General features: G+C 40.0%; 2 protein-coding genes across 2 annotated transcripts; one reads left to right on the top strand and one right to left on the bottom strand.

Moving 5' to 3' along the window:
* Positions 1 to 22,222: 22,222 nt before the first annotated feature.
* NUP58 (nucleoporin 58) lies at positions 22,223 to 53,428 on the bottom strand. Its single transcript, XM_070749791.1, has 16 exons — positions 53,050 to 53,428; positions 49,868 to 50,004; positions 48,209 to 48,244; positions 47,092 to 47,238; positions 46,645 to 46,779; positions 46,084 to 46,194; positions 43,473 to 43,497; positions 42,906 to 42,971; positions 42,481 to 42,655; positions 40,465 to 40,544; positions 39,502 to 39,620; positions 38,314 to 38,396; positions 36,516 to 36,717; positions 31,411 to 31,509; positions 25,977 to 26,072; positions 22,223 to 24,389 (listed from the first exon to the last, which is right to left on the bottom strand). The coding sequence occupies exons 1-16, from the start codon at positions 53,160 to 53,162 to the stop codon at positions 24,220 to 24,222; spliced, it is 1,794 nt and encodes a 597-aa protein (XP_070605892.1). The 5' UTR covers positions 53,163 to 53,428; the 3' UTR covers positions 22,223 to 24,219.
* Positions 53,429 to 58,760: 5,332 nt separating this feature from the next.
* Positions 58,761 to 96,299, top strand: MTMR6 (myotubularin related protein 6). Its single transcript, XM_070749790.1, has 14 exons — positions 58,761 to 58,913; positions 64,664 to 64,780; positions 66,005 to 66,167; positions 67,447 to 67,604; positions 69,447 to 69,575; positions 73,523 to 73,657; positions 75,363 to 75,495; positions 76,268 to 76,377; positions 79,540 to 79,665; positions 83,113 to 83,162; positions 89,267 to 89,467; positions 93,324 to 93,458; positions 93,538 to 93,664; positions 94,543 to 96,299. Exons 1-14 carry the CDS (start codon positions 58,890 to 58,892, stop codon positions 94,795 to 94,797), a joined length of 1,863 nt encoding a protein of 620 aa, XP_070605891.1. The 5' UTR covers positions 58,761 to 58,889; the 3' UTR covers positions 94,798 to 96,299.
* The last annotated feature ends 26,638 nt before the right edge of the window (positions 96,300 to 122,937 follow it).

The raw sequence follows: 122,937 nt of genomic DNA, 5'->3' as shown, positions 1-122,937 counted from the left end.
CACATTGCATCACCCAATCCTTTTTTTCCCTATCATACTGAAATTTACATTTGAAAAAAGACTACCATTATGCATACTTTTCAGGTCTAATTGCTACATAGTTGGGAAGAAAATAAAAATAAAAGGAATGGAGGTTTCAACTTCACTCCCTGAATTCTCCGACAAGCCATATTGAAGTCTTTACATTTTAGATTTATTAAAGTTGAGAAATAGACCATTAGAGACTGCACAAATTACTTCTTGTCAGTAGGTGATACCATTCTTCTCCCTGATTCCTACTATTCAGCAATCATTTTCTGCCTAGTAGGCTGATTTGAATTCATGCATGATCTTATTGATTGATTGATTGATTGATTGATTGACTTGATTTGATTTGTATGCCGCCCCTCTCCGGAGACTCGGGGCGGCTAACAGCAATAATAAAACAGCATATAATAATAATCCAATACTAAAAACAGTTAAAAACCCATTACAAAAACCAAACATACCTACAGACATACCATGCATAAAATTGTAAAGGCCTAGGGGGAAAGAGTATCTCAATTCTCCCATGCCTGGCAGCAGAGGTGGGTTTTAAGCAGCTTACGAAAGGCAGGGAGGGCAATTCTAATTTCTGTGGGGAGTTGATTCCAGAGGGCCAGGGCCGCCACAGAGAAGGCTCTTCCCCTGGGTCCCGCCAAGCAACATTGTTTAGTTGACGGGACCCGGAGAAGACCCACTCTGTGGGACCTAACTGGTCGCTGGGATTCGTGCAGCAGAAGGCAGTCTCTGAGATAATCTGGTCCGGTGCCATGAAGGGCTTTATAGGTCATAACCAACACTTTGAATTGTGACCGGAAACTGATCGGCAACCAATGGAGACTGCGGAGTGTTGGTGTAACATGGGCATATTTGGGAAAGCCCATGATTGCTCTCGCAGCTGCATTCTTGTCCAACCTGTAATCTTCTAACAAACATAAAGTCATCATGAACTTCAATGATGACTAGACTGGATACTAGCAAATGTTATGACTGCAAAGTCTAATCAGATTAATGAATGAATGAATACGTTTGGCTGCTCAAGTCATACATGATGACTCCTAGTAGGGTACAACATTAAAAATCAACAATATAAAAACCTCAGGAACCCCCATCCACCAGAAACAGAATAATATAATACCCTTGATCAGCTCTAAATCAACACAGGGTTCCCAAGCCCACTAGAAGAACCAGGATTCAGGGCCTTCTGGAAAAGTAAGCAGGGGAGAGACTTATTTCTAAGGAAATGATGTTTCAAAGGAACCACTACAGGGGAGGCCCTTTTTCTAGGTCCCATTAGTTGTCCATTCTTAATAGATGGGATCCACAACATATCCTGCTTTCTCAACTGATCAGCTGGGTAGATATAATGGGGGAAGCGGTAGTTTTTTAAATACCCTGGCCCCAACCCAGGCAGGATTTTAAAGGTGATAACTATAGGTTTACTATCAATATCTGCCAAGAATGTGGAATGCCTGTCTGGCTGATAGGCCTAAGCAAACCTACTTGTTTAATCTGTTTAAGGAAATGATTATTTACTCAGCTTCTGTTTATCTAAGTTAATTAAAACTCTTCTGTTTGTCTAAAGTAAAAAAAAGTTAATCAGACACTCCTCTGTTTAGTTAGGAATCAAACCTTGATATGAGTTGTCTGTATACTATGTGTCATGTATTAACTATTTAGCATTGTAACTAAATTAGTAAAAGTTAATCTTGTATACACAAGAAATTTGCTAATTAAAAAAGAACCGCAAGTCCAGGAAGAGAGAGCTTCTGAATATGGGGGCAGCTGTGCTCAGGGAGAGATATTTTTTCTAACTAGGACAAGCTTTGCTCAAGAAATCATGTCTCTGTGTCTATGATTCCTACAGGTAAACAGCACTTTGAATTGCACCTGGAAGCAAATTGGTAACCTGTGCTGCTCCAGCAGAAGAGGAGACACATATTTATTTATTTATTTAATATTTATTTTTTGGATTTGTATGCCGCCCCTCTCCGTAGACTCCGGGCGGCTAACAACAATGATAAAAAACAACATGTAACAATCCAATCAATAAAACAACTCAAACCCCTTATTATAAACCAGACATACACACAAACATACCATGCATAACTTGTAATGACCTAGGGGGAAGGAATATCTTAACTCCCCCATGCCTGGCGGCATAAGTGAGTCTTGAGTAGTTTATGAAAGACAGGTAGGGTGGGGGCAGTTTTAATCTCCAGGGGGAGTTGGTTCCAGAGGGCCGGGGCCACCACAGAGAAGGATCTTCCCATGGGGCCCACCAAACGACATTGTTTAGTCGACAGGACCCGGAGAAGGCCAACTCTGTGGGACCTTATCGGTCACTGGGATTCGTGTGGTAGCAGGCGGTTCCGGAGGTAAACTGGTCCAATGCCATGTAGGGTTTTAAAGGTCATGACCAATATATGCATCTGAGTTTGCACAGAACTGTGCGGGATGCTGCATTTTGGACCAACTGAAGCTTTTGAATACTCTTCAAGGGCAGCCTCAAGTAGAACACAGTAGAGTAATCCAATTGGAGGTGGTAGGAGTATAGCTGCTGCCTGTTGGTCCTGGAATGAGCACATAACACACAGAATGTTGGTTCTCAAGGCCTATTAGCTAAAGATAAACACAGTTCATATCCTAAAAAAGAGATGAGCAGACTATTTTGACCCATTTCGTTATTTTAATAGGTCCCTTGGAACTCTCAACCAGAGCTATAATGCCAAAACAAACACAAATGTAACTGAGAGTTAAAATAGGTCCGAGACCATCTCTTTGCTCTACATTAAACATCAAAACTGAACCACAGGATATCCCTGCTTACTTACCTTAAATAAGCAGGAATATCCTGTGGAAGAGAGAGTGGTTATTTTGCTGCTATTGCTAAACAATTGAGAAGAAAAAGTTGTAGCTAACACTCAGGCAACTTATTCACAGCAATACCTGATGTATTGGTTTTCCCTTTTTAAATGTTTTATATGAAATTGATTTTTTCTCTCTCTCTCCCCCTGCGTAGAAGATACTGAGGTATAGGAGGAGGGATTGCTTGACTTTGAAATGGAAAATGCATTAAACTTTAATTACAAATAACCCACCAAAACCGACTTCAGTTTTGCTGTGATTATAAAAATATTGCGCTGGATTTGGATTTGTGGTTCTCTTTTGCCTATGGAAGGCATGTTCTTTCTGTGTGAGGAATATATATTCATGCTCAAGGCAACGTTAAGAGTTTGAGAGAAGACTGGGCAAAATGTTAATTTGAACCTGGCCTCCTGTATATTTCTCTCGCAGCATTTTCTGTCAATGTAATTTTTCTTTCTTTCTTTTCTTGTACATTGAAGTAAGCGATCCAGGGAACGAGAAATGAATACTACTGAAATCACTCTGGGGATTAATTTTAATTTATGGGTTATATTGATTGAATGAAAAGCATCTAGCTAATAGTTTCAAATACTGAATCATAGCTTGGAAAGGATCCCATATGTTCCATTTTGAAAATAAATGTAATTATTGTGAAAACTCTTACACAAAGGGACTGCTGTAGTAATTGTCTCGTACCTACTATCTGGATCAATGTATCTCAACTTTTGCAACTTTAAGGTGTGTGAACTCAAACCCCCAGATTTCCCCAGACACCACGGCTGTTTGGGGAATTCTCAGAGTTGAAATCTACACATCGTAAAGTTTTAAATGATGTGGATGAAAACAAGATAGTTTTCTGATGAAATTAGTCTGTCTTGCTTCTATTTTGTGGCGAATTATGGGAATTCTCCTACTTAATCTGGTGATTATTTTGATTTTACCTGGAGGAAATATGAAGGAATTGTTATCATGCGTTTTGTAAAACTGACACAGTGACCTATGGCTAAGCTAATCCTCTTAATATGGATTTCCCCCGGGCCGTTCCATTTTATGTATGGTTTGTTTGGGATGTATGACTGTTTTTTATATTAATAGGTTTTAAACTGTTTTTAATCATTAGATTTGTACTGTATTTTGTTGTTGTGAGCCACTCCGAGTCTCCAGAGAGGGGCGGCATACAAATCTAATAAATAATAATAATAATAATAATAATAATAATAATAATAATAATAATAACAACAACGAGTCTGGCATAAGCCCGTGAAAGTGGTCCCAGTGGTACTTGGCACTCTGGGCGCAGTACCAAAGGATCTCAGCGGACATTTGAAAACCATTGGAATTGACAAAATCTCCATCTGTCAATTGCAAAAGGCCGTTTTACTGGGATCGGCAAACATAATTCGCTGCTACATCACGCAGTCCTAGGTGCTTGGGGAGCGCCCGACTGGTGATGAAATATGAAATCCAGCATAGTGATCTTGTTTGCTGTGTTGTACTGACATAATAATAATAATAATAATAATAATAATAATAATAATAATAATAATAATAATAATAATAATAAATATAGTGCTATAAAATAATGCTTGTCCCAGCCCTGGCACAAGTCACAGAATAAAATGGAGTAGTACAAGATGAAATACTATGCCAAATTTATGATAAGGGTTTTTATACAAACACACAAACATACACACACAAATAAAAGAGAGAGAGAGAGAGAGAGAGAGAGAGAGAGAGAGAGAGAGAGAGAATGAGAATGAATTATGGAGAAATACTACATACAAAAATTAAAAATATCCCAGTTGCCCCAAATCATTTCAAATACTCAATATAAGGACTATTAATATACAATAGTAATCAATGGTACTTGAAAAGTACAAGAGTAACATTTCAATAATAAAATGTGTTTCACAGTTATTCCAATGATGGACATCCCTTGGGTGAAATGCTCCAGACATACAATTTACACTTAAGGAAAAAACACATGAAAATTGTGTAAATGGCATAATATTGAACTAAGCTCCATACCAATCCAGGGACATTTCCATATGTATTAATAAATAAAGCAGTGTAAAACTATAAGCTCTTTTACATGGCAGCCAGCCCTTGCTGGGAAAAGCTTGAGATGTGGTTGTGCACATTCTCATGGAGGTAGTGCATTTGTACACCTGATCAATAAGCAATGCAGATATGTGCCTCACTCTAGAATCTTGATTCATTGATGAAAAGGACTCCAAGGTGTGGGGAAGACGTATAACTTTAAAGCCAAGATCAGAATATGTGCCAGTATGTATGAAGTGATTTCAAGAGAAACTACACCTGGTTTTTCATAACCAGCAAGTGGATTTTGCTATATAATTCATGGCGAATGCTTACTTTTGAAAAATTAATTTTATATGAAAGATGTAAGCCTAGAAATCAGTGTAATCAGAGACCTTCGTTTTTTGGGTAACATGTTATATACACTGCTAAAAAAAAATAGTAACAGAAAATAATTGACAAACACTGTCATAATGTAACAAAAAAAGAATCTATAGAACTTCACAAGCTGACTTTGGGGTAAAGTGTTTTTCAGCCTAACCTACACTACAGCTACAGCGATCCCTCGATCTTCGCAATCTCGATCTTTGCGAAACGCTACATCGCGATTTTTCAAAAAATAATAAATTTAAAATACCAAGAGTCACTTCTCTGTCTCTTTCTCTTTCTTTCCTGTCATTCTCTGCTTCAGTCATTTCCTCATTTCTCTTTTTTTCTCCCCTTTTTTCTATCATTTCTCTCTCTCTTCCTTCCACTCTTCTCTCTCTCTCTTTCTTCCTCTCTCTCACTGTCTTCCTTCCTTTCTCATCTTTCCTTCTCTCTCTCTTTCTCTATCTTGCTTCTTCCTCTCTCACACTCTCTTCCTCCCTCTCTCATCTCTTTCTTTCCTTCTCTCTCTTTCTCTATCTCTCCCCCTCTTGCTCTCGAGCGGCAAACGGCGGGCGGGCGGGCGGGTGAACAGGCGAGCGGCAAACGGCGGACAGGCGAGCGGCAAACGGCGGCTGGGTGGGCGGGTGAACGGACAAACAACGAACGAGCGGCGGGCGGGCGAAAGGACGAGCGGCGAACGGACGAACGAGTGGCGGGCGGGCGAAAGGACGAGCTATCTAATACTGTATTAGTCGCTCCCCGGCTCCACCATCTGCGCATGCGCAGCCATTGAAAAAAGGGCGCGCATGCGCAGATGGTGTTTTTACTTCCGCACCACTATATCGCGAAAAATCGAGTATCGCGAGGGGTCTTGGAACGTAACCCTCGCGATACTCGAGGGATCACTGTACTGTTATTTCTGGGATGGAAAAAAATCTACGTAAGCTATTTTGAACTTCTTGAGCTGAAGAGAACAGAAATCCATCACTTCAATAAATAAGCAACTAGGCCGTTCTGGGGAAGAAACAGGAAACTAAAGACAGCAAAGTGGTGATTTTGTTATTATTGTTCTTTTATATATATATATATAAAACATAAAGCTTATTGTGAGGCTTTTCTGGATTTCATCTCTTTCTATTTTGAAATGGCAAGGAAGTGTTTATTATACAGTACTTTGTAAGTATAAAGCATAATGTACTTTATACTTACAAACGTTATAAAAGTTATAAACACTTTATAAAATAAAAGTGATTATTTTCACAAGTTGTGCTCGTGGGACTTCAGAAATGACCCAGAGATTTGGGGATCAAATCTACTGCAATTTATGAAAGCAATAGCTTTCAGCCCATGGCTTTTGTATATAAAAGATCCAATACAGACGGAGCAAAATATTTAATACATTTTTAAAAGGGTAGGCTTGGCAGCTTTAGGAATAAAAATGAATAAATATAAAATATTTATGTTCTAATTATTCTATTCCCCCACTCATCATCTAGTCAGCAGTGATTACAAATAGACGCAATTAAACAGCAAAGACTTTTTTTTTCTTTTTAAGTAGTTGACATGCATCTCAGTAAAAGCATATTCTTTCCTCAGCTTTAATCTTTTGCTGTTCTGCTTAGAGAACTAAGCAAACAAGATGGGGATCCTAAAACATTTATCTGCAAAAAAAAAAGCCACTTGAGCACAATGGAATAAATTATAAATTAATCTGGTCAGGGCTGCATTATGAAATTGCGATGATCTACCCTTTATTCCAATTGTGATAATTATCGCACTGTCTTCCTTTTGAATGATGTGCTTACAACTTCTGCCATATTTAATCGAGTTATAATTCTAATGAGTAGCATTTTCAGATTTTTGTAGACCGATCGGGGGCTATGATGCTTGCAACTGAAAAAGGGCCAGATGGAAGAATAGCAAACCCCAAACAACATTACCATGTTATTAGTAGTATAATTAAATATAAGATGTTGATTTGGTTATGATACAGTTTCTCCTTGGTTCTTCTTTACATGTTCCGTTTTCATTCTTTAATTCTATTATTCATGCTGGTTTATTATTTATTTATTTTTATTTATTTATTTATTAGATTTGTATGCCGCCCCTCTCCGTAGAGGGGCGGCATACAAATCTAATAAATAGATTTAGTAGTTATCTAATAAATAGATTTACCATGTTATTTATTTTTATTTATTTATTTATTAGATTTGTATGCTGCCCTCTCCGTATGTCGGGGCGGCTCACAACATACAATAGAACAATTCACAACAAATCTAATAAATTTTAAAAAAAACATTAAAAAACCCCATTATTAAACCAGACATACACACAGACATGCCATACATAAATTGTATAGGCCCGGGGAGGGCGGGAATGCCTCAATTCCCCCATGCCTGATGACAGAGGTGAGTTTTAAGGAGTTTACAGAAGGCAAGGAGGGTGGGGGCAGTTCTAATCTCTGGGGGGAGCTGGTTCCAGAGAGTCGGGGCCGCCACAAAGAAGGTTCTTCCCCTGGGACCCGCCAGACAACATTGTTTAGTCAACAGGACCCAGAGAAGGTCAACTCTGTGGGACCTAATCGGTCGCTGGGATTCATGCAGCAGAAGGCGGTCCCGGAGATATTCTGGTCCGATGCCCTGAAGGGCTTTATTTATTACACAAAATGTTTTAATACTAAAAAAACCCCTCTTTTAGTAATAGTCAATTCATTCAGAGGTAGGGGATCTGGGATCTTCCACATTTTATTAACCAATGGGTAAAATGATGCTGGGATTTGTCATTGAGCAATATCTCCAATTATAAGTGAGTTAATTAAAAGTATTATATGAAGGTATACTCAGTGAAATTATCAGGACTGACAAGATAATTCTGCAGGTCAGAAATGCTACAAAATATTTATGTCATAGGTTAGAAACTCTAACTGCACATGACTACTAAATAACTTTTAAAAGATATCCTCTGACTTAACCCTACACAATTTTTGACAAATGGCAGTCCAATCTTTTCTTGAAATAACGAAGCTCCCACAACGTCCAAAGGCAAAGCTCCCACAACGTCCAAAGGCAAAGCTGTTCCATTGGTTGATTGTTCTCACTGTCAGAAATTCTTTCCTTATTTCCAGGTTGAATCTCTCCTAGGTCAATTTCCATCCATTATTCTTTGCCAACGTCCTTCAGGGGTCTTGGAAAATAGCTTGACCCCCTCCTCTCTGTGGTAGCCCCTCAAATATTGGAACACTGCTATCATGTCTCCCCTAGTCTTTCTCTTCACTAGATTAGCCAAGCCCAGTTTCTATAACTGGTTTTTCATATGTTTTAGTCTCCAGTGTCCTAATCATCCTGGTTGCTCTTCTCTGCATTTTTTCCAGAGTCTCAACCATTTTTTATAGTGTGATGGCCATTAAACATGATTACTGTACAGTGGTACCTCGTGATACGAACCCCTCGTCATACGAACTTTCTGAGATACGAACCCAGGGTTCGGAAATTTTTTGCCTCTTCTTCCGAACTTTTTCCATCTTACGAACCCGCCGCCCCAATGCCAAACCTGGAAGTTCGTCAAAAGTTCGGGTTCGGTTGGCCGCTGAGAAGCCCCGCCGCAGGGCTGTCGCCTTTTGAAACAGCCGGGGGGCTTCTCGGCATTCTCCTGAACGCCGAACCTGTAAGTTCGACAAAAGTTCAGGATCGGCATTCGGGTTTAGGAGGACGCTGAGAAGCCCCGCCGCCCGGCTGTCAGCTTTGCAAAAGAGCCATGGAGCTGTCGGCTGGTTGGGAGGCTCAAACGGAGGTGGGGAATCCCAATAGGGAATTCCATGGGCGGAGCTTTGATGTCACAAAGACATCCTTCCTGGAGTCCACGTTTCAGCCGGCCAGGAAGGACATCTTCGTGACGTTAAAGCTCCGCCGAGAAGCCCCCCGGCTGTTTCAAAAGGCAACAGCCGGGCGCCGCCGCCCAGCAGAGTGCCATTTTTGCGGGGGGGTGGGTGGGTGTTTCTTGCACACATTAATTGATTTTACATTGTTTCCTATGGGAAACATTGTTTCATCTTACAAACTTTTCGCCTTATGAACCTCCTCCGGGAACCAATTAAGTTCGTAAGACGAGGTATTACTGTATATTGAAAAACTTCACTATTTGGTGATATTTGGATTCTAGCAAAGAAGACATTTTCCTGTTGGGGATTTATTTATTGAATGATTGATTTTGTCCATCACACAATGAGGGTTATATTGGGTATACATATAGTAAATACATAATGAAGGTCATAGAAGATATACTCATAGAGAAATATATCTAAGAAAAAACAGAAGAGAAGAAATAGGGATAAAATATATCAATGAAAGAATAGAAAAAATATGAGAAAGGAAGAATGGTATAGGAGATATAGGAGAGCAATAGGACAGGTGACGGAAGGCACTCTAGTGGCATTATCTGAACAGTATACTAGTGACAAAGTATCCTACTCTACTCTTTTCCAATTGAAAACAAACTTGTATGTGCATGCTGGAGAATGGGAATATTTAATTTTGTCTTTATTAAATAGCCTCAGAGCTTATGAAAAGTGTAAAACAGAAGGAGCTTGGAAAGATCTGTTTCCCCATAAAAAAAGGATGCAGGATGGGCCATTAGTTAAACTAACATGAATCCAGCTGCAATTTAAAATGAATATCAACAATATCTTAACATTTGTAATTCATACCAAAGGAATATACTCCAGCATGATTAATTTTAATCCTTTCTGTCTATTGCTGTTATTAAAAGAGAGCATTTCTTAAAACACACTAATCTTTAGAAGAAGAAAAAATCAGATGTCACAACCTGATTCATTCCAGACAAGGGGAAGACTCAAAATGACTAAAAAATACAGACTTTTTAAGAATCCGTCTTTGGCTCTTCAGCAACAAAGCATATTTTATTTTGGTTTCTTCCTATTTCTGTAAACATTCTTCACAATGCAACTAATTTAACTTATTTCCTGGCCTTGCAGATAAGTTCAAGACCCTTGGAAAAATGTAACCATTCAATCATACGTTTGTCCTTTGTTTATCCTTGCCCCCCCCCCAAATATTATTGATAAGATCGCATATTTAGATCTGCAAAGGAAAAGACATGAAACAAAGCAATAAAGCAGTGGTGAAACTCCTTTTGAGATGGGCAAGAACCAGCGGGAGCCTTGGTAACAATGTCACTAGCAAAAGGAAATTAACTCAGTAATAGAGTCTGTAAAACCTTGACTCCTTTCTTCAAATTTGGCTCTGGGAAGGAAAATGCTTTGGGTTTTTTTGGGATAGGAGTTTGGAAGCCTATGGCTTTCCAGATGTATACGGAGTCTACAGAGAGGGGCGGCATACAAATCCAATAAGTAAGTAAGCAAGCAAGCAAGCAAGCAAGCAAGCAAGCAAGCAAGCAAGCAAGCAAGCAAGCAAGCAAGCAAGCAAGCAAGCAAGCAAGCAAGCAAGCAAGCAAGCAAGCAAGCAAGCAAGCAAGCAAGCAAGCAAGCAAGCAAGCAAGCAAGCAAGCAAGTAAATAATACCGTGTTTTCCTGAAAATAAGATAGCGTCTTATATTAATTTTTGCTCCCAAAGATGTGCTACGTCTTATCTTCAGGAGATGTCTTATTTTTTTTCAGTGAATTGTATCCTGTATCTTGCTGCAGCAAAAACGCATCCAAACACACATGTTGGATGCGTGTTGGATGTGTTTTAAATCTGATTGATGCAGCCTTTTGGGATGCAATTTATGGACAGCAGTGTTATATACGTTCCATTCGGGAATGCTGCGAAACAAAATGTCCCCTACGTCTTACTTACGGGGGATGCCTTATATTAGGCAATTCTACGAAACCTATGTCTTACTTTTGGGGAGTGACTTATTTTCGGGGAAACAGGGTAGTAGCCTGTGTTAAAGACAGGCAAATATGCCTTGGTATTCTTTTCCCATGGTCTTTAAAGAATGGAAGGAGTCTGAAGCCCACCTTCAAAGAAGGCAGACCAATTATGGGAAACAGAACCTACATAGCTGATAGAGTTATAGAGCTGGAAAGGGCAATTAGATCATTAAACCTAATCCCCTGGTCAGTGGCTGTCCAGTTAACAGGCTTAGTCTTTAGGCTTCCTGGAATAATTAAGTTTTGGCTCCAAGGCTATTTCCTAGAACCCAGCAAAGGACTGCCGTCTTCAGCATTACTACTATCGGGGGCAGGTGCACATCTGGTGGGCATGTGAGCGCCCATTGCTGCGAGATTTGGCTTCTGTGCATGCACAGCAAGCAAAATCTCGCAGGAGGACGCATGCGAATAAGCAAACAATCACCGTAAATTGCCAAAATCTCACTTGCGCGTCTTCAGATGAGATTTCACTTGCTGGGTATGCGCAGATGCAAAATCTCATGTGGGGGCATGGTGGTGCGCAGTGGGGATGTGCAGCTGCGTGCACATCCCAAAAATCGCTACCGAAGCGTAGCACCTGACCATCCTTGATGCGTGTATGTGTGCCCCGTGTGAGATTTGGCTTCTGCACGTGCACAGCAAGTGAAATCTTGCGCGAGGGCGCAGGCGCAAAAGCAAAAAAAATCACCGAAAACCGGCAAAATCTCGCGCATCTTCAGATGAGATTTCACTTGCTGCACATGCACAGAAGCAAAATCTCGTGTGGGGGCACGGCGGCACGCAGTGGTGATGTTTATCTGTGTGCGCAACCCAAAAATCACTACCAAAGTATAGCACCTGACCATACCGGTAGCAGGTCATCTCTGCTGGAACCCTTGGATTCTGCCACTAGCAATAGCCTTATTTAGAGCATGCTGCCCATAGTTTTCTATGAGTGTGGTTGAGCTCTCTACCAGAATTTTTTCTGGAGACATACTTAATTTGCACTCAATGAACATTTGAGGCTTACACTCTAACAACTGAAAGATGAATAAGCAGCCCTTCCTTTTTACAATATATATACATGCATATTTATGTATGTATGTATGTATGTATGTATGTATGTATGTATGTATGTTGTGGTTAGCTCTGGCCCAGCTCCTGCCCCAAGGACTGTGGATGTGGGGGAGACATCCAGATGCTGCAGGCCTGTTTTGCCCCAGGTGGAATCTGCTGATGAAGGCTCCTCTGACCAAGAAGACATGAGTGACAGGGAGGAGGAGAGTGTGGCAGACAGCTCAGAAGGAGATCAATTATCTAGCTCCTCCTTGGATTCAGAACAAGAGTTAATGATACAGCCACGCATGAGGAGAGTGATGCACAGGCAACAACAACTGAGAGATTATTATCGAAGAAAATGAGGCCACCTGTGATTGGGTGGGGCTGCTATAAATAGCAGCCTGTGGGTTTGGCCATTGTGGAGGATTATCTGATCGTTGTGTTTCGTGACTGCTTTACTGACTTTGACCTTTTGTGTGCCGATTTCCCCCGCTTTGAAACTAAACCAGAGCAAAGTGTGTTTCACTTTGTGAAAGAAGAATGACTATGCATTGCCTCACAGCTGCAAGCTAAGTATCACAGAACTGATAAGGGACTTGTACAAATTACCAGTTTGTTTGGAGACGAGTGCTCTTTGCTATACCAAAAGAGGGCTTCGGTTAAGTGAATTTTCCTTATAAAGAACATTGTTTTGAATTTTCAAACGTGTGTGTGTGTCTGAAATTTGTACCTGTGAATTTTTGGGAGGAGTCTACCAGAGAGCCCGACATAACAATTTATTTATTTATTTATTTATTTATTTATTTATTCATTCATTCATTCATTCATTCAATTTTTATGCCTCCCTTCTCCTTAGACTCAAGGCGGTTTACAACATGTTAGCAATAGCACTTTTTAACAGAGCCAGCATATTGCCCCCACAATCCGGGGCCTCATTTTACCCACCTCGGAAGGAGGGAAGGCTGAGTCAACTTTGAGTCAGTGATGAGATTTGAACCGCTGACCTACAGATCTACAGTCAACTTCAGTGGCCTGCAGTGCAGCACTCTACTTGCTGCACATCTTCCTGCTGCTATTATGGAGTAGTGGGATTCAAATAATTTAACAACCGGTTTGCCCAGAGTCAGGTTGGGCGTCATGTGAGGCATGGCCCATTCCCGTCCTCCAGCTCTACTACACCTGTGGGACATGCCTCCCACAACAGCCAACCTCACCCTGGGTGAATCGGTTGTTAAATTACCCCTTCCCCGCTATCAGCATGGATCCTGGGCGCTGCATTGCAATGGAGAATTGGGCAATGGAGCGGCCAGTGCGAAGGAAGGAGAAGGCCACTTTCATAATTTCTTATGTGCAGTTAGTGATGAGCAGGGTGAGCGATTCCACCAAGATTTGAAGGTCATGGAGGCACGGTACCAAGGTAGATGGGATGTACCTATGATGGCTGACTATTGTTGGAGCATCAAGTGAGAATGTCCAGAGATTAAACACTCCAGAAAAAGGTATAAGTGAAAAAATTTACCTTTATAATTACCATTCAATTAAAAAAACAACTATTTGTACAAACACAATTTAACTTGCAGTAAGCATGATAACCTTTGTAGGAATAAAATTGTTAGTACAGGAGTACATGTGTTAGGGTTTGCCACTATAAACTTGTACTGTCACTTTAAATGTTACAATTGCTACTGTAAAAACTTGTACTTAAAGAGTTAATGTGCACTTAAAGGGTTAACTTGTACTTGAAGAGTTAATATTCAAGGCTGTTTCATCACTTCCTCATTGAAGCTATAAAAGCTCATTATTTTGCTCGGTCACTTCCTTTACTTTTGCCTGAGAGATGGGGGAGTCATGTTTAAGCTTCCTGCTTGTATAAGCTTTGTGCTTTTATCTATATTGTATTTTAGCTTCGTTCTTATCTATATTGTATTTTAGCTTCATTCTTATCTATATTGTATTTTAGCTTTGTGCTTGTTATCTATATTGTGTTTTGCTTTGTGCTAATCTTGTAATTGCTCAGTGCGTATTATTCTGCATTTGCTTCGTGCTTATTCTGGATTGTTTAAATTTTGTTTATATGTAAATAATACTTATTTAACTAAGTCTGTGTCTTGGCTTTATCACACATCCACGCTCTGTTAAAATTCTCTGCTCGGTGTTGTTGAAGGTTTAATAGCCTAGCTATACCGAGACAAGCCAACAAAAATTATTCTTTGTAAACAGTATATTTGGTACGTTTTTACTTTCCTTTCCTTTATATGCACAATTTGTATGACTTTTGAGGGTATCCTTTAGCTTAAAAAGTTGACATGATAGACAAAAACTGTTATTTTGGGATCCAGAGGCCAAAGGTTAGTTTAAAACAAGTCACAGATTTAAGACAACAAAATTGCTGTTCCCCAGTGATCTCTAACTAACTCTTGAAAATAAAGCTATTATTAAAAGCACAGAAGGGGTAAATGTGGTGCTTTCCCCCTTTTTCAGAACCATTTGTAACCGTGCTAATTTTATTTAATGTTAAGTGCAATAATCCCAAGTCAACTATGAAGAGACTAAAAATGAAGAAACGCAAAAGCTGATTTTGGTGGAAACACGCAGAGGGATTGTTTTACCAAGTCTAGGAAGAGGAGCTTTTGCTGAAGCGGAGCCGAAGCATTGGAACCGTGCAGTAATTTGTCAAAGGTTGAATTTGGATGGTATTTCATTGTTTTCTAGGATAGTGCTCAGCCTTACCTGTGTAGGTGACTGTCTCCTATTAGCGCCTGCCAAACAGAAAATGAAAACAGCTTAGGCAAAGTACAGTACATATTACTCTATGGAGGAATCATTGAGTCTGTCATCTGCACCTCTATTACTGTCTGGTTTGGTTCTGCAACCCAACAAGACCGACACAGACTTCAGAGGAGAATCAGAACTGCAGAAAAAACAATTGCTGCCAACCTGCCTTCCATTGAGGACCTGTAAAGTACACGAGTCAAAAAGAGGGTAGCGAAATAATTTACTGACCCCTCGCATCCTGGACATAAACTGTGTCAACTCCTACCCTCAAAACATTGCTAGAGCACTGCACACCAAGACAACTAGACACAAAAACAGTTCTTCTCTAATGCCATCGCTCTGCAAAAAAAATAATTCCCTCAACACTGTCAAACTATTTACTAAGTCTGCACTACTATTACTACTAGTTTTTTCTCATCATTCCTATCACCCATTTCCTCCAACTTATGACTGTACAACAGTAACTTGTTGCTTGTATCTTTAAGATTTTTATTAATATTGTTTCCTCATTGCTTATTTGACCCCTGTGTCAATCATTAAGTGTTGTACCCCATGATTCTTGACAAATGTATCTTTTTTCTTTTATGTACACTAAGAGTATATTTTATTTATGTATTTATTTTATTAGATTTGTATTCCGCCCTTCTCCAAAGACTTGGGGCGGCTCACAGAATATACAGTATTCCCTCGATTTCCGCGGGGGATGCGTTCTGAGACCGCCCGCGAAAGTCGAATTTCTGCGAAGTAGAGATGCGGAAGTAAATACACCATTTTTTGCTATGGACAGTATCACAAACCATCCCTTAACACTTTAAACCCCTTAACAACCATTTACTCACCATTATTACTGGTACTCACCCATTGAATAAGGCACTTAGTGATCCTAATATTTATAAACATAATTATTTATTAACAATAATTATCTTTTTTGTTATTTATTTGCAAAAATTATTAGTTTGGCGATGAAGTATGACATAATCGGATGGGAAAAACCGTGGTATAGGGGAAAAAACGCGAAGTATTTTTTAATTAATATTTTTTGAAAAACCGTGGTATAGGCTATTTGCAAAGTTCAAACCTGCGAAAATCGAGGGAACAGTGTAATATGCACCAAAGACAAATTCCTTGTGTGTCCAATCACACTTGGTCAATAAAGAATTATATTCCATTCCACTATTCATGAATCTGTTTTGTCTTTAATGACTTCAAGATACTCCAATATACATTATATGCATATATTATACAGGTACTCAAGATAAATAAGAGTTTTGGTATAGCTTACAGAAATATATAGGAGTCTCTTATAAGTAGCCTCTTATAAATGTAGAGTTTTGTATGGAACTGGAAAGCAAAAAATCTCAAGGAGCCATTCAGAATTTTGATCAATAATGAAATAACCAGGTAACCACTGCCATCTAGTGGAAATGTTGGTAAATGGCAATACCCTGCTGTAAATCTTGTGCTTCAATGGAAACTAATTTCTTCAGTGTTTTATTTAATATACCAACATTTTAGTAAAATTTAGGTTGATTAATTTTATTCTCCTTGTTGATTAGAATTAATATATACCTATTATTTTACACTGCTATGAAAGCTGGAACTTTATTTGAGGCCATCCAAACTTCAGATATTTTTTCCAAATACTGTATACATTTGACATAGAAACATAGAAACATAGAAAATTGACGGCAGAAAAAGACCTCCTGGTCCATCTAGTCTGCCCTTATACTATTTCCTGTATTTTATTGTATTGTATTTATTAGATTTGTATGCCGCCCCTCTCTGAAGACTCGGGGCGGCTAACAACAATATAAAAAGACAATGTAAACAAATCTAATATTAAAACAGTCAAAAAACCCCAATTTAAAGAACCACTCATACATACAAGCATACCATGTATAACTTGACAACTTGAACTTTTAATGATACTGGCTAGATTAGAACTGTTAGATTTAATGGATGAGAATTCCTGCCTCTACTAAAGAAGTAAGGCTCAGAATGCTTTTCTCATGTCTATATGTGTTTATTTATTTTATTTATTTATTAGATTTGTATGCTGCCCCTCTCCGCAGACTCGGGATGGCTAACAACAATAGTAAAACAGCATATAACAAATCTAATGTTTAATAATTAAAAAACCCTTATTAAAACCAAACATACACACAAACATACCATGCATAAATTGTATAGGCCTAGGGGGAAAGGAATATTTCAATTCCCCCATGCCTGCCGACAGAGGTGGGTTTTAAGGAGCTTGCGAAAGGCAAGGAGGGTGGGGCAGTCCTGATCTCTGGAGGGAGCTGGTTCCAGAGGGTCGGGGCCGCCACAGAGAAGGCTCTTCCCCTGGGTCCCGCCAGACGACATTGTTTAGTCGAAGGGACCCGGAGCAGGCCGACTCTGTGGGACCTAACCTGTCGCTGGGATTCGTGCGGCAGAAGGTGGTCCCGGAGATATTCTGGTCCGATGCCATGAAGAGCTTTATAGGTCATAACCGACACTTTGAATTGTGACCGGAAACTGATCGGCATCCAATGCAGACTGCGGAGTGTTGGTGTAACATGGGCATGCCTAGGGAAGCCCGATTGCCCCCGCAGCTACATTCTGCACGATCTGAAGTTTCCGAACACTTTTCAAAGGTAGCCCCATGTAGAGAGCGCTACAGTAGTCGAGCCTCAAGGTGATGAGGGCATGAGTGACCATGAGCAGTTACTCTCGGTCCAAATAGGGCCGCAACTGGTGCACCAGATGAACCTGGGCAAACGCCCCCCTCGCCACAGCTGAAAGCTGTTTCTCTAATGTGAGCTGTGGATCAAGAACTCCCAAGTTACAGACCCTCTCTGAGGGGGTCAATGGTTCCCCCCCCAGGGTGATGGACGGACAGATGGAATTGTCCCTGGGAGGCAAAACCCACAGCCACTCCGTCTTATCAGGGTTGAGTTTGAGTCTGTTGACACCAACAGCCTCCGGACACCGGCACATCACATCCACTGCTTCGTTGACTGGACATGGTCAGTGTTGGGACAAGAGTGCTCGGACAAGAGTATTGAGGATATACTTATAATCAGCAATAATTGATTATAAAAGCACTGGAAAAATTAAGGTAAATTTCAAGATGGATCTTGAACAAAGCAGTATGTTCAGATCCATTCGCTGACCCAGTTTGTTCTTAGTTTGAACTCACAGGAAAGACAAACTGAGTTTAAGAAATATCCAATATTTACCAAAAAATCGATTATCAGGTTTTATAGGACATAACCAGCACTATGAATTGTAATTGCAAATACAGTGGTACCTCTACCTAAGAACGCCTCTATTTACGAACTTTTTCTACATAAGAACCAGGTGCTCAAGGTTTTTTGCCTCTTCTCAAGAACCATTTTTCACTTACAAACCCGAGTCTCCAAAACTGTAGCTGGAAAACGCAGGGAGAAGCCACTGGGGGGCCTCTCTAGGAATCTCCTGGGAGGAAACAGGGCTGGAAAAGGCAGGGGGGAAGTCTCTGTGGGGCCTTTCTAGGAATCTCCTGGGAGGAAACAGGGCCTCCACCCTCCCTGTGGTTTCCCCAATCGCACACATTATTTGCTTTTACATTGATTCCTATGGGAAAAATCTGCAGTCGACAGAAGTACGGTTAGTCGCTGGACAGAGGGTGAGGCCATTAGAGGTGATTTGCACAGTGCAGAAATGGCTTCGTGACCAGAACAAGGAGTGGTACCGACAGGGCATACACGCCCTTGTGTCTCACTGGAGGAAGGCCATAGAACGGGACGGAGATTATGTGGAAAAATAGGGAGTGTAGAAGAAAGATCATTCTTTCTTGTGTGGAAGTTTCATTGTGTTCAATAAATAAATGTTGAAGAAAAAAATGTGGTGCATTACTTTCTGGCCGACCCTCATATATTACTGGGTATCATCTAAATATTGATGACTGGTCTTTCCAAGCAGATTCAGAGATGGCTTGAGCAACATGAGGAAACTAAGTAAAAGCCTGTAACATTACAGTGTTCCCTCGATTTTCGCGGGTTCGAACTTCGCGAATAGCCTATACCACGGTTTTTCAAAAAATATTAATTAAAAAATACTTCGTGGTTTTTTCCTATACCACGGTTTTTCCCACCCAATGACGTCATACGTCATCGGCAAACTAATAATTTTTGCAAATAAATAACAAAACATATAATTATTGTTAATAAATAATTATGTTTATAAATATCAGGATCACTAAGTGTCTTATTCAATGGTGAGTAGCAGCAATAATGGTGAGTAAATGGTTGTTAAGAGAATGGGAAATGGTGATTTAGGGGTTTAAAGTGTTAAGGGAAGGCTTGTGATACTGTCCATAGCCAAAAATGGTGTATTTACTTCCGTATCTCTACTTCGCGGAAATTCGACTTTCGCGGGCGGTCTCGGAATGCATCCCCCGCAGAAATCGAGGGAACACTGCACAGAAGAAAATGGCCAAAGGTTTGAATGTAATAGTTAGTCCCTAGCTTAACAACAGTACACTTAGTGATGGATCGAAGTTACAATGGCACTGAAAAAAGTGCCTTATGGCTGTTTTTCATACTTATGACCATTGTGGCATCCCCATGGTCACAAGATCAAAATTCAGATATTTGGCCACTTATTTATGATGGTTGCAGTGTCCTGGGTCAATGGGGAAACCAGAGTCACTTAATAACCGTATTACTAACTTGATAACTGCAGTGATTCACTTAACAGCCGGGGCCAAGAAAAGTAATAAAATGCAGCAAAGTTCACTTAACAAATGTTTCGCTTAGCAACAGAAATGTTGGGTTCGTGTTCGAGGATTTCCTGTAGTAGAATAACAGAGACCTACGTTAATGGCCAGATATGGATGCAGAAACTCATGGAGGATTTTGGGACAGTCACAGTCTCTTAGTCCCAATTTATGTCATAGCATTGTTGTTGAAATAACAGGCCTAGTACTACACTAAAATATAAACATAGATGAAACCTTTCACTTAGAAATAAGTGAAACCATTATTAAACGATGAAGTTTAGACCCGGGTGGAAGCTGTCCAATATGCCTGGATCAATAGATGGCTTATTCAACAAAGGTCCATCATCATCTCTTAGCAGAGCAACAAAGACTACAGTGCTACCTCTACCCAAGAATGCCTCTACAGTACTTACAAACTTTTCTCATCTAAGAAGTGGGTGCTCAAGATTTTTTTGCCTCTTCTCAAGAACCATTTCCCACTTACAAACCTGAGCCTCCAAAACTGTAACTGGACAAGGTGGGGAGAAGCCTCTGTGGGGCCTTTCTAGGAATCTCCTGGGAGGAAACAAGGCAGGGAAAAGCCTCTGTGTGGCCTCTCTAGGAATCTCCTGGGAGGAAACAGGGCCAGAAAAGGCAGGGAAAAGCCTCTGTGTGGCCTCTCTAGGAATCTCCTGGGAGGAAACAGGGGTGGAAAAGGCAGGGAGAAGCCTCCGTGGGGCCTCTCTAGGAATCTCCTGGGAGGAAACAGGGCCTCCACCCACCCTGTGGTTTCCCCATTCGCAAGCATTATTTGCTTTTACATTGATTCCTATGGGAAAAATTGCTTCTTCTTACAAACTTTTCTACTTAAGAACCTGGTCATGGAACAAATTAAATTCGTAAGTATAGGTAGCACGCTATGTGCTTTCTCAAAGTAGCATTAATTACTTCGATCCAATAAACCAAGCTTCCTTTGACTATCCAAAGGAACAAGAGCCACTGAACCAGCATGTAGGTGATAGTGCTCACAATGCCAAGACTGCTGTTCATTTCATTTTGCTAGGCATTTGAAGTAGACCAGGTCAAGAAACAAGCGAGGCAGATATTCCAGAAATACTCTTTATTGTACAGTAGTAAGGCAAAGGCAGAATCCTGAAAACTTGTCCAAAATCAAGATGCAGTTGTTTTTTTCTCCTCACATTTCCTTCTTTTTTAAGACTGTATAACGCAGAAGTCTTCAAACTTGGATAATTTTAAGACTTGTGGACTTCAACTCCAGCCAGCTACTTCTGGAAGTTGAAGTCCCCAAGTCTTAAAGTTGCTAAGTTCAGAGACCCCTATTCTAGGAGATGTATGTAAAAGCTACACAGTCTATTATCGATGTTGTAGTTTACAAGATTGCTATATTGAGTTGGCCCAAGCAACCTCTAAGAATCTTCCAGTACTAAAATTCTAATTTTGTAACCTTTTTTTCCCTTTATTTACAGTGATTTTTCAAGTTCTGGTTTAGGTGATTTCCTGACACTCCAGTTTTAGCTGGAGTTGCCAACATTAAATTTGGATTTCAGACCCACAAGCATTCAGATATATAGTACCTTCCTTAAAAATATGAATTGCATGGCTATATGAACTATCTACTAGCAAAAAAAAATTCTTTTATCTCACTCAATAATCCTGGGAAAGCTACATGGGATTTCAAAATAATTTACACAATGAAGAAATCTTCAGAATCTTTGAAACACTTCATGCAAAGCATGGGAAATCCAGAGCATCTTTTTCACAGAAAACGATTAACCTGGAGCATTCAGTAATGAGAAATTGTTCTGTACAAATTCCACTGTAGTAGGGGCCGAAGTAGTGACACATTTTCTGGATGAATTCCATTGAAAAAGAACACAAATACTTCACTTTTACAATCCATCTACAAATTAACAGTGATATCACTTCAACCTATCGAATCTGACCATATAGCAAAGGAGAAAATCCATTATTTTTTAATTATGTCTTATTTGTCTTTGTTAGGGGTAGGCAAAGTTGTCTCTTCTATGACATGTGGACTTCAACTCCCAGAATTCCTGAGCTAGCATGATTGGCTCAGGAATTCTGGGAGCTGAAGCCCACAAGTCATAGAAATTAACAAAATTAATCTCAATAAAGCAAAATTTCTGAAAGATATATTGATTTAATTGATACATTCCATTCATAGAACAAAACGCCACTTTTTAAATAGATTGGATTGGCATATTATTAAAACTAATAGTATGCAAATTATTTTAAAATATTTATCAACTAACCCATGCATTCCCTCTCTCTCTCTCTCTGTGCATGTATGTATGTATGTATGTATGTATGTATGTATGTATGTGTATATACATACGTACAGTACATACATACATACAGTACATACATACACGAGGCCAAAGAAGCCATGGAATTTGATTTTCTGCCTTAGAGAAAACAAGAAAGTCAAGTTATTAAGGCAAATGTCAATAACATACTTCCTTCAAACAAGTTTATTATTTGAAAACAGAAAGTTGCACACATAAGGACAACAGCACTGTTAAAAAATAGCTTCACAAATTATATACAGTAAAGAACTCAGTGGTTTAACATTTAAATTGTGTAAAAAGCTGTAACATACATGTATCAGTTCTACTAACTTTAACTGAAGCCCAACACAATACAAATTTAAAACAAAATTCATTTAACCCTCTTTAATTCAACAAAAATTAAAAGCCATCTCCTTCCACAAAGAAAAAAAAAGAAAACAAAAACCTTCAAACTTTGGTGCTATTCACAACCAACAGGAAAAGCCTTGTGCTAAAGAGGCTCTGAATCTATCACATTCGAAACTCACATTTGCCAGACAACTCGCTCTTGTAGGACACAAAACATTCGCAGCTTACAAAAATAGTACTGAACTGAAAGCAGCCAACTTCATAACCAGGCTATAGTACATACACCTGTTTGTTTTTGAAAGGTGCCTCAGTCAAATTGTGAACATTTATTTGAGTTATATACAAAATATTCTCTGTGTAAAAAGGTTAGTCTTCACCAAAATTCTGTACACACGTGCTGTGGAGATTTACAATCTGACCCTTAAAAAAACCCTGTGGAACTAAATGGGGTCAGCGCTAGCAACACAGTTCAAGGACTGGGGTTCTAACCCATCGGTTTAAGGCAATAAATATTCCTGTTGCTTCTCTTTAAACATTCACGTAGTTGGGAATACAGCTCAACATGCAACAATACTATAAACTCAACTCAAGAGTAAGAATCGTTCTGCTGAAATTGTCTGGAAGCAAATTATTAATAAGCAAACATCTTTCATCCTATGATTTGTAAGCTAGCAAGAAACCTGCTATCCACTTAAGGATAGGCAAGCGTCAATTCCAGATTAGAGATGTTATGCATCTGTTTGGAAGGGTGCGATTAAGGTCAGTTGGTCTTCCTTAGGATGGTAGAAAAATCCCTCAGCATAAATTGAGTAAATCTGGTTTACAAAGGCCATGGCCTAAGCAATCTGTACTTGGATGAACTGTATAACATGAGAACACAAAGTCCATGGCGAATAATGCTACAAATTAGATTTGCAGGGAGTTTTACGCAGCTTTGCCCTTCTGATAAATTGTCACAGTGTCATGTACGACAATTATCTGTCATTGTTAAACTGTAGGCACCCACCAATCACTCGCATGAACTTTTTATCCAAACTGAGGCCATTCCAAAATTCTCAAAAAGCCTCCTGAAGCCTTTCTCTCTAAAGATAGATCACAATTCAGAAACAAATCCATAGAATGCTTACAGTGAACACCAAATTCAGTTAATGCTTTGAATGGAAGGAAAAATGAAATAAAAAGAGAACTCAAACAGGCCACAATATCTTACATGCAGTAGATATTACAACTGCTCTTGCATATGCTAACAGTATTTAAGGACATGATAGAATACCCCAAACTTGCACTTAAAAATAACCCACATGGTTTGAAATGCAGTGTATATAATTCATATACGTGACGTGAGTATTCATTTATACTGTATATATTTACATACATATACACAAAACCACCCTGATGTTTTTAAAAGCCCATATCACAAAACAGAAGATATGGATTTAAGATTCTGAATATTAGAATATACTTTCACTAAAGAAACCAAATATGCATACCTATGTATGGTGTAAATCATATTGACAAAAAATAGTTTGTTACTAACATTACATTAAATAGATGGTTTTATAAGGTTCCTTAATAGTTACATATATAGAAGACAAAGAAGCTTTGATTCACAAAAAATAGATAGCATTTGTAACAATTACAGTTTTTAGCCCAGAATGGGAAGAAGTAGCAAAATGTTATAAATCTCCAAGGACACAAAGCACCTACTATATCAGTTTAAAAAAATATATATTTTCAGGATGAACTAAATGAAAGCATTGTCCCTTTTTTCCTCCCACCTGACCCTATCGAACCCATTCTTTTTTTTTTTTTCATATTTATCTTTTCCCCCTTTTGTTTCCAGCTGGGGGTTTCTTCAGCTGGAGAAGTTGTCCTCCTGTACCAAAGCTTGCAGAGGCTGGATTGGACACCCCAAATGTCAGGCCAGCAGATGCTGTGATGCCAGGATTGCTGAAGTTAAACCCAGATGTGCTCGAATTGCCAAAGCCTTGTAAAGGAGGGGAAAACATTTCAAAGTGAACAGATGTGATCACATAAAGGACAAAGGCTGTTGAGTTTTTAAAGTGTGAAGTGCAATTTAAAAATGCTGGGGATCCCTTGCTGCCTGATAAGCTACATAGAGTGGGAAGCTCTAAAACTAAAAATAATGCTAAATTGGTTATGACCTATAAAGCCCTTCATGGCACCGGACCAGAATATCTTCGGGACCGCCTCCTGTCGCACGAATCCCAGCGACCGGTTAGGTCCCACAGAGTCGGCCTTCTTCGGGTCCCGTCGACTAAACAATGTCGTCTGGCGGGACCCAGGGGAAGAGCCTTCTCTGTGGGGGCCCCGACCCTCTGGAACCAGCTCCCCCCTGAGATTAGGATTGCCCCCACCCTCCCTGCCTTTCCTAAACTCCTTAAGACCCACCTCTGCCGTCAGGCATGGGGGAACTAAAACACCTCCCCCTTGCCCATGTTGTGTTGTTGATTGATTGACTGTGTGCCTGTTTTTTATATATATTGGGATTGTTTTAGGAAATTACTAATTTTAAATTGTAATTAGATTGGTGGGCATTGGATTCTTATTATGTACTGTTTTTTATTATTGTTGTGAGCCGCCCCGAGTTTGCAGAGAGGGGCGGCATATAAATCCAATAAATCTAATCTAATCTAATCTAAATGAAGTGTAATCTACATAATATGGACAGTATTATTGGGAGGCTGAAAGAAGCTAGTATTATGTCTATTCTATTGAGCGGAACATAGGTTTATAGGACTTGAAATTTTAATTTAAAGAGACATTAAACTCTTCAAATTAACTTTACCCTTTCACTCAAAAGCAATGTAACTCTCCAGAAGCTTATAATCTTATCACAAGGCAAAAAATAATACAGTGTCAATCTTTGCTTATTGAAGGCCTCTATATAGGCTGGAATCACAACTCCCTCAATTCCCAGGGAGCATGACTAATCCAAATTTTTGTGAATTGCAATCCAAAATGTACTAGGAAAGTTACTAAGTTTATGTGGGTGGGATGCAGCGGTGGGCTACTAGCTGGAGCGCTAAATAGCGCTTGCTGCCGCTGCTCAGAAGTGCTTGCAGGGCCAGCATGATTTTGCTTCTGCACCTGTGGAGGTAGCAAAATCGCGCACGGAGCGCCCGTGTTTTGGCATGCGCGGAAGCAAAAAACCACTGAAACACGGGCGCACCTGCGGCTCCGTGCGCGATTTTGCTACCTCTACAAGTGCAGAAGCAAAATCGCACTGGCCGCGTAAGCACTTAAGGGCCGTGGTGGCGAGCGCAATTTAGCGTTCCGGGTAGTAGCCCCCTGCTGGTTGGATGTCTGGACATGCACAGAGGGTAAAAGACCCCAAATGGCAGCGTCCTTCACGACCGGCTCTCCGACGACTGACAGGCGCCAGTGAACCAGGACCATTTCACCCCTGATTTTAGGGTCAAAATTCTTCATAGGACCCTATTTGTAAGAATGCTCCTACAGAGAAAATTTAGTAACAGAAAATATTTTTTTGACCAAAATACTTTGTGTAGAAAACTTAACTGTCCCATAAAACATTCAGAACAGAACAAACCTGCGCTAAGGCTGCCTGAAGGTTTATTTGCCGCTCCAAATCCAAACGATGGCGCACCTGGAGCACTGCTTCCAAAACCAGTGCTACCTGCAAATCCTAGGACAAACAGTAGCAAAGATAGGAAACAAAAGTTAAGGTGCACAGGTCCAACTGCTTTTAACCACAATGTGTTGAGTGAAGTTTATCACCCAATATTTTATCAGTGAGACTCTAAAGCCTAATTAGACTGAAATCAACATCCCTTTGATACACTGCATGTGTATGTATTAAGAATCCACTGATTCATTGCACATACTTTGCAAATATGACAGTGGTCAGCCATGTTAGCTTGTATTGAAATACCTATACAGTAGTATCTCTAGATACGAGCTGCTCTACATGCGAGTATTTCAAGATACGAGCCATGAGGGGAGAGACATTTCTGTTCTATTCCCGAGCTCAAATTCGGGATACGAGCTGAGCGTCCACTAGGTGGCGCAAGAATCCTTGCTTTTGGTTATCTCGGAGGGGAAAAACAACTTGTTCCAGATACGAGTTGCCTCGAGATACAAGCTCCCTTATGGAACGAATCATGCTCGTATCTAGGGGTACTACTGTACTATGATTTTAATTCTAGACTTCACACCTTTTCATTCTTTTTTATGAATAAGAAAATACCTTGAATGTTCCCATAAGAGGCATAAGCTGGCAGCCATCAGTTTACAATTAAAATAAATTAAACATAGAAACATAGAAGATTGATGGCAGAAAAAGACCTCATGGTCCATCTAGTCTGCCCTTATACTATTTCCTGTATTTTATCTGAGGATGGATATGTTTATCCCAGGCATGGTTAAATTCAGTTACTGTGGATTTACCAACCATGTCTGCTGGAAGTTTGTTCGAAGCATCCACTACTCTTTCAGTAAAATATTTTCTCATGTTGCTTTTGCTCTTTTCCCCAACTAACCTCAGATTGTGCCCCCTAGTTCTTGTGTTCACTTTCCTATTAAAAACACTTACCTCCTGAACTTTATTTAACTTACATGAGCCTATAGACAACTTTGTCATCTCTTCTTGTTGTAGGTAACCTATTTTATTCATTCTGTCTTTGCTCAACCACTGCTTGCAAAAACCAATAGATAAAATTGAATTGTCCAGAACAGGGGTAGGCAAAGCTGCCTCTTCTATGATATATGGACTTCAACTCCCAGAATTCCTGAGCTAGCATCATTGGCTCAGGAATTCTGGGAGTTGAAGTCATAGAAGAGCCAACTTTGCCTACCCTTGGTCCAGAACTAATGACCCTAAAAGCTATAAAACATACTACAGCAATGGATTTTCACCAGACACAATATCTGAGAGCATATGCACCAAGACAAATTCCTTGTGTGTCCAATCACACATGGCCAATAAAATTATTCTATTCTATTCTCTTTGGTAGGTATGTACAGTGGTACCTCTACTTAAGAATGCCTCTACTTAAGAACCTTTCTAGATAAGAACTGGGTGTTCAAGATTTTTTTGCCTCTACTTAAGAACAATTTTCTATTTAAGAACCCAAACCCGGAAAAATTTCCCAGGAAATTTGAGAGCGGCACGAAGGCCTGGCCAGTTTTCTGCCATTCCCCCTTTAATCCCGGCCATCTGGGCAGCCAGAGGAGCCTTTTGGTGGCGCTTAAGGAGGCTTTGGCAGTCCAGAGCGAACGAAGCATTTCCCTTTCTCTGGGAGCTTGGACAGGGAATAAATCTCTGCCAGCGCCCAGAGAAAAGAAACGCTCCCTTTGCTCTGGGCAGCCGAGGAGCCACCACAGCGAAAGAAAGGCGCCGACTACAAAGCGAGCGAGAGGGGAGCCCTTCCGCATGGGAAGGAAGAGGCAGCAGGTATCAGCAGCCAGTGTATGGGAGGCAGTCTTGTACCGGGTGTAATGGAGGCGCGTGGCTCCTCCTCGCTGCCTCAGAGTCCCTCTTTTTTTTTAATGCCTTAAAGTTTTGGATTTTTTTGATTCCCCTCACCTCACCTTCTTCCTTCGGAAGCAACTCTCCTCCTCTTCTTCTTCCCCCTCCTCCTCCCACCCAAATTCCGAGCTTTTATTTCTTTCCTAATGGGTTTGTACGCATTATTAGCTTTTACATTGATTCCTGTGGGAAAAATTGCTTCTACTTAAGAACGTTTCTACTTTAAGAACCTGGTCACAAACGAATTAAGTTCTTAAGCAGAGGTACCACTGTATATGTATAACGTGTGTGATAAAAGCTGCATGTTGATAATAAATAACACCTTTACACAGGAAATCCTTCTTTAATAGTGAATGTGGCAGAGACAGAAATCCATTCATAATCTTTTATAATCTCAGAAACTTTACAGTGGATCCAGATTTAGTCCTACTTGCTAATCAGATGTCTTTTGTACTTTTTATGTACAACCAAGGAAGAATGTTTGCTCAAGTCAATTTCAGCCCACATGCTTCAGATAATGTTTTTTGAAGGCACATGGAAGAAAGGAAATATTTTTCTTACTTCAAGCAAGGCAGAACTTATGGTGGAATTTCTACTCACTGACCAAACTTCAAGTATTATAGGTTTTTAAAGTGTTTCCTAAGCCTACTATAAAATGTTTTGCTGAAACCTGTGTGTTCTTCAGGTGCTCTGAAACAGTTTTATCAGCCATTCAAAGGAAATCTTATTAGCATTAGTGACTAGCTTTTTGTGAAAATTTTTCTCATAAATTTCAGGTTAAACGTAGATACTTTATACAAATAGTATTTCCTAATTAAATCCCAAACTATTCATGTAATAATTGAAAACTCTAAGAACCAGGTTTCTTCCATGATATGTGTAGACAATTGAAAGTTAATTAGAGATGAATGGTTGTGCGATTACCATATATATCATAGTCTCCCTTAATTTTAAAAATTCAGCAAAAACATGTGAGATATATGTATGTATTTATGTATGTATGTATGTATGTATGTATGTATGTATGTATGTATGTACGTATATATATATATATATGTGTGTGTGTGTGTGTGTGTGTATGTGTGTTTTCGTAGATTTTCACGGGTATATGTATGTAGATTGTTCTGAGTTCGGGTTTTGCCCCGTGTAATATTTTGAGTGTCTATGCGACGTTTCGGTGAAATCACATTCACCATCATCAGGCTGAAGTTATACGTTTCGTGCTGCTGTAAATATAGAATATAGAATAAATATAGAATAATGTAAATATAGAATAAATATAGAATTCTATATTTACAGCAGCACAAAACTTATAACTTCAGCCTGATGATGGTGAATGTGATTTCACCGAAACGTCGCATAGACACTCAAAATATTACACGGGGCAAAACCCGAACTCAGAACAATCTACATACATACATACATATATACATACATACATATATATATTTGTTTTCGTAGATTTTCAAAACCTGAACTCAGAACAATCTACATACATACATATATATACATATATATACATATATATATATATATATATATATATATATATATATATACACACACACACACACACACACACACACACACACACGCGGAAGTACAAATGTACTTCAGATATAGCAAAGCTTAATTTATTTAAAAACTCCTGTCATTTCAGCAGTCATACTTTTAAGTACATCGCATCATTAACCCATGTATGACTCCTTGAAAATAAATATAGACTTGTCTTTTCTGCCAGCAGCATTGGAAAGATTTGTGATAATAAATGGCTAGAGCCTTCTGCTATCCATTGCCGTTGCGTGTAATGCCAAATACTGAATCTGAAAAGAAGGCTTTAGGTAGGTTTTGTAATGCATTACATCCCTCTACATTGATAGCTTGCAGAACAATTGAAATACTAAGCAAAGTTTGTTTTACTGCTTAAATTCTTGTAACTAAATAGGAAAGTGAATGGAAGTTTGCTTTTTAAGAGACTAGTCCTCCAAAAGGAAAAATATGATTGCAACATAATACAAATAACAAGATGATTATTTGTGAAGTACGAACAGAATTAATCTTAACATTTCTTTGGTGTCCACATTTTCAAAACTTCTATTTATCCTTCATTACATAATAATGTAATTACACGGCTGCTGAGGTTGTTTTTTTAATTTAGTTAGATTTGTGAAAAGAAAAAAATGATTTCCAGACCTGTCCACAATCTTAGGAAAAATAATATATTTCTTGAAGTGGGGTTAATTAGAATTTCTGGATCTGTGTATTAAGAACGGACTAATAGTTACCCAAGCTAATTCCCACTGAAATATCACCACATAAATAAAATTTGTACATTAATATATTAACATATGTTGGGATTAAATCAAAAATTAAAGTGTAGTTTATATACATTTTATTCCATAAATTTAAGGCACATAACAAACTATAAATGTATTTAATATGATTTATGCAAACATGCAATTCAATAACATTTTAGGAAATAATCTTTGCTTCCCAAAATGTCCATTTCATTAAAAAAAATAAAATAAAAAAGTTTAAATATCTAAATGAATTCTGGGGTGGGTGGATGGGTGGGTGTGAGTGTGTGTGATTCCTTATTACCAAAAACATTTTCCCAAAAGAGAATATAATAAAATAAATCAGGAATAATAATTAATAAGTCTGCATTGGTTGCCGATCAGTTTCCGGGCACAATTCAAAGTGTTGGTCATCACCTATAAAGCCCTTCATGGCACCGGACCAGGGTATCTACGAGACCGCTTTCTGCCGCATGAATCCCAGTGACCGGTTAGGTCCCACAGAGTGGGCCTTCTCCGGGTCCCGTCAACAAAACAATGTCGTTTGGCGGGGCCTAGGGGAAAAGCCTTCTCTGTGGCGGCCCCGGCCCTCTGGAACCAACTCCCCCCGGAGATTAGAATGGCCCCCACCCTCCTTGCCTTTCGTAAGCTCCTTAAAACCCACCTCTGCCATCAGGCATGGGGGAATTGAGATATTCTTTCCCCCTAGGCTTTTACAATTTATGCATGTTATGTTTGTTTGTAGGGATGTTTGGTTTTACAATAAGGGTTTTTTAGTTGTTTTAATATTGGATTTATATGATGTTTTTTATTACTGTTATTAGCTGCCCCGAGTCTAAGGAGAGGGGTGGCATACAAATCCAATAAATAAATAAATAAAATAAATAAATTAACCAAAATAACAATGCAAACGAAGCATAATATTTGTGAACTGTAAGTCTAAAGGGCACTAAGGTTACCATTTCCCAACTTTGTTCAAGAAACACTTTCAGCTGCAATGGGGCTTTCTGATGTGAGCTGCATATTGAGATTAATCAGGGGCTTATGGATATTTCATATCTGTTAATAAGGAGTCCAGCAGTGCGGACCCATACATGTAAAGATTGCTAACACCAGTGAAGTGTGCTGCTAATTCAATTCAGGAAGTGCTGTAGAGTAATTCAGTGAAACATTAGGAAAAAAAAATTAAAAAAGGGTACCTCCAAGGCCTGAAGAGCCTAAGCCACTTGACTGCAAGCCAGTGCCAATACCTGAACCGAAGGGCGTTCCAAAACTAATTCCCAGAGTCGGCTGTGGCCCTGGTATGAAAAAAAAAATGAAAACAAAGCTTGCCTTACTGTTTCACAATAGAAACCCATGATGCAAATCCTTCATTCAAACTAAATCATAGCTTAACAAATGCTTTTTAGAGCACTCGAGCTTTCTTAGTGTTTTCAATGGCTAAATTTTAGATTTGGAATGCAATACAAAATGAAGCTACTGGTAAAACGTTTTATGTTATGTCAAAGCATGAGATTGTAATTTTTATGGACAACTCAGCATGTCATTTTAAAATTAAACTGTCAGCTCCTTGATGGGAGTATATGTGAGCAGCGCTTCTTTTAAAATCAAGGTTTATATTAACACAAAATCATCATGTTACCAATTTCTGGTATCAAAATACTCAGCTGAGTATTTTATCCAGATTTTTTTAAAACAAACAAACAAATGAAACAAGTGGATAAAACACAACACAATAATTTTATTTTATTGAATTTATTTTTCATTTTTGAGCAAGTCAATTACACAGTAACATGACAATTCAAGCTGGTTCAGACAAAAAATGATAGTTACTGAGTTGTTAGAACTTTGCTACATTTACAACAATTTTTGCCTGTTTATTTAAACATTTACAGAAAAGGCACAATTGTGTACCTTGCCCAATACATTCAAAAAAAATTTCAGATTCAGAAGATTGGAGACAGTGGTTTTCCTACATAAGCAAACTGTCAAAATAGGCTTTATATCATTGTTAAAATGTCTAGCATCAGTCCAGGGTAGGAGTGATAAATCTCCTTATTAGCCCCAGGTATAAATAATGTGAAACAAAAGTTCTAGATTTCCCCCCCTACTAATATATACAAGCTACTTGACAGTATTCACAGTAAACTGTTTAAGTTCAGCAATTAGTGCATCAATTAAACTTGATGAGTTTGTCAAGTTCAAATACTGCGCCTGCCTTTTTGTATCTGTTTATTGTATATGCTGAAGGCCGACAGTGAAATCCAGAAAATACTGTTCTAAGACAATACAGAACAGCACTTGCTGGATTCCCTTCTAATAATAAATGTCCTATTGTTACTTATAAATCCAATGGTGCAATCAGCAAAGTGGAGGGTTTAATCAATGTAATAGTGTTTGCCAGCAAGTGTTTTACTTAAAACACTCCAAGATTTTTTTACATTTCATTTTTTCCTGAATATTTATATTTTCTATTTAAAATATAACCCACCCCCAAAACTCTACCTCATTATTGCATTATAATACATTCATCTACCATGATTTCAATTTAAAATAACATTAATACTGATGACAATTGCAAACTTTGATGTACAGGTCAGACAGTATGCATGGTCCCTTTCTGTTTTTTTAAAGTTATAAATATTTGAAGTTCAAGTTTTCACAACCATTACCTAAAGAAATAATCATATATTAAGCAAAAGGCACTTTAAAAAAATCTTTTGCCAAGGAACGTCTCATTCTAGATGGCCCAATGCAAAAAAGAGGTTGTAATATTCATGGTAGAATAAGTTAAAGGGCAAGTAGTGTTGTATACTTGCAATTAGACTTATTTTGGCAAGCTGAGGTTTCATTTATATTTTAAACATATATTATACATATTATTTGAAGACTTTGGGTCAGTTGAACTTGGTTTTTATTTTAAATAACAATTAGAAAAAACACTGATTTCAAGGAATTAGTTAATTCTAATATTTTAAAAGATGTTTTGCATTTACAAATGAAATTAGATATAAACAAATTAATATGTTAGTAACCAGAAGCTCTTTAAAAAGTTTTCAATCTGAAGTTAGTTAGGTTCTAAAAACAAAAAGCGTCCAGTGTTCCACATTTAAGGAAGTCTATCAGTTTTCCATCTCAGGAGGAGGCACCATTGGTGGAAGACCTTGAAAAATAGTAATACCTCAGTCCTCCAAGCCAACATTTCCCCCCAGATTTTAAAGTAGTTCAAGACAGACTTTATATTTAAACTTTATAAATATAAGATTTCATAATTCATTCTAACAAAACCTTTCAACTAAATAGCAATTTTGAATTGGCACAATTCTGTATCAGAAAATCAAATAACCTCATTCAAGTTAGTTATCCACACATAATTTACAGTAAATAATACTACAGATTATCCATGCCAAAATAAATTTTGTCACATTTGGATAACATGTTATATAAGTCATTTAAAATATAAGTTATTTGCTGTAAGTTATTTAAAATTTATTACCCTAAAGAGCAATTTAAGTTTAATAAATAAAGCTCACTACTACTAATTTATTTGTGCTTTTCAGTAGTAAATATCACTATTTTCAATGGGACTTCCCTTAACAATTTGTTTCGGATCGCAGCCTAACAGCCCCAACAGAGTACTAAGCGTGCCAAATGTCATTGTCCAAACTAAAAAAAATAAAGGTGTAAAGCATAAATTTTACACATCCGGACAAGATTTCTTGTCAAAGTCAAATTATCTTAATTTAATCACAACACTGTAGTAAAGCCTTCAATTTTATCCAACATTTGTTGAAACAGAAGGTCCAATTTAGTATTCATGCTGATTAGTTATTCATTCCAAGAAGTGTTTTAAACAGTACTCTCAGCAAAATCGAATTACAATGTAAAGCTTTCAATGATGAAAGGTGTTAAGACTACACAACCAGAAGGAAGAAACCTTGAGACTTGTTGAACTACAACTTCAAGTCCTCTGGCTAAGACTGCCAAAAGTTGCATTTCAATAACATTTGCCAGGGTGACAGTTTCCCCAATCCGGAGTTAAAATATCCAAAGTGCCCAAGATGGAAAAACATGATTATGTGTAACTATCTATACTAAACGATCTTTGCCGGAATTTTTAGGAGTAAGATTTTAAAAAAGGAATAAATTATTAATTTAATTTATAAATAGCCAAAGCTGGAGCTGGCACAGAGTTTAATTGCAAATAATTCTAGTAGAGCAAACACAATTTCCTACAAAGATGTATTCCCTGCCCATTGGCTTGTAATTACAAAAATGTTTTAGGACTTGAAAAATGCGAGTTCTTTTAATATTTCAAATGTGATTAATTAATGATTTTCAAAGGCCTTTCAAAGAAACTTATTAATTATAGGAAATCTCTACCGCACCATAAACATAAATATTTTCACATACATCTAATCTCACTAACACCAACCTACCATATATTATTTAAATACAAAATGAAAGCCTACTAAATGTTAAATTTTGTTTGCTGTTCTTTGATGAGCATAACAAAGTATAAATATGGGCTGAAGGTCACAGTATAACAGTGCAAAACAATCACTGGTCCACCTGGCCAGTGATTGAGTGATTTGCTCAGTTCACTGTCACCCTTCCAAATGTTGACACATTTATTCACAATTATTCACAACTAAACAATATTATTGTACTGCAAGCCAAGAATCTGCAATTTCTTTATCTTCATAGTCTAATAAATTTGGAATTGAAATATAAACATTCATTTCCTTCAGCACTCAGTTAAGTATTTGATGAAAATTAAGTGCTTTTGTCATGCGCACACGTCTACACGTAGAACTGTATATATACTGTATATGTATATATTCTGAACAAAAGGAGTGTGTGAGAAATTTAAATGAAACCAACTTCATTTATATTGCACAACCATAGCTAAAGAATTACATTTTCCTCCATAGTAGAAAAACCTCGTGGTGGTGCTTACTTCACTTATGAGATGCAGGCAATGGACCTTTCTTTCTAATGGAATTCCTTCAGCCACCTTTGTTCACAGAAATTACTTCTCCTGGCTAGAACCTCTCTGAATCTTCTCCAGAAGATTGGAGAATACACTGGAGTAAAATTTGGGTGAAAAGTATGTGGGACTATGAAATCAATGGGTTTCCCGCTCCCACCCACCCAGTTAAAGGTATTTAGGATTGCAACAGCAGTTTCTGCAGCATTACCAGTAACTTAAGGGGGGGGGGAATCTTAACATTACAATTTTTGTACTTAGAGTCTAAATATTTTCTCCCTCTGCATAAAACTGTAAAAGCACTATAACATTATCGCATATATGAATACACTTAGAACAGAAGGTTTAAACTAAAACAGATTAAATATGTAGTACAGTAAAAATATAAGGATGTATAAACCATGTGACTCTCACTAAGCTTCATTTGATTCTTCCAGCTGTCAACACCTATTATGTCAATGCTGGAAATACCCTGTAGATCCCATTATTTAACAGCTGTACCTCAGTTAAAGGCTGTCTACACAGTAAATTATGCATACATATACTACACTACTGTTCCTCAAGTACAGAAGAAAAACCTAAGCATGTTCTTAGGTATGTCTGGAAGAGACTACTCCAGTATAAACTAGGTCCCAAACTGGTTTGAGTTGTAACCTGTAAATTCAGAACTCTTATACAATCAACCGTTTTTTTAAAGCACAATCTACATTGGATGGTCAATAGAGTATATTTTAAATCAACACCTCTCCTTAATTTCTTTTCATGCGTATTTCCCAGTGGTTGTAATTTTAAAAATATTTTTTTCTATACATAATTTCAAAATTTAGCATCATCCTGCTGGATCTATAAAAATGGTCTTTATGTTCTTCTTTGAGGCTTATTCCAAAAACAAAGTACTATGTAAAAACAAATAATAGAAAAGCCCTGTAATCTCCCATGAGAAAAACCATTCTAAATGAGACTTCAAAACAAATAATTAATAAAGGAGAATAGTCAAGACAAATTATAAAAGTTCATACAATGCATCCTGATTTTTGAAGGGTGTTATCCTATGCATATTCAGAGGTAACAGACTCACATTTGAAAGGGCTGAGTAATACAGTAAATGAAACTGTTACAAAAATTTTTGCAAGATTAAATATTGGATGTGTAATTATTGCTAAGTCTAGCCTGCATTTTCTATTATCAATATTTTGATGTACTGCTATTCACAACTTTTAGATTTCCAAAACAAAAGGAAGACCTTATATAAAAACATCACACCATCTTATTATTGTTGTAACACTAAAAGCTATAACTTGAATGCACTCAGACCTGTAGCAGGCTGTTGCTGCTGTGTAAGTGTTGCAGCCATGGCAATGGCTGCTGCGTTTGGTATGCTGCTGAAAGGAGTAGGTCCAGTTGTAACACGTGGGGCGGTCTGCCATTTCTTTGCTTCTACTCGCCTTGCCTCAAACACATCCACAGCATCTCCTAAAAAGGTTTTTCTGTATCCAAGATACTGGTCTTTGAGCATCTGAGCAGAGACAAGAAAACTATTTTACACCGCATCCGCCTTACAGACTTTTCCTATTCTGAAAACCCCCCACCGTATTATGTGTTATATTGTATTAAAATTATATGCTACCATAATATCTATGTTACTAATAATTTTGAATTACACTATTTTTACAGGCAGGAATTATAGCTTATGCAATCGTTTTTGGTCACCAGATACACAACAAGTGTGGCAATGCTATGAAGGTGTCCTGGGGTAGAATTTTCAGATTCTTTTCCACTGATTTTTGTGTGTGTTTTCAATACAATCTTGATAAAGATATCTGATGTTTAATACACATATTGCATTGGTTATTTTACTTCCAAATTGCAGAAAATCATACTCCCTTTACTCAAGACCTGTTGCCAAATTTTGCAGCTTGTAATGGGGTCTATTGTTGCCAATGCAACCCCCAAGTTTGATACTTTCATTTAAAACAATGTTATTCATAAAATTCAGATATTTTTTTCTCATGTTACATGTATAGCAACTCTAATATTATTTATTTATTATCATAATCAGGACTATTTGTATACATTTGCTCTGCTTCAAGGATGACTTTACTAAACTTTTCATAATAATAAATTATAACCAGATTGATTTCAAGAACCTGTTATACATTACAGTAGAACCCCGACTTACGAGACTAATTGGTTCCGGAAGGAGGCTCGTAAGTCAGAACGCTCGTATGACGAAACATTGTTTCCCATAGGAAACAATGTAAAGTCAATTAATCCGTGCAACAACAAAAAAACCCGCGGAAGTTAGCGTTCAGAGACAGCTGCGAAGCGGCGCGCGTGTTTTAAAACGTCAGAGCCAGCCTGGGGGGGTCGGGGGCTTCCCCCCGAGCCCCCCAGGCCGGCTCTGACGTTTTAAAACACGCGCGCCGCTTTGCAGCTGTCTTCTGAAACCGAACGCGGAAGTTAGCGTTCCGGCTTCAGGAGACAGCTGCGAAGTGGCGCGCGTGTTTTAAAAGGTTGCAGCCGGCCTGGGGGGCTTGCCAGCACCACCCCCAGCACCCCAGGCCGGCTGCAACCTTTTAAAACACGCGGGATACGAGTGCCAAGGAGCTGTCTCCTGAAGCCGAGACAGCTCCTTGGCGCTCGTATCCCGAATGTGAGCTCGGGAGGCGAACAAAAATGTCGCTCCCCTCCCAGCTCTTATCTCGAGTAGCTCGTAAGTAGAGCTGCTCGTATGTCGAGGTTCCACTGTAATAGGCAGGCAGAAGACTTCTGAACACTATTCTATGGAAGCTTTATTAATCAATCTTTTCCTAACCCTTACCACATAAACACATACAGAGAACCATAAAAAAGTTACTACATTTCACATATTCTTCATTTAAAAGCACCCCAAGAAATGTATCAGTTTCCTATTCCTTGTTTTAAAAAATGAGGTTTATTTATCAGTTCAGACTCAGTTAGCATCCAAAATGATACTATCATTTTCTTCCTCCAAAGAAATAAAAAAAAAAAACAAGTAAAAAAGCTAAAATGGGATCTATTAAAGAATACAAGATATTCATTAGCTGTACATGTTACACAATATAAGAATGCGACTGGAAATATATTTTACCTTGACATTTTCATGTATTGATTGAAGCTGTGCAGCTAGAGCTACAAACGTTTGATAAATTTTCTGCATAGCCATGGATAAATCTGTGAGATATGAAAAATTGACAAATGAAGCCTTATTGCAGTATAAATTCTTATTGCATGCTTGCAGCAGAACATACTTTTTAATCAATCGTCATGAAATTTGTAACCATAGATTTGAAGTGACGAAATGGAACGCAAGGATAATTTAGTCTGAGACTTCCACAAAGTGCAGAAAAGACACCCATGAGGTGGCCTCTTCTTAAAAATTTCCAGAGAAAGCAAATCCATAACCTCCACTGGTAGGCTGCTCACTGTTACAGATTTCACTGCCACAATTTTTTCTTATAAAAAGGGAAATATCAACAGTTCCCAACCTTTCAGGCTTGATGGGGAGAGAGAGGGGTCGGGGGCAGTGTTCCCTCTAATTTTTTTGGGGGGTGGGCAGAAAAGTATAGTGTCTGAGCGGCAGTCCCTTCGGGACTGGGCGGCACAGAAATAATAAATAAATAAATAAACAAACAAACAAACAAATAAATAAAAAACCCACCCTGTTTTGCCTCAGAGAATTTCAAAATAAAATACTGTACTGTGTGTCTATAACAGTGAGCTCATAATAGGGCAACTCTATCAATATCAAAATGCCACTTAAATAGTTGAGCTAGTTTCAAACTAGATTTTGATTTTCTTTCTCTCTTCCTTACTCCCATTCTTTTTCTTTCTCTTTTCCTTCCTCTCTTTTTTCTATCTGTTTCTCTTCCTCTCTTCCTCTCTCTCTCCTTCCCTCTCACTCTTTCCCTCTTGGCTTCTGGGCAGGTTTGGAAAACTCTGAGTTGATGATAATTTTTAAGTGAGCGATTGCTCACTGCTCAGCTTAGAGGGAACTATGGTCGGGGGAGAGAGGGAATGGTTCGGTATAAATGACAGGCATGCATGGCTCCATTTGCAGCCCAGGCATTGGGGAACCATGCGGTAGACCAAAACCTATCTTATATATCTGGTTCTACCTTCTGGAGCATGAAAAATGATTTGTGACTATCTTTCTCTTGTTTCTCTGGATGTATCTGAAAATGGATATTATCCTTCTTCAGACTGAACTTCCCAGTCTCTGTCTCATAAAGGTCCTGCATAATAGAATTAATCAAGATATTAAAAAGTGCATTTTTACCTTCTGGAGTTATGTGTGAATTGTTCGCTTGGGTTGCAAGATGATTTTCCAGTTCTTCAATCTGCTGTCTGTACAGCTGCAGTTGTACTTCAAATTGTTCAATCAAGATCCTGAAGTAGCTAGATTAAATGGATTAAATTTCAAATGGAATTAAGTATCACTTAAGAAAAATGTAATTATTTTGAAGACTGAGACCAGAATAATTATATTTGCTTTGTTTTTCTTCTCATATTTTTATTTGCGACATGCCAAATAAAACAATACATCCAAACAAATCACTGGTTTGTGATTTGTCTTGTATAAGTCATTGTTAGCACTTAAGGAAAAACATGATGAAAACATTAAAAAAAAGAAAGAAAAGAAGTTGTGATACCTTGTCTTACAAACACCTTGTCATACAAACATTTCGAGATACAAACCCTGGGTTTAAGATTTTTTTGCCTCTTATTACAAACTATTTTCACTTTACAAACCCACCGCCACCACTGGGATGCTCCGCCTCTGGACTTCCGTTGCCAGCGAAGTGCCCGTTTTTGCGCTGCTGGGATTTCCCTGCTGGGATTCCCCTGCAGCATAACAAAAACACGCAAATCCGGAGGTGGGGTTTCCCATGGAGGGGAGCCTCAGGGAAATCCCAGCGCTCCGGATGGCAAAAGGGGTGAATTTTGGGCTTGCACGCATTAATTGCTTTTCCATTGATTCCTATGGGAAACATTGTTTCGTCTTACAAACTTTTCACCTTAAGAACCTCCTCCCGGAACCAATTAAGTTTGTGAGACAAGGTATCACTGTACTTAGTGCATACAATTCCTGCTAAGAATCCAAGGAAAGACTCAAACCAAAGGAAGTGCATTTCCTGCATAATGAACTACAGTACTGTATTATGGAAATTGGCTCTCTGATGCAAAAAGAGTGCTTTTAGCTCATCTCTATTAAGAACAGACCTTTCAATTTTCTACTTACTCTGCTGGTGCTGTATTTTCGTGCTGAAGCCCAGGAGGAGTTTTCTGTGTCCTTAGTGCTATCTCAGCATTTTTAAGTTCCTGCAGGAGGAGAAAAGGGAAAATCAGAAGCTGAAAGTCCAAAGAATAAAATTTGTATATATAAATGTTTTAGCGAACCATTTTTCCTGATAATTAATCAATATTCTCAAGAGTAAATGTTTGCATTATTGAAATCACTGAGGCCAATGGAAAGAAAGCCAGGTAAAACCAGATTATTATTTGCACGATTACTAAGCAAAACTCCAAGTACCAACTATATTGCATCGTCTTCCAAAAATGGACTTAAGCAAAACATTACAAGCATTATAGCAACTATAAATCTTGAATAGAATCACTAGAAAAGTGATTGGCAGGCACTGCTTTTCTATCCCCAAGTTTGTTATAGTGTTACTTATTTTGCTGTACCTATTTCACTCACCTGTGTCTATTTACCCCAATCACTACAAAGGGCCTGAACGAGGGTGATTTATTGTTGATTATGTGCTATCAAACTGCTGACTTTTAACAGACTTATAGATTTTCCACAATTATCACTCCCTAAGCTCATCCCAACAATTCAAACATTGCTGCTATATTCAGTCCCATCCATTTATCTGCTTGTTATCATCTTCCATTCTACATTCATGGACTTTTCAAGGGAGGCTGATCTCTGTACAGTATTTTTAACATGTGATCATCTGACCCTGATCATTTGTTTCTCAAATGAGAATTAATAGCTGATAGTGGAACCAGCCTCAAAACTGACTGCAAATATGAAGATAAAGGAAAGGACAAATAGATATACAAATATCTTGAACATGCTAAACTCCATATATCAGCATAATTGCACTGTGTGAGAATACTAGCACCAGGGAGGAAGGTTAGAAAGAGAAGTTTACAAAAGTCAAGGAGTAAAAAGATTAAAAGGGCCAGCTATCAAATGATCAGTTTCCCAGTACAGTGATCCCCCGGTTATTGCGTCCCCGACCATTGCGAACAGGGTAATTTGCGATTTTTGAACCCGGAAGTCAAAACACCATCTGCGCATGCGTGCCCTTTTTTCTATGGGCACGCATGCGTAGATGGCGCCGGGCAGATCAGCTGCTGGGCGGCTTCCCTGGGTCTTCCCCCTCTTGCTGGCGGGAGGGCGAAGCCCCCCCCAGCACCCGCTCGCCCGCCCTTCGCCCTTCGCCCGGGAAGTTCACCAGGAGTCAGCGGAGAACGGCGCGCCTGTTTTAAAACGATCGGAGCCGGCTGGCTCCGATCGTTTTAAAGCAGGCGCGCCGTTCTCCGCTGATTCCTAAAGCGGGGAAGTTCGCCAGGAGTCAGCGGAGAACGGCGCGCCTGTTTTAAAACGATCGGAGCCGGCTGGCTCCGATCGTTTTAAAGCAGGCGCGCCGTTCTCCGCTGACTCCTAAAGCGGGGAAGTTCGCCAGGAGTCAGCGGAGAACGGCGCGCCTGTTTTAAAACGATCGGAGCTTTCCAATGAGTCCCGAAGACAAACGTCAAACTTCCGCGTTTGTCTTCGGGACTCATTGGAAAGCCGCGCGGGTGTTTTAAAACGTCGCCGCCGACATGGGGGGCTTGCTAGCACCCCCCCAAACCCGGGTTGGTTGTTCGGGGGGGTGCTAGCGAGCCCCCCATGTCGCCGGCAACGTTTTAAAACAGCCGCCCCGCCCCCAATCTTCGGCTCCTCGCTAGCGCTGCGGAAGTTAAAAACACCATCTGCACACGCGCAGATGGTGTTTTTACTTCCGCAGCGCTACTTCGTGAAAACCCGCTCGTTGCGGGGGGTCCTGGAATGGAACCCTCACAACGAGCGGGGGATCACTGTAATAACATACTAAAACACACAGCAGTGAGATAACAAATGTTTCAACAGAACACAAAGCAGAACCATTATATAAACAAACCCACATTCCCCATCCAAAAAATAAGCATTGTGTTAATGTTATTACATTAAAATTAGAATAAATTATCTTCTTTGGAACTATACCTGAGCTGTCTCCAATTTTAGTTTATCAATATTGAGAGTATTTCTCTGTAATCCACTTGCAGCCACTGATAATAATTGCTTCAAAGCTTTTATATCCTCTTGCACTTTAAGCATTGCTTTGGAAGACATTCGGCTGATTTCTTCCTGAACCTGTTTTTGTTCTTTCACAAATTTTCTAAGAGGGAGGAAATCAGAAAAAAAATAAATCCCCTGCCACAATAACCACCCAAAATGAGTGATTAAGACTAGAAATAGCAATGACAGCAGTAGATGAATGGCATATGACAAATGTACACGGACTTTTTACAGTTATTCAATATTTTGAAATTTTAAACACAATTAGTTATCAAAATGAATTAAAGGAATTCAGAATTTTAAAAACATATACATAAACGAAGAATTGCAAGGACCAAGAAATTACTTACTGAAGATTTTCTACATCTTGGCAGATTACCGGAGGTAAATTTTCATCTTTTAGTGCTTTGCTATCCCTGTTAATAGATTTTTTTCTATTATCAGAAAATTGATGCCATACAACGATTTTTTCATCACATTGTAGAAACTTTAAAAAGTTTATCTGAGGTTTTTTTATCCCCATCATTTCTTTAAGTTTGATTATTTCTTTCAGATTTTTATTGAATCTTGGCGTTTTATTTATATTTTGTATTTTTCTTAAAGATTTTTAAAAGTAAAATGATTCAGAGATGAAGAACTTCATTCTTTAGCTTTCAATTCCATATAAATCACATTCGCTGAATATCATAATTTTAAATAGGAAAGTTAGATACATGCCATTTCACATTTTTTCCAGGTCAGATAAGCTGATAAGAGAATTCCGAGTTAAGAAATGTAAAAAATGAACAAAGCATTCCCAACTGAAATAGCATCAAATGTTTTATCACTTTAATTATTTTAGTCTGTCCATTTAAATTTAATTAACCTAGACTATTAAGTCATTATGTTTTATAGACATGTATATCTTATTTACTTACTCCGCTCTTGTTCCGGTTCTATCACCTAGAAACAAATATTATAAGTCAGAAGATCCTTCTTAGTTTTATTAACATTATCAAATAGACTTTTACTAATATTATCTTCTTCATTTTTTTAAAAAAGGACACTAGCAGACATTCTGGGAAGAAATGGTGAACTGAAGACAGCTCCACTCAAAGTGGATCCGATGATGGGGGCAGAATGAAGAACTTGTTGGACGAGGAGACGATTTGAGATTATTCACAAGTCTTCCGTACGGTTGCTCCTTGTGATAAAACAGCAATCTCCAGAAGGGTTTTCTATTTTTCCTTTTTCTCCCCATCTTTCTTTTTATTTTACATTCTTTTAAATTTTTTAAATTATGATTTTTTAAATAAAATCACTATAAAAAATGAAAATGATACCAACAAAATCATTAAATTAATGAGACATTCAAACAATTCTCAGGTCAATTTCTATTAAAACGTTTTAGAATAGAAAACAAGAAACCAAACAGAACATAACAGGAGAATAAACACATTAGAACCAACATCACTAATTCAGGGAATATACATCCCAGAATAGTTTAATATTTTAAATAAATATGTTTGAAATATGCCACACAGCCCAAAATACACCAATAGCAAAAATACCAGTTCTATCCTGGATGGCTCAGAAAAAAAGCTTCAGAATTTTGATTGAATCCCTCTAAATTTATCTGAAAATTAGTTCCTGATGGCTGTTTATGTGATAATATGGCATTGAAAAATGTTGAGGCACATTTTTTAGTTTGCTTTTATACCTCTTTCTTTTAGATTGATGCTTGCCCATCTATGTTAATGTATGAGCAGAGTAAACCTTGTTTACCAAAGTTGTGCACACACAGAAACATTTAGACTGAGATTAGTTGTGAATAACTACTCAGTCACACACAGATACACTAACTTGAATTAAAGTTTACTTTGAGAAATAGCACATTCCCATAAACAGTTCAAAATCATACACATAAGTCAGAATAACAATCCAAATATTACCAAGTACATAATCTTTCTTACGAGTTGACTTTGTCATAATCAGTAAACAAAGACATGAAGCCGAAACACATTTTAGCTGATATGCATAACTACAGTATAGAGCAGACCTGGGCAAAGTGCGGCCTGGGGGCTGAAAGGAGAAATGGAGGGAAGAAGGAAAGAAGGAGAAATGGAGGGAGGAAAGGAGAAATGGAGGGAGGAAGGAAGGAAAGAAGGAGAAATGGAGGGAGGAAAGGAGAAATGGAGGGAGGAAGGAAGGAGAAATTATCTTTCCATGCCCTTTTGCAAAAGTCCAATAAATGCTCATTTTTTAATTGTTCATTGGTTTCATTGGCCTTTCCAAGAAATTTAAAGCAAACCCCCCACCCCACCTCTCAGGGGAAAAAGGGAGGAGGAGGAAGAAAAGGAATCCAAAGCTACTTTCAGGCAAAGCCTCCACTATGTTTTCTCAACTGACAATGTAGGTCAGTTGAAGAGAGGCACCTGAAAGGAATATTTTGAAAGAGAAGTAAAGAACTGTCCAAAAGCAGAAATGAAAGGCAGAGAAAATCAGAAAGACAGAAGCTTCTCTCCATCTAGAGAAGGAAGGAAGGAGAAATGGAGGGAACAAGGAAGGAAGGGGTGGGCAATTAATTTATAATTATATTATAATTATAATATATAATATATATAATATAATATAATAATAATTTATAATTATAATATAATTAGCTCAGTTCTACCCAATAATATACAGTATTGGGTAGAACTGAGTTAATTATATTAATCCAGCCCTCTAAAACCATCCCCATGACAAAATTAATTGCCCACCCCTGGTATAGAGCATGCAGAGAATTGCAGAGCATACCTAACAGTGAGTAGCCAAATTAACAGAGAGAAAGAGAGGGTGACACAGAAAAATGAGCTATAAACTCTAGCTCCCTCTTGTGGCAGTCTGCAACACCTGCAGCCAATATATTAGGGACAGTTATGGACAGAATCCTAACAATCTATATTACAGAAATTATGCTAACTTATGTCATATAGTTGTTTAGGAAGATTAAAGTAATGAAATAAAAACATTATACTTGGCTTCTAAGTTTGAAATACTTATAAAACTCTAACTTAAGTTTATTTATTGGATTTCTATGCCGTCCCTCTCCAAGGACTGGGTTGGTGAATACATGAGCAGAAAAATGCTGTCACCATTAATGTTTTCTAAACTGATAATTATGAATACAATTTATGAGATACAGCTCTCAATTCAGCAATTGGGAGATTAATTTAAAATAAAGTACTTAAGGTGAGCATAGAAAAAAAGCTGGATATATATTTGCTTTTTGTTCTGAAAGCCATGATTTATATGTCAATCAAAATAATGTTATTATGATTCAAGTAAATGTATCTATATTAATTTGCTTTGTGTTGTTTTCTTTATTAATGTATATTCTAAGATGCAGACTTCATTTTCAATTACTTTGAAATACCTGTTTCATTTTTAAAAAACGAATGGCTACTGGATACTATTTATAAGTTACAGGGAATCCTTGGATTTTAATGGCAATCCCAAAATATTCCTGATTTGGTATAACTACAAAATTGTACTTAAAAAACATACTTTTTTTATCCGAAGAGCTACTGAAATCTACGCCACCAAGACCTTCATTAACTGTAGTAGCAGGTGCTGCAGTTGTCCCAAGGGTCAAACCAAAAGCATTCTGTCCAAGCCCTGAAAATAATGCAAACATTTTAAGTTAAGGTTCAGGATTTTGTGAAGTAACGATGTATTATCTATGATGACTGAAATAATTTTCTCCTAATGTTATCAGCAGAAACTCTGAAGCTGATAGAAACAGAATAAAACGTGTCCTTATCACTAAGCCTACTTTCCCACCATCAACAATAACAGGTCTTCTGAAGATACAAGCATTCAAAGATTGCTAATAATGAGATAAAGAAGAATGGTGTTGAGCTTAAAAATTATTTCCAATTTCAAAAAGGAATATAATAAGCTGAAGCTGTAACTACAAATCCAAATACTGCTTTTAAATCAGATTAATTACTACTAGTTTCAGTTTAAAGGATTAGCAGGATTGATAGTCCTTTAAATTATTACATTAAATCCATGCATAAGAGCCACATTCTGAACATTTAAAATAATAAATATGAGCAATATCACCTGTTGTAGTTGTGCTTGCACTGGGAAAAAGGGTTCCTCCTAGGCCAGTCAAGGCTCCCCCCAGAGAAAGTCCTGTAGATACAGTGGTGGTTGGAGCAGTGGTGCCTCCCAGGTTTAATGTAAAACCAGAAGAGCCTGGATTTTAAGCAGAGAATGAAATTCAGACTGGGACTCAACCAAGAAATCTCAGGTCTGTAGGCTAAACTGGACAGTTGAAAATATCTCAGAAAATAGCAATGGCAAAACATATTTGCTCTGTTGCCAATGACATGGATGTATAATGGCGTCTTCAGGAGTTGAGCTCAACTCAAAGATAACTTTATTATATTCCTTCAATTAAATGTTTCAGCTTAATAAGCTTTAGAATTCCTGTCATCAAATTGTGACATAATTCTTTAATACCGTACCTAAAGTATAACCAATTTTTGTAAAAATTGTAACGCTTACCTGCTGCTGGAGCAGAAGTCAGGGCAGAAGATAATGCAAGTCCAGAAGAAGTGGAAGTGATCGGTAAAGCAAAAGGTGTGGCTGATCCAGCAGGTTTGCTGAAACCCAAACTAAGGCCTGTTGTAGAAGTAGTAGAAACAGGTGCGCCTATAAAAAAAATGGTTTTATTTATATATACAATTTTATGTGGGTTTCTATTAATAGGAAGTATATCCCCAACACACATATTTTAATCTTCACAACAGCCATGCAAGGCACACTGTATTAAAGTCTCCCAGGCTTCAGTTCAACACTGATTCCACATCTATGGCTCTCAGCCCCTACTCATGTTCCTTTATACCAGTGCTTTTCAAATAATAGGGCGGGCCACACTGGGAGTGCGCGGAGCGATGCCAGGGGAGGGGCGCATGTGACCCAGAGAATATACATGGTCCTTCTCAATTGATTCCCCTAACCGAAAACAGGTTCCACCGAGTTCTGTGGGACTTACTCCCAGGTAAGTGGGTAGTGCAGCCTTCCCCAGCCAATAGTTTGCTTGCAGTTTATAATAAGTAAAATAATAAATATTAAGACTAAATTTCCATTGGGGCCTAGATCGGAAAGTTGGGGGGGGGGAACAACACGGAATGTTTACATCTTCCTGGGGGGTCATAATAGAAAATAATTGAGAAGCACTGTAAATATAAATATATATAACAATTTCCATTTAAGAATTCCAATTATTATCCAGAGAAGCTAATCTGAAATTCAAATGGTTCAAAATATTATTTGCTTCACATACAATAACCAAGACCCAAAATAAGGCCATCAGTTATAAATTATATACAAAGTTATATTTTACACGAAATATTATTTAAAATATTTTACATTATACACAAAATTATACATTACAAAGTTATCTTGACATAAGAGTATACTTTTTTATCTAGCATTTGTCTACTTTGCCATGTTTACTAATACTTTACAAGAGGAAATAGATGAATTATACTCCTAATAAAAGTTTACCAATCATTCTTAAGCCTCACACCACTGAAGTGCAATGTTTTTCCTTTGGGCATTTCTAGCTATCACCTCTCAGGTAAGGAAAAGGGAATGTTAACGATTATATAATACTTACCTAATGTTAATCCTGCAGCAATAGTTGTAGCTGTTCCTGTGTAGGAATACAAAATAAATGCCATTATTGAAGAATATGGAAAGGTACAAAATTCAAAACCTTCCGCATAGAAGGAAGCAACTTGTCCCACGGGATTGGGCAGCACAGAAGTCAAATAAATAAATAAACAATAAACTTAGATGAATCTGTATGAATGGCATGTACGCATGTTGTTGATGTTCTACAATAAATTTTAATTAGGGTTTTAGAACTTAGATTGTTTTTTTCTTGACATCTTTTTATTGTTGTTTGTAATTTTATATTGTAAGCCGCCCTGAGTCCCTTGGGATTGGGCGGCATAGAAGTCAAATTAATTAAATAAATGAATAAACTTCAGGTATTATGGACAATTCCCATAACATCTACCCACATGCTGCCTAAAAAGGATTGGGATTGTTTCCAAAACAGCCAGAAGAAGCAGTTGCTTTCTACCAGCTACTTTAAGAAGGATGTTAGGAGCAAACATTCAAATTCAGACCAAAGAGGAAAACACTATTGTTATACAATATGCTAAGCTTTTAAATATGTGTAAGTAATAGACAGTCACATGTATAATCATATTATTTTAGTTCAACTCTTTCCATGCCTTGTATAATCTCAGCCCACAGGTCTCCTTGTCCCTGTGACTATATAGGACAAATGGGGGGAAGCTAACCACCAGATTGAAAGAACACAAGCAAGCGGCCAGATGAGGAGACCCAAACTCATTGGTAGCCTCACACTGCAATAAACAAGGACACACATTCAACTTTGCAGCTACTAAGTTTGTTGGACAAGCAGGCACAAAAACAGCCAAGGAAAGTGATTGAAGCCTAGGAAACGGGCCCTCATCAGTCAAGAGGAGTGCTGATTTACCACCAGAATATCAAATACTTAGAAGGCAAGGGATGGACAGCACAATGACAGCCAAACCACCCCTATCAGCATCTAAAAAGCCACATACAACAGACACCATATAAATACCATACACAGAACAGCACACACTATTAGACAAACCCATGACCAATCTAGATTGGATCCTGCTGCATTATCCTGGGAAACATATGGAGAAGTTATCACAACTGAATTCATGTTTTTATTTGCCTATTCTGCCATTAAGTCAGAAACTGAGACTGTGAGTTCTAGTCCTGCCTTTGTCATGAAAGCCAGCTGGATGACCTTGGGCCATTACTCACTCAGCTCAGTATGCTTCACAAGGTGGTTGTTGTGGGGAAAATAAGAGGAAGGTATATTGGTTCACTTCCTTTGTAAAAATGGTAGGATACACCTACCACTTTTTAATTTTTATAAAATTTATATAGCCGCCTGTCTTATACTGAGGGTGGCTCTAATCAACAATTAAAATACCAGTAAAAACAGCACAAGGAGTGTCTATTAAAGCATTAAAAACCTAGCACCAATGTCAAACTTCAACATGTAGTCCTTTGTTAAATCCTCTCAGCTACCTCACCCTACCCCAGAGCTTGAAGGGGGGGAAAGCCAGTCTTAAGTGCTTTTTGGAAAGTTAAGGGGCTAGAAGTCTGCCAAATTTCAAGAGGAAGGGTGTAACTAATTCAATTTAATAACGAATTCAAGCCAATTAATGCAAATTTTGATAGCAATAACTGAAATATGTTTTACCTGTATTAGTCCCTCCTAAGGTAAAACCTGTGGTCGGCTTTGAGCTAAAAAGTCCAGTGCCAAAACCCACAGACGGAGTAGTTGTAGTAGCAGCAGCTGTTGAACCCAACGTCCCAAAGTTAAGGCCTCCAGTTGAGCTAAATTATAAAGTAAAAAATTATTAAGAACATGTTTCCTTTCACCACAAATCAAGAGCAAGGAGAAATCATCCCCGACTGCGATTCAAGCCGGGCGAGATCAATGTAAGTTTGTCCTAAGCCCTAGAAACTTGGCTTCTGTGGAAGAGCTACACTCAAGTGGCCAAAGAGCTACATGTGGCTCGTGAGCCATGGTTTGCCAACCCATGTTCTTGGCCTTCCTGTTCTCTACCATCCTTTGGAGTCCATTTAACCTCATGCCTACTCTTTAGCGGCTCCATCCAACCACTCATTCTTCTCATCCCATTCTTTTTTCGCCCTCAATTTTTCCCAATATTTGCCTCTTCTCCAGTGAGTTCTTCCTTCTCATTAGGTGGCCTGCTAGATATAATTTTTTTACATATCTATTCCACAAAAATATGCCAGTACACGTTCTTAGATGTTGCTGATTTATGATAGCACATCCATGTAGTTATTATTTCCCTGGCATATAAAAAAATGCATACACACACCAAACTACAATGAATTATCTCATGTATTTCAGCTGTAAAAAATAAAATTGATCTTACACTTTGATACATAATAATTGCAAAATCAATTTTTCATCAATTAACTGACATCAGCATATTTGCTGAAAACAATTGCCAATATACAAAATTCTAAGGGGACATAAAAGCCAGTGAAAATGCTCCAAATGACAGAGCATAGTCATCATAAAATGCTAGCTGTGTTAATGTTGTACTGAAAAGGGACAGGGAAAGTATTCAGCCTTGCCTAATATGATGCTTTCCAGGGATCTGAAACAACTCATATCACCTCCAATCACTGATAAATTTCAGGCCAAGTAAATTATGGAAGGTTGCAATCAAGTATTTAATGTTGTGTTTGAAAATAAATTTTAAATGGATCACATCCCCCATAACTGTGTATAACATGTTATAATATAGATATGTTTTATAGCTGCCTATAACTTATATTCAAGAAAGAACAACTATTTCAACCAAATGGAGAAAAGGATGGTTAAAGCTGTTGTAAAAATATTTTAGCTTCTTTTTAAAATATACGATGAGGGGGGAAAAAAACCTTGTGCATAGATCCCAATAAAGAGACTCTGAAATACTTGGTTGTTTATTTTTGGGGAGTGTTTTTTTGTTTAAAGTGACTTGAAAGCCAAAATCAATTGCCTAAAATCTCTTGGAAAAGCCATATAATTAGGCCATACATGTACTTCATCTTAGGTTATTTAATTTTATATTTTTAATCATTGGATTTTACTTTTTCATTTTAAATGTTCAGCCGCCTCTAGACAGTCACTTATATGAATTGAGAGTCATATAGATACTTATTTGTTTTAATTTTTTTTAAATTAATTTTTACACTTTCCTGGGCTGGCCTTCTATGGGACCCATCAATCAAACAATGCCAACTGGTGGAGCCACAGGGAAGGGCCTTCTCTGTGGCGGATCTGGCTCTCTGGAACCAGCTGCTCCCAGAGGTCCGTAACCTCCCCACCCAACTGGCCTTCCGCAAAGCTGTAAAGACCGGTCTTCTCAGGCAGGCCTAGGGCCACTGACCGAATGAGATACCATTTTGATCCACCCATGAGAAATATGTATGGCTTTTACTAGGGTTTTGTAATTATTTTTAAAATTGTTCTTTAAAATATTGTTATTTGTTGATGAGTTGGGGAGCATATAAATTAAATTAATAAATAACCTGTTGCCCTAGCTCTGCTCCAACGTGCATGTGTGTGCCGACCAGCTGATTTTTGGCTCACGTAGAAGCTCTAGGAAGGCATCTTTGGCTTCCAGAAAGCCTCCAGAGGAGATGGGGATAGCGTTTTTACCCTTCCCCGGTTCCAGAGAAGCCTTTGGAGCCTGGGGATGACAAAACATGAACCTACTGGGCCCACCAGAAGCTGGGAAACAGGCCATTTCCGACCTCCAAAGGGCTTGTCCTATAGAATTAGACAATTGGATCAGTGATGGGCTCCTACAGGTAGGGTCAGGTATGCAGAACCGGTAGAAAATTTTTGACCCCCCCCCCCTTTTCCCCTTCTGGGCTCTGGGTATGTTTTTCCTATTGCAGTAAATGAGGTTGAATGTGTATAATTTCAGAACAGCTGTGCGTGCATGTGTATATATACCCATGCAGTTTATATAGTAGATAATGTGCAGTTTGTATGTACACATATGGCATATATACATAGTATATTTTTGGATGTTCAGCAATAATAAATAGATAGAGAAATTGTATCTCTTTGAGGCAAGGAGGGGTCAGGTACCCTAGCCCAAACCTTTGACATGAGACATTAGGTTGGCCACCTTTAAGCCAGTCACGTGACCTTTAAACCACCACCCCATCACATGATAATCAAACCACTCCCATCTGGTCACATGGCCAGCAAGCCACATCCACAAAATAAGCCACATCCAGTGTGGTAGTAAAATTTTTTGCAGCCCTTCATTGAATAGGATAAATACTTAAATATACTGCTCAAAAAAATAAAGGGAATACTTAAACAACACAATGTAATTCCAAGTAAATCAAACTGTCCACTTAGGAAGCAACACTGATTGACAATCAATTTCACATGCTGTTGTGCACATTCAACTTGGTAGAGAACAAAGTATTCAGTGAGAATATTTCATTCGGATCTAGGATGTGTTCTTTGAGTGCTCCCTTTATTTTTTTTTTGAGCAGTGTACATTTCCCCCAAAACAAGTCTCACTGAAAGACGGCCAAGGATTCTGATTAGTTTGATATTAAATATTGTTTTGACACTTCTTTCTTCAGCTTGGAAAGGCTCCGATTCCCAGTTGCTAATACTTTTGTTTTCACATTTCTAGTTAGGATTCCTTTTTCTTTTCTTTTTAAGAGAAGCCGGGGAGCTCCAGCAGATTTTCCCATTCTTTGGAACGACCCCCCCCCCCGCCTTCAACCGTCGTAAAGCGAGGAAAACCCAGGCACACGTGCAGCAACAGCGCCCGGTTCGGGACGCTGAGGCTTCCCAAGACCGGGATGCCCTCCCCCCCGTTAACTCACCTCGGGGTGCCTCCGAAAGCGAAGCCCCCGCCGCCGCCGCCCCCACCGGTGCCCGCCGCAGCGGCGGCAGCGGAAGCCAAAGTCCCGGCTCCGAAGGAGAAGCCCGTCGACATAATAATGGCGGCGGCGGCAAGACCTCAGCAACGGGGTCTCGCGCTTCGCCTGAGGGAACAGGCCCGAGCGGGTCTCCTCACAGCCAGGGCTTCAGCCGGGCCGCCGAGGCTGCGCGGGAACTTCAAAAAGAGAGGGGATGCTCAGGCCTGCGCGAGACGCGCGGCGGTCGAAGGCGCGCGGATAAAACGACTGCGCGCGGAAGCGCCACCGCGCATGTGCGCGCGCTGAGCCTGCCGGTCGCCAGGCCTTCCCTCCCCTCCGGCCTGATGAGGGAGCCTGTATCAATCCGCGCTGTAGGAATCGAATCGAATAGAGAGGCAAAGTTGGCTCTTCAATGACACAGGTGGACTTCAACTCCCAGAATTCCTGAGCTAGCCTGGTTGGCTCAGGAGTTCTGGGAGTTGAAGTCCACAAGTCATAGAGGAGCCAACATTGCCTACCCCTGCTCTAGTCTAAAAGGGTCTCCAACCTTGGCAACTTTAAGACTTTTGGACTTCAACTCCCAGAGTTCCTCAGCCAGCATTTTTACCCTCCCCAGCCATTGAATTATGGCTGTGGCCACACACGCGTGCATAATAGCATGCACGCACGCTCTTCCAACACCTGAGGAAAAAAAGATTCGCCACTGTCCTAGGAAATATTGAAAAGGAAGATTTTGTTTCCTTGGATGAGAAAAAAAAATGTTTTAAAGACATATCGGTTTCCTGTAGCTCCCTCCCCCACCCCACTTCAGTTCCAGGGTGAGGGGATTAAGACTTTCATCCTTAGGACATTTATTTATTTATTTATTTATTTATTTATTTAGTTAGTTAGTTAGTTAGTTAGTTAGTTAGTTAGTTAGTTAGTTAGTTAGTTAGTTAGTCGAATACACAACGAGGGTTTTAGTGGGTATACAGTATATCTATATACACATAGTAAAATACATGATGAAGGTTATAGAGGAGATACTCATAGTAAAATATATCTAAGAAATAATAGAAAAGAAGATATAGTAATAGAACATATCAATGAAAGAATAGAAGAAGAGATATAGGAATAGAAGAAAGGTATAGGAGATATAGGAGAGCAATAGGACAGGGGACGGAAGGCACTCTAGTGCACTTGTACTCGCCCCTTACTGACCTCTTAGGAATTTGGATAGTCAACCATAGATAATCTAAGGGTAAAGTGGATTAGCCCTCTACCCATCTCACTGCATGGCACCTGGGAAGATTACATCAGCCAGCAAGGCTCAAGCAAATGTGGACTCAGGACAGCCTACAGAGTTGTCCCCGCATGGCCTGACAGTCAGGGGTGAAATGCTCCCAGTTCGCTTGTTGTCAAAGAGCCAGTAGCAAAGGCAGTGCGAAGCTCCGCCCACCCACCTGGATGCCGCCATTTGTGCAAAGCGTTCTGTGCAGGCGCAGAGGGTAAAAGAACCCAAAAGAGGGTGTCCAGGTTGATGGGCGGAGCCTCGTGCTGCATTCGTGGCTAGCTCTCCAATGACTGACAGGCACGAGTGAACTGGGAGCAACCGGGAACAGCCAATCAGAGTGCATTTGTAGCACAGTAGCAAGAGGCTCTGGGACAGGGCCCAAGAGAGGGCATAAAACGAAGGGACTCTCAGCATCTCTCCCCTTTTTCTCTTCTCTAACACCTTCGAGCCATATGATTCCCCTTTTCCCAGGACCTCAGACCCGTATAGCTTCCTTCCTGTTATGTCTTGTGTAACCGTTTCTAAGACAGACGCTGATTGGCTAAGACGCGGCAAGTCGAATAGACTTCCCGCCAAAATCAATGAACTCAAAATGTTTCCCGCTTTTCCAAAGAGTATAAATAGCTGTGGTTTCAAGACACTGTCTCTGTTGGAGACTGAGATTTAAGCTGAACACTTCTACTTATTACTACTAATAAAAGAGCTGATTATAAGCTCGTGGTCTCCAGTCTACTGATTTAACACTTCCCAGTATGGGCTACACTGCGCACTGGTAGTAAAATGGGAGCTGTGCGCGCAGTTGTGGGTGCCCGGCGTGCGTGCACATTACTTCCAGTGAGATTTTGTGTGAGATTTTGATGAGATTTTGATGCGCCAAAATCTCATGCGCACGCCCGTCCCCTTGCAAGATTTTGCTTCCTGCGCATGCACAGAAGCAAAATCTCACTGGGACGCATGTGCACGCACAACGGATGCCCGAAGCTGGACGCACAGCACGCCAGAAACAGCGGGAGCAGCGACCCCCGCCTGCCTCAGATCATGTGGTCCTGCTGTCCTCCATTAAAACCACCTTTCCAAGCAGTCACCAACGCTTCCGGTATCTTTTTCCCCATGTGGAACCAAACCCAGAAGGACATTCCTTAAAACATACTATATAATATTCCTTCTCACTTTTAATTTATTTAAAAGATATTTAAAAACAATCCAGAAAAAAAAACCCTTTCTCAAGATAATTCTTAACCCATCTCCTGGGACTTATCACAATCAGTAAAGTCCTTGAGATGTCCTAAGACTATTTTCATAAGTTTCAGCTCTTTCAATTACAACCTAATGACCACAACTTAATATTAATTAGGAGTAGCAATAACAGCCCACAAGAGGGCTATTGCAAGCAGGAAGAAGGAGATTGTGATCCTGCTATATAGAGCGCTGGTGAGACCACATTTGGAGTACTGTGTTCAGTTCTGGAGACCTCACCTACAAAAAGACATTGACAAAATTGAACGGGTCCAAAGATGGGCTGCAAGAATGGTGGAAGGTCTTAAGCATAAAACGTATCAGGAAAGACTTAATGAACTCAATCTGTATAGTCTGGAGGACAGAAGGAAAAGGGGGGACATGTTCGAAACATTTAAATATGTTAAAGGGTTAAATAAGGTCCAGGAGGGAAGTGTTTTTAATAGGAAAGTGAACACAAGAACAAGGGGACACAATCTGAAGTTAGTTGGGGGAAAGATCAAAAGCAACATGAGAAAATATTATTTTACTGAAAGAGTAGTAGTTCCTTGGAACAAACTTCCAGCAGACGTAAATCCACAGTAACTGAATTTAAACATGCCTGGGATAAACATATATCCATCCTAAGATAAAATACAGGGAATAGTATAAGGACAGACTAGATGGACCATGAGGTCTTTTTCTGCCGTCAGTCTTCTATGTTTCTATTGCTGTATCAACAAAGGACCTTTTTTGGGATGCAATACATCTTTGAATCACCTTAATATAACTGTTGTGACTTTTTTTACCTGATTAGATTATTGGCCTTGAGACCCCCTCGCCAGAGAAGCCCTAGATTGGAAACGTCTTTCTTCCTTGACATTACTGCTGCAAACATTAATCTTTCCCATCATCTGTAAAAATGGAAAGAAACCATTAACTTAATCCTTTCCCTGAAAGTTTACAAGCCGATGTGTGTTCCACAATTTCCTTGGTGGTTGGAAGTTCTCTGTTTGATTGGCCAGGAGGATGAGGTCACAAGCCTTCCAATTTGCCAATCAGTGTCTTTGTGGCATTTTCAACACTGACTTATTCATTTATATGACTTATTATTTATAACAGTGTTTCCCAACCTTGGCAACTTGAAGATATTTGGACTTCAACTCCCAGAATTCCCAAGCCAGCGAATGCTGGCTGGGGAATTCTGGGAGTTGAAGTCCAGATATCTTCAAGTTGCCAAGGTTGGGGAACACTGATTTATAATGTGAAGAAGGCTGCATTTCTTGAGAATGCTCAGGGAGATAAATATTTCTCAGCATCTACTGCTGTCCTACTATTGCAGCACCATTGACAATTTCCTGACATATGGAATTATTGTATGGCATGGGAACATCTCTGCAGTGGACAAAAAAACTCTACAGAGAATAATTAAAAATTCCCAGAATATAATTGGGCTCCAGCTACTAACCCTGGACGATATGTTTGCATCCCACTCTTTGAAGAAGTTGCCCAACATTCTCAGAGACTCTTCCCATCCTGCTTACAATCTTTGGGACTGTTGCCTTCTGGCAGAAGATACAGAATGATTAAAACTTGGACTACAGGTTTTCTGAATAGTTTTATCCCAGAGCAATAATTGCATACAACAATTAACTAAAGGGTTACCATCAGTGAGCTGTTGGACAGTACAGTGTTCCCTCGCTTTTCGTGGGGGATGCGTTCCGAGACTGCCCGCGAAAGTTGAATTTCCGCGAAGTAGAGATGTAATAGTAAATACACTATTTTTGGCTATGAACAGTATCACAAGCCTTCCCTTAACACTCTAAACCCCTAAATTGCAATTTTCCATTCCCTTAGCAACCATTCAGATTATTACTCACCATGTTTATTTTTTAAAGTTTATTAAAAAAATATTTATTAAAGGCAGATGAAAGTTTGGCGATGATATATGACGTCATCGGGTGGGAAAAACCGTGGTATAGGGAAAAAACCCGCAAAGTATTTTTTAATTAATATTTTTGAAAAACCGTGGTGTAGACTTTCCACGAAGTTCGAACCCGCGAAAATCAAGGGAACACTGTATTACTTGTCCTGTTGTGGGAATGTTTGAGTGGAGAACTTGTAGAGGGTGAGGGCATGTTTTTGGGATTGTAATGTGTGTTGGGCCTGGTATTTGGGCATTATCTGAATTTTGTTGTATGGGTATACTGTGCATATATGTACAATGATAATAAAGCATATCTATCTATCTATCTATCTATCTATCTATCTATCTATCTATCTATCTATCTATCTATCTATCTGTTTCCTTGTTTGTTGTGTCATTAACTTTCTTCAAACTATAACCCACTGCCTTCCGATCAAAATATTAAAATGTGTCAAAATATATAAAGGAACAAAATAGGTGTGTTATATTTTCAGAGAGATATATATTTGTTGCAATATGTACCATGTATCAATATCAATATTTGGCAATAATCAGTGAACCTAACTGAACCATTAACGTGAGAAAAATATCCTGATCAGGACTTCTCAAGAAAATTTTTTTCTTGCCATTTTGCTTGCTTTCTAAGGACCGGCTAAAGAGAATGATAGAAAATGGAATTAATTAATAAATAAATAAATATTTAATAATAATTAAATAATAATAATTATTATTATTTAATAATTAATTGGCTATAGAAATAATTTGGAAGGGAAAATAAAAAAGATGGACTCTGAATCCGCAGATATTACAAGAGAATGAATATCTCTTGCAGATTGAAAAAAGAATTAATTTTATTCCTGACGTAAATAAAAATCAACAAACCTCCTTGCAGAATTTATGGGATACAGCAGAGGTAGGCAAAGTGGGCTTTTCTATGACCTGTAGACTTCAACTCCCAGAATTCCTGAGCCAATCATACCTCTGGGATAAAGTGAGAGCATACACAAACAATATGAACTGCTGATATTCAACCCTTATAATTTTAAATACATTGATCGTTATGTTTCTACCTTATTACACTCTTAAACAGCTCATATTCGCTTTTGAATAGAGAGATGGGTGGCGCATGGCTTTTAATTCTTTCCTTACAAACGAAAAAAAAGAAACAACAGGGGTCGCTAGGGGTCGCTGTGGGTGACTTTAGCCTTCCGGCTGCCACTTCCTCCCTCCGTTCTTTCTTCTTTACTTCCCTCCCTCCTCCCAACCCTCTCCGTTCAGTTATCAGGAAGTGTCTCTTGGAGACGCCGGGTGGGTTTCCAGTTAGAAACAGGCGGTGGTTGCCGTTGGTGGTTCCGGTGGCTGCTGTTCTGGTTTGGGCGTGGCGACATCATGGAGCACATCCGCACCACGAAGGTAAATAACCTTCTCCCTCTGCGTCGGTCCCCTTTAGCAGCCGTTTAACTGGGAGCAGAACTTGTGGCTTGGCTCTAATTCATCCGCTTGCCCAGGTTCTGCTCCGGTTCTGCTCCGTGGCAGCGAGTTTCCCTTGGGGATGACCAGGATCCACTTCCCCCGGGCTCTCTTTCCTAGCTAGGTTCCCTCCAGGTGTGTAGAATGCACAGTCCCCCCAGAATTCAGAGTACATTTAGAACACTGTATTCATTGAATTATTAGAATAGAATAGAAATATTTTTTTTAAAAAAAATTAAAAAATAAAATATAATCTTTATTGAAGATAAATGGGGGAGGGGATACAGAAAGCAAAATGACTATGTAAATATTAGTACAAATTTATATGAATTTAGAGTATGCAGTTATAAAATAAAATACACACTTACATAAGGGAAGGAAATAAAGAGGAAAAGCTAAAGAGAGAGAGAAAAGGGGGAGAAAGAGAAAAGAAGAAAAATTAAAAATAGAAGAAAGAAGAAATATGTTCATCTATGAGTTTATCAAATGTCATAAATAGTGTCACCTTGTCTGTTGACCCTATTACTCTACAGCTTTTCAGATCTTTACTATCAATATAGATAAAGGTTTTAGGTTTCTAAACTTGCGTTAAGATTTGAGTTTTGTAGTTTTGGATTTGTTCACCCTTTTATCAATGATTCATAATGTTATTTTATAGTTTTGTGGGATAATTGTTTGGGTTAAGGGTAAAAAGATCATGATGGAATTGTATATTGTCTTTTATCCAGCCAGGTGTAGAATAGAAATCTTTATTGGCCAGGTGTGATTGCACACACAAGGAATTTGTCTTTGGTGCAAATGCTCTTAGAAATATACACTTGTCAAGAATCATGAGATCCAATACTTAATGATTGTCCTAGGGGTCAAATAAGCAATGAAGAAACAATCATTATTAATAAAAATCTTACGGATACAAGCAATAAGTTAAAGTCATAAGTGGGAGGAAATGGGTGATAGGAAGGATGAGAAAATTAGTAGTAATAGTAGTGCAGACTTAGTAAATAGTTTGACAGTGTTGAGGGAATTATTTGTTTAGCAGAGTGATGGTGTTTGGGAAAAACTGTCCTTGTGTCTAGTTGTCTTGGCGTGCAATGCTCTGTAGCGACGCTTTGTGGGTAGGGGTTGAAACAGTTTATGTCTAGGATGTGAGGGGTCAGTAAATATTTTCACTGCCCTCTTGGTCCTCAATGGAAGGCAGGTTGGCAGCAATAATTAATTTGGGAATTATTAATTTGAATTATTAATTTGGGAGGGCAGTATTGAATGATGTTTGGCATGATTAGGAATGAAATCGAAAATAGGATGGCAAGTGTTTGTATTGCCTCTGTACAAATCGGTGGTGAGACCACATTTGGAGTACTGTGTACAGTTCTGGTCACCGCACCTCAAGAAAGATATACTGTAATGGAACTGGAAAGGGTGCAAAAAAGGGCAACTAATATGATCAAGGAAATGAAACACCTCCCTTACAAAATCAGGTTGCAACACCTTGCTCTCTTTAGCCTTGAAAGACGGCGTTTAAAAGGTGACTTGATCAAAGTGTATAAAATCATGCATGGGATAGAAAAGGTGGCTAGAGAAAAATTCTTTTCTCTATCACACAATACTAAGATGAGGGGGCACTCCCTAAAGCTCATAGGTAAGAAAGTGAAGTACTTTCTGTGAAGTACTTGGATGCTTCCAAAGGATTCGTCCACCTTTTAAAGGCTCTATGCATTCTTCCTTTCTGGAGAGGCTTAAAATAATAATAATACATATTTGCATTTCTGATATGGTGCCAAACCTAAGGGTCGATTGAATTGGAGCCTATGAGACATCTTGCAAGAGTTATCACTCAGTAGCTTCAACCTTTTATTTTCTTTCTTTTAATTTTTTTTATTGATTTTCATATTTTTCACATCTTAATGCTCCTTAAACAAGTGGTTCTCAACCTTTCTAATGCTGTGACCTCTTAATACAGTCCCTGATGTTTTGGTGACCCCCAACCATAAGTCTAGTGCCAATTCTTCCAACAGAGCTTTAAGCTGATTTGCAGGAAGGTCAGAGGAACACCCCCATTGTAAACACCTGATTGGTTTGATTGTATAAATATGTTCCAAGGCGCCAGAATAGAAGCATTAATTCCTAACACCATGGGAAATTTGTCTTTTCCCATGGTCTTAGGCGACCCCTGTGAAATGATTGTTCGACTCCCAAAGGCGTCCCGACCCCCAGGTTGAGAACCACTGCCTTAAATAGATCTACAACCATACATACACATTAATATTAATACTTATATAGTTTGGGCTTTGTTCATTGTTTTTCTTTTTGTCAATTCTTAAATTTCCATCCTGCTTTGTCTCGTCATTTTTCTTTGCCCATTCATACCATTTAATCCATATATTCTGATACTGAGAGTCTTTTTATCTATTTAACTCCATTGTTAGTCTGTCCATTTATGCACAATCATTTCCCCCCCATAATTTCCTTCTCCAGAGGTATCTGATGGTCTTTCCATCGTTGTGTATACATGATCCTTGCTGCCGTCCCAATGTGTAATACTGTATTAAGTATTTGATGTTTTTTCAAGTATTGTTTCCTAATAACTCCCAATAAAAAGAATTTGAGTGTATATTCTATCGATATTCCTATTATTTACTGCATCCATTTATGTATTTTCCTCTAGTACCGTTTAGCTTCAGCCTTTTCTTGATCCGTTGAATTACCATTTTGAAAGATTAGTCTATATCGGATTCTCTCGTTTCCTGGAAGCATATGTTAGTGGAATCTAACTAGCAGGCTTATAAGCCCGCTTTCGATTTTTCCAGGCACCAGCAGGGCTTTCTCCACATTTACTTGTGATCAGCATAGCTGAAATCCATTGTGTGCCACTCAGGGGCATTCATAGGATAAGCTGACAGTAGCATGTTTTAAAAAAATTCAAAGCTCACACAGTAAGCAGATAGATGCTCTTTAAAGAAAACCTTTGTTACTGTTTCCGTTGTTGTGAGCTGCTCCGAGTCTTCGGAGACGGGCGGCATACAAATCTAATAAATTATTATTATTATTATTATTATTATTATTATTATTATTATTATGTCAATACAACACAGCAAACGAAATCACTATGCTGGATTTCGTATTTCATCACCAGTCGGGCACTTCCCAAGCACCTAGGACTGCGTGATGTAGCGGCGAATTATGGTTGCCAATCCCAGTAAAGCGGCCTTTTGCAATTGACAGATGGAGATTTTGTCAATTCTGATGGTTTTCAAATGTCCGCTGAGATCCTTTGGCACTGCACCCAGCGTGCCAAGTACCACTGGGATCACTTTCACTGGCTTATGCCAGTCGTTGCAGCTCGATTTTTAGATCTTCATATTTCACTAATTTCTCTAGATTATTATTATTATTATTATTATTATTATTATTATTATTATTATTATTTACTGGATGTCAGCAATGTGATTTTGGAAACCCTTACCTCTTCCAAATTCAGCTTGTATTTTATTCTCATTCCATGTACTGTTGAATTCTGGGCTACAAAATCTTGAGCCATTAGTATGTGAGATAGATGTCATAATTCTGAAATTTGAGCATTTTTTTCAGCACTGTCATTTTTGCTGTTGAAATAATTTTTTATAATTTCTTGCCTTGAATTTGTTTATAATTTGCAAGTAGCAATTCAACCGTATAATCTTGCAATAAAAAAATTCTGCTGGTATTTTACCATTTTCTAAGTTTGCCTACTTTTTATACATTGTTTAAAGTTTCCTTATTATTCCAGATGCTGTTTGACTTTCAAATTTAGCAAATTAAATGAAACTTTTTTCATTGTGTTGTGTCAACCATGTGTTGTAAGTTACTCTAGCAAAGTTTGGCTTCCGTTTCCTCTATTCGGGGTTTGAGCATAGACTTGGATTAATGTCTCAAAATGGGTGAACAGTGCAGTCAGGCGGTAGGGAAAGCAAGTAGGATGCTTGGCTGCATAGCTAGAGGTATAACAAGCAGGAAGAGGGAGATTATGATCCCACTATATAGAATGCTGGTGAGACCACATTTGGAATACTGTGTTCAGTTCTGGAGACCTCACCTTACAAAAAGATATTGACAAAATTGAACGGGTCCAAAGACGGGCTACAAGAATGGTGGAAGGTCTTAAGCATAAAACGTATCAGGAAAGACTTCATGAACTCAATCTGTATAGTCTGGAGGACAGAAGGAAAAGGGGGGACATGATCGAAACATTTAAATATATTAAAGGGTTAAATAAGGTCCAGGAGGGAAGTGTTTTTAATAGGAAAGTGAACACAAGAACAAGGGGACACAATCTGAAGTTAGTTGGGGGAAAGATCAAAAGCAACATGAGAAAATATTATTTTACTGAAAGAGTAGTAGATCCTTGGAACAAACTTCCAGCAGATGTGGTAGATAAATCCACAGTAACTGAATTTAAACATGCCTGGGATAAACATATATCCATCCTAAGATAAAATACAGAAAATAGTATAAGGGCAGACTAGATGGACCATGAGGTCTTTTTCTGCCGTCAGACTTCTATGTTTCTATGTTAATGTAATATTAATTTGCTTTCCTTGCATTCTTGTAAGGACCTGTAACTGATAATAGCCTTCCTCTGCCAACAGCTCTTGCCTGATCTCTCTTTTTGCATATCTAGCAATAATTATCAGTAATCTTAACCTGGCATTTCCCTGGTTGTTATAAATACATAGGTCTGTATCTCTGTCTAATAGACCTGAAGCACTGGATGTGAACCAGATCTTGCTGTGTTCTTTGAAGCATACTTTTAACTTTTGCACATCTAATACTGCCAATTAAGATATGAAGAGTTGGACATGAGCAGAACTCTCCGTTTCATAATTAGAGACACTCATGCAGCTATTTCATCTCAGGCTTCCCCAGGCTGAAAATATTTCCCAGTGGAATCCATATCATTGTGATCTGGCGCCAAACAAAGCAGATCTTTCAATTATTTTGATATCTAGAAAACAATCCATGCAGACAGTCAGGAAAGAACTTTATTGGTATGAACTTTAGTGTTATTGTGAACAAATTCTTATCATACAGACAGCTTTCTGTACAACAAATAATTTGATTTCAGGTACGGGGTAGACAAAAAAATGGAAACACCTTGAAAAATCATCAAATTTGAGAAGTTCCCTTCGAACATTTTTTTGTGGAAACTGGGTTCCGTACGTGTCTATTGAGCTCTGCAGTGATTTTAGGAGCTGTGATCTTGCAATCCGCTCTAACAATTCGCTTTAGAGTCCGACAGTCTCTCTCTCAGACAACTTCGACTTTTGACCAGACCTGTGCTTGGCTGAGGACGTTTTCCCTTCTCTTTCAAAAGCAGTCATTACTTTTGAAACGCCAAACATTCGGGCACTTTCTGTTACACTAGCGCCTGCCATTGGAGCACCAACAATTTGGCCTCTTTGAAAGTCTAAGAGGTCTGCCATTTCTAGAAGGTTATAACCAATTTCCTTAAATTTTTGTAAAAAAAAAAGTTTGTTTAAAAGAACATATCAAAAAGCAGAAAAAAACCATTAAAATATGTCAAGTTTTGATTGATTTGAACATGTTCAAACATTATGCCAAAAAGTCAAGTGTTTCCATTTTTCTGTCCACCATTTTTTTGTATGTTGAGATTTTGTTGAATAGTTTCATGCGATACTTTTTTTTTTAAAATGCAGGTTGAACAGGTAAAATTACTAGACCGATTCAGCACAAGCATCAAGTCACAAACAGGGACTCTCTACCTTACAGCAACTCATTTGTTATTTATAGATTCCAGCCAGAAAGAGACATGGGTAAGGAGAACAAGGTTTTATGCTCCATTCCTTTATTTATATATTTTTCTGCATTGTGTAATTTCCAAGAAACATATGGGCTGAGGGACACAACTTTTCAAAAGTGCCATGTGGCATTTATGTTACAACACTAAAGGCAGTCCTAACCATGGAGGTTGTGTCTAATAACTGTTTAGTGCGTATCTTTATGAGAGTCTTCTTAAAACTAATCTTCATAACATTTTTCTGGGCTTCATTGCCACTATAATACAATGTGTACTTGAAAAACTTTAAGCTTTAACTGCAATCTCCTGTATGAAATCAGTGAGGTGGATTACATAGGTAGAATACGTAGAATACATTTCTCATTTTGCCTAAGCACAATGAGAAAACTCCACTAAATGTGCTTAAAGCTACTTTTCAAACGGAAAACGAGCAACAAGCAACTTTTTTGTAATATTACATCAATATGCTTGTTATAGTGAACATGCATACCCTCTTATGTCAACCTGATATTCACTATAGGTGTTGGTACTGCAGTTTTCAGAATGCCCACAAGCATAGCCAATTCTGAGAGATGTAGCATCAGTACATCAGTACACTGCATTTGAAATACTGTGTTCAGTTCTGGAGATCTCACCTACAAAAATATATTGATAAAATTGAACAGGTCCAAAAACGGGCTACAAAAATGGTGGAAGGTCTTAAGCATAAAACATATCAGGAAAGACTTAATGAACTCAATCTGTATAGTCTGGAGGACAGAAGGGAAAGGGGGAACATGATTGAAACATTTAAATATGTTACAGGGTTAATTAAGGTTCAGGAGAGAAGTGTTTTAATAGGAAAGTGAACACAAGAACAAGGGGGCACAATCTGAGGTTAGTTGGGGGAAAGATCAGAAGCAATGTGAGAAAATATTATTATGCTTGGAACAAACTTCCAGCAGACGTGGTTGGTAAATCCACAGTAACTGAATTTAACCATGCCTGGGATAAACATATATCCATCCTAAGATAAAATACAGGAAATTGTATAAGGGCAGACTAGATGGACCATGAGGTCTTTTTCTGCCATCAATTTTCTATGTTCCTATGTAAGTACTATACAGTACATCTGGAGAGAGCTGAAATGGGGGAACAGATACATATTTTACGCACCCTCATTGAAAACCTAAGATTGCTGAGAGAGCCTTATCTGTATTGTTTAACTTACATTTTTTTTGTGGTTTCCTGTATGCTGTAGATATTACACCATCATATTGCTGCGGTGGAGAAACTTGCTTTGACTACTTCTGGCTGCCCTTTAGTGATTCAGTGTAAAAACTTCAGAATAGTTCACTTCATTGTTCCCAGGGAAAGAGACTGCCATGATATTTATAACTCTCTGCTTCAGCTGTCAAAACCAGGTAACAGGCAGACTTCTTCATTTCAAAATGTTTGGTACAGAGGGTTGCTCTGCTTATTTGTTTAAAGAACCAGACCAGTGTTTCCCAACCAGTGTGCCGCGAGACATGGTCAGGTGTGCCGCGAAGAAGGAAGCTCAGCTTCTGGTCTCGCAACTTTTTGCTGAGAGTGCGAAGAGCAAAAAGTTGTGAGACCGGAAACTGAGCTTCCTTCTTTGCGCCTTCCAAGTTTTCCGGCAGCTGCAGCACCCTGCCCGGCTGGAGCTTCCCTGGCGGCGGCAGCAGGTCAGCTTTGGGGCCCGGCGGGAGGGCGGTGGCAGTGGGAGGACGGCGGCAGCAGCGGCACCGGGCAGTAGCTGCTGGGTGGCAGCAGGGTGGTCGGCTGTGAGCCAGAACTCTAGGACAGAGGCACCGACGGTGGCGGCTGGACATATTGCTGTACGCCATACATGGTGGCATTGCGTGGCTGGCACTTGCCTGCTGGCTGGGCCGGGACAGAGGCTCCAGCCCTACGCCCATGCCCAGCGCAATACCAGCAGGCAAGTGGCAGAGGTCTGTCTAGCAACACATCCAGCCGCCACCATCGGTGCCTCCGTTCCGGAGCTCTGCCTCACAGCTGCCCACCCTGCCGCCACCTCATGGCTACTGCCCAATGCTGCTGCTGCGGCGTGGTGTACAAGAAAGAGAGAGAGAAAGAAAGAAAGAAAGAAAGAGAGAGAGAGAGAGAGAGAGAGATAGCAAGAGAGAGAAAGAGATAGCAAGAGAGGGAGAGAGAAAAAGAGAGGGAGAGAGAGAAAGCAAAAAAGAGAGGGAAGAGAGAAAGCAAAAACGAGAGAGAAAGAGAGAGAGATAGCAAGAAAGAGAGAGAGAGAGGGAGAGAGAGGGGGGAGAAAGAAAGAGAGAGAAAGACAGCAAGAGAGAGAGAAAGAGAGAGAGAGAATGAGGGGGGAAGGAGGTGAGGGAAAGACATAGAGGGAGGGAAGGAGGGAGAGAGAAAGAGAGCAAAAAGGAGAGGAAGGAAGGGAGAAACAAAGGGATGGAGAGAGGGGAAAGAAAGAGGAAGGAAGGGAGAGAAAGAGAGAGAGAAATAGAGTGAAAGGGAGGAAGAGAGAGATTTTTTTTGTCCAAACTTTTTTTAGCCCCCCCCCACCCACCCTAACAATGTTCCCCAGGATTTTGTACATGTGAATAATGTGCCGCGGCTCAAAAAAGGTTGGGAAACACTGAACTAGACAACAAAGGCCAAACTCATTTTTTCTATTCCCCCTTTCTCCTGTTTTAGCAACATACGATGAATTATATGCCTTTTCATATAATCCAAAGCAAAACGAGGAGGAAAGGGTGCGAGGCTGGCAAATCATTGACCTCACAGAAGAATACGGTCGGATGGGTGTGCCTAACTCTGAATGGCAATTATCAGATGCAAACCACGATTATAAGGTAATATGTTACTAGTGCATTTGTGATGCATCTGTTAATTTTCTAGACCGCTCCTATTTTACAGAGATTGAATGGATTTTTGAACATTAGGACGGTTGCTTTCATATCGGGAGGAAAACAGTGGTTTATTCTCTTCCCATTTCAGAAGTCTGTCTCAAAAGCACTCTCTTGATTCATACAACTTTGTAATAATTTCTTTGAGTCCCTAACTGGGTGGTTGGATGAATGCTGATCTGCAAGATCTATTCTCATGGTACACTTAGAGGTTGAAAAACAATTCAAAATATCTATGTTTACACCTGTGCTTTCTCTTTCCCTGCTGGTATAGATCGAGACTTGGCTGGAAAACGTTAAACAAGATTTTTGTGTGTTTCTTGTCTAATTTCTCTCCTTTTTTGTTCTTGTATATTTTTAGAATAGAATAGAATAGAATTTTATTGGCCAAGTGTGATTGGACACACAAGGAATTTGTCTTGGTGCATATGCTCTCAGCATACATAAAATAAAATATACATTTGTCAAGAATCATATCTCAAAAGCACTCTCTTGATTCATACAACTTTGTAATAATTTCTTTGAGTCCCTAACTGGGTGGTTGGATGAATGCTGATCTGCAAGATCTATTCTCATGGTACACTTAGAGGTTGAAAAACAATTCAAAATATCTATGTTTACACCTGTGCTTTCTCTTTCCCTGCTGGTATAGATCGAGACTTGGCTGGAAAACGTTAAACAAGATTTTTGTGTGTTTCTTGTCTAATTTCTCTCCTTTTTTGTTCTTGTATATTTTTAGAATATAATAGAATAGAATTTTATTGGCCAAGTGTGATTGGACACACAAGGAATTTGTCTTGGTGCATATGCTCTCAGCATACATAAAATAAAATATACATTTGTCAAGAATCATATCGTACAACACTTAATGATTGTTATAGGGGTCAAATAAGCAATGAAGAAGCAATATTAATAAAAATCTTAGGATATAAGCAACAAGTTACAGTCATACAGTCAACATGGGAGGAAATGGGTGATAGGAATGATGAGAAAAACTAGTAGAATAGAAGTGCAGATTTAGTAGAAAGTCTGACAGTGTTGAGGGAATTATTTGTTTAGTAGAGTGATGGCGTTCGGAAAAAAACTGTCCTTGTGTCTAGCTGTCTTGGTGTGCAGTGCTCTGTAGCGACGTTTTGAGGGTAAGAGTTGAAACAGTTTGTGTCCAGGATGTGAGGGGTCAGTAAATATTTTCCCCGCCCTCTTTTTGACTCGTGCAGTATACAGGTCCTCAATGGAAGGCAGGTTGGCAGCAATTGTTTTTTCTGCAGTTCTGATTATCCTCTGAAGTCTGTGTCGGTCCTGTTAGGTTGCAGCACCAAACCAGACAGTTATACAGGTGCAGATGACAGACTCAATGATTCCTCTGTAGAACTGTATCAGCAGCTCCTTGGGCAGTTTGAGCTTCCTGAGCTGGCGCAGAAAGAACATTCTTTGTTGCGCTTTTTTGATGATGTTTTTGATGTTTGGTGACCATTTTAGGTCTTGAGATATGATAGAACCTAGAAATTTGAAGGTCTCTACTGTTGATACTGTGTTGTCTAGTATTGTGAGAGGTGGAAGGGTGGAAGGGTTTCTCCTAAAGTCTACCACCATTTCCACGGTTTTGAGTGTGTTGAGTTCTAGATTGTTCTGGTCACACCACAAGGATAGTTGTTCAACTTCCCGTCTGTATGCGGATACAGATAGATACCCAAGCTTAGGTATTTCTGATTTTAAAAAATGGAAATGGGATACGCAACCTACCTAACATAATTTTTGTTTGCAATTTCTTTTTTAAAACTTTCACAGATTTGTGAGACATATCCTAGAGACCTTTATGTTCCCAGGAATGCAAGCAAGCCCATAATTGTTGGCAGTTCTAAATTCCGAAGCAAAGGAAGGTTCCCTGTGCTCTCATATTATCATAAAGATAATGAGGTATAGTCTGATTTCTTTTCAACGCAAGTATCTAAAGGCTATTTCCCAGTACAGAAAAAGACAAAAGTGGGTAAGTACAGTAATCTAGGTCCCTAGATCTATCCTAGTGCAATGAAAGTGGATGCTAATAATGCAAGTAATCCTTGACTTACGACCACATTTTGGACTGGAGTTACTCTTGCTTAAACAATGTGGTCATTAAATGAGTCATCGCTTGATACCACTTGATTTTACAAACCATTTTTAACTGCTACTGTTAAGCGAATCATCGTGAATGTTAAGTCAGCCTGGCTTCCGCAATTGACTTTGCCTGTAGGAAGCTGGCTGGGAAGATTGGAAATCACAACCTCGTGACCATAAGACACTGCAGGACTCATAAATGTGAACTAGCTGCCCAACTCTTAAATTGATATCACATGACCACAGGAATAGTGTGATTTATTTATTTATTTATCAGATTTGTATGCTGCCCCTCTCCGCAGACTCGGGGCGGCTCACAGCAATAATAATACAATGTAAACAAATATATTTAAGTTAATTTAAAACCCCAATTTAGAAACCAATCATACATACTAACATACCATGCATAAATTTTATAAGCCCAGGGGGAGGGAAAGTCTCAATTCCCCCATGCCTGACGACAGAGGTGGGTTTTAAGGAGCTTACGAAAGGCAAGGAGGGTGGGGGCAACTCTGATATCTGGGGGGAGTGGGTTCCAAAGGGTCAGGGCCGCCACAGAGAAGGCTCTTCCCCTGGGTCCTGCCAAACGACATTGATGGTCATAACTTTGAGGACAAGTCATAATTTGCTTTATCCAAGGTTGTTAATAACTTGGGCAGGTGTAAGTCAAGGACAACCTTTAATAATAATATGACTAGGTATTAATGACCACAATAAGTTGTCAAAAGTAAAGGGATAGAGTATTACTGTATTTTTCGGAGTATAAGACCTACCGGAGTATAAGACACACCTTAATTTTGGGGGAGGAAAATAGGGAAAAGAATCTGCTTACCAGATATGCATCTGGCTAGCATCCTTAGTCTGGTCAGCTTCAGCACATTATTTTATCCCCTGGTTAGGGCTTTTAAAAAAACCTTATTCAGAGAGAGTAACAACGAAAGAGCTTGCAAGCCAGTAAGAGATGGGAAAATCATTAGAACCTGGTTAGGGCTGGAAAGAAACATTTGGAGCAAATAGAGCAATGAAAAAACCCTGCAAAGACTTAAGGCTTGGGAAACATTCTTCCCAAAGAGTAACAATGAAAGAGTTTGCAAGCCGGTAAGAGCTGGGAACATTGTTTAGCACCTGGTTAGGGCTGGAAAGAAACATTTGGAGCAAAGAGAGCAATTAACCCCCCCCCACACACACAAAAACAGGATTTGGAAAACATTCTTGACAGAGAGTAATAATGAAAGAGCTTGCAAGCCAGTAAGAGCTGGGAACATCGTTAGTACCTAGTTAGGGCTGGAATGAAACATTTGGAGCAGGTTAAAGCAATGAAAAAAACCCTTCAAAGACTTAGGGCTTGGCAAACATTCTTTACAAAGAGTAACAATGAAAGAACCTGCAAGGTAAGAGCTGGGAAGATCATTAGCACCTAGTTAGGGCTGGGAGAAAAATAGCTTCGAAAAAAGCTACATTCAGAGTATAATAGGCACCTGAATTTTCAGCCTCTTTTAGGGAGGGAAGAGATGCGTCTTATGTACTCCGATAAATACATTAGTTAGTTCCTCTAGTTTTCTGTTTAATTATTAATGGAGCCATTATACATGGTTAGAAATATCACAGGTTGGTAGTCCTTTCTCTGAGGAATCCGTAGCCTACAGCAGTGTTTCCCAATCTTGGCAACTTGAAGATATTTGGACTTCAACTCCCAGAATTCCCCAGCCAGCATTTGCTGGCTGGGGAATTCTGGGAGTTGAAGTCCAGATATCTTCAAGTTGCCAAGGTTGGGAAACAGTGGCCTACAGTTAGGCTAACATGCATGATCATAGGAGCAAGTGAACATATTGGCCAATGACACTGATGCAAATACAGTGTTCCCTCAATTTTCGCAGGGGATGCGCAGGGGACCGCCCGCAAAAGTCGAATTTCCGTGAAGTAGAGATGCGGAAGTAAATACACCATTTTTGGCTATGGACAGTATCACAAGCCTTCCCTTAACACTTTAAATCCCTAAATTACCATTTCCCATTCCCTTAACAACCATTTATTCACCATTATTACTGGTACTCACCATTGAATAAGACACTTAGTGATCCTGATATTTATAAACATAATTATTTATTAACAATAATTATTTGTTTTGCGATAACAACGCTGATTGGCTAAAATTTCGGCCAGTCAGCAATGGCAGACAAAAGTTTGGCGATGGCGTATGACGTCATCGGGCAGGAAAAACCGTGGTATAGAAAAAAACCCGCGAAGTATTTTTTAATTAATATTTTTTTAAAAACCATGGTATAGGCTATTTGCGAAGTTTGAACCCGCGAAAATCGAGGGAACACTGTACAGTGGTACCTCGGTTTTCGAACGCTTCCCTTCTCGTACATTTCGGATATCGAACAAAATTTTCTGCAAAAATTTGCTTCAGTATCCGAACAAAAATTCGGATACCGAACAGCCAGAGAAAATTCTGTTCATTATCTGAAATGTAATCCCGGCAGCTTCAGGGCGCTGAGGAGCTCTCTAAGAGCTCCAAGCTGCAGGAAAGGTGGGGGCTGCTGCAATCCCGGCAGCTTTGGGGGGCTCCTTTCCTCATTGCTTCGTTTTATTACCTGTAAGGAGCTTCAAAAACTTTTTTCCTGTGGCTGCAACAGCGGCGATTTCCCTTCTAGTAGCAAGAGCGCCGGGAACGTCACATGATGAAGGGAAGCCGGCGGAGCCATCTCAGCATTTGCTTCCGCTCCAGCACTTCCCTTCATTACGTGACTTCCCGGCGCTCTTGCTACTGGAAGGGAAATCGCCGCTGTTGCAGCCACAGGAAAAAAGTTTTTGAAGCTCCTTTACAGGTAATAAAACGAAGCAATGAGGAAAGGAGCCCCCAGAAGCTGCCATCCCGGCAGCTTCAGGGCGCTGAGGAGCTCTCTAAGAGCTCCAAGCTGCAGGAAAGGTGGGGGCTGCTGCAATCCCGGCAGCTTTGGGGGGCTCTTTTCCTCATTGCTTCGTTTTATTACCTGTAAGGAGCTTCAAAAACTTTTTCCCTGTGGCTGCAACAGCGGCGATTTCCCTTCCAGTAGCAAGAGCCCCGGGAAGTCACGTAATGAAGAGAAGCTGCTGGAGCGGCAGCAATTGCTGAGATGGCTCCGCCGGCTTCCCTTCATCACGTGACGTTCCCGGCACTCTTGCTACTGGAAGGGAAATCGCCGCTGTTGCAGCCACAGGAAAAAAGTTTTTGAAGCTCCTTACAGGTAATAAAACAAAGCAATGAGGAAAGGAGCCCCCCAAAGCTGCCAGGATTGCAGCAGCCCCCACCTTTCCTGCAGCTTGGAGTAGCGAATTTATTTATCCCATTGGAAATAAAGAAAATAGATTTAATTGGTTCCCAGCGAGTTAACAGGGGCTGGGAACCAATTAAATCCATTTCCATTATTTCCTATGGGATAAATAAATTCGGTACTCGACCAAATCGGTTCTCGACCACACTTCTGGAACGAATTGTGGTCGAGTACCGAGGTGCCACTGTATTTGCAAGTATACTTCTGTAGCAAACGTAAGCTGCATTTGTTTTTTAAATATGTAATTATAGAAAATCTGAGCATATTCTCCCACCCCTCTCTCAAAAGTTTTTCAAGTACAGATTTGAAACACTGGCGCCTTAGTTCCCACCCCTACCCTCGCTTTTACATTATATTGCAAAATAGCTATACACCGACTCACTGTTCCTGCCTTCATCAGATTTAAAGTGCAACCTTTTCTTTATATATACCCCTCTTTTTTCTCACCAGGCTACCATTTGTAGATGTAGTCAACCTCTCTCAGGATTCAGTGCCAGATGTCTGGAGGATGAACACATGTTGCAAGCAATAAGTAAAGCTAATCCCAATAACCACTATATGTATGTCATGGACACCAGGCCAAAAGTAAGTTTGTAAATGTGTTTTTTCTTTTCTCCTGTTTGGTTTTGGCATGCTTGCTGTCTTTATTATTTAATTTTGTCTATTGTTGGGCTTTCCCTATTATTAATATTTTACTGGCTGGGGAATTCTGGGAGTTGAAGTCCAAATACCTTCAAGTTGCCAAGGTTGGGAAACACTGGTCCAGACTATACAGATTGAGTTCATGAAGTCTTTCCTGATAAGTTTTATGCTTAAGACCTCCCATCATTTTTGTAAGCCGTCTTTGGACCCATTCAATTTTACCAATTCTTCTTGGAGATGTTCTAGTCCAGCCCCCTGCTCAAACAGGGGCCTCTATACCATTTCAGACAAGTGACTATCCAGTCTCTTCTTAAAAACCTCCAGTGATGAAGTGCCTTCAATTTCTGAAGGCAAGCTGTTCCGCTGGTTAATTGTCCTTAGTGTTAGCAAGTTTCTCCAGGTTGCCTTCTCTCTTTGATTAGTTTCCAACCATTATTTCTTCTTGTGTCATCTGATGCTTTGGAAAATAATTTGACCTCCTCTTTGTGGCTGCCCCTCAAATACTGGAATGTTACTCTCATGTCGTATCTAATTCTTCTTTTCTTTAGATTAACCAAACCCAAATTCTGCAGTCATTCTTCATATGTTTTAGTCTCCAGGCCATTGATAATCTTAGTTGCTCTTTGAACTTTTTTCAAAGTCTCAATATGTTTCTTTGTAGGATTGTGACTAAAATTGGTTGCATAATTTATTTATTTTATTTTATTTTATTTTTTTATTTTATTTTATTTTTTATTTTATTTTATTTTATTTATTGGATTTGTATGCGGCCCCTCTCTGTAGACTCGGGGAGGCTAACAACAGTCTCAATATGTTTCTTTGTAGGATTGTGACTAAAATTGGTTGCATATTTTATTTATTTTATTTTTTTATTTTATATTTTATTTTATTTTATTTTTTTATTTTATTTATTTTATTTTATTTTATTTTATTTTATTTATTGGATTTGTATGCGGCCCCTCTCTGTAGACTCGGGGAGGCTAACAACAGTCTCAATATGTTTCTTTGTAGGATTGTGACTAAAATTGGTTGCATATTTTATTTATTTTATTTTTTTATTTTATATTTTATTTTATTTTATTTTATTTTATTTTATTTATTGGATTTGTATGCCGCCCCTCTCTGTAGACTCGGGGAGGCTAACAACAGTAATAAAAAACAGCATGTAACAATCCAATACTAAAACAGTTAAAAACCCTTATTGTAAAACCAAACATACATACAAACATACCATGCACAAATTGTAAAGGCCTAGGGGGAACGAATATCTCAGTTCCCCCATGCCTGACGGCAGAGGTGGGTTTTAAGGAGCTTACGAAAGGTGAGGAGGGTGGGGGCAATTCTAATCTCCAGGGGGGGAGTTGGTTCCAGAGGGCCGGGGCCGCCACAGAGAAGGCTCTTCCCCTGGGCCCCGCCAAACGACATTGTTTAGTTGACGGGACCCGGAGAAGGCCCACTCTGTGGGACCTAATCGGTCGCTGGGATTCGTGTTCAAGGTGTGGTCTCACTAGGGTTTTACTGAGTGGTGCTAATATAATTTTCCTCTATTTCAAGCATATATTGTTCCGAATATATATTATACAAATTATTATAATAATTGTATATTGCTTTGTTTCCTATACATGACTAAGCCTTCTTTTTCTCCAAGCTCAATGCAATGGCTAATAGAGCAGCAGGTAAAGGCTATGAAAATGAAGATAATTATTCCAACATTAGATTCCAATTTGTTGGTATTGAAAATATCCATGTGATGAGATCAAGCCTGCAAAAGCTTCTGGAAGGTATGAATATATGTGCCCTTCTCTTACATTAAACATACTTTGAGTACAACGTTCATTCTTTCAGGAAAGTGATTTTACGTAAATCTACAGTAGCATTACAGTAGTTGAGCTTCGAGGTGATGGGGGCATGAGTGACTGTGAGCAGTGACTCCCAGTCCAGATAGGGCCGCAACTGGTGCACCAGGCGAACCTGGGCAAATGCCCCCCTCGCCACAGCTGAAAGATGGTTCTCTAATGTGAGCTGTGGATCGAGGACATAAAAGACAGGTAGCCACCCTGAGTTTTCGGAGATGGGTGGCATACAAATCTAATAAAAATAAGAAAAAAAATAAGAAAAATAAGGTATACATTTAAATTATAGGAAGATTGAGGATTGAAGGCTAGTAAGATGATGGATACATCTTAAAGTAGAATTATGAAGAAAATAATGGTGTTACTTTTACAGTATGAAACAAATATTTACACGAGATTGCTTCTGCATAAGTAATCATTAACATAGGAAACCAGGGTTTGAGACAGATTAGGGCATAAAGAGAAAAATAGAAGAAACCAGAGTAGGGGGGAAATGTGCTTTTTAAATATTATTGTTTTATCATAGAAAATAAAATACAAAACAAGCAAGCAAAATAAAACAGACCAAAAGCATACTTCATATGCTTAACAAGTTCAGAAGTTCGGATTTCTTCATATAGTTGTTAAAATCGACTTTTGATTCTTGCACAGAGATGTTACTACTGCATTTGAATTTATCTGTGATTCATTTTTTTTTTAGTGTGTGGAACAAGAGGCCTATCAGTTAATGATTTTCTCTCTGGCTTGGAGAACTCTGGGTGGCTGCGGCACATCAAAGCAGTTCTGGATGCTGGTATCTTCTTAGCTAAAGTAATTTGCATTAGTAATTTGTCAAAAGTTGTTTCATTTCTAAAGTCTAACTTCTCAAGGATCCATAGCTCAATAGCAGAGCATATGAATTTAAATAGAAAATCTCACGTTCTGTTTGGAATTTGCCTTTTTTAAAAAAGAAGTACAGTGTTCCCTCAATTTTCACGGGTTCGAACTTCGCGGAAAGTCTATACCACGGTTTTCCCCACCCGATGACGTCATATGTCATCGCCAAACTTTCGTCAGCCTTTAATAAATATTTTTTTTAATAAACTTTAATAAATAAACATGGTGAGTAATAATCTGAATGGTTGCTAAGGGAATGGAAAATTGCAATTTAGGGATTTAAAGTGTTAAGGGAAGGCTTGTGATACTGTTCATAGCTAAAAATAGTGTATTTACTTCCGCATCTCTACTTCGCGGAAATTCAACTTTCGCGGGCGGTCTCGGAACGCATCCCCCGCGAAAAACGAGGGAACACTGTATATATCGTGGTAATCATAGCTGACCACCGTCTGACTTTCTAAGTAGTTTGGGTCAGTCATTATTATTATTTATTAAGTTTATATGCTATCCATGTCATATATATTAACTAAATATTTAGATGGTAAGCATTTAAATCTGCCATAAGGCAATCCATTGTGTTCCTAAAGTGAAAGAGCCAAAACTGATAGCTTAAGTAGTGATAATCATATTTTGTCATTAAGGCAAACAGGTTCTGTGGATTAACTAATTATTTTCCTCATGCAATCAGCTGTAAGTAAATATTGAACAATTAGCTGAGATCCAGGCATAAAAGGGCTGATTATGAGAAATTCTAGGAATTGCAGTCCATACACCTTAAAGTTGTCAAAGTTGAGAACACTGCCATATAAATATGTTGAATGTGTATTCCCAGAATTCCTTTCAAGTGTGACGTAGATCAGTGATTTTCAACCTTTTTTGAGCTGCGGCACATTTTTTACATATACAAAATCATGGGGCACATTGAGTGGGGGGGGGGAGTGGGGGAGCTAAAAAAAGTTTGGACAAAAAATTCTCTTTCTCACTCTCTCTTCCTCCCTTTTGCTCTATTTCTCTCCCTCTTTCTCTCTCTTCCTTCCTCTCTCTCTCCATCCCTCTTTCTTTCTCTCTTCCTTCCTTCCTCTCTTGTTTGCTCTTTCTATCTCTCCCTCCTTCCCTGCCTCTTTCTCTCTCTCTCTTGCTTTCTTTCTCTTTCTCTTGCTTTCTTTCTCTCTCTCTTGCTTTCTCTCTCTCTCTTTCTTTCTCTCTCTCTCTCTCTTTCTCTCTCTTGCTGAGCTTCGTGGTACACCTGACCATGTCTTGCGGCACACTGGTTGAAAAACACTGACGTAGACTACAGATCCTTCGATTCTGCATTTATGTCGGCCACTTCTGGGAGTATATGACGCACCTAGATTTCAAAGAGGAAAACAAGAAAAAAAAACGTTTTGGCCTCCACAGGTCTGATTTTTGCCCTCCCCAGCCCCCAGGAGTACTGTGCAGTCCTTCCAAACCCTCTGTGCATTCCACTTTCATCAGAAACGCGCTGGCTTTTGACCTCCCGAACCCCTCAATGCATCTCATTGTTGCCCTCCCTGGCCTAGTGATGGGCTGCTTCCGGAACGGCTAATTGTGTGCAGCTCCGCGGATCTGGAGCGCAAGTGCGGGATTGAGCGCAATTTTGCTTCCCGCAGATGTGCAGCTAGCAGAATCTCACACGGGGACGCACATGAGGGCGCGTTTCAGCAAGTTTTTTTTTGCTTCCCCAAGGAAGATTTTGCTAGTTGCACAGGTGTGGGAAGCAAAATTGCGCTTGATCCCGCACTTGCGCTCTAGAGCTGTGGAGCTGCACCCAATTAGCCATTCCGGCAGCAGCTCAACAGTGGCCCCAGCCGTCAGGAGTACTCTGCATGCCTCCCAAACCCTTTATGCATCCTGTTTTTACCAAAAAAGGGCCCATTTTTGGCAAAAACTAGGTGTGCCTGGGTTTTTTTTTCAGAGGGCAAACAATGCCCATATCCGATCTATGAGATGCACCAAAATGTTCACCCATTTTAGGGTGAGGGAAAAGTGAGTCTTAGGTCATTGTATTGCCTCTGTACAAATCGATGGTGAGACGACACTTGGAGTACTGTGTACAGCTGGTCAACGCACCTCAAGAATAGAATAGAATAGAATATAATTTTATTGGCCAAGTGTGATTGGACACACAAGGAATTTGTCTTGGTGCATATGCTCTCAGCGTACATAAAATAAAATATACATTTGTCAAGAATCATGTGGTACGACACTTAATGATTGTCATAGGGGTCAAATAAGCAATGAAGAAACTATTACCGGTAATAAAATTCTTAGGATATAAGCAACAATGGGAGGAAATGGGTGATAGGAATGATGAGAAAAACTAGTAGAATAGAAGTGCAGATTTAGTAGAAAGAATAGAAGGATAGTAGAAGGATATAATAGAACTGGAAAAGGGCAACTAGTATGATCAAGGAAATGGAGCACCTCCCTTATGAAACCAGGTTGCAATGCCTTGGTCTCTTCACCCTTGAAAGATGGCGTTTAAGAGGTGACTTGATTGAAGTGTATAAAATCATGCATGGGATAGAAAAGGTGGATAGAGATTTTTTCCCCCCTCTATCACACAATAGTAGGACGAGGGGCCACTCCCTAAAGCTCATAGGTAAGAATGTGAGGACAAATAAAGGGAAATATTTCTTCACCCAGAGGATCGTTGTTTTATGGAATTAACTTCCATAAGAGGTCGTGACAGCTGTCAGCCTGGATAGCTTCAAGGCAGGATTAGACAGATTCATGGATGCCAAATGTATCTGTGGTTATTGAAACGGATGTCCAAGTGCCGCCTCTATGTTGGTGGAGGCAGGCAGGATTCCCTTGGGTACCATTTGTTGGGGGTCAAGGGAAAGGGGGGGGGGTTGTCTTCTCTTTCTGCTCAAGATCCCCATGTACAATTGGTGGGCCACTGTGTGACACAGAATGCTGGACTTGATGGGCTTTGGCCCAATTCAGCACGTCTCTTCTTATGTTCTTAGGTTCTTATACTCCGAAAAATACAACAATTATTTAAATTCATTTGAGCAGTTGAATTCATTTTCTTTGTTATACACACATCAGTAAGTTTTGTTCTTTTCACAGGCCATAGCTTATGAGCGTTCTAGTGTATTAGTACATTGCTCTGATGGCTGGGACCGGACATCCCAAGTCTGTTCCTTGGGTTCTCTATTATTGGATCCCTTTTATAGAACAATTAAAGGATTCATGGTAAGTGTTCAAAGTGAACTTAAGTCAGCTCGGCCAATTCTAATGCTGTCCAACTTTATTCAATTTGCAGTTCACTAATTTTGTGTTTTAGATTTGCTCATCTGCTTATTAATGGGACAATTAAAATGCATTATGTAGTTAATATCTGACTTTTCCTGATTCAAGCATTATTTGAATTGGGATCCACTTTATAATTTCATTACATTTGAACATCAATCCAATGTTCAAATGTAATGAAATTATACAGTGGATCCCAATTCAAATAATTCTTGAATCAGGAAGAGTCAGATATTAACTACATATGCAATTTAAAATAAGTAATTTCAAAAATGTTTCAAGCAGATAAAGAAAATATTACAAAGCAGATATTACATTGTTATTTTCTCAATAAATAGAAAAAAGATTACAAGGATTATTGATGTGTTTCCGGTGTTGATTTTAAATTGTAAACTTGCTAGTTGAGTCTCCTATATCCGGGAACTTGGACTACATTACTGCTGTGCCTTGTTTTTTTAAATCTGTAATTAATGAACTTTACAGTGTTCTTTGAAACCTGCATTTTGTGTTTCTTTTACTTGTGGTATTTGCATAGAAGAGCAAATATACAGTGGAACCCCGACATACGAAATTAATTGGTTCCGGAAGGAACCTCGTATGTCGAAGAGCTCGTAGGTCGAAGCATTGTTTCCCATAGGAAACAATGGAAAAGTGATTAATGCGTGCAAGCCCGAGGGCTGAGGGGAAAAGACGTCGGCTGAGGGGTTCCCGGTGCTTCGGAGCCGGCATGGGGGGGCTTTCCATGCTGGCTCCGATCTTTTCAGACAAGCGCGCCGATTCTCCGCTCACTCCGGGTGAGCGGCGAATCGGCACATCTGTTTAAAAAGATCGTAGCCGGCATGGAACATCCCCCCATGCCAGCTACGAGCTTTTCAGACAGGCGCGCCGATTCTCCGCTCACTCCGGGTGAGCAGCGAATCGGCGCATCTGTTTAAAAAGATTGTAGCCGGCATGGAACATCCCCCCATGCCAGCTACGAGCTTTTCAGACAGGCGCGCCGATTCTCCGCTCACTCCGGGTGAGCAGCGAATCGGCGCATCTGTTTAAAAAGATTGTAGCCGGCATGGAACATCCCCCCATGCCAGCTACGAGCTTTTCAGACAGGCGCGCCGATTCTCCGCTCACTCCGGGTGAGCGGCGAATCGGCGCATCTGTTTAAAAAGATCGTAGCCGGCATGGAACATCCCCCCATGCCAGCTACGAGCTTTTCAGACAGGCGCGCCGATTCTCCGCTCACTCCGGGTGAGCGGCGAATCGGCGCATCTGTTTAAAAAGATTGTAGCCGGCATGGAAAATCCCCCCATGCCAGCTACGAGCTTTTCAGACAGGCGCGCCGATTCTCCGCTCACTCCGGGTGAGCGGCGAATCGGCGCATCTGTTTAAAAAGATTGTAGCCGGCATGGAAAATCCCCCCATGCCGGCTACGAGCTTTTCAGACAGGCGCGCCGATTCTCCGCTCACTGCTAAAAGCGGAGAATCGGCACGCCTGTCTGAAAAGATCGCCGCCGGTCCGGTGGGGTTTTGCAGCAACCTCCGAGCCCAGGTTGCTCGGAGGTTGCTGCAAAACCCCACCAGACCGGCGGCGATCTTTTCAGACAGGCGCGCTTTCTCGAAAGGGCGGAGAAAGCCCTCTCTCGCAGCCTCCTGGCTGGGAGCACTTTCGCTGCGAGAGAGGGCTTTCTCCGTCCCTTTCGGGAAAGCCCTCTCTCGCAGCGAAAGTGCTCCCAGCCAGGGAGAGTGTTCAGATCCCCCCACCCCCAGCAGAAAGCGTTCAGATCCCCCCACCCCCAGCAGAAGCCAAGGACTCACCAAGCGCTGGATATGAACGGAGAAGAGCCAGGCTGGTTTGCTTTGCAGAGCCGAATAAAGCGTCACGCCCCCCTGACGCTTTTGGCGGCAAAAGAGCCCAGCATCGCTTCGGAAGCCGCCGAAAGCGTCAGAGGGGCGTGACGCTTTATTCGGCTCTGCATCAGCTCGGAAGCAAAGCAAGCCAGGCCGGCTCTTCTCGGCTCGTATCCCGAATGGAAGCTCGTGAGTCGAGCAAAAATTTCTCTACTCTCCCAGCTCGTATCTCAAGTAGCTCGTAAGTAGAGCTGCTCGTATGTCGGGGTTCCACTGTATATGTATAGCATAGGTAATTCTCGTTTAACGACCATAATCTCCATTGCTAAACAGTATAATTATTGTATGATACCATGTGACCACTCCAAATTATGTTGTTAATCATATGCAGTCATTTAGTGTGATGTAATGTGATAACAATTTGCAACTTCCTTCCAGCTTCACCATTGGCTTTGTCTATTAGAAGCTGGCTATGAAGGATGCAAATGACAATCATAACTGCAGGATACTGCAACTGTTGTACGCATACACTGGTTGCCAAGCACCCAAATTACGAATGATGTGACCATGATAGCCATAGTGTCGAGGACCTGTCATACACATCTCCTGTTTTAGCAATAGGGTAACTTTGAATAGTTGGTAAACAAGGAGTACAGTGGTACCTCTACTTAAGAACTTAATTCGTTCCGTGACTAGGTTCTTAAGTAGCAAAGTTTGTCAGTAGAAGCAATTTTTCCCATAGGAATCAATGTAAAAATAATGTGTGCAGACACATTAGGAAAGAAATAAAAGCTCGGAATTTGGGTGGGAGGAGGAGGAGAAGAGGAGGAGAGTCGCTGCTGAAGGAAGAAGGTGAGGTGAGGGGAATCAAAGAATTCCAAAACTTTAAGGCTTAAAAAAATAGGGACTCTGAGGTGGTGGGGAGAAGCATGCGCCTTCCAGAGACAGAAACCCAGGGTGAATGGTAGGAAACTGGCCAGGCCTTCGTGCCACTCTCAAATTTCCTGGGAAATTTTTCCGGGCTCGGGTTCTTAAGTAGAAAATTGTTCTTAAGTAGAGGCAAAAAAATGTTGAACACCTGGTTCTTATCTAGAAAAGTTCTTAAGCAGAGGTGTTCTTAATAATAATAATAATAATAATAATAATAATAATAATAATAATAACAACAACAACAACAACAACAACAACAACAACAACAATAATTTATTAGATTTGTATGCTACCCCTCTCCGAAGACTCAGGGCAGCTCACAACAATAATAAAAACAATATTATAGCGAAACAAATCTAATATTAAAAAAGAAGCATATAAAACCCTATCATATTTAAAAACCAAACAACACATACATACCAAACATAAAATATAAAGAGCCTGGGGGAAAGGTGTTAGCTAGAGGTACCACTGTACTTTATAGCCCTCATCTTCCATTTCTGTTTTGTTTTCCCCATTGAGCTAAGAAATCCAGAATATAAATGGTGACTTGGAGGAAAAAAAATTAAAACATAAAGTATACTGCATGGTTAAACAATAATACATGATTTCTTCTAGGTTTTGGTGGAAAAAGACTGGATTGCTTTTGGACACAAATTTTCAGATAGGTAATGTTTTTCACTTTAAAAAGTGTACATTTCAATTCTTTATGTAAAGTGCCTTGTTATGTTAAATTGTATATTGCAATCTTGTTCAAGCACATTTGATTTAAATTGGGAATATATATTTATTTTGTTTTAGAATAATTGATTGCTTTATATCGATTTTAAGATTTTATAAAGATTGCAAAAATAAACCTGAGCAGCCATTTCCAATTTAAATAAATGACTTTAAAACTCTTAGCTGATCAGATTATTTGGATGCTGTGCAGCCCATTTCTGTTTTTAGCAGGTTGCAAGTTATGTTCAAGTGATTGCACACTGTCACACTCTCTTTCTCTCATTGGAAGAGCTATCCTTACTGTAATGGGTTTTTTGGCAAAACAGAATAGACCACTAACATAAGTACCTTTGCCATAATTACTTGCATAGATGATGCATGAGCTTCATTTATCTTCCCCATTCGGTTATGTTTCTAATTGAACTTAAAATTAAAATTTTATATTTTGATTCATTAAAGTCCAAATGCTGCACACAGTTTCCTCCGATAGATAGATAGATGGATGGATGGATGGAGGGAGGGATGGAGGGATGGAGGGATGGATGGAGGGTGGGATGGATGGATGGAGGGAGGGAGGGAGGGATAGATAGATAGATAGATAGTTTAGTTTAGTTTAATCAGATTTGTATGCCGCCCCTCTCCGCAGACTCGGGGCGGCTCACAGCAACAGCAATACAAGACAAATCCAATATTAAATTAATTTTAAGAACACCACAAGTTAAAAACCAATCATACACACTAGCATACCATACACAAATTTTATAAGCCTAGGGGGAAGGAACATGTCAATTCCCCCATGCCTGACGACAGAGGTGGGTTTTAAGGAGCTTACGAAAGGCTAGGAGGGTGGGGGCAACTCTGATATCTGGGGGGAGTTGATTCCAAAGGGTCGGGGCCGCCACAGAGAAGGCTCTTCCCCTGGGTCCCGCCAAACGACATTGTTTAGTTGACGGGACCCGGAGAAGGCCAACTCTGTGGGACCTAACTGGTCGCTGGGATTCGTGCGGCAGAAGGCGGTCCCGGAGATATTCTGGTCCAGTGCCATGAAGGGCTTTATAGGTCATAACCAACACTTTGAATTGTGACCGGAAACTGATCGGCAACCAATGCAGACTGCGGAGTGTTGGTGTGACATGGGCAAATTTAGGAAAGCCCATGATAGCTCTCGCAGCTAGATAGATAGATAGATAGATAGATAGATAGATAGATAGATAGATAGATAGATAGATAGATAGATAGATAGATAGATAGATAGATAGATAGCATTTAGACTCATATACCGCTTCACAGTGCTTTATAGTGCTCTCTAAGCGGTTTACAGAGAGTAAGCCTATTGCCCCCAACAATCTGGGTACTCATTTTACCGACCTTGGAAGAATGGAAGGCTGAGTAAACCTTGAGCCTAATGAGATTCAATCTTCCAAACTGTTGGCAGCCGGTGATCAGCAAAAGTATCTTGAAGTATTGCACTCTAACCGCCGTGTCACCAAGACTCTGTGTAATTATTGTGATGTATTTCAGACAGCATTCTATTCCATGCCAAGCAAACTATTTCTGTATGCCCTGCCAATAATAATAATAATAATAATAATAATAATAATAATAATAATAATAATAATAATAATAATTTATTAGACTTGTATGCTGCCCCTCTCTGAAGACTTGGAGCGGCTCACAACAAAATACAAAGCACAAATCTAATATTAAAAACAATTATAAAAAACCCATTATAAAAACAGTCATACTATCCAATTAAACCATACATAAAATGAAACAGCTAAGGGTCAGTTATGTCCCCCAAGCATGGCGGCATAGGTGGGTTTTCAGTAGTTTGCGAAAGGCAAGGTGGGTGGGGGCAGTCCTAATCACCGGGGGGAGTTGATTCGCTGCTTAGTAGTGATCCCTTCTTCAGGCTCCATGAGCTTAACTCAAGGCACTGGTGATGAGTGTAATTCTGGCCCTGGGCTCAAGTTGTTGCTACTCAATGCCAGGTCGGTGGTAAATAAAGCTCTCCTCATCCGGGATTTAATCCTGGATGAGGAGGCCGACCTGGCTTGTGTGACCGAAACCTGGCTGGGCCCGGAGGGAGGAGTCCCTCTCTCTGAAATTTGCCCGGCTGGGTTTCGGGTATGGCACCAACCTCGACCCCAGGGAATGGGGGGAGGAGTGGCTATTATAGCCAGGGAGAGTCTTGGCCTGCATAGGCTCATTGCTCCAGAGGTTGCGGGTTGTGAGTCCCTCCTGGTGAAGTTGGACTTAGGGGTTCAGGTGGGCTTGTTACTCACGTACCTGCCTCCCAGCTGCGTGTCAACAGCCCTGCCTGTGCTGCTCGAGGAGGTGGCCGGGTTGGCGGTGGAGTTCCCCGGACTTATCGTCCTGGGGGACTTCAATCTACCGTCGCTCGGCGGTTCCTCTGAACTGGCACAGGAGTTCATGGCCACCATGACAGCCATGGACCTGACTCAAGTAGTTCAGGGTCCGACTCACGAGGGTGGACACGCACCCGATATGATATTCCTCTCTGAGCAATTGAGTAATGATCTGAGATTAAGGGGCTTAGAAATGTTGCCTGTGTCGTGGTCACATCATTTCCTACTGCGGCTTAACTTCCTGGCTCCAATCCTTCCCCGCAGGGAGGCGGAACCAATTAGGAGGTTCCGCCCCAGACGCCTGATGGATCCAGAAGGTTTCCAGATGGCGCTTGGGGTTATTCCAGATACACTCGTCCACAGTTTGGCAGAGTCTCTTGCTGAGGCCTGGAACAAGGCTGCAGTGGAGGCTCTTGATCGGATTGCGCCGTTGCGACCTCTCCGTGGCACTAGACCCCGTAGAGCTCCATGGTTCAACGAGGAGCTCCGGGTGTTGAAGCGCCAGAAGAGACGTCTAGAGAAGCGATGGAGGAAGAGTAAGTCTGAATCCGACCGAACACTTGTAAGAGCTCATATTAAGACTTACAAAGTGGCGCTCAAGGCGGCAAGATGCGCGTATCATGCCGCCTTGATTGCATCAGCGGAATCCCGCCCGGCCGCTCTGTTTAGGATAACCCGCTCCCTTCTTAATCAGGGGGGAGTTGGGGAGCCCTTGCAGAGTAGTGCCGAGGATTTTAACACGTTTTTCGCTGATAAAATCGCTCGGATCCGAGCGGACCTCGACTCCAATTGTAAAACAGAGTCGACTGACAACGAGTCAGTCGAGGTGACTGGGGCTAAACGTCTTTGTCCATCTGTCTGGGAGGAGTTTGACTTGGTGACACCTGATGAAGTGGACAAGGCCATTGGAGCTGTGAGTTCCGCCACCTGTTTACTGGATCCGTGTCCCTCTTGGCTGGTTTCGGCCAGTCGAGGGGTGACACGGAGCTGGGTCCAGGAGATTGTCAACGCCTCCTTGAGGAGGGGGTCCTTTCCGCCCCTTTATAAGGAGGCACTTGTGCGCCCCCTCCTCAAGAAGCCTTCCCTGGACCCAGCCGTGCTTAATAACTACCGTCCAGTCTCCAACCTTCCCTTCATGGGGAAGGTTGTTGAGAAGGTGGTGGCACTCCAACTCCAGCGGTCCTTGGAAGAAGCCGATTATCTAGGTCCTCAACAGTCTGGATTCAGGCCCGGCTACAGCACGGAAACTGCTTTGGTCGCGTTGATGGATGATCTCTGGCGGGCCCTGGACAGGGGCTTGTCCTCTGTCCTGGTGCTCCTTGACCTCTCAGCGGCTTTCGATACCATCGACCATGGTATCCTTCTGCGCCGGCTGGAGGGGTTGGGAGTGGGAGGCACTGTTCTTCAGTGGTTCTCCTCCTACCTCTCCGGTCGGTCGCAGTCGGTGTTAGTGGGGGGTCAGAGGTCGACCTCTAGGTTTCTCCCTTGTGGGGTGCCTCAGGGGTCGGTCCTCTCCCCCCTGCTATTTAATATCTACATGAAACCGCTGGGTGAGATCATCCAAGGGCATGGGGTGAGGTATCATCAATACGCCGATGATACCCAGTTGTACATCTCCACCCCATGTCCAGTCAACGAAGCAGTGGAAGTGATGTGCCGGTGCCTGGAGGCTGTTGGGGCCTGGATGGGTGTCAACAAACTCAAACTCAACCCAGACAAGACGGAGTGGCTGTGGGTTTTGCCTCCCAAGGACAATTCTATCTGTCCGTCCATTACCCTGGGGGGGAATTATTGACCCCCTCAGAGAGGGTCCGCAACTTGGGCGTCCTCCTCGATCCACAGCTCACATTAGAGAAACACCTTTCAGCTGTGGCGAGGGGGGCGTTTGCCCAGGTTCGCCTGGTGCGCCAGTTGCGGCCCTATTTGGACCGGGAGTCATTGCTCACAGTCACTCATGCCCTCATCACCTCGAGGCTCGACTACTGTAACGCTCTCTACATGGGGCTACCTTTGAAAAGTGTTCGGAAACTTCAGATCGTGCAGAATGCAGCTGCGAGAGCAATTATGGGCGTCTCTAAGTATGCCCATATCACTCCAACACTCCGCAGTCTGCATTGGCTGCCGATCAGTTTCCGGTCACAATTCAAAGTGTTGATTATGACCTACAAAGCCCTTCATGGCACCGGACCAGAATATCTTCGGGACCGCCTCCTGCTGCACGAATCCCAGCGACCGGTTAGGTCCCACAGAGTCGGCCTTCTCCGGGTCCCGTCGACCAAACAATGCCGTCTGGCGGGACCCAGGGGAAGAGCCTTCTCTGTGGGGGCCCCGACCCTCTGGAACCAGCTCCCCCCTGAGATTAGGATTGCCCCCACCCTCCCTGCCTTTCGTAAACTCCTTAAGACCCACCTCTGCCGTCAGGCATGGGGGAACTAAACATCTCCCCCTTGCCCATGTTGTTTTGCCATTGATTGATTGACTGTGTGTCTGTTTTTATATACATTGGGATTGTTTTATGAATTTATTAATTTTAAACTGTAATTAGATTGGTGGGCATTGGATTTGTTATTATGTACTGTTTTTATTATTGTTGTGAGCAGCCCCGAGTTTGCGGAGAGGGGCGGCATATAAATCCAATAAATCTAATCTAATCTAATCTATTCCAGAGGGCTGGGGCCGCCACAGATAAGGCTCTTCTCCTGGGCCCCGCCAAACGACATTGTTTAGTTGACGGGACCCGGAGAAGGCCCACTCTGTGGGCTTTATAGGTCATAACCAACACTTTGAATTGTGACCGGAAACTGATCGGCAGCCAGTGCAGGTTTAATGAACATAAATAGGACAGGAAATAGAACAAGAATACTAATTTTACCAGAGTGGGTACTGCTGAAATTTTTAAAGAATTCTTTGGAGTTGGGTGACTTTAATTCTTTTGGAGGATTTGGGGTTTTACATTGAGTTATGGATGCCTAAGTCTTTGAAAGCCTTAAGGCAATAATTTTGTCACTTAACCCATGCTATTCCCCCCCCCCCCCCGAAAAAAAAAATCAGCCTTCCATCCTTCCAAGGTCGGTAAAGTGAGGACCCAAATGCAGATATTTCGCTTTGCCAGTCTGGAAGACCCTGGGAGCCATAAGATATCAGCCACCCCAAACTACACTGCTCAAAAATAAATAAATAAAGGGACCACTCAAAGAACACATCCTAGATCTGAATGAATGAAATATTCTCATTGAATACTTTGTTCCGTACAAAGTTGAAAGTGCTGACAACATGTGAAATTGATTATCAATCAGTGTTGCTTCCTAAGTGGACAGTTTGATTTCACAGAAGTTTGATTTACTTGGAGTTATATTGTGTTGTTTAAGTGTTCCCTTTATTTATTTATTTTGAGCAGTATATATGATGGACTAGTTGGGAAAGTAATCAGGACCTCCAAAGAACAGATTTATATGGAGTGCTATGTTCTCATGCTGCAGCCCAGTGAACGTGCCTAGAAGTTCTTTTGTGCCTGAGTAATAATTGCTCTGTTAACTGTGTTAAAATGTAACATAGAAAAAGGCTTAGGAAAAAAAAGACGTTTTCAGCACTTTTGTACAAGTCTTTATCTATGGAATACGTCATATTTTCTGGAAAGTGCATCGTTTTCATCTTTTACTAACATGGAATATTATAATTTATAGATGTGGACAACTGGACGGTGACCCGAAAGAAATATCCCCAGTGTTTGTCCAGTTTTTAGAATGTGCCTGGCACCTGACGGAGCAGTTTCCACAGGCCTTTGAGTACAATGAAGCTTTTCTCCTTCAGATCTATGAGCACATCCATTCATGCCAGTTTGGAAACTTCATTGGAAACTGCCAAAAAGAACGAGAAGAACTCAAGTGAGGCTCTCAGGAACAATATATTAACACAGAACTGAACTTCTCTGCTTATCCCTCCCTCCTCCCTTTGTGTCTTTCCTTCCACCATTTTTATGCTACAATTAGAAAGCCTCCCACTGTACTGTTTTTAAAAAAATTATTTTAAAATTGGTTTATTTACTAAATTAACAACAAACAAAAAAATACTTAAAAGAAAACGTGCCCAACACCAATAAAACCCCCACCACCATTTAGGGGGTTAAATTATCTGCAATAAGTTTCAATTTCTTCCTTGGCTCCGGTTTACATTTCTTTACCTACAAAAAGTGATTGGAATTTATTTTTCACCTTGTCGTCCTAAATTCTACTTAAGGTATAATTTTTCACCTTGTTCCATCGTGCCATCAGCTTCTCCAATTTATTTTCATCAAAGTTATTTAATCTTATTTCCATAATTTCGAAGTGGATGTGGTCCACCATGTACCAGTACCAATTCTGGATTGTCCCATTTATTGCTATCCTTCCACCTGAAGACCATTACTGCTTGAGCGCTTTCCAAAGCTGCTGTTTTGATTTCTTTAAATTCTCGTAATTCCCCATATTTAACTAGTATTGCTAATTCTTTTGTAATTATCCAATTCATGTTTAGCATATTACAGTGATACCTTGTCTTACAAACTTAATTGGTTCCAGGACGAGGATCTTAAGGTGAAAAGTTTGTAAGATGAAACAATGTTTCCCATAGGAATCAATGGAAAAGCGATTAATGCGTGCAAGTCGAAAATTCACCCCTTTTGCCAGCCGAAGCACCCGTTTTTGCGCTGCTGGGATTCCCCTGAGGCTCCACTCCATGGGAAACCCCACCTCCAGACTTCTGTGTTTTTGCGATGCTGCAGGGGAATCCCAGCAGGGGTTTTCTAGCGAAGGGAGCATCAGTGAAATTGCAGCATCACTGAGGCTCTCCTCTCTGGGAAACCCCACCTCCTGACTTCTGTTGCCAGCGAAGCACCTGTTTTTGCGCTGCTGGGATTCCCCTGCAGCATCACAAAAACACAGAAGTCTGGAGGTGGTGTTTCCCATGGAAGGGAGCCTCAGGGGAATCCCAGTCGTGCAAAAATGGGCGCTTCGCTGGCAACAGAAGTCCAGAGATGGGGCATCCCAGTGGCGGCGGCTTGGGTTTGCAAGGTGAAAATAGTTTGTAAGAAGAGGCAAAAAAATCTTAAACCCCGGGTTTGTATCTCGAAAAGTTTGTATGACGAGGCGTTTGTAAGACGAGGTATCACTGTATTTATTTCATTCTGTACTTCCTTCCAAAATTTTTGAACTTCAACACATTCCCAGAGCATATGCATAAAAACTCCTTTTATTTGGCAACCATGCCAGCAATTTTCTTTCCCTTTTCTCTGGAAGTGTGCTAGTTTTACTCCTCCCACTGTACTTACAGATCAATCTAGAAAGGGAGGAGATTAAAAAGACCCCAGAATTCTTCCTACTAGGCATCAGTGATACCAAATACAAAAAAGAAATATATTATTTAATAATTCATATATTAGTAGTGGCAAATATTACATTTGCGCAAAAATGGAAAGAAAAGGAAATCCCAAAAGACGAAGAGGTTTTTAAGAAAATCATGGAACGTGCAGAATTAGATATGATGACGAGACGGTTAAATAATCAAAGGGAAACAGAGTTTTATAAAACTTGGGAGAAAGTATATAATTGGTGGAATGAAAAAAAAAGATTATTAATAATTAATAATATATAAATAAACTCTAGAAAATTTAAATGTATTACATTGAATAAATAACATTGAAATTTTATGGATAAGTTTCTAACCTTATTAACTGATTTCAATTATTTTAACCATAACGAAAATGTTGAATTAGATGTTATAGTATAGTAGTATATTAAGAAATCCTAAGGATAAGTTTTTTGTCTTATTAATTGATTCTAATTATCTTAATTATATTGTTAAAATGGAAATATAGAAGTAGATGTTATATTATAGTAGTATATTAAGAAATTTTATGGAAAAATTTTTAGTATTACGAATTGACTCCAATAATTTTAATTATAATGTTAAAAGGGAAATACCGAAGTAGATGTTATATTATAGTAGCATACCATGAATTATCTTTCGGTATTGATCTAAATTACAATTAGTCTTCTTTTCTGTATTAGTAAAACTTCTATGCTTAGTGGAGCAATGGTAGCTCCTTTAAATGTTAAATGTTGTTTGTCTTGTTTGTCTTAAAGAAAAATATTTAAAGGGAAAAAAAAGAAAGAAAGGAAGTCCCTGTCTTCAGGGACTTGCATCCTGGAAAAAATATGACTGTCTAAAATATGGGAGGAACAACAGTTTAAAAATAAAATAAATTTTCAAAAGAAGACGAAAGGGGAAGGAAAGGAGAGGAAGGGGAAGTGGAATGTGATAGCAAAAGATATGTAAGACTTCCAGTACTTACTTAGCTTTTCCTTCTGCTACAGCCTAATGGAATGGCTGCACTTTACTGCCAAAAGTAGTCAAAGAGTTTCCCCTCAGGGCTATTAAATATTAAACTCTCAGATAAAATCAGTGATGGAAATCAAGCTTTGCTAGACTGAACAATGAGGTAGCGTTTTAAAGTGCTGATGGCTTAGAATCCTTTTTCACACGGAGGAAACTCTTAATATATGTGGGACCGCCTTCTGCCGCACGAATCCCTGCGACCGGTTAGGTCCCACAGAGTTGGCCTTCTCTGGGTCCCGTCGACTAAACAATGTCGTTTGGCCGGACCCAGGGGAAGAGCCTTCTCTGTGGCGGCCCCGACCCTCTGGAACCAACTCCCCCCAGAGATCAGAGTTGCCCCCACCCTCCTCGCCTTTCGTAAGCTCCTTAAAACCCACCTTTGCCGTCAGGCATGGGGGAACTGAGATATTCCCTTCCCCCTAGGCCTTTACAATTTATGCATGGTATGCTTGTGTGTATGTTTGGTTTTTTAAATAAGGGTTTTTAAAATTATTTTAAATATTAGATTTGTTACATGTTGTTTCATTATTGTTGTTAGCCGCCCCGAGTCTACGGAGAGGGGCGGCATACAAATCTAATAAATAAATAAATGGAGGCAACCTGCTTCTTTGGATTTTGATATGTGCAAAATATTCCTGATAGTAATATATTCCTTTATTTTCCTCCCTTTGGTGGCCATTTCACATCCTGAAATTCCTCCTAGTCAGTTTGTTGGGTAGGAGCTTTGGAACACCATAGATACCTGTACTGTAGTCTCATTTTTGCCCTCTTTAAATTAGTGAATGTTAATGGGGGTATTGGCAGGAAGGCAGTGTTGAACAGTTCTTTATAGAATAGAATAGAATAGAATTTTATTGGCCAAGTGTGATTGGACACAAGGAATTTGTCTTGGTGCATATGCTCTCAGCGTACATAAAATAAAATATACATTTGTCAAGAATCATGTGGTACGACACTTAATGATTATCATAGGGGTCAAATAAGCAATGAAGAAGCAATATTAATAAAAATCTTAGGATATAAGCAACAAGTTACAGTCATACAGTCAACATGGGAGGAAATGGGTGATAGGAATGATGAGAAAAACTAGTAGAAATAGAAGTGCAGATTTAGTAGAAAGTCTGACAGTGTTCAGGGAATTATTTGTTTAATAGAGTGATGGCGTTCGGAAAAACAAACTATTCTTGTGTCTAGTTGTCTTGGTGTGCAGTGCTCTGTAGCGACCTTTTGAGGTTCGTATTTGTAATTAAACTCTGCTCTTTATGGCTTTCTTACCACAAATATCCCACATTTTGTGTACCTTGATTCAGTGTAGATATTTCTCAGCCACTGACGATTGTTTTAACTCTAGGCTCTCCTTATTTTAAGATTGAAAGAGAAGACTTTTTCCTTGTGGACTTTTCTTTTGGATGACCACAGGAAATATCTAAATCCAATCTACAATGAACATTTTTCGCAGTCACTTTCAGTTCTGGAGCCAGATACAGCCGCCTTTAATTTTAAGTAAGTTTCAATTATGCATTTTATAAACTCCCATCACCTGGATTGGAGTATTAACATAACTTTGTGTTGACACATACAGGTTTTGGAGGAACATGTATCATCAATTTGATCACACAATGCATCCCCGGCAATCTGTATTGAGCCACGTGATGAGCCTGAGTGAGGAAAATAAAGAACTGGAGAAAGATATTAAAGAATTGGAAAATGTGAGTATGGGCAACTGATACCACTCCTGGGACCACTTTCCCCCTCAAAAATCATTTCTTTATTCCAAAATTGCAGTGGAGATATGGAGATATGAAGAATAATACAGAGAGGCTGACAGCTGGAACCTAGAATAAGTACAGTGGTACCTCTACTTACGAACTTAATTCCTTCCCCATTGGAATTTTCCCCATAGGAATCAATGTAAAAGCAAATAATGCGTGCGATTGGGGAAACCACAGGGAGGGTGGAGGCCCTGTTTCCTCCCAGGAGATTCCTAGAGAGGCCCCACGGAGGCTTCTTCCCGCCTTTTTCGGTCCTGTTTCCTCCCAGGAGATTCCTAGAGAGGCCCCACGGAGGCTTCTTCCCACCTTTTTCAGCCTTGTTTCCTCCCAGGAGATTCCTAGAGAGGCCCCACAGAGGCTTCTCCCCATCTTTTCCGGCCGTTTCCTCCCAGGAGATTCCTAGAGAGGCCCCACAGAGGCTTCTTCCCGCCTTTTTTGGCCCTGTTTCCTCCCAGGAGATTCCTAGTGAGGCCACACAGAGGCTTCTTCCCACCTTTTTCAGCCTTGTTTCCTCCCAGGAGATACCTAGAGAGGCCCCACGGAGGCTTCTCCCCACCTTTTCCGGCTGTTTCCTCCCAGGAGATTCCTAAAGAGGCCCCACGGAGGCTTCTCCCTGCCTTTTCCAGTTACAGTTTCGGAGGCTCGGGTTTTAAGTGGAAAATGGTTCTCGAGAAGAGGCAAAAAAATCTTGCACACCCGATTCTTATCTAGAAAAGTTCGTAAGTAGAGGCGTTTGTACTGTTTATTAGCAAGTGGAAGAGATGAAAGAAAAGAGATAAAAACTACCAAATCTGAATGACCTTTCTTAACTTTAGAAACTGGGCCACCGTTTACACAAGGATTTGGATGCTGTCTTTGCGAAGGAGTCCGTCTGCCCCGTGTCGCCAGGCGTCAAAACCTCACTCTGCTTTAAGAAAGAGCAGCCTCTCTTACACGAGAATGACTGCCTTCGGACCATAGAGGGCTCCAACACAGCAGACAATCGATACAGCGAGTACATGGAAGAGTTCTCCAAAACAGAGCCGAGTGTTGTCAGCCTGGAATACGGAGTGGCCAGAATGACCTGCTAAATGTCACACGAAGCCGTTCTGCTTTTCTGGAAAAGATTGAAGTTCAAGACAGGGCCATTGTGAGTCCGATCTTTTGGAACGCGACCAAAAAACTAATGTGTGCAATGGAGAGTTTCATTAACGTAGACTAGAGTGCACATTAGTTTTGAAAATGTCATTCTTGTAAGAGGTAATTGAAATTAACAATGTTGAAAAGGATATGAAGAACATAGGAAGCCTTTTGTGGGGAATTGGGGAACGAAAGTCGGACATCACAATAAATTATAGCTGCACTAACTTATTCCCGATGGAGCCATAGTTAAAGTAAACCCACTGAAATTAGTGAGGTTTAAACAAGCCAAGATTTCAGTGAATCGACTAACACATAAACCACGTCTAATTCACCCGGTGTGATTATTGCCAAACACTAAATGATATTTGAATGTTTGCTTTTAGGATACAGACAATTTACTGGGATCAATGAACATCTGTATATAAATGTAAAGTGTGTGTGTTTGTGTGTTCTTGTTTAATCTATTGCCTGTTAACAGTGTTTTCAGTGATACCTACATCATTAATTAGTATCAAGGTAGAATGATATTCAACTTATATTTGTTCTATTCAAGTTTTGAGAGCAGCTCATTTAGAATATCTAAAATATGCTTAGTGACTTCTTAAAATTATTCTCTTTCAAAACAACGCCATGGGATTCACATCAGTAATTATGGAATAGCAATTTCTTGTATTCAGTTTTAACCCATTGCAAAAGTAAGAAACCTTTCTCTCTCTCTCTCTCTTTACTTTACGATAAAGCGCTAGTTAGAATGATAAAGTTAAAAAAAAGAGATAAAGGTTTCCTACCTGGCTAATAAGTTAAAATTGCAGCCAAAAAGCTATGCACCTTCTATACACTTCTTCCCAACTATTGGAAGTACAGTTCAGTTGATAAAATGGGTAAACTAGGAGTGTCACACGTATTTCAGGATTGGAGTACCCATTTCCAAGAATAAGCTATATTTCAGAGTGGTTTATTTTTTTTAAGGCTTCTTGCGATTATGTATAAAGTAACTTGAGCATTCAGTGACATAGAAAGTATAAGGACCGTACCTTTTTGATTGGATATATTTGCGGTTTCCTGCAGGATTTTAATCTGTTTGTAAATCTGCTTTAAAAGGTGCAGCTTAATTCGAAATAAAAAGCTTGTTTTTCAATCAGTAGGATTATCACATTAATGTATTAGGTGAATAAATGTGAATTACTAATCAAGCAGCTACTTATTAGCTAATAAACTAAAGTTTCGGTCTACAAGCCAAGATGACTGTAGAATCTCAGATGTTTTGAAAACGTATTAATGTTGACATTTACTATCCAGGACAGTATCCAAGGTCACAGGAAACAGATCATCAGTTAAGCAGGATGCTTAGGTTAAAAAGGTACGCTGTGTAATTGTGTAGTAAATCGGTGTGTTCCCAATATCTTTGTTTTTGCTTCATCAGAAAAAAGAATGGATTTGTTTTAATGTCTCTGTTTGTTTTCTCCCAATTTGTTTTGATTGTTCAAATGAAGAAAATGAATATTGAAAGCTGATATGGTAAACATGCATGCCCTGCGGATAGCAAACATCCCAGGTGGTATAATAGGTAATTTATACCTGAGGGACCAAATGCTTATTACACACACAGTGAAAATTAGTTTAGCTTTGCAGTAATCATTGAAGGCTGCGTGAACAATGCCGCCATCAAGGCTATATAAAATCTCACACAGTTGGCTGTCTCCTTCTATCTTGGTTGGGATCTAGTCACACTAATAACAGGTGAATAGAATCTTACCTGGAACACTTCAAGGGTCACATTATAATGTATGAAGAAGGAATAAGTGACAAATTGATATTGATGATAGGCCTATTTAACCACGAAAAATTGATTAAAAGGGGAAAATGGAATCTATCATTTACCTCAGATGTGGTGCATTGTCAATCATCCTGCCTGCTTAGTAGGCCTTGTGCAGATTTTCTACAGCAGTAGAGTTTTGAAAAAATATTAGGGCAGAGAAATTTGGACCTCGAGTTGTTTTTTCTCTCTAGTTTCTTCCTATGGGTTAATAATTGCTTGCTGTCAGATATACTGAAAGTATAAGACCAAATATTGTATTACAAATTATTTCTTGCAACTGTCTTCTGATTTAAAAAAAAACAACCCATGTGTAGCTGCATTAATCTTGCTGAACAGTTATAAAAGTAGCTTCTTGAATCACCTTCATAAGTAGAAATGCAGGTCTTTGGGTATTTCATGTCTCATGTAAAATCATCTGCTTATATTTGTTTTATATCCCACTTTTCCATCAGTAACTGAAGATGGTTATGCATAGTGCTCCCTATTTTCCCCACAACAACCTTGTGAAGTAGGTCGGGTTGAGAGAAAGCGACTGGGCCAAAAATCACCCTTTGATAACTGAGGTGGGTGAGAACTACTTCAGCCTAACACCTCAATGTTACATTCTCTCTCTCTCCCTCTCCCTCCTATTGGGGATAGAGGAGGCAACAAAAATCTTGTGAGGAATCAGACTAGCAAATGTAATTAACAAAACAATTGTATGCTAGGGCAGTGGTTTTCAACCTTTTTTGAGCCGCGGCACATTTTTTACATTTACGAAAACCTGGGGCACATTGAGCGGAGGGGGGGGAGGTGGCTAAAAAAAGTTTGGACATAAACATCTCTCTCTCTTCCTCTCCTTCGCTTTATTTCCTTCTCCCTCCCTCTTTCTCTCCCTTCCTTCCTCTTTCTCTCTCTCTCTCTCCATCCCTCTTTCTTTCTTTTCCTTCCTCTTTTTGCTCTCTTTCTCTCTCCCTCCCTACCTCCCTCTATGTCTTTCTCTCTCTCTCCTTCCCTCCCTCTCTTGCTCTCTCTCTCTTGCTTTCTTTCTCTCTCTTGCTCTCTCTCTTTCTTTCTCTTGTTCTCTTTCTCTCTTGCTTTCTTTCTCTCTTGTTCTCTCTCTCTCTCTCTCTTTCTTTCTCTTTCTTCCTTTCTTTCTTTCTTTCTCTCTCTCTTGCTTTCTTTCTCTCTGAGCTTCGCGGCATGCCTGACCATGTCTCACGGCACACTATCTAAGAGACAGATTATCCACCTGAGGATTCTTTTTTTTTAAAGGTTTTTTATTTTATTTTCCACATCATGTTCATACATAAATATCAATGCCTATACCTTATATATTTCTCAAAAGCATTCATAATTACGTATTTCTTGCCTAATCTTTTATTTTTTATCTTTAACGACACTCCTGTATTATTAATACATTATCAGTCTGTATTCAATTTTCTCTTTCTCACTCCCCTTCTACTCTCACTATCCCACCTCTCTCCCTCCCTTTCCCTCTCTCCACCCTCCCTTCCTTCTTCTCCTCACCCCCCCTTTTACCTTCTCTAAAACTACTTCCTCTCTCTCCCTCTTAACCTTCCTTTGAGTAACTTCAAATTGTTCACAATTGTATATTAAAGAGACTGAGTATTCTTAATGAATGTAAATGTGGAATGACTGATCTAAGAAAATGTGTAACTTAAAATTAGATCCAGATGACTGGAACCTAGTATGTGACAGTTTTTTTAAAAAAGAGAATCAGGAAATTACAGTGTTCCCTCGATTTTCGCGGGGGATGCGTTCCGAGACCGCCCGCGAAAGTCGAATTTTCGCAAAGTAGAGATGCGGAAGTAAATACACCATTTTTTGGCTATGAACGGTATCACAAGCCTTCCCTTAACACTTTAAACCCCTAAATTACCATTTCCCATTCCCTTAACAACCATTTACTCACCATTATTACTGGTACTCACCATTGAATAAAACACTTAGTGGTCCTGATATTTATAAACATAATTATTTATTAACAATAATAATCATTATTTTGTTATTTATTTGCAAAAAGTATTAGTTTGGTGATGACGTATGACATCATCGGGCGGGAAAAACCGTGGTATAAGAACAAAAAAATCACGAAGTATTTTTTAATTAATATTTTTTGAAAAACCGTGGTATAGGCTATTCGCGAAGTTTGAACCCACGAAAATCGAGGGAACACTTTATAGGCTACTCGATGTTTGTCAAAATAAAGAAATGGTTATTAAAGAATGAATAACTCAGCGCCCAGCTTTACTAAGAGAAAATCGGTAAAGATAGCAGTGATTACATAAATTATATGCTTGGATTTTCAGAAATCTAACAAGGTTCCTTACTTAAAACTCTAAAGAAGAGTTAGGGGGAGGCTGCAAATCGGCTAAAAAGGAGAACGTGGAGAGTAGAAATACATATTGGTAAATATTGTTCATGGATGTAAGAAGCGAAGTCCTTTGAATATCTGTATTGAAATTAATGCTTTTTTAAACTTATTCATAAATGATCTTGACTTATACTAAGTAAATATGTCAAATGTGGATAACTCTGTTTATGATGGTGGTGAATAAATAAAAAATCTGTTTAAATTGGATGAGTGGTCAACCAAATTGCAAGTGTGATTCAGTTTAATAAATGAGCGCAGAGTCTGCCCCTTTTGAGCCAAAGCTATTGATATGAGTTGATATGATTGATGTAAGTACCAGAAAAAGATCTCGGAATTTTGAAGGTGGTAATTCGGCGGCGCGGGGGAGGGGGGAATCATTAAGAAAAGGGTTGAAAATAAAACTAATAAAGGGTTGAAATAAAGGGTTGAAAATAAAACTGCCAATATCGTAAAGCCCTTAAACAAATCTGCTGGGTGCATGTGCATTTGCCCAAGTGCACATTAATAGCCATCATTAGGACAATTTGTCAGGTTGTGGCATATGAGAAGGAGGGAGATTTTTAACTCACTCTTGCTGTGCTGTTTTGTTGGACAATGCCCCTTTCATCACATAGCTACTCATGGGTCCTGATCGTTGCTAATGAACTCCTGCTTTCCATCCAATTTCCAGATCAGGCATAAAAAGCTGTGCTAGTAGAAAATTTAGCTAGCTGCTGCCTCAACACATCTGGAAAATGTCAGATTTAAGAAGGCGTAACATAATTTTTAAAAACCACAACATCAGGTGCTACGCGCAGCAACGTTTTTCATGCGAGTTATTCTTTAAAATGTGCTCAAGTAATTAGATATTTTGTTAACTTGTGCATGCCTTAAGTTGATACAGGTTTGGTAACTTGAATATTACTTTTCAGATTCAGATGCAGTTACTGCTTCAAGATGTTTTTACTAAATTACTCCTCAATTAATATCTATTTAATTAACCCAGCTTCACCTGGTCTAGTTACGGCCCTATTTGGACCAGGAAGACTTGTGCACAGTCACTCAGGCCCTCATTATCTCCCATCTTGATCATTGCAATGCGCTCTACATAGGGCTACCCTTGAAGAGTGTTTGGAAACTGCAGATAGCCAAGAGGTAATAATAATAATAATTTAATAATAATTTATTAGATTTGTATGCCGCCCCTCTCCGAAGACTCGGGGTGGCTCACAACAATAATAAAAACAATGTTACAGTGGAATGCAGCTGCGTGAGCTGTTATGGGTGTATCTCAGTACGCCCATGTAACACCAACACTCTGCATGCTGCACTGGTTACCGATTAGTCGACGGTCACAATTCAAGGTGTTGGTTATCACCTATAAAGCCCTACATGGCTTAGGGCCTGACTTTATGGGACCGTCTCCTGCCACGTACCTCCCAGAGGTCTATTAGATCGCACAGAATCGGCCTCCTCGGGGTCCCATCGACTAAACAGTGTAGGTTGGCGGGACTGCAGGAGAGGGCCTTCTCTGTTGCCGCTCTGGCTCTATGAAACCAGTTTTGTACACTGAGAACATACACACCAAGACAAATTCCTTGTGTATCCAATCACACTTGGCCAATAAATTCTATTCTGCAATACATGAAGAAATATAATATCCTAACCACATGAGTCACTGTGCTCCAAAATGTGGGATATTTGTGCTCCATATTCCTCATATTTTAAAACCTCAGAATACCTGTTGGATCAGGCCAAAAGTCTGTGAGGTATAGCAATCTGATCCACTGGGCCAAATCCTTGAGGGGATCAAAAGCTACGTGTGATCAGTTCACCTCTGTGTAAAAGTCAAATCATCCATTCCAAATCCCAGGATGGATAGTGTCCATGGTAATATACCTTGAGGGCTTTTCAATTTTAAAAGTCTGATAACAATATTTTAGTATTATTTTTAAATCATTGGTGAGGTATCCAGTTGTATTTGCAAAAAACCCTAACTTTTCTAAGATTTCTTTCACTTCTGTTTCCTTCAGTTGCAAAAATCCAGACATTAAAACTCACTGTAATGTTTCTTAAAGTGGTATTTTGGGCTCTACATTTCAGTAGGAAAAATGCTTAAATTTATTTATTTTATTTATTTTATTATTTTATTTTATTTTATTTCTATGCCACCCCTCTCCGAGGACTTGGGGTAGCTCACAACATATAAAATATACAATACGAAATATCTTAATCCAATTAACTAATTAAAAATCTAAACCCTCCCCCCCCCAAAAAAACCCCATAGAAAACAATCATTCCATTCACTCCCATTCACTTAAATCTGTGTTCCTGTGTAGAGAGATGTGTACTTCACAAAAGTATCAAGGAGTTTAGATTGCCAGCCCTGTTTCTTTTTAGATAATTATAGCTCTCCAAATACATTGCTAGCATGAGTAAACTTAGCTGGTGTATCTGGAGTCTCTCCCATATGCTTGGAAACATTTTAGATTTTTGTTCAAACTGAAGCACAGGTGTCAAACCCGCGGCCCACCTGCCAGATGCTGGCCACGCCCACCTATTTTAGCCAAAGACGAAAAACTTGTGATATGTCACGGGATGACAACATGTCATCATAAGTTTGACACCCTTGACCTAGAGTATTTTTCTTACACATTTATCCAAGTAGAGACTTTTCTCTTTGTTTACAGCACTATTCCAACAGGCTCTTAGTTTTAAGTTGGAAATTTCAGAGTATAAGACGCACTTTCCCCCCCAAAAAGAGGGTGGAAATGTCGGTACGTCTTATACATCAAATACAGCCATTTTTAATTGCCTGAAGTCCTGCCCCCGCGTCCCATTTTTGTGAAAAATTGTCCCGTTTGTCAGGGGTGTTTCTGCCTTCCCCCAGACCCCAAAAGCACTCTGCAGGCTTCCCAGACACACCCTTTTTGCAAAAAACCTGAAAAACAAGCCGGGTTTTTTGTGTGTGCAAAAATTGCGTTTTTGCCTTTCCCCAGCCCCCAGCAGCTCTTTGCAGACTTCCCAGACCCTCTGCATGCCCTATTTTCTGTAAAAGTTGAAAAAGGGATCCATTTTTGTGAAAAACAGGGTGCTCAGAGGGTTGGAAGGCCTGCAGAGTGCTCCTGGGGGCTGCGGAAGGCAAAAAAGCCCATTTTTGTGAAAAAATGGGGCACCCAGAGGGTTTGGGAGGCTTGCAGAGTACTTCTGGGGTGTGGGGAGGACAAAACCTTTTTCCCCCCCTTAATTTACCTCTTTGAAATCTTGGTGTGTCTTGTACACCAATGCGTATTATAGTCTGAAAAATACGGTAAGTTGTGCACCCATATTTTAGATGAAGAATGTGCTTTCAGGCTTCTACGCAGCATCAGAGCTAATCTTCAGGTCACATTTCATCTTCAGATTTGTTATATGCTGTTTTTATTATTGTTGTTAGCCGCCCCGAATCTACAGAGAGGGGCGGCATACAAATCTAATCAATCAATCAATCAATCTTCAAGCCCTACATGGCTCAAGACCAGACTATTTACGGGCCTCTTGCCGCATACCTCCCTGTTGTGGTTGGCTCGCCCAGCTCCTGCCCCAGGGAATGGGGAGGTGGATGCAGGGGGAAATTCAACATGTCACAGCCCTGTGTTATTACTGACAGAATCAGTTCAGAGTTTAGTTTTCTCGGACGAAGAAGAAGGTGGGAGTGACTTGGCAGAGGAGGGCTTGGCACACAGCCCAGGCAGTCAATCTTCCTTATCTTCTATAGCTTCAGATGATGACGTTTTGGACCCACGCAAGTGCAGAATTATGCATAGAAGAGATCAAGTAAGAACATATTACAGGAAATAAGGGAGGCCACCTGTGTTTGGGTGGGGCTCCAGTAATTGGGGCTGCTGCTATAAATAGCAGCATGTGGGTTTGGCCATTGTGGAAGAATATCTGATCGGAATTCGTCAGAAATCTTGTGTTGCTGGACTTTGTTGCTTTTTCACGCCTTTGAAACCAAAGCAGAGCAATGTGTGTGTGTCTCACTTCGTTGGAAGAAGAAGGGGTGTGAAGTTTCTCCACAGCTGCTGGCTAAGTACTTAATGACTGCTTAAGGGAAATTGTACAGACTACCTGGTTGTTTTGAGAAGAGTGCTCTTTGCAATACAAAAAGAGTGCTTTGTTTATTTTGAATTTTGTGATAAAGAACATTGTTTTGAATTTTCAAACGTGTGTGTCTGAAATTTGTACCCTTGAATTTTCGGGAGGCTCCTATCAGAGAGCCCGGCAGAACACCTCCCAGAGACCAATAAGAACACACAGAGTTAGCCTCCTCCAAGTCCCGTCGACTAAGCAATGCAGTTTGGTGAGACTGCAAGGGAGGGCCTTCTCTGTGGCCGCCCCAATACTATGGAATCAACTCCCCCCCCCAATGTCCGTACTGCTCCCACCCTCCTGGCCTTCCGTAAGGCCACGAAGACCTGGCTTTGCTGGCAGGCCTGGTGGCCACGAACTAACAACCATCATGGCCAAATCGTATGAATGATATGTATGCATGTTGATTGTTCTATAATGGGTTTTTAATGAGGGTTTTATTGTTTTAGATTTTACATTCAACTTCTTTATTGTTTTTGCATTTATCCTGTTTATTGTAAGCCGCCCTGAATCCTTCGGAATTGGGCGGCATAGAAGTCGAATTAAATAATTAAATACAGTGGTACCTCTACCTAAGAACGCCTCTACTTACGGATCTTTCTATGTAAGAACTGGGTGTTCAAGATTTTTTTTGCCTCTTTTCAAGAACCATTTTCCACTTACAAACCCGAGCCTCTGAAACTGTTAAGCGGAAAAGGCAGGGAGAAGCCTCCGTGGGGCCTCTCAAGGATTCTCCTGGGAAGAAACAGGACTGGAAAAGGCAGAGAGAAGCCTCCATGGGGCCTCTCAAGGAATCTCCTGGGGGGAACCAGGGCCGGAAAAGGGGGGTAGAAGCCTCTGTGGGGCCTCTCTAGGAATCTCCTGGGGAGAACCAGGGCTGGAAAAGGCGAGGAGAAGCCTCCACGGGCCCTCTCTAGGAATCTCCTGGGAGAAAACAGGGCTGGTTGGTTTCACCAATCGCACACATTACAGTATTTGCTTTTACATTGATTCCTATGGGAAAAATGGCTGCTTCTTACAAATCTTTCTACTTAAGAATCTGCTCACGGAACGAATTAAGTTCTTAAGTAGAGGTACCGCTGTAAATCTGACGAGATTTATGTCAGAATCAGACTGCGTCTTATTGAGATGCCTGGTTTTTTTTGTTTTTTTAAAAAATCTCACTATGGAAACCTCATGCAAATTTCATGCGATCCCTCAGGTGCGCCTAGTCATTAAAGATGCTTATAATTGAGAATTCTTTGTGCTACGCTGCTTTTTTCTTTAATTGGAGCTTTAAATTCCCAACCATTCAATTTTTGTAGGACAGCTGCCAAATGGGCATATGAGGAAGTGCAGCAGGGCTCTGCCGAGTGGATGCATTTTCCTTCCATATCCAATTTCTAGTGACCTGAATCTAGGAGCGTGGCAATTTAAAAGCATTTGCTCACAAAGGGGAATACAGTCGTTTCTACAACAGAGGCCTTGTCTCACCCCCTTCCCCCTCTACTGCTTCAAATTAAAAACCATTATCACTTTATGAGCTTCAGAAATAGGCTGGCATAGAGATGAGATCAGCTTCAGTTCTCTCCCGACACATGACAAAATCCCCCCTGTAAATACTCTTCTATGTTTTCCACCGCAGCAGCATTATTATTGCTTTCTTCCCAAATTCTCTTTTGATTAGACTCTTCGACAGCAGAGTGGTACTAGTTTATAAATTGATTACTCTGGTGACCCTATCCCAGAAAATAAAAGTAAAATACACAATGTAGTTCCACGGTAAAGTAGATAACACAAAATAACAGTGATGTGTCACTTCTGGGAAGCCTCACTCTAAATCTATAGCATTAAGACAAAATAATCCCATTTCCCTTCATTCTTTGCCTAACAAAAACACTCAATAGTCCCTTTATCAAGAGAGGGATGAACCCAGAACCCAGATGGTGAAGCTTACGGTAACGGCTCCCTTTTTACATAGTCTGTGATAGGATGTTATGATTGTTACCATTTATTTTGCTTCTCCACTACAATCTTCGTCAACTTTGAAAAAAAGGCTGCGTTTCCTTTGGTTCCATTTGATTTTTCTTGTAATAAATGGGGCCCTTGAAATTAAGGTTGGACGGTGGTAAGTAAAACTTGTTTATAAAATAATGCATTCATTATTACCCCAGGAAAATCAGAAAATTTGTTCCGTGATCAGGTTCTTAAGTAGAAAAGTTTGTAAGAAGAAGCAATTCTTCCCATAGGAATCAATGTAAAAGCAAATAATGCGTGTGATTGGGGAAACCACATGGAGATTCCAAGAGGGACCCCACAGAGGCTTCTCCTCGCCTTTTCCGGCTCTGTTTCCTCTCAGGAGATTCCTAGAGAGGCCCCACAGAGGCTTCTCCCCACCTTTTCTGGCTTTGTTTCCTCCCAGGAGATTCCTAGAGAGGCCCCACAGAGGCTTCTCCCCACCTTTTCTGGCTTTGTTTCCTCCCAGGAGATTCCTAGAGAGGCCCCACGGAGGCTTCTCCCCACCTTTTCCAGCCCTGTTTCCTCCCAGGAGATTCCTAGAGAGGCCCCACAGAGGCTTCTCCCTGCCTTTTTCGGTTATAGTTTCGGACGCTCGAGTTTGTAAGTGGAAAATGGTTCTTGAGAGGAGGCAAAAAAATCTTGAACACCCGGTTCTTATCTAGAAAAGTTTGTAAGTAGAGGCGTTCTTAGGTAGAGGTACCACTGTATTAAATGGTTTTTAAAACCATATGATTTTTTTCCCTTTCCTTCCCAAGAGTTTATTCATCATTCTTTTAAATTGTATTCATCTTTCCTACAGGAATTCAAGATAGTGTTTATAGTGCTTCAGTCTCCAATGTTTCAGCAACTATGTGAGATAAGATACAGTAGCTACACACTATGAGTTAGTAAGGTTGATTGAAAATGACTTCAATCTGGATCTCCCCGATCCTAGTTTAATAATTTAGCTGCCATATTGATGATGTCTTTCAGCATTTGTACTTGTGCCTTAACAAATTAGGACACGGTTGATTGATTATGTGCCATCAAATCAGTGTCAGCTATTATCAATGACATAGATTTTTCTCCTTAGTAGTTTGTCCCTAACGCAAACTTTCATATCTTTCAACATGTCTGGCTCTTGAGAGGCAAGGAAAGGGGTTAGGAAGACCTGATGATAAAATGTTTTGTGTTGTAGATAAGCCAGGTTCCCCAACAGATACAAATGTACTACACGTTATCTATCCAGCAGCCCCTGAGTTGGCCTGGTCTTCAAGCTAGGTTATTTCAAGGTCATCTGCACCTCATTCTCTGCCGTCCCCTTCTTCTTTTGCTCTCAATCGTTCCCAAAATTAGGCTCTTCTCCAGTGAGTCCTTTCTTTTTATTAGTATTTGATATATTGCTCTTGGCTTAAAGTGGGTTATATAAGAAACACCCCCGATATGGTGGTGGGGTATGTGTGTGTGTCGGGGTGGTGGGCATTTTTCACTATGCACTGTTTTATGTTGTGTGTATTATTTTTATTATTATTATTTATTGGATTTGTATGCCGCCCCTCTCCGCAGACTCGGGGCAGCTAACAACAATGATAAAAAACAACATGTAACAATCCAATTTAATAAAACAACTAAAAAACCCTTATTATAAAAACAAAACATACACACAAACATACCATACATAACTTGTAATGGCCTGGGGGAAGGAATATCCTAACTCCCCCATGCCTGTCGACAAAGGTGGGTCTTGAGTAATTTGCAAAAGACAAGGAGGGTGGGGGCCATTCTAATCTCTGGGGGGAGTTGATTCCAGAGGGCCGGGGCCGCCACAGAGAAGGCTCTTCCCCTGGGGCCCGCCAAATGACATTGGTCGACGGGACCCGGAGAAGGCCAACTCTGTGGGACCTTATCGGCTGCTGGGATTCGTGCGGTAGAAGGCGGTTCCGGATGTATTCTGGCCCAATGCCATGTAGGGCTTTAAAGGTCATTACCAACACTTTGAATTGTGACTGGAAACTGATCGGCAGCCAGTGCAGGCCATGGAGTGTTGTAGAAATGTGGGCGAATCTGGATATAATCAGGTAGAACTGATGCACCAGTTGTGGCCCTATCTGGGCTGGGAGTCACTGCTCATAGTCGCTCATGCCCTCATCACCTCGAGGTTTAACTACTGTAACGCTCTCTACACGGGGCTACCTTTGAAGAGTGTTCGGAAACTACAGATCGTGCAGAATGCAGCTGAGAGAGCAGTCATGGGGTTCCCCAGGTATGCCCATGTTACACCAACACTCCGCAGTCTGCATTGGTTGCCCATCAGTTTGCAGTCACAATTCAAAGTGTTGGTTATGACCTATAAAGCCCTTCATGGCACCGGACCAGACTATCTCAGGGACCGCCTTCTGCTGCATGAATCCCAGCGACCAGTTAGGTCCCACAGAGTGGGTCTTCTCCGGGTCCCATCGACAAAACACTGTCATCTGGCGGAACCTAGGGGAAGAGCCTCCTTTGTGGTAGCCCCAACCCTCTGGAATAAACTCCCCCTGGAGATTAGGATTGCCTCTACCCTCCTTGCCTTTCGCAAACTCCTTAAAACCCACCTCTGTCGTCAGGTATGGGGAAATTGATTCCCCTGGACTGTTTTTGTTTTATGCATGGTTTGTGTGAGATGTATGATTGCTTTTTATATGAAGGGGTTTAAATTCTTTTAAATATTGGATTTGTACTGTTTTTATTGTTGTGAGCCGCCCCGAGTCTTTGGAGAAAAGCAGCATACAAATCTAATAAATAATAACAATAATAAAAAATAATAATTAAAGGGGGAATAGAGGAGAAAATAAAGGAGTGATCAGGAGGCCTTGCAGGAATCTTCTCCAGCATCATGGTTCAAAGGCCTCAATACTTTGGCGTTCAGCCTTTCTTATGGTCCAACTTTCACAGCCATATATGTAACTGGGGAAACCTGTTCCTTTTTAAAAGTTATTTTTAAATAATTTTCTTATTGAAGACATAGTGATTAGTCCCAAAATCGTACACCAAAATGTCCTTCCTGTTAATGACTACTTCATCTTCCACCGCAGCAACACACAAACACGTAATAGATTCAAACTAAATTTAAACAGCTCCAAACTAGACTGCAGAAAATATGACTTAAGCAATAGAGTGATCAGCGCCTGGAATTCACTATCTGACTCTGTTGTTTCTTCCCCAAACCCCAAAATCTTCAACATTAGATTGTCTACAGTTGACCTCTCCCCTTTTCTAAGAGGTCTATAAGAGGCGTGCATAAGCGCACCATTGTGCCTACCGTCTCTGTCCTACTGTCCTATTGTCTTCTTTTATCATTACTTTCTATGTTATGTTTATATAAACTACTGTTCTATACCTGTTTGACAAATAAATAGATAGATAGATGGATGGATGGATGGATGGATGGATATAAACAGATGATAGATAGATGATAGATAGATGATAGGTAGGTAGGTAGATATAAACAGGTGATTGATTGATTGATTGATAGATAGATAGATAGATAGATAGATGATAGATAGATAGATAGATAAATAAATAAATATAAACAGATGATAGATAGATAGATAGATAGATAGATAGATAGATAGATAGATAGATAGATATAAACAGGTGATAGATAGATGGATGGATGATGGATAGATGGATGGATGGATGACAGATGAATGGATGATAGATAGATAGATATAAACAGGTGATAGATAGATAGATAGATAGATAGATAGATAGATAGATAGACAGACAGATAATTTAAAACAATAATCCACAAAATAGCAGCTTTCTGGATTCTTTACCAAAAGGAAGCCTTTGTCATTATCGATGCAAGAAGTTTGTTTCACCACATAGCTCTTAAAGTAATACAAAATTTGCAGGAATAGTTGCCAAATAGGTTGGAGTGCATTTATCTTCCTGCCCTTGCCTTAAACACACATGCATGAGCGCACAAGCACATAGACACAGACAGTGAATATAGTCCAAGCGTATATTACTTAGGAGAGAGAATGCTTCAGTAGTGTTTGCATTTAGAAAGGTGCTTTGTGTTGGGGACTGTTTTTTTTAAAAAAAGTGTTTCAGTCTATAATTGTAAGTTCCACTGAGGAGCCTGTTTCCTTTGGTGGGGCCCTTTTTATAGTTCTCAAGGCATTTTCATGAGCTGGTGAGTTTGAATAGCATTGCTTGTCTCAGTGCTTTTCATTGCTTTGCATCTCAAAATAGATAGAGACCCTCACGGAATGTGTGTTAGGAAGGGCAGCATGAAATCAACGATTCTTTGGATGAAAAGAAATTGTCAGTCAGACAGAACTGTAGGAAAATAATGGGTCACACATAAATCTCCACCCCATGTCCAGTCAACGAAGCAGTGGAAGTGATGTGCCGGTGTCTGGAGGCTGTTGGAGCCTGGATGGGTATCAACAGACTCAAACTCAACCCTGATAAGACGGAGTGGCTGTGGGTTTTGCCTCCCAAGGACAATTCCATCTGCCCGTCCATCACCCTGGGGGGGGAACTACTGACCCCCCTCAGAGAGGGTCCGCAACTTGGGCGTCCTCCTTGATCCACAGCTCACATTAGAGAAACATCTTTCGGCTGTGGCGAGGGGGGCGTTTGGTTCGCCTGGTGCACCAGTTGCGGCCCTATTTGGACCGGGAGTCACTGCTCACAGTCACTCATGCCCTCATCACCTCGAGGTTCGACTACTGTAATGCTCTCTACATGGGGCTACCTTTGAAAAGTGTTCGGAAACTTCAGATCGTGCAGAATGCAGCTGCGAGAGCAATCATGGGCTTTCCCAAATATGCCCATGTTACACCAACACTCCGCAGTCTGCATTGGTTGCCGATCAGTTTCCGGTCACAATTCAAAGTGTTGGTTATGACCTATAAAGCCCTTCATGGCACCAGACCAGACTATCTCAGGGACCGCCTTCTGCTGCATGAATCCCAGCGACCAGTTAGGTCCCACAGAGTGGGTCTTCTCCGGGTCCCGTCAACTAAATAATGTTGCTTGGCGGGACCCAGGGGAAGAGCCTTCTCTGTGGCGGCCCCGACCCTCTGGAACCAACTCCCCCCAGAGATTAGAATTGCTCCCACCCTTCTTGCCTTTCGTAAGCTTCTTAAAACCCACCTCTGCCACCAGGCATGGGGGAATTGATATACTCTTTCCCCCTAGGCCTTTACAATTTTATGCATGGTCTGTCTGTATGTATGATTGGTTTTACAATAAGGGTTTTTAACTGTTTATATTGGATTGTCATATGCTGTTTACTACTGTTGTTAGCCGCCCCGAGTCTGCGGAGAGGGGCGGCATACAAATCCAATAAAATCAAATCTGTTATCACAGGCAACTGCATTTTGATGCCAACCAATGATGGGCTGCTGCCCCCATAGGAGAGGGTGTAACGCAGTGGGGTAATATGTTTATGCACTATTTATTGAATACTTAATAGTTTTTTTTTAATTGTCCTTCTTTCTCTAGTATCTTAATATGATCCTTAATTACTTTTAAAATAGGAAATAACTAAATAGTATGTTTTTACCCATAAACGCTTTAATTATTTTAATCATTATCTAGAACTGAGCTTTTATAGCAATTCAAGAAAATTGATAATAATAATCATTTGAATCATTATCTAGAACTGAACTTCTATAGCAATTCAAGAAAATTGATAATAATAATCATTTGAATCATTATCTAGAACTGAACTTCTATAGCAATTCAAGAAAATTGATAATAATAATCATTTGAATCATTATCTAGAACTGAACTTCTATAGCAATTCAAGAAAATTGATAATAATAATAATCATTTGAATCATTATCTAGAACTGAACTTCTATAGCAATTCAAGAAAATTGATAATAATAATCATTTGAATCATTATCTAGAACTGAACTTCTATAGCAATTCAAGAAAATTGATAATAATAATAATCATTTGAATCATTATCTAGAACTGAACTTCTATAGCAATTCAAGGAAATTGATAATAATAATCATTTGAATCATTATCTAGAAGTGAGCTTTTATAGCAATTCAAGAAAATTGATAATAATAATCATTTGAATCATTATCTAGAACTGAACTTCTATAGCAATTCAAGAAAATTGATAATAATAATCATTTAAATCATTATCTAGAACTGAACTTCTATAGCAATTCAAGAAAATTGATAATAATAATAATTTGAATCATTATCTAGAACTGAACTTCTATAGCAATTCAAGAAAATTGATAATAATCATTTGAATCATTATCTAGAACTGAACTTCTATAGCAATTCAAGAAAATTGATAATAATAATCATTTAAATCATTATCTAGAACTGAACTTCTATAGCAATTCAAGAAAATTGATAATAATAATCATTTGAATCATTATCTAGAACTGAACTTCTATAGCAATTCAAGAAAATTGATAATAATAATCATTTGAATCATTATCTAGAACTGAACTTCTATAGCAATTCAAGAAAATTGATAATAATAATCATTTGAATCATTATCTAGAACTGAACTTCTATAGCAATTCAAGAAAATTGATAATAATAATCATTTAAATCATTATCTAGAACTGAACTTCTATAGCAATTCAAGAAAATTGAGCTACTTGCCTAATCTGTTATCATACTGAACCTTGTGGGTTCGGTACAAAACCTTAAAATGTTCCTGTGCTCCTCAACAAATAAGGCTGTCTATCATTTGTCCTTTTTGTGGCTTTTCAAATAATGTGACTTAATCAACTGAAAAAAGAGTCCAAGCACCTATTTGAAAACTTATCTTGGTCGGTAAGCCACTCCCACCCAGTCATATGACCAACATGCCTGTTTTGTATTCTTCCCAGGCTCCGGAGGCTTTCTAGGAGCCTGAAGAGGGCAAAAATGGCCTTCCCCACCCCTCCCGGATGCCCTCTGGAGGCTGGAAATGGCTCATTTCCTGATTTCCGGTGGGACCAGAAGACCTGTTTTTAATTCTCTCCAGGCCTCAGAGGCTTTCTTGGAGCCTGGGAAGGATTAAAATGGCCACCCCCCACGAGGCACTCCGGAGGCTAGAAACACCCTCCCGGAGCCTCCACACAATACGCTCCTTTAGCCTCCCTTACTTACCTCAAAATGGGCTGCTGGACACTCCTGGGAGGAGAGGGGGCACTTGAGGTGATCTAGGGCAATGGCTCCTATGCCGGCAGAAATTGCTGTGTATGCTACCTGTGGCACATGTGCCATAGGTTCGTCATTACGGTCCTAGTGTCCTAGCTACAAGAATGGTGGAAGGTCTTAAGCATAAAACGTATCAGGAAAGACTTAATGAACTCAATCTGTATAATCTGGAGGACAGAAGGAAAAGGGGGGACATGATTAAAACGTTTAAATATGTTAAAGGGTTAAATAAGGTCCAGGAGGGAAGTGTTTTTAATAGGAAAGTGAACACAAGAACAAGGGGGCACAATCTGAGGTTAGTTGGGAGAAAGATCAGAAGCAATATGAGAAAATATTATTTTACTGAAAGAGTTGTAGATGTTTGAAACAAACTTCCAGCAGACGTGGTTGGTAAATCCATAGTAACTGAATTTAAACATGCCTGGGACAAACATATATCCATGCTAAGATAGAATACAGAAAATAGTATAAGGGCAGACTAGATGGACCATGAGGTCTTTTTCTGCCGTCAATCTTCTATGTTTCTATGTTTCTAGTGTAAGGCCATAGGTTATCTTGTAAGAGAAATCAGGATTCTATAAAAGAAAGTACTGCATCAAAAATGCATCAAAATGCTGACTTTTAATTTCAAAATAGTAGAGCAGCTTCTAATTCAACGGGAAGTTGACAGGAGAGAGGGAGTATCTGATTTGAGAAAGATGATCCTGAAGAATAAGAGTAAAAATTATTATTATCATTATTCGATGAGGAATGTTGCAAATTTGGAAGTTGTATGTTCCACTGAGAAAGCCTTAAGACCATAGCGATAAGGATATTGGGAGGGGAGGCGGCAGAGGGAAAGTTTCATATAAACATGTATACATAAATACCAGAGGGTATTAGCCAAGATAAGAGAACTGGAGCACTTATTGCTAGAAGGGGATGTAGATATAATGAACATTACAGAATGGAGAGAACCAACGTGATACTGTCAAGTCAGGAGATTCATCAATTTAAATGAGTATAGAGATTAATTGTAAGCTTAAACTCTCTTCAAGATTACAAATTACTAACAGTTAAGGAAAATTAGTGGGAGTTGTGACCTAAGTGCTAAAGCCCACTGCAACAATATCACCAAAAAGGCTTCTAGAGTTGTTAACCTGATCCTACGTAGTTTCTGCTCTGGCAATCTCACACTACTCACAAGAGCCTACAAAACTTTTGCCAGACCCATCCTTGAATACAGCTCATCTGTCTGGAACCCATACCACATCTCGGACATCAACACCCTTGAAAACATCCAAAGATATTTCACCAGAAGAGCCCTTCACTCCTCCACTCGAAACAGAATACCCTATGAAAATAGACTAACAATCCTGGGTCTAGGAAGCTTAGAACTACGGCGCCTAAAACACGATTTAAGTATTGCCCACAAGATCATATGCTGCAACGTCTTACCGGTCAATGACTACTTCAGCTTCAACTGCAACAACACAAGAACACGCAACAGATTCAAACTTAATATTAACCGCTCCAAACTTGACTGTAAAAAATAAGACTTTAACAATCGAGTTGTCAAAGCGTGGAACTCATTACCGGACTCAGTAGTGTCAACCCCTAACCCCCAACATTTCTCCCTTAGACTTTCCACGATTGACCTCTCCAGGTTCCTAAGAGGTCAGTAAGGGGCATACATAAGTGCACTAGTGTGCCTTCCGTCCCCTGTCCAATTGTCTTTCCTTTATCTCATATATCATATATATTTTCTTCCTTTCATATATTTTCTCCTCTATTTTTACATATTATCTTTATATATATTACTTCATGTCTATTCTCTTCCATATGTGTTGTGTATTGGACAAATGAATAAATAAATAAATAAAATAAAATAACACTACATCTGCTGCAGTGCTACTGAACTTGAATATACACATTTCTAAGAATGCCTGAGATTTTCCAGGGGAGACAATGGTGTCAGAGAAGGGCAAAAATCTGAGCCAGCAAAATGAGCAAATCAAGCAGAGGTTTTGGATGGAATGAGCAATAAAAGACCTCGGTTAGCTCCCAGGGAGTCCTGTTGGCAGAGGGCCTCACCTTTTAAAATAATTGAAGAGGGATGGGAAACTCAGATCTTTCAAGGTGCTGCTACAAAATAATTCACCACTCCCATGCTAGCAGTTGTTTGTGCCAACAGGATTGTGTAACTTGGCCATTCAGGATATAGAGCACCCTGTGTAGAAAGACGTCTATGCAACTGTTGAAAGCCAACAGAAGACTTATGTAAGCAATTCAATAGTATGGTCATTCCAACTCACTAGAGGAATTATTTGCTCCAATAAACACTTGCCTGCTTTTAACAGCTTGCATGGCTGAGGAGAAGAAAACTCTGCTAGAAGTTCATCTGAGTCAACGAAAACTTGCTTACATTGGCCTGGAAAGCCTTGGCTAGTGAACTGATGTTCTCCTACCAAGGAGGCTATCTAATGATGTAAGGATTTAGATAGTGACTACACACATGCGTGTCAAAAGCAACTGCTGGGAAAAATGGGTGGAGAAAATAAATTTAATAAATAAAATGGAGGCTGCAAAATCACCCCCCCCCCAAATCACCCCCTGATTCTGTTGTGTTTGGGCCTGGGCTAGCCGTTGCTCCCACAGATGGGAGAGACGCGGCACAAAGTGAATACGAAAGCCTGGCTGACAGCCAGGAAGACGTGGCAGACAGCCAGGAAGATGTGGCAGACAGCCAGGAAGACGTGGCAGACAGCCCAGGGGATTTAGCCTGCAGTCCCTCAGACAGTCTTTCGTCCCTGGGTTCTTCTGCAGATCAATATATTGATCTGCGTAGCCAAAGAGCTATGCAAAGAAGGGATCACTTTAAGGAGTATTACAAGTCATTATAGGAGCACCTGGGCTGAGTGTGGTTCTTATACTGAGGGCTGGGTGTGGTTTCCTTAATGACGGCTAAAGGGATAAAAGGGAACAGAGGCCCAAGGCAAACTGTGGCTGTTTATCTGTGTTATTTTGTGGTTCCTGCTCTGAAATTTCTGTTCCGTGCCGTTGGAGTTTTCAACCCAGCTTTTTCAGACAAGTGGGAGGTGAAAACTCTGGGACTTGCTGTTTGCTCCAAAGATTCAAAAGGACTCCTGAAACGTCTTTGCTCATTCCAGGTTGTCTTTGTTTGTTTTTTCACGTGTTTTTGTATGCGGCTGAAATAAGCCTTGCACTCTCGTTGTTTTCGGACACTAAGAACTGTTTTTGAGTAACCCTTTTTTTGTTTATCTAATACAAGTTTGCTGATTACGCATTGGACTGTTACGCATTGCCTGAGCCCAGTCAGGCAGAACAGATTCTAGTAGACTCAAACTGACCCTTCTGTTCTTCCACCACAAAGTCATTTACAATCCCATCTAAGCCAAAGCCATAGACACGTTCTCATCAGTAAATGGTATAGTCCAAGTGAATTGGTAATTCTCTTGGACTATATACCATTTACCAGTAAATGGTTCATTCCAAGCCATCCTTACAAAAGAATTGAACCTAGAGAAATCCCAGCATTCTATGATCAGCCTGACGACTTCAAAATTCCATATTCCCTATAAAGGAACTTTCACAATTTTACTGTCCTCATAGAAGGCCTGTTTTGCTTAAATTAACCACAGATATACCACCAAGGACCTGACTATTTCCACCAAAACAGCCAGTCAGCCAGTTCTCTAGGATTTCACATCCTTGTAGCTCTCAACTTCTATAAAAATGTTTCTTTGTATATTGCTTGGTGTTGCTCTTTCTTGTAAAACAAGCACGCAATGGTAGTTGTATAAAGAGTTCACAATTTCTACTCCCCATTGTGCTTCTTACTTGGATAATTTCCAGAACAAAAAAAAAAAAAGAGGACCCAATAAACAACAACATAATAAGAAGTTTCATCCCATTTAGGATACTACAAGTGACAAAATGGAATTTCATTGCCCAGTCTCAGAGTAAGGTCAACACACTGAAAAAGAATTGTTTCTTCAAACACATTTGGTATTCTGAACAATGTGTTCCAAATGCTGCTATTCCATAAATCCCCAGTGACATCATCTATCAAGATTTAAAGAGCAATTGTGCTTCCCAACACGCACTTTGCAGTTTCCATCGCCTTATCTATCAAACATGACAAATCTGAAATATTTTTCACTTTATGAAATGTGCCACAAATATTGATTTTTTTTCCCTCCACTAACTTACTAACTGGTGCATAAAATAAATTAACTCTTTTGGCAAGCATTGGAGAATTGACTCATACCCTTTAACTCTGCTCCATAGGCAGAATGTTACATTCAACGCCTCTTCAATATGCACAGAATTTACTTGTTAATGATGTACAAGGTTAATTGCTTCCATGTCTCGCTTTGACCCAGTTTGGAAAAAGTCAAGTACTGTAGAACTCTATGTTGCTTGCATGGTTTTAATGTTATTTTTTCTTTTTTGTGCTGTATATGTTTATTGGCAGGATTGCATAGGATATAACAGTTGTAATAATTATAAGAGCAGCCACAATAATGATAGCTAGGGTGGTTTAACAAATTACTCAGCAGGGAAATCTGTAAAATGCAAAGATCATCTTGTATAATTAGATACATATTTTTTTTTCATAAACTGAAGCTTGTGCTCTAAATTAATAGAAAAAAATTATATCCAGCAAAAATGTATCTATCTAATCTATCTATTTAATGTAAAAGTTCAGAAACACAATTCCAAAATATACTGCTCCAAAAAATAAAGGGAACACTCAAAAAACACATCCTAGATCTGAATGAATGAAATATTCTCATTGAATATTTCATTTGCACAACTATCCCATTTGCACAACAGCATGTGAAGTTGACTGTCAATTATTTGATCCCCTAGGACAGTGTTTTTCAACCAGTGTGCCGGGGCACACTAGTGTGCCGCGAGACATGGTCAGGTGTGCCGCGAAGCTCAGAGAGAAAAAAAGCAAGAGAGAGAAAAAAAGAGAGAGAGAAAGCAAGAGAGAAAGAAAGCAAGAGAGAGAGAGAAAGAAAGCAAGAGAGAAAGAGCGCGAGAGAGCTAGAAAGAGAACAAGAGAGAGAGAGAAAACAAGGGAAAGAAAGAGAGAGAGAGAGAGAGGGAGGGAAGGAGAGAGAGAGAAAGACATAGAGGGAGGGAGGGAGGGAGGGAGGGAGAAAGAGAGCAAAAAAGAGAGGAAGGAAGGAAGAGAAAGAAAGAGGGATGGAGAGAGAGAGAAAGAAAGAGGAAGGGAGGGAGGGAGGGAGAAAGAAATAGAGTGAAGGGGAGGAAGAGAGAGAGAGAGAATTTTTTTGTCCAAACTTTTTTTAGCCGCCCCCCCCCCCTTGCTCAATGTGCCCCAGAGTTTCGTAAATGTAAAAAATGTGCCGCGGCTCAAAAAAGGTTGAAAATCACTGCCCTAGGATGATCATTAAGTGTTGTACCACATGACAAATGTATCTTTTTCTTTTATGTACGCTGAGAGCATATGCACCAAGACAAATTCCTTGTGTGTCCAATCACACTTGGCCAATAAAATTCTATTCTGTTCTGTTCTATTCTCTATCAGTGTTGCTTCCTAAGTGGACAGTTTGATTTCACAGAAGTTTGATTTACTTGAAGTTATATTCTGTTTTTTAAGTGTTCCCTTTATTTTTTTGAGCCGTGTATATTGATAGGCATAGGTTTTCAGAATTTCTTCTCAAACATAAGGGAAATCTACCAATCAGACTATGTGTTGTATGTTGTGTCAGATATGTCAGTAAGAGAAGATCTGTTGCTCAGTGTTGAACTGTGAAGTTCTTGGTGGTATCTAAGTTTAGCTGTTTGCTGGCAAACTTTTCATTATCCAGCTATGTAACATCATCCATGCAAGAAAGTTGAAATGCAATAATACATAATCAAAATTTTACAACTCAGAGGAAACCATCTTGAGTTATAGCTAGATCCAATTGTGGAATCCTTGGTGGTCTCTGAGCTTTGTTGTTTGCAGGTTTCTCATTATCCAACCACGTAACATCATCACTGCAAATATGGGCTTTACTTTCTGTTTATACAGGGGGTGGACAGAAAAATGGAAACACTTGACTTTTTGGCTTCATGATGTTTGAACATGTTCAAATCAATCAAAAATTGACATGTTTTAATGTTTTTTAAATTCTGTTATTTGATATGTTTTTTAAACTACATTTTTTAAACAGAAATTTAAGGAAATTGGTTATAACCTTCTAGAAATGGCAGACCTCTCAGACTTTCAAAAAGGTGCTCGAATGGCAGGCGCTAGTGTAACAGAAAGCGCCCAAATGTTTGCTGTTTCGAGGTAATGTCTCAAAAGTAATGACTGCTTTTGAAAGAGAAGGGAAAACGTCCTCAGCCAAGCATAGGTCTGGTCGAAAGTCGAAGTTGTCTGAGAGAGGCCGTCGGACTCTAAAGTGAATTGTTAGAGCGGATCGGAAGACCGCAGCTCCTAAAATCACTGCAGAGCTCACTAGACACGTACAAAACCTAGTTTCCACAAAAACTGTTCGAAGGGAGCTTCACAAATCTGGATTCCACGGAAGAGCTGCAAGGTATTTCCATTTTTTGGTCCACCCCCCTGTACATAGCAGCTTTGACCCACCAGGTTATTTGTGTGTGTGTTTGTATGAGGAAGAGTGTTATCAGTAGTTCCTTAATTGAGCTACTGTTTTCTGCCTGATTTTTGGTGTGTGTGTTTGTGTGTCTGGGTTTTGTTTGAAAAGGAAAAATTATATTATTATAACCTTACAATAAAAGTAGTATTAGTATTCATGGCTGTGGTTTTCTATCTAGTCCACCTCAAATGTCTGACAGTAAAAGTAAACTTGGTGAAGGGAGGAGGAACCATCTCAGCGAAGGACATGTAAAACAGCCCAAATCTTCAATATAAAGAAATTATCTGGAGCGTTTGCTGGTGGAACTTCATCAATGGAGGCAGCATGGTCACCTATTAATGACCAGAGTGATTAAAAACTCCTGAAAAGTTGCCAGGTCACCTGTGCCAAAATTATTTGTGGATAATATTTTTTGCTTATATAAATTCAGTGCTACTAAGAAGCCAGAGAGCTGTAAACTCTTTAAGCTGTGAAAAATTCTGGGTTTGCCACTAATGGCTCTCCAGGCATTGGGCCAGAGACTATTGGGAATGAAGAGTTTCAGTAAGCAAAGGATGAGGAAGACTTGGTTTAATAGCATTCATTTTTAATAGGACCAGAGTCCTGTGGTTTCAACATATACTTTAGCAAATACAGTACAGTATATTGATTTGCTGGTGATATGCTAGCAAAAACTAGTTTCAGATAGACTAAAAAGCCTCTAGTTCAGACCTGGGCAAGGGGCGGACCGCGGGCCACATCTGACCCGCTCGCTGTCTGTGACTGGTCCCAGCCCACTCATTCATATCATAAAACTTACACCACCCACTCCAATCATCCATCATTAACCCCCCCCCCATAAATTAGTTAAAAGTTAATTATAAAATGTAAAATACTAAATATAGATATGCTAATAAGCTATAAAATACAAAAATATGGATAGGATTGAATAAATTATATTAAAAAGCTAATTAATAAGGGCAAATGCATCAGTTCAATTGGGGTCAGCCCAGTAGCAATGTCCATAGGAACAGCTGGATCGCCAGTTCACATACAAGGGGCAATAGATTCTTCCGGGGGCATAAGGAAGAGAGAGTCCACCTTTATAGGGGTCCATAGAGGGGGGGGGGGTGTCACCTCAGTCTCCACTTTATTCCCTCCGTTATCATCACCACCAGCTCCTTGGCATCAATCTCTCCATTTGTTAAACCACTGGCCTCGCAGAGGGGACCTGGTCTTTACAAGTTGAGTCTGAAGTTCTGTAGGAGTTCCTTCAATGCCAGCTGCTCTCGCAGGACGGCATCTCGAATCTCCTGGCTTTCCACGTATTCTCAAGATGGTCCCCATACTGCCGGTCATCGTCCTCCTCGCAAATGACCAGCCCGGGTCTCCCCAGCCAGTAAGTCTCCCGGTGCTGGCAGCTTTTCCAATCAGCGCCCCAGGTCTGTCCGCTCTCACGAGCCAGATCCCAATCACTACAGTCCCTCTATATCGTCTCCATTGAGGCAAAGGCAAAGGGCAACGGTGGGAGCGGGGGCGGCTCAAGCAAAAACGGCCACCATCTTCCGCCTTACACATAAACCTCCCACCGCGCTCTGCCTCCACGTCGCCCAACTCTTCCAAGAAAAACGCCCGGAACGAAGCCCCCAGAACAACAGCCGTCACGGTGGTCACCACTCCTCCTCTCCGTTCCTCCCAGTCCAGGCACTCTCTCAGAAACAAAGGTAAAAGCGACGAGGAGGGTGGCTCGTAGGATGGGGGCGGCTCACAAGCGCGGTCACCATCTTCTGCCTTACAGCTGATCCTCTCGGCATGTATTTCTTTCAAGTTGCCCAAATCGTCCAAAATCGCCCGTAACGAAGCCCCAGATAGTGCAAACACAGCCGTCACCCCTCCTTAATCTAACATTGTCAAAAGGCTGACTCACCTAATTCGAAACTATCTAAATTTAAGATGTTGAACCGTAGTCCGGCAGAGCAGCGTCTCCCGAACTTCCTCCTGCTACTCCACCGGAACCGGCCAAACTCCGCTCGCAATCATCTCTGCAGATCTGTAAAATCTCCAGCTTCACTTTCCAGTACTTGTAAGGGTCGTCTGTCACTCTTTGAAGTCTTTTTCGAACTTTTTCTGTTTTCTAGGGAGGGAGGATTCAGGGAAGCGTCTACTCCTGTTGACGTATGTGCAGAATCTTGATGACGACGATGATGGTGAAGCCGATGTAGATAGTTGTTGTTATGGATGATTTATGATTTAAAAATAAAAAATAGAAACAGTTTCTTCTATTTGTTTGATTCTTCTTTTCATTTGCTTGTTTTCCTCTACCATATATGCCAATTCTACTTCCAACTAAGATACAGAAAGGAGAAAAAGCATCCATCAGTCACAGAATAGATACAAGCAGACCAAAAGAGAAGTTTATGACAGGATTGTAAGGGAATTGAATGACTTACGTCTGTTATCCTATCATTCAATTCCGCCAGCTCCTCCTGACACTTAGCCTTCATCTGCTCCATCTGTTTATCTTGGTACTCTTTGTATTTCCGCACACCCATCTGGCAAAAGAAGACATCTTGAACACTTTTGAACAGAGGAGGCAAATCTACCAAGTGTGATTCTGTCTCTAGACCAGGGGTCAGCAACCCGTGGCTCTGGAGCCATATGTGGCTCTCTCAGCCCTCTGGTGTGGCTCCCTGTTGCTCAAAATATGTGTCACAACTGCTGATGTGCGATACCCACCGATGCACAATTTATTAAGCTTTTCGACCCCAGGTAGGCTAACCATGGATAAATCCAATAAAGGTTACAGAAGGAAACAGAATCTTTAATTAAACTACAGTAATCCCTCGCTACTTCATGGGTCATCTTTCACGGATTCGCTATTTCACGGGTTTTAAAAAGGGGTTTAAATCCATTAAATCCATTGAAAATTTTAAATCCATTAAAATCCTAGAGTCAGGCATTCCAGCTAACAAGCAAACAAATAAAACTGAAGATCTCTTACCTCAAATATGGCTTTTCCTAGATAAAAGATGTAAAAAGCCATGATGTAAATAAAATAAACCTTACCTAAAGTAAACTACTGTTAAAGTACTAAACAAATGTATATAAATAAATATAAATAAATAAATATAAATATGAAGTAATCAAATAAGTAACTAAACAAATAAATTTTATAAAAGAGAGCAAACCTAACCAACATCAATAATATTAAATAAGAAAACACAACTTGACCAACCATTAACTACCTAAAGCACCCAAGCAGTGAAAAAAATCTCAGGTGAATGCCTTTCATTCAGCCCACGCAAAGGTTTAATTTACTTCCCTTTTGTGACCTCATGCACCTGTCATAAGGATTATGAGGGTGACCACATTAGGGAAAAGCAAAGCAACTTATTAGCTGATTTAATGCTACTCAGTGCTTTATCGACAGTGGGGAAAAGAAGTATTTAGTCAGACACCAGTTGTGCAAGTTCTCCCACTTAAAAAGATGAGAGAGGCCTGTAATTGACATCATAAGTAAACCTCAACCATGAGAGACAACATGAGAAAACACATCCAGAAAACCACATTGTCTGATTTTTAACAAATTTATTTGCAAATTGTGGTGGAAAATAAGTATTTCGTCAATAACAAAAGTTCATCTCAATACTTTGTTATATATCCTTTGTTGGCAATGACAGAGGTCAAATGTCTTCACAAGGTTGCCACACACTGTTGCTGGTATGTTGGCCAATTCCTCCATGCAAATCTCCTCTAGAGCAGTGATGTTTTGGGCCTATCACTGGGCAACACAGACTTTCAACTCCTTCCAAAGGTTTTCTATAAGGTTCAGATCTGGAGATTGGCTAGGCCACTCCAGGACCTTGACATGCTTCTTACAAAGCCACTCCTTTGTTGCCCTGGCGGTGTGCTTGGGATCATTGTCATGCTGAAAGACCCAGCCACGTTTCAGCTTCAGTGTCCTTGCTGATGGAAGGAGGTTTGCACTCAAAATCTCATGATATATGGCCCCATTCATTCTTTCA

The sequence above is a fragment of the Erythrolamprus reginae genome, chromosome 4 (genome assembly GCF_031021105.1).
Source record: "Erythrolamprus reginae isolate rEryReg1 chromosome 4, rEryReg1.hap1, whole genome shotgun sequence".
Taxonomy (NCBI): Eukaryota; Metazoa; Chordata; class Lepidosauria; order Squamata; family Dipsadidae; genus Erythrolamprus; species Erythrolamprus reginae.
The sequence above is the reverse complement of the archived record's forward strand: the minus strand, read 5'-3'. Positions and strand labels throughout refer to the sequence as shown.

Bases quoted from the DNA above. Each gene is read 5' to 3' on its own strand.
- MTMR6 (XM_070749790.1), top strand. From the start codon at position 58,890: ATGGAGCACATCCGCACCACGAAG. The intron at 66,168-67,446 runs GTAACAGGCAGA...CTCCTGTTTTAG, and splicing joins GCTTCAGCTGTCAAAACCAG to CAACATACGATGAATTATAT. The intron at 73,658-75,362 runs GTAAGTTTGTAA...TTTTTCTCCAAG, and splicing joins TCATGGACACCAGGCCAAAA to CTCAATGCAATGGCTAATAG.
- NUP58 (XM_070749791.1), bottom strand. From the start codon at position 53,162: ATGTCGACGGGCTTCTCCTTCGGAGCCGGGACTTTGGCTTCCGCTGCC. The intron at 39,621-40,464 runs GTAAGTAGAAAA...CATTTAATCTAG, and splicing joins GAAAATACAGCACCAGCAGA to CTACTTCAGGATCTTGATTG. The intron at 24,390-25,976 runs GTTTGTTCTGTT...CTCCTTTACAAG, and splicing joins TTCAGGCAGCCTTAGCGCAG to GCTTTGGCAATTCGAGCACA.